At 35.3% G+C, this 101,933-nt stretch overlaps 6 protein-coding genes across 6 annotated transcripts; 3 read left to right on the top strand and 3 right to left on the bottom strand.

Annotated features, from left to right (window-relative positions):
* Positions 1 to 16,413: 16,413 nt before the first annotated feature.
* On the top strand, positions 16,414 to 21,143 carry LOC132558940 (uncharacterized). The gene is made up of 3 exons (XM_060223560.1): positions 16,414 to 16,621; positions 19,381 to 19,527; positions 20,770 to 21,143. The coding sequence occupies exons 1-3, from the start codon at positions 16,414 to 16,416 to the stop codon at positions 21,141 to 21,143; spliced, it is 729 nt and encodes a 242-aa protein (XP_060079543.1).
* Positions 21,144 to 21,982: 839 nt separating this feature from the next.
* On the bottom strand, positions 21,983 to 33,975 carry LOC132558955 (ras-related protein Rab-38-like). The gene is made up of 10 exons (XM_060223579.1): positions 33,927 to 33,975; positions 32,908 to 33,020; positions 31,249 to 31,281; positions 30,549 to 30,645; positions 28,650 to 28,706; positions 28,400 to 28,432; positions 26,515 to 26,542; positions 25,334 to 25,408; positions 24,697 to 24,805; positions 21,983 to 23,822 (listed from the first exon to the last, which is right to left on the bottom strand). Exons 2-10 carry the CDS (start codon positions 32,978 to 32,980, stop codon positions 23,644 to 23,646), a joined length of 684 nt encoding a protein of 227 aa, XP_060079562.1. The 5' UTR covers positions 32,981 to 33,020; positions 33,927 to 33,975; the 3' UTR covers positions 21,983 to 23,643.
* Positions 33,976 to 34,724: 749 nt separating this feature from the next.
* LOC132558973 (uncharacterized) lies at positions 34,725 to 38,309 on the bottom strand. The gene is made up of 6 exons (XM_060223600.1): positions 38,181 to 38,309; positions 36,859 to 37,012; positions 36,096 to 36,305; positions 35,724 to 35,824; positions 35,334 to 35,489; positions 34,725 to 34,793 (listed from the first exon to the last, which is right to left on the bottom strand). Exons 1-6 carry the CDS (start codon positions 38,307 to 38,309, stop codon positions 34,725 to 34,727), a joined length of 819 nt encoding a protein of 272 aa, XP_060079583.1.
* A 10,585-nt stretch (positions 38,310 to 48,894) lies between these two features.
* Positions 48,895 to 50,457, bottom strand: LOC132558911 (UDP-glucuronosyltransferase 2B31-like). Its single transcript, XM_060223527.1, has one exon. It carries the CDS (start codon positions 50,455 to 50,457, stop codon positions 48,895 to 48,897), a length of 1,563 nt encoding a protein of 520 aa, XP_060079510.1.
* Positions 50,458 to 62,390: 11,933 nt separating this feature from the next.
* On the top strand, positions 62,391 to 68,371 carry LOC132558956 (uncharacterized). The gene is made up of 4 exons (XM_060223580.1): positions 62,391 to 62,439; positions 62,856 to 63,077; positions 63,745 to 63,827; positions 65,182 to 68,371. The coding sequence occupies exons 1-4, from the start codon at positions 62,391 to 62,393 to the stop codon at positions 65,206 to 65,208; spliced, it is 381 nt and encodes a 126-aa protein (XP_060079563.1). The 3' UTR covers positions 65,209 to 68,371.
* Positions 68,372 to 83,107: 14,736 nt separating this feature from the next.
* LOC132558910 (protein bark beetle-like) lies at positions 83,108 to 101,024 on the top strand. Its single transcript, XM_060223526.1, has 16 exons — positions 83,108 to 83,473; positions 84,706 to 84,887; positions 85,203 to 85,393; positions 85,794 to 86,141; positions 87,196 to 87,470; positions 87,737 to 88,034; positions 88,224 to 89,710; positions 90,166 to 90,409; positions 90,716 to 91,468; positions 92,868 to 95,366; positions 96,328 to 96,997; positions 97,386 to 97,552; positions 98,013 to 98,107; positions 98,275 to 98,482; positions 98,742 to 99,068; positions 99,132 to 101,024. Exons 1-16 carry the CDS (start codon positions 83,108 to 83,110, stop codon positions 100,976 to 100,978), a joined length of 9,957 nt encoding a protein of 3,318 aa, XP_060079509.1. The 3' UTR covers positions 100,979 to 101,024.
* Positions 101,025 to 101,933: the final 909 nt, after the last annotated feature.

Below are 101,933 nucleotides of genomic sequence, written 5' to 3'. Positions count from 1 at the left end.
AATACAAGGTTCATCTGCATGTTCCATACCCTATTTGACCCATATTTATTGACAATAACACATGTTCGCCCCTGTGTGTTAAGTTGACTTATAAGGTAAGTTTTGTCATGGTTGTTTTTTCTCTGGTGATATAGCTCATTAAAATTTTTCATGTATAAATGTAATGTAAAGCGTAAGCACATAATAATTGTTGTAAGATACATGGATCCATTTAAACCAATTTTCAACACGTTAAGTAATATTAGTTGGAACATCATTTCATCTCATAACACCATACCTATTAAAATATATTTGATATCAGACACAGCCTGTATACTCATCAGAAATATTCTGTGCGATAAATGTTGTAAAGTGATATTTCATTGGTGAATATTTTCGACTTTATAAATATTGACACGTAATTCAATCAAAAAATGGTATCTTGATCATTTTGTAAAATGGGATCAATACACACTGCTTGTCATTGAATAGATAACACCATATCTTTTCGTTTTCGTGTGTATTTTGTACATTCTGTCAAAAAGATTCTAACAGGACATTTGTCAATTCCTTCAAGGACGTTCATAATCGTAAGGATATATAGTTTCAACCCTTAAAATGAAAACATCGTCTATTGACCCAACATCATCTCTGACACAAGACAATCCTGATCAGTTTTGATGTCAATATTCTTCACGTAATTGACTCTGCAGTGGTTTTATACGTCATTATCACACTTCGAAGTCTAATTTTACTTTAGAGAATAATACTTTTCCTAAATGAATACTTTTTTCATCCAACAAAATGTCAAAGAGAAATGAAATAAAAATTGATATCAAAACTCTAAGGTTAATTAGTTTTTATTTGCGATAGAACCTGGTGTAAAAAGGTTATTAAGTACGGCTTGGTTTTATAACCACACCACAAAGGACATCATGTAGTTTTATAATCAAATCTTAGATCATTACATAACATCGAATGTGAACGTAAGCATCAACTGGATATCGGTTGATCAATCTTCAAGGGAAGCCACAGCACAAATACTTCACCACGCGGATAGTTAGATTCACTTCTGGCGGACAAAGCCGCGAAATCTGGTTGTGATATTAGGATAATTCTTTCTGCTAGATGTCCTAGAACTGATGCTGCAGATGAAGGAACCACTGAGAACCCACCTGAATATATTGATGAACTTACCAGAACAATGTTAAGGTTAATGGACTCCATATGAAGATGAAGGTGAATTGAAATACTTGTTTCAAGGAATGTAGCTAACTCTGCTCATCTATAGAGATTCCAACGGTACAAATAATGGTGAATCAACTCACCGCTAGTATAATTCTACAGTGCATTTTATTTAATCGCCATGTTGGTATTTTCTTGATTTTTTTTGGACACAAAATATTTTTTCTTTTATTATTGTCTGAATAATATTTGCCCATGTCAGTGAAATGCGATGTTTCGATATAAGTCTCTTACACACATAGTTAACTACTTAATGTTCTGTCATGGTAACAGAGTTAGAGAGTGAACTTATATTCCGACGTGGCTTGGAATTTATATCGGCGTCGAAAAGAAAAGACAAATGATGATGTTTTGTCGAACAATTAGTTTTTTCAGGTCTCCAAATATCATATCTATGCGTGCGTGTGTGCGTTCTTGCTTGCGTGCGTGTATTTGTGTGCTTGCAATACTATATCTATATTTTGTGCGTGCGCGCGCACGTTTGTGTGTATATGTGGGTGGGTGAGGGGCAATTGGTACATTGTCCATTGTCATCGGCATTAGGTCGGAATGGTTAACGTCAGGTTAATCATAGCTAGACCTTCCCAAGATAACATGCAGTACCGAGCAGGTGGTTTGTATAAGATAATACAACTCTACTGAGCACCACGAGCCAACCATATGACGCTGAAGAGGGCGTAGCTATCCTTTAAACAACCTTTATATAATCCTGTATTATAAGAGTCGGTGATAATTAACACTCTACATTTCCTCTTTCTGACAATGGACACATATAGGACTATACATAAGTAGCGCCGAAGTGTCGCTAGTATTATCGTTCTCCTATTAAACCTCGTACAGATACTATATAATTTATCATAAAATAAAATGCTTTCGGGACTGATGTGGGATCTTACATAGGTATGTAGGTATTTAATATGAGTTTTTAATTATTTTCTTACTTGAAAAGCCAACATCTTTTGCTGCATTGGATCGTAATACTACTACAACTAATTATACTTCTTCATTAAAACTGCTCGTAAGAGTTACGATGCAGGCAAATTGGGGAAGATGCTTGGTACCTGCATGGAAGTACACACAAACTTCAAGTCCAGACAGGAATAGTCTGCAACTGTAATCAAGAAATTGCCTAAACTACTTACATAACATAGGGGTCAAAACAATAAAACCTGGTGCAGATTGACTTACAGGTTTGTTTATTTTGCAGTACCATTGAAAGTGTTGGTTACTAATAGAAACGTTGTCTGTGTGTCTAAAGTATATTATATACTTAAGGAAACGTCATCAGTTAGAATTCAACAATATGAAAATTAGGTCTAAAGGACACTTACTGTTCAAGTATAGATTGGAAGTGCAACAGATGATCAGATGGAAATGGATGGTATATTTCATCTTGGTTTCCTGTGTAATTAATCAACAGTTCAGGGGAGCGAACTCTATCTTGTATTTACTTAAGGTATTATTCTGAGTGGTTTGCACTTTTAGGTATTAAATGACACTGTACATCTTGTTCCCGAGACAGGACGGAGCAATACAGTATATAATTTCGTCGCAGTGAAAACTATAAATTACAAACAGTTTACCCAGAAAGTGTCATGAGACATCAGACGCTGTGAGATATTTGGCCATCCATCTACAAACAGTTTGTTTATGAACAGATGAGTTAAGTCATCTCCGTCATGAAGAAGCTTGAATGTATTACATATAGCGATGATTTACAAGATAATAATTTGCATGCAGTAAGCCATGCGCAACGCGCGCAGACACAACGTGCAACCATACACAAAAACAGCTGTCACTACCTATGTCAATGGCATAAAACCATGCAAATTGCATGGAATTATGTAAACGAGAGGAAAGTTCGTACATACCTACAATATAAACTGTAGAATGTTGATGTATTCATTTAGAAATAGTTACAAAACACTAAACTGTCATTACAACACTCCAGAATGCCCGTGTCCTTAAATACAAAAATCTATATCATTACAGTTACCTTCAATTTTAACTTATATAAATCTTTCAGTCCTTGACGATGTATATATGTAAATTTCAATTATTTTACGTAAATACAATTCTGTATTAATTTTATAACCCACTATAATGCATATACTATTGAATGTTTTTGTTTTAGTCAGAATGCAGAGGTAATGCTTGTCATGAGTTTACATTACATTGCAATATTAAAATACATATATAACAACAGAGCGTACCTAAGACAGTATTCTATGGTATCCTGAAAACTGGAAAACGTTTTATAGACACGGAGATAAATGCAGCTACCTTATGACTACACAAGTGTCTGAAATCAGTATAAACAGCTTACAGCCATAGTTGTGATAGCTACTGTATTGTCTGAATTTTTCTTCAAACAAAGCTTTAAACAAGTCTCAATGCAATTTAAATGTATTTTAGTATGTCGCTTAACGTTAAAGATCAATAAACTGCGTCATTTGTATTAGATTTTAAATCTGTAATTTATATCCATAATTAGTGTAGCTATAGGGTGTACCTGCCTAGTCAAACCATTGTTCAAATCATTTTTTCTGATTTCTGTAACAACTAACCGTATTTAAGTCATAATGTTACCCTTATTATTCCAGAAGTGGCATTGATGGACCATTAAGTTTTCACCATTTGTGCTAAAAGCCTTCTTTACGAATTTTTTTTAACAAACGAAGACAGAAATGCTAGCTAACGGAGTATGTTGAACTGGATTTTGGACAAATCACAATAAACATCTCTGTTTGCTTAGCTATGACGCATAGTTCAAAATCCTTCTTTATACGAATATTATGATGGTATTGATGAGTGTCGACTACCGGTGGAAGATAAACAAACTTTCAACGGGAATTTGGGGACATTTACTTCATGTCGGCAATGCCAATAGAATATAAGTGCTTATTACACAACCAGTAGAAAATTACAGTAGGACGTTCCGATGACTTCACGGTCACCTTCATCAGACAAATGACCAGTGTGGAGTGTACTAGAACTGACGTACGTAGTTTGCGAGAGGGTAAGGAATCGACCGACTTTTTTCGGCTGTATATAGTGTAAATAGATGGATAACAGATTATAGATCCAAAAACACCAGTGGTAACAATATACTGAAGTCTCTGTTGCTGGTCATTTGTCTGATGAAGGTGACCTGTAGTCGTCGAAAACGTCACACTCTAATCTTCTACTGGTTGTGTTATAAGAGCTTCTATTACATTGCTACAGAAAATTACGAGGAATTTCAATCCCAATTCGATGAAAGATGAACGGCGGTATAAATATATGATTGTGAACTATACTGAACAAAAACAAAAAACACAAAGAAATGTACGGAGGATGTACCCTAGGAACTAATTGTGTTCCTATGTTGGCTGCCTTGATGTCAGACAAGGCTGCATTTATCTAAGAGCTTATCAATACAGGTCAGAAAGACCTTATAAAATCGTTTAATTTCATTTTCAGATATCGATGACGTCTTGTCTCAAATAACAAGAAATGTATTGACCAAGTCTGTAGTATATACCCACCGTAAATGGAAATTAAAAAAGTCAGACTCTTCTACATCAACCGCTTATCTCGATCTTTTCCTACAAACAAACATAGACAACTTTCCACAAGCTGTATGAAAGCATGAATATTTCAATTTCCCTATTGCGAATTTTCCATTTCAGGATAGCAACATTCCTACATCCCCAAACAATGGCTTTTATATTTCTCAGTTGATTCGATATTCAAGGGCCTGTTCCCATTATCACGGCTTCGTGATTTCCTAACACAGGGTTTCAAAATTAGCAAGTTGAAATTATGGGGGAGTTTAACAGTCGCCATAGTGATCTTATGGAGAAATATTCTATTTCTTTGTGCCATATAAAATTTGGACGTGTTCTATGGTCGTTAGTTTGCTTGTTGGTTCCGTATTTCTTGTTCTCATTTGAAAACGTGACATTACTGACTTGGGTTGACCAAGGTTTTACATGAAAGGTGTCGTCTATGAAGCAGAAGGTGCTCTCCCTTCCGGAACATCTGGTATTGTACTTTCCATGAGCCTTTTTTCACATGTTACCCCAGATTTAAAAAAAATGATTATGGTTATGTTGACATATTGGTATTTCCTTGTTGTTTGATGATTCGAAATCTGCTGAAATTGGCACTATGAATGTTAATAATGGTAAATTGATGTTAGTCATAATATATTTTCAAATACAACTAATATTTATAAGCATCAGGGACGCCAACAAGCATTGCACATATTTAAACCTGCATGTCACGTTTTAGGTCATTCAAATAGTGTCACGGATCAGAATATACGCATGTGTACTTGGCGTTCTTTTAAAACGATCGGATATAAGAAAATTACGAGGTCTATTTAATTATAGGCCAACATATCTCCCCATCTAGATTTTGTCATTTCTTTCAATCACTTTGGATTTACCTCAGTCGTCTTAAAAGCTTCAAACTTTCGGCCCTTGATATCACTGACGCGTCCTAAAAGGACGAAACAGTTGTATGATGCTGTTTAATTTATTTTTGGCTCTACTGTATCTAACTTGGAAGATGCATTTAAAGTTGTTAATCACTTGAGTGTTTTTTAAAGCAATATTTCATGTTTCGGTATTTTTGGGTTTTGGTACTCGCTGAGCTGAACGTCCTTTAAGCATGAAGTCCCAATTTGTCTCCCCTGGCCAATTAAAATTAAGTCAATTTCAAAAATATTTTAAATGTTTGGTTAATTACGATGGTGTTTGGAACTGCCGATGACTTAGACGATAAAGAGTAGATGATTCTAATTAATACATATTCGCTTTAATCGTAACATAGATGGCGAAGACTAGGCAGATATCTTACCGATATCACATTTTTATCTTAGAATAGTTACATGATTACATCAAATAGCCTTCAATTTGGCACCATTATGCTGAGCTCCTTAAAAGCACAAAAGAAATATTTCGATCGCGCCACCAAATCATCTTTATCATTATCAGCTGTTGATTTTGAAGTTTGATCATACACTATATAATACCAATTATAGCCGCAATCTGCAATGTCGCGGTTGTTAAATAATTATATCAGTTATGGCGACAAACAAATTATCCCCATTTGAGTCTTAAAAAGATCAATGGTGCTCTAGTTTTCAAAAGGCATCCGGAGAAGATTGTCCTTGTACCTTTCTGGATGGTTGGTTCATATATCACGAATCAATAGTCGTTGAAACGCAAAGACCCATTTCAGTATATACTCAACAAAAAAAGAAAGGTTAACATGTTTCCTTGGCGAATACCTGTAAATGAGTGAAAACAAAATGACGTTTGTGCAATATTAGAAAATGGTAATGTTTTACATTACAAAATCCAAGGGGGTTACCAAAATCATTCAAGGGTGAAAGTCTGTATTAGCGAAAGAGATGCACGAGGTTTTCTGCGACTAACTTGTATCTTCGCTTGCATTTCATAAACATTCAAACTGACAACTGTTCCTTAGATCCTTAGGACTTAGAAATCACCGAATCTTGCTATCTACCAACTTTATCATTATGTCCCGGCTGTCACAAGTACAGAGAGAAAGGGCTGTAGGTATGATCCAGGCTGGGGAGTCTCGCCGTCGAGTTGCATGGCATTTTGGTTGCAGTGTTAAGACAATTTGCCAGTTGGTAAGTCGTTATAACCAAACTGGGTCAACATCCGATCGTCCACGAAGCGGCCGACCCCGTAAAACGACCGCCAGGGATGACCGTCGTATACGATTGATACACTTGCGCAATTGATTCGCAACCGCAGTAGAGACAACAAGGACATTGTTTGGGCGTCGTGTGTCTCCCCAAACAGTCCGCAACAGGTTGAGGGCCTACCAATTGAAAACGCGGCGTCCCTACACTGGACCCAATTTGTTGCGACGTCACCGTAATAATCGGCGTAACTGGACCCGTGTTTACCGTCGTTGGGCCTTACGACAATGGAACAATGTTCTGTTTAAGGATTGATTGTCTATTTTGTTGCTTGCATGGACTGATGAAGGGAAGTGAACCTCGTGCAAATGAAGTGAACTGCGAACAAAATAGACAATCAGTCCTTATATTTACATTTACTATTTTAAAATTCCCACTGAAACATTATGCCTTCTACGGACACTGCACTATATGACAGTGACAGTTTGCTACATTGTTGTACTTATCGTACATGTGTGTACACATGTGGAACAGCAGTCATCAAGCTGCTCTCGTCGTCAAGACAACAAAAAATAGTTCTAGGAAGTTTTTATTTGTTTCATGTTTTTACACTTAAATATATACATATCCAACATGAAATGGTCATTCATAACAAATATTAATAATGTTTTTTTATAATTAAAATAGCTAAAATATTCAGAAATATTATTTTAACCTCGCAGTGTTAGCTATATTACGAGGTGTGATTTGGCCCATTCACGGGACGCTTTTTCCGGGAGTGGGAAGGTGGGGGTGTTTTTTTTCTTGTGGATGGGTGTCACTGACTCTACAGGTAGGTCAAAAAATTCCACTTTCTCATTAATTTGGCTTTATTGTCAGGAGGAGATGTCAAGCAATATTCAACTTTCCCTTATATTTTTTATAAACATGAATTATTAACCTTGAAGTATTCAAACTGCCCACTTTGTATTGACTTTGTAGATTTTGACTGGACTTGATCCTCAAAGTGCCTAATCTGATCATCTGTTACTGTCTTTAATCGCTTAGTAACAAAATGATTTAGGTCTAGATTTGACTGAGTGATGGGTGACATGATATGAGTAGCTGGCATCTCGGGTCTTGGCAGATTTTCATATGCAGGGGTTTTCAGTAATTTGTTGACTTCTGCAACAATAACTGGGTCAGAGACAGAGGCGATGTCGGCGACCACAAGGGCCCCCAACAACTCTTCATCGGCATTATCTTCTTGCATAGACTCATGACTGTCGGAATTACCAGGGCTGAGTAAAATCTCAGGTAACTGGACACCAAATTCTCCTAACTCGGTTGGCTCTATATCGGAAGAAATATCTGAGCTGTCGCTGTGATCACCCATGACTGAGCAGACGACCGATGATAGATACAGCGGCTGCAACTGTATTAATTCTTTGTTCAATATTGAGGATATACAGATTATATGATGTTAAAAAGTATAAAAGTAACACAAACAATCAGAATTATCACACACAGGTATTGTCTCGTACCTACGTGACCTACAAACGTGTAGACGGTATAAAATAGATCGCAAGAGTGAACAATGCATTCCTTCGCTGACAGAAAGTGATTCGCCGCTCAGAAAAAAAGAACGCGACCCACTTCTTTCATTGGGAAATGCAACGATGTGACATTACTAGTTTCATTGAGGCGGAGCGCGGTCAAAATGTAAATATTTTCAGATGAGTCCAGGTTTTGTCTGCAACACGGTGACGGAAGGCGCAGAGTGTGGAAGCGACGAGGGGAGCGTTTTGCGAACTGCTGCGTCGCAGAACAGGACCGCTTTGGCGGCGGAAGTGTAATGGTTTGGGGTGGTATTTGTGGGGGGGACTCGTACCAGGCTTGTTGTGTTAAATGACAATTTAAGACCAGTGGTTCTGCCATTCTTAAGACGCCATGGCGTTGTTGCCATTTTTCAACAGGATAACGCACCAGCGCACACCAGTCGCGTCAGCAGAACTTTCTTGCAGCAGAATAACGTACATGTGTTAGATTGGCCATCTAAATCACCTGATTGAGCATGTCTGGGACGTTCTTGGGCGACGCATGAGAGAACGTCAAAATCAGCCGTCAAACTTGCAGGAGCTTGATCGCTGAATGGAACAACATCTCTCCTCGAATTATCCGCCGGTTTACGAGTTCCATGCGACGACGCTGCAATGCTGTTTACTTTGCAAACGGTGGTCATATCCGTCACTAATGATGTTACCTTTGAAATTGACCCCAACGTCCTTTACAGTCGAATAAAATCAACTGAACACAAAGTTTTATAATGAACCATGACTGCAGTTTTATCAGAATTGATCAATTACTTTATTCGTACATGATTGGTAAGGATTTATGAAGGGGTCAATTAATTAATCACAGAATAAAGTAGTGTTACCTTTCTTTTTTTTGTTTAGTATATAGCACGTAACTTTCCTTACTGATATATTTTGTTATAAGTGTAACAAGGTCTTTTTCCTTTATAACAACAAATATCCCCCAGTCGTATACAGTACCTTTAAACTGAAGGTCTGTTTCAAGGCTTAACCTGTACCTAATGCCTGACGTATTTTGACCTTTATCATTCACCGCTTTTCATGTCCCTTTTCTGGCATATATTGATGCGTTCTGCCACATAAGTGTTGATATGTTAAAATATAGTTATTTTTCCCTGGTGAACTTAACATTTAACATTCGACGTATCGGTATACATCAATGCCAGATTTAGAAACTAAAAAGTGGTTTTATTTTGTTTCTAAAATATGATATTATTTTGATTGACCAAAAGTTACATGGCGGGTGTCGCTGATGAAGCAGTAGACGACTACTCTTCCGGAACTCAAAGGTCTTATTGTCTTAAATATCTTAGTCTAGGTTATGATTATGTTCACATATTGGTATTTTCTTTTGTTTTAATGATATACTATGATAATTTATCATTCAAATCACGAATAATGGCTTTTAAAGCAGATGTGAAAGGAAAAAATGGTTATATTTTGCAATTATTTTCGCATTACATTAAATAGCTTAAACTAGTTATAGATTAATAAAGGAACAAGTGCAGAAAAAACACCAAGTTTATTAACGACAGAAATGAAGTAATACAACGAACGAACTTTTACAGTTACTGAGATATCAGGACGACAGCTCGAGGGTAGCTACAATATCTTCTTAACATTAAAAAGTTTATATATAGTTACTTGGACAGCATGACGATAACTAATATCCTGCAATATATAGTCTAATTTTGTCACTGGGTCGGTTCTACAACAAAACACGGTACATACATGTGGTTACGGAAATAGACATATTGTAAATTTATAGCTTCAAAGGCATGGGATTAATATCACAATACTGTGAAACATCCTTCTACACGAACTTAGATGTTGTCACGCGAGGAGAAAACATGCACCAGCGATACATGTCTGTCGTACCATTGGCACATACTGGGGACATCTCAATCATCAGATGTAAAGAGGAAATTGGACGAGGAGGATGTAAAGGCGTGATAAGATGAGGAGGAAACAGTGAAGGACCAGTAGACTAGGAAAACGATATAAAATACAGTACAGGGAAACAGACATTACAACGACACACACTGCAGTACATTCATACTAGGCCAGTTTTATCATTATCATTAGGAGTCAATCTCTGATCTAGAGGTTGTAACACTAGCCTTCAAGTCCATGTAAAGTTATCTCTATATTGTGTACACAAGTCTAAATAAAGACAGGAAGACTTGGAGATATTTGCAGACGGTGACAGATATTGTAACAGACTCATCCATCAATTACGGATAAAGTTGAGTTGAAGCATCTCCAAAGTTCAAATATAGTTTAACGACTATACAACATGCTAGCATGAAGTATCAAACCAGCGGCCAATTCACCACGTTTACACAGAGGGATTTCTCCTGATCTGTTTTCAAAACTGAATCATATCTAGTGGTTTTTTTCTCAATGACAGCAGTTGCAACCAAAGTACACTCAATACATTAAACATTAAGTATGATACAGATAATAAAATAGTAACCCATCTATAGGATCGTGTTGGTATTTATTTAGATATTACTCATGACCCTGAAAAACAAAATCAAATTAACGTAACGTCGTCGTGTTTTCCTTGTGTCATCCTACAGCTATACATGGTGTTCAATTAGGAGACGTTTATGCACATTATGAGAAATAATTTAGCTCTATTTAATTGCACAAATCGTCTAAAAACTATAGTAAAATAATGGTTTGTCACACGACACAGAGAACAAAATTATTTTTTTAAAAACATACCTATATTGAAAATTCACATTTTACGCCAGTAAATATTCTATTTCTTAATACAGGCTAGGTATCAACAATCTGGTGGACGATGCCAAGGATTATATGGTTATTTCCTCTGATCGTAGAGAAAATAATAGCTTCATATCAATAAATCGCTTTGTGTCGGTGCAGTTTTTGAGCTTCTTGATTACTTCTTTTGAAAAACAAAACTGTATCATTTGCGCGTGTCATACACCTTTCAGATAAAGAAACAATCTATAATTAGATTTTTTGTTTGATCTTGTACAGGTAATTACATGAGAATCATAATTCCGTGTAAGAGATTGGTAATGATTGGACATGTTAAAGTTAAGTACTCAATTAACGTTCCTCATTTTTCTTTCCTTTGTTCATTGTAAACTTATACAGTTCGATGATACAATATTTGTGTCATACTTAATAACAACAATTTTAAGGTAATTCCATTAATTTTCTACGAAATAATTATCTTTTAATTTGGTGCCATAGTGTATAAACTTTCCTATTTTACATAGTGTTAGCAAAATGATAATAAACTGACAATTTAAAAGAAGGATTCCAGCGAAAGTAAGGCTTGATATATTCAAATCTCAGACCATTATACAATGGACATGTTAGAATAAGATAGTACTAGTCCTCAATATCATAACGACATACATGGCAATTAAGAAGATGGCGAGGAAGATTCCATCGTCTGTCCGTTTCGATAAGAAGACAATGCGAAAATGAATATAATTTTGCAAAAGCCTTTTTATATTTTTTATAATTAAAAGGAATCTGTTTTGAAAGATGAGATTGCAATGCTAAATTATCTACAGCGTGTTTGCATTCAAAACATTTAGGAGATGAAGCAAATTCCCAATCTTGCTTCAAAATGTCCATCAGACGTTGTTTTACCAAGTTTGAACTATTTACATTTAAGACATGTTGGGAGACCCAAAAGTCCATTATAACTGATGTGCCAAGCTCGTGTTTGACTTTCCAAACCCAGTTTTTACAATTCGGGTTAGCCTGTCATTCACTGTACTCGTAACATCCTTTTAAAATGCGAATATTGATAGAGGTTGGCTTACACCTATACTTAGATATTCTTAATGAACGCAAAAGAGAGAAAAAGCTACAGTACTGCAACCTCGGTACATTTGTACTTGACAGCTGAAATCTTCTGTTTAATGAAACTTATTTGTCGCCAAAAATATATATAGGGTAAAGTCTTGTAATGATTATTCGAACCGAAAGACTTCTATATCAAGGATCCTCAATAAAAATCATTCACAAAGAGAGTGAAATTAAGCAAATGTGTATACCCATTTTCAATGTAATTACATTATCATATCAATTTTCTGTTATCAGTTTCAATAATACTAATTTATTAAATAAAATGTGATGTGAAGGAAAGAGTATAATATTGATAACCTTTGTGACATATTCCGATTCACATTTCTCTGTTCACAGTAGTATAAAGGTAGGTCTTATATCAGAATGTTAATAAACACGATAACTGTTAAAGTAGGTGTTATTCTCAGTCCAGGGATCAATTTCAGTTCATAATATCAAAACGAAATGAAATCATATCACGTGATATTATCTCCTTCCGAATTTTATAGAGAATGATAAATCCTAATCTCTAGTTGAAAGAAACGCACTGCGTCTCATGTTAAAACTTAAATTCATGATCTAATCTCCAGTATATACAAAAACAATAACTGTTTAGTTATCTGTGTAATAACACCAATTATATCATTTCTCTGTTATTAGTATTATAACCCCATTACGTGAATACCATTTTATCAGTATAATAACACCCAAGATATGAATGCTGTGTTATCAGTGTAATAACACCCAAGATATGAATGCTCTTTCATCAGTGTAATAACACCCAAGATATGAATGTTCCGTTATCAGTGTAATAACACCCAAGATATGAATGTTCCGTTATCAGTGTAATAACACCCAAGATATGAATGCTCTTTATCAGTGTAATAACACCAAATATATGAATGCTGTGTTATCAGTGTAATAACACCCAAGATATGAATTCGCTTTATCAGTGTAATAACACCAAAGATATGAATGCTGTGTTATCAGTGTAATAACACCCAAGATATGAATGCTCTTTATCAGTGTAATAACACCAAAGATATGAATGCTGTGTTATCAGTGTAATAACACCCAAGATATGAATGCTCTTTATCAGTGTAATAACACCAAAGATATGAATGCTGTGTTATCAGTGTAATAACACCCAAGATATGAATGCTCTTTCATCAGTGTAATAACACTCAAGATATGAATGCTCTTTATCAGTGTAATGACACCAACGATATGAATGTTCCGTTATCAGTGTAATAACATCCATTACAAGAATTTTGTTATTCACACTTGTCATAACTTCATGGCATCGAAGGTATTGTGAAGTCACTAAAGATAGAGATCGGAAGCATTAATAACGTCAATGTAGACATATAGAAATCTTTTCTTGTGTTCATTTCAGCAGAGATTCCGAATAAATTCATGTTGTTCAATTACTATTCTTCCTTTTTTCCATTTGACTCATTTAAAATGGAAACTAAAGTAAATGTTCTTGTAGTTTCCTCTTCTTTAAACACATATGACCAACATTTATGAATATCTAATTAAATCAATACTCATTTGTCATAAGACCATCCGATAACGTACGATGGTGGATTACAATAGAGAAAATATATAAATCTGGTTTATAGAGGTCCTTGACTACGTTTGAGTGTGGAATTACGTGTATTATTTGCCTAAAAACCAAGGCCAAGTTATGGGTGGTAGTTAACATAAACATCCTTTTGATGTTTGTATTTTATTGAGGCATGTATATATAATACACTATATATCATGTCCCGGTTTTGTTTTAGATGTTGCATTTGCTTCTGTTTTAGAAGCATAAGGTATGCAGCTACTCCTTATGGCACGTCTAACACTATACTATACTACACTGTAAAATGTCAGACAACTGCATTGCCGTTTCTCAGGAGCAAAATCCTCCTAACTCGCGTCTCACAGTGACGGACCAATAAATCATACCATCAAGGACGGAAAAAGATTTTTAAAACAACGAAAAGACCTGATTTATCCCACGCAACATATCTGTTAGTAGGTATTACTCTTGCTTATAAGGCTAAAGACACACCACGAAAACCTACAACAGAATTGTCACTCGTTATAGCTCCCGACATCTACACTTTATTGGTAACTTTAATAACTTTAAGAAAGATCGATTCCTTGTGCCATTTGAGAGTTAATTGAGCACTCTGTGGAGCCGCTCGTGAGACTTCCAAGGCCGAAAATGTCTTTTTACTGAATGTAGCGGGAAAAAAACTGGCAATCTAAGATGTGGGTTTTTCAAGGGTAACGAACTCGGTGAATGGGAAAGACTTATTTGATCATTGGCCTGATTTATTTTGTGTGACGTCATATCTTCTGTAAATACATGTTAGTGGACAACTAACTTCAATTACGCACAAAATACAGCTTTAGCTGTCACAGCTATGAAATGTGTATATTATGATATAAAGTGAATTCTGACCCCACTCGAGTGAATTGTTGACGAGATTTGGTCTGGTATGACAAACTTGTCGAAAGCTTCATACAGGTAAGCATTCACCTACCTGTAGGTTATCAGTTTTCCCGATACGGGTGATATAGGGCAAGGCTCTGAGGACCTTAATGACTTCTACAACAAACCCGGGCCCAATATACAAATATACGTGTATCTTATAATGGCGTAAAAATTGAAAGAGAACTCCAATTTATAAAGTATTTTTAAAACGCATTATCCATTCACCAACATCTTTGAAAAGAAGATCTATTTAATAGACACTGAAAAAATTGTTATCAAAGATTGAAAATAAAAATAATTTTGTGAATAAACATACGTACGAAAATCTATGTAATGAATAGTGCCAAAAAGTTTCTACATTTATTTAAATGTGCTGTGGAGAGATTAACACTTACAGTAAGAAATATGTTGATTATGGAATACAGAGATTAGAATTATCATGTTTGAGAATTTGGATACTGTATTTGTGTACATGGTGCAATTTTATATCAATAATTCGAACTAATGCGTGTAGGTGATTACCTATTAATGAAAAGTACAAATAATTGCTGAGCAAAATATGTATATTTTGTAATTAACTAGACACCTATTCAAATAATAAATATAGATGTATATTCAAATAATAACAATAAAAGAAAGCTAGCTATGAGCCCCGAGTCTAAAAAAAGCCGAATTCCATTTAAACCACTTAATTACTTTTAAAAATGTAAATTTATCAAATTAAATAGACAAAACATTGACAATGAGACAACCATGTTAAATATATAGCTGTCAAAGAATTATTGACATAGCAAATTGTACCCCTGCCAATGTAGAAAACGGCCCCGTTATAAATTGTCCGCTTTATCATACCTGTTTACAAAATTAGGGCTTAGAACCTTTCGAATGTGAACAACTTGTTACTTGTCAACGTGCATTAGTCAAACGCCGTACGGCCTCTGCCAGTTTGTATATAGAAAATCTTTTCTTTCAGTGTGTAACTTTTCATTCACCCTTAGTCGTCATATCGCCTCGCTGATACACTGTAAAGGCAGTGAATGTTATCTTATAAGACCTCTCTCACAAAACTATGATACAGTCTGATAAATTAACGGGAAATGGTAAGATATGGGCCAGGAGTTTGAATTCTATGCTTCTACAGTTTACATTCAGATTGTAATCATTGAATATTTACCAAGTTCGTGCATGTGGTACAGGTACGATATAGGTACGCCTAGAGTCTACCAGCTACCGTAATAATCGTCATTAAAGTTGTGGATCGCTTTACGTTACTAGTAAGTGTTGGTAGCCTATCGATAGCTTCTCACCTGTGAGACCCTGGTATCAACACCACACTGTAAAGCAAGGTATTACATTACAATCGCTGCTACAAAGGACGCAGATAACATTAAAACGATGGAATGGTCATTAGGAGATGTCGGTCCCTTTGATGTATGTTAAGGTACATGTTTATTGGTGTTTACTACCAGCAGAAAAAGGACATGCACGTTTTAAAGGACGCAATAACATATTTCAATAGGTAGAATAAGATGTATCAAATATGTAGTGCACGTATTTTTCTAAAATTTCTACGTGTACAGAATATTTTATTTGAGTAGAAATTTGGAAATTTATCTAACCATGGTATGGGAAGTACAAAAGAGCGCTTACAGCTCGTGCCAGGCACTATCTTACTGGTGATAGGGTTTATACTAACTATTGTCGGAATAGCTTCTGCACACTGGTGTCATTCACAGGATAAAACTATATATATTGGACTGTGGGAAATATGTTTCCTTGTGAAAGAATCGGAAGTACAATGTTTCGAGTTCCGTGAACGGGATTATACGCCTAGTAAGTATAATACAATAATTCAATAAATACCATTTATAATGTAATATAATGATTTTCCTTAACTGTAATGCAGTTTCATGAATGTAGACCATAAACAGATCATCATGAGACACGTTATATCTAGTTATATGTTCATATTGTCTCTCATATTGAAACATGTTGTATGTACACATTAGTGTATATCATCTGCTATGCTGATTTTTCTTGCAATAGTATACATAGTGCCCACATCTGAGCTATAATGTGTTGCCATAGAGAAACAATTTCATGTAAATACTTCTGAAATAATTTGCACGATTACAAGTTGTTTAATATTCTAACGCACTGTTATACTGTAATACTATTTTCTCTAGAAAAATCATGTATTTAACATTTTGTCTTTTTGTAAGTACTCTATATGAAAAGAAATATTCTAAGGTCCCAGCCTAGAATTGTACAAAAACGAAACGGAATAGCATCTTTTTAACACAAATGTTACAGTTACGGTAGAGCTAAACAATGAATTTAATTGCATCATGCAACTGTGTCGTTCCTTCTATCATGAGTGATATTAGGGCCTAAAGCCTAGGATGCGACAAGGGAAAATGGCAAGATCTAGTTGGAAAACTGTATTAGTCACATAATTCAATAAATTTTATTTTCTTTATGTATCTTTTATCATTTTGTTTTTCAACAAACACAGTATGCTCTCCTTGTATAACATTGGCCTACAACCTCACTCTTGTCAGGATCCTGTGTAAATAACGTCAGAAGCTAATCAAAGATGTTAAAAATCAGTGTCATAAAAAACTAGTAAAAGTATATCATGTAAAACCAACATTTTATCCGAACAATTTATGCTATCATAACCAACATGGCGCACAAAACTTACATGAATTGCGTAAGAAGAAAGGTCAAAATAAAATAAAAAAAAACTAGTTTTTAAAACATGACCAGGATAGATAATGATCATACAATATCATATTTTTATAATGAGAATACAATATTGTACAACAAGTTTGTCTAAGTACTATTGATTTACATGGTAAATATACAGGTGCATGTGTGCTTATTCATACCGTATGTGCATGACCAAGTAAGTAATCCTTGTTTAACTTTTCCTGAAAAAATCAACTTGAGAGAACCTCACCTGTCAGTATCAGTCATTCTGTTTTTGGGGGCTTTTTTTTTTGGGGGGGGGGTCATTCAAATATTTGTTATTTATTGTTGTTTAATAGAAGTAAGGGACTGCTTCCTTTGTGTAAATACAATGTAGTACAAAGAAATAGAATATTTCTTAATGAGATCACTATGGCAACCCTATAACCTCATCATCATTTTCATTAACATTCATCCTTTGAAACCCTGTATTATGAGATTTGACATTTGACTTCTGGCACGTATTTATGTTTCTGTTTTATCTAGTTCTAAATTGTATTGAAACGTATTATTAAACTTGTGTTGTTTGGAAAATCTGTGTTTGAATAACTAAACTTTATACATTTGTATTTGATAGGATTTCACTTCATGTCATTAATCATGAATTACTTTACGATGTGTTAACATGACCTGCCATTTGTAACCATAAAGTATAGAAAGACGTAGCTTCATTAGGCTGACTTACATATGCACTGTGAGGTTTACTGTTACTGGTGATTTAAACCACAAAACCAAATCTTAGACTAAACCACAATAGCAGAGGTGTATTGACGTGTGTAGTAGTTTTGCTTTCACAATAGAAGGGAAACGGTAACGTTTACATTATACTTTTGGGATGGTAGAACTGTACTGTATTTTAGATCTAGTCTATGTCAGAGTAAAAGAATAAAATATAATTACAGCTGAGACAATTAGATTTAAATAGAATATAAACAGCTATGAACACTGATAAGGTTTCCCATTATTCCTTTTTTCGTCTATATCAAGTCATATAGACTGTTTTTGCCCAATCGCTATTACATACGATATCTGACCAAGTTGTATGAAACCCATTTTTGTCTACCGTTTAGAGAATTGTGAGCTCCCTAAAGTTGTTATAAACCAGGCTAAGTATAAATGTATAGACTATGCAGACAAACGATAACACGAAAAAGACTCGGTAAACATAGCTCACGGGACACTTTGTTTCTACTAATGTCTTCCCTTCGGTAATAAATTGTATAAATTACCGAAATATAACACGTATATCGACACTGTTTTAACGTAAATGCACCTTAACATATTTGCTGACCTCAGCTTTGTATTGCATTACAATAGAGACGTGTACTAGTCACACGATATCCCAGTGTATGTTGATATTTACGATGTTGATGATTTTAACAGTAAATCATACCAACAATGCTAGTCGTATCACGATTTGTACCCATTGTATGCTTATTTTATATCAGCAGTAAGCCCCTAAACTTGTATTGGTACTGTTCTTCACAAATAAATCACACAAATTGTTTAATGTCATCAACAGTCCGTGCACTGTCTGAGGATCAATGATAACATCTTAAACTACCAGTCCAACAATGTTTTTTTTTTCATACATTTTTATGTGTTCTTGGGTAGTAATGTCAAATATTCAAAAAAATTTAACGAACCTCTTGGTTATTAAGCATAAGAATATAAACGTAAAATGAGAAATTTGCTCTAGTTCTGGCATTCGGATTGTGCCGATCATTTGTTTTATTGTTTTGCTGTTTGTATAGTAAATAACTATTCAAATACAGCGAAGCAGGTGGAAAATATAGTAATTATTTCCATACATATCAGCCGCCATCTGCTCTTCATTGCAGTTATTGTATTCATCACCAGTGCGCTGTGTGTCATCTGCGCCATATTTGATTTTGTTGCTGTGCTTTGGGGTGTAGCAGCCATTTTCCAGAAGAAAAGACGTGCATTCAAATGGACACAGAAAGCGGGCATCATGGCTGCGTTTTCAGGTATAAAGAGACTTAATGGCTGTTAAATTGGTGTTCTGTTCTTGAAATGACATTCACTTGACTAAAGGTTTTTGATATTGCAGAACAACTGTAATAGTTCTGGGTAATGATATTTGTAACTGAAATATTCTTTCATCTGCATGTACATGAAGACATTATTCTTCGGCTGAATCGTCATCATTAATGCAAGCTAAGGTTGGGGATTTAATTTTACAACGAACTGACATGGAATGATCAATAACGACTTTTTTGATAAAATTTATTATTCAAGAACAAAAAATAAGTAATTTATTATAGCAGATATATATTGCTCCTGATTTCGGCCATTTCTCTTTGTCGCGTTGGTGGCGGCGCCAATGTAACAGTGCAACAATGCGACAAAAAATGCCTACGCGACAAAAGTACCACACAAAGGCGACTACGCGACAAAAAGGTATGTCGCGTTGGCAGGGTACTTTTGGTTCAGCAGGCGGATTTTGTCACACTGGTGTACTTTTTATTGTACTGTCGCGATGTCCCGTCGGCTGACAAAGCAAAACAGACGGAATAAGCCACCATAGACAGATGCTAGTAATTGAGGTATCATTCAGTTTAATCGTATAACTACCAAATGTAAATAATATACGTAAAGTTACAGAACCTATTAAAGACTGCATCTTCTAACAAAATCAGAAAAGTTGCATCATATTTCAAATACAACCGTAGAGAGGTATTAATTAAATATTCCAAGTTCCATTACAGTAATGAAACAGCATTTTTTAAATAAAAGATCAAACAGATCATCTACCTAAATAAGATAAAAATCGAAAGCCGTCTCTTGTGTGTACAATTTCGGTAATTATACCAACAAATGATGAAATAAACTTTATCATCTTCACATATTATCATGTGAGGACTATAAAGCGACTGTGTTAAGAATGCTACAATCTGCATCCATTACTCGAAACAAATCTAAAACTTAAAATAAATATCCCAATCACCATATCTTACTCATTACTGCACTGTATTGCCAATAACCTAAGTGATCCACGAGAACCCATTGATACAATTTTCAGCTTAAATGCATGTGAATACTCCAGTGACCGTAAAGATTTGGTTTCAGCAATATTACTCATAAGAGCGTACAAATGTGTATCAAAGTAAACATACATCACAGGGGCTTACAAAATGAAAATGAGCTTGAATTGGTCCTCTGTGGCACGCATGCTGGAATGACATCATTATTCATTATTGTTCTTCTAGATGTATTGGTGGTTATAGCTGTGTGCCTGTATGCAGCTTCATACGAAACAATCGAGTATCAGAAGATCCCACGATGGACGTCTGGGACAGACGTTAACCTTTCATGGTCCTTCTATGTCACTTGTGGAGCCGCGGTGACCATTCTTCTGGGAGCAACCATGTCCATCACCATGGCGCTGCAATCTTCGCCTATTTCTACTGTCCATGTGACGCCGATGACAACACACAGCCCATCACCTCTAATGCACCCGCCACCCAGCACGAGAATTCCATCCCCCTTCAGACTGCGTCCACGAGCGCCATCACCATTGCCATTTTCACGGGCTGCATTTCAAACTCCGAGGATGAATCATTCGCCCGTGTTGCCGTCTTAACATAGATGTGCTTGTGTGACAGACTGCTCGAGGCTATTGTTTTAATGATCAACGCCACTTGGTCTTGCCAGAATGTGTGATACAGTGTGTGGGAATATAAAAACAAATGAAGTTGCACAATCATCTATTTATCTATAAGAGGTGTTAATATGTGCGTTTTAACAAAATCCATGCAACAAAGAAATATGATTCATTCAATGATGATATGTTCACGCATGTGTTTTCATATCAAACAGAAAAAAACTAGTGAAATTAACACCTGTCCAAGGTCACAATTGTGATGATTGTATTGCAAAATTGTGGTGTCTGATCACAATATTTTCACTGATAACAATCATGGAGCAGAACTTATACTCGCTTGTTCGGTATAAGATTGAAGCCAATATATTGTCTAGATATATCAATGAACGAAATGGTTTACCATACTCGAGATTGTGCCATGAAGTACAGATATTCATATACGATTAAGATATCACATCATGATCCTCATATGGTACATGTAACGGGGTATTCATGTAATTCTTATTAAAATGAAATAAGAAATGGGACTTCACAATTTAGACTTACTGAAATGGTTTAGAGTAGCAAAATAACCACAAGGTGTTAACAGTATCGAGTGTAAAATTCCAGTCATTCTAGCAAAAGTCATAAAATTAAATTCCACTTTCGGCTTTGTGGAAATGCGAAATTATGCATATCAAAGTTAAACAAAAGCTCAAACTACCGACGTTTTACTGACATTTATACTTCATTTGTAAGTACCGAATGGAGAGTACGATTATAACATAGCCAGACATCGTCAACAGAAACACAACTACACAAAAGAAGAATCACATACGAATGATTTTCTAGAATTTTATTATCTGATAATTAAACTCTCTGATGTAAACATCTCAGAGTATTTCACAGAAAGATTTTATCACAAGTGTAAGTTTGGAGTCTTTCTTCAAATCTGAAGAGGACAATCTGCCCTCGCTCCCATACGCCGGCCGGAGTAAAAACATTTTGATTACTAAAAACAACATTCGTGTTAAAACTGACCATCAATGACCTAAACCCCAATATAAGCACCATACTCATTGTACATGTGGTGGTCATTAAAACAGGAATACATAACGAATTCCTCTGATACACGAAGCAAATATTAAACCATTACACATTAAAAAAATCTACATAAATAGGCGGATTTCTATTGTTGAATATTCCGAGAAGAAACTTAAAATAACACATGCACAACACCATGGCATGCACCAATAAGTAACATTTATAAACAAATTGATTGATCCCATAATTGTTATAAAATCAATAAGATATGCATCATACATTTAAAAATGACATTTACATTTTTAAAAAACATGAACTCTCAGCCACTGTAATAATATACTGAATAATCAAGGTGTGCTTTGCTTTTCTTTCAAAAACTTCAAATTCTATAGTTATTATAACATCTTACTGAATATTAATTCATATAAAATTTGCCACTCCACATTCTACAAAGATTAATCAGAGATAAGACAAAATAATGGCATATTAACTGTCAATAATGTCTCTTTTACATTAATTTGTATTTAATACAAATTACATGATGTGGCTTTCTCAAAAACATATGAATGTGCCATTATACGAACAAGTTATTCACGCTTCTATAGCAGATGTCAATTCTATACTACAATATGCATTAACTTTATTTATTTTGCAACTATCATAATCTGTTACAAAATTTTTAAAAAATATTGCTTTCGTGACATAAACTGTAAACCAGAGGTTCAAAAAACATGCATGTAACAGTAACAGCATATGCATAACAAATAGAATATTGCGATAAAAAATGTACAAAAGACACACACGTGAAAAACACCATAAGTTACAGGTAAATTTAGAATTAGAGACAGTAAAGAGTATATGAATTGCATCTTACAGATTTCTTCGTCCTTCTAGGAGAGGCAACTCAGGTAGGCCCAAAGTACACTAACCTCATAATTCGTAATTTTGATATATCTGATAATTCTCGAAAAACGCCAAGAACGTGTATATTCTGAACCATGCTACTATTCGCATAAATTAAAACGTGACATATAATCTTACATCAGCGGATATAACTTTATATTCTACATCATATTTGTAGTTATGTCTATCAGTAGACGAATTCATATACTACAGCAAATATACATAGCTGTATACTCCAGTGTGTCCCTGGACAGCATATATTACCAAAAAATATCATGAATACTACAGCAAATATAGATCTAGGTGTACCTCTCTATCAGTACATGGGACTGCGCTTATCAGTTTTTTATTTTAAACTACCATAATGGGCGTATTAGAGATCATGGTATAAAATGAAATGTACATATACATGTAATCACTCGTAATACTAAATAATACATTTTCAAAAACATCGCTTGATTTGCATGATTTTGATTGTGACGCTAATACTGCATATATCAAGACAGTGTATTCCTAGTAGACTATTCCTAAGATCTCCTCCACAACTCTTGCATCAACTACAACATCCACCGTTTTGCTTGTTGGTTCTTTTGTTATAACTCTCCTCTGTTTCGAACGAATCGTCGTAATGAGAAGTGTTGTTTTCTGAAGGTAAACTGATGTGTTCCGTAGGTTGCTGACTCTCGCATGGCAGTTCCAAAATGTGTTTTACTAAGTACCGCACAGCCTCACCTAGAGACAGATACATCTGATAAATTATACTGATTCATCTAGTGACATAAACATCATAAAATATACTGCTTCATCTAGACACAGATACATCTGAAAAATTATACTGATTCATCTAGTTACATAAACATTAAAAATTATACTGCTTCAACTAGACACAGATACATCTGAAAAATTATACTGATTCATCTAGTTACATAAACATTAAAAATTATACTGCTTCGTCTCGAGACAGATAATGTACATACTATAATTAAACTACTTCATCTAATGACAGATACATATTATAATCCTCACCGTCGCATCTCGGAACAGATGCATAAATGTCTAATTTAAACTGCATCTTCTAAGGTCAGAGACGTGATTATAATTCATGCTACCTCGATTCTGGATATATAGATATTTTGAATCATACAGAGACAGGTAAAAGTTATAAATTGTATTGCCTTATTTCGGAACAACAGCAATAAATAAAGTATAATGATTCAATTAAGAACAGACAAGTGTTACAACTGACAAATACGTATTTCTTAATTAGACCGATTCATCTAGGAACATTTACGTGTAGTAAAACATGGAGGAGCCGAGACCCACGGTTTGTACAAATTCGACAAGGAAGGCTTCAGACCAAATTTGGACAAATCCAAATCATTTCTACAGAAGCATTTAAAAAATTATCTCCTTCTGGTCCCATCCCTCAGTTCTCAGAGGGTCACACTCACAAGTTATATAAAATGGTGTTTACTAAAGGTTGTTTCTGATCAAAGTTGGTCAATATCCGCTCAATCATTCATGTCTACGATACGGCATAAACTCACTTTGGTTATTAAATCTTTCATGTGCAATGGAAATTTATTGCTGATATCACTCCACTTACTGATGTTTTTATCATCTTTTGCTGATGTAGGGAACCAGCCGATAAACTGATGCTCTTTACAAAACTGATCAATTTTGTGTGTGTCAGGATCCATGCCTTCCAAGTCACACTGAAGCACAAAGTAATCAGTCAGATGTACAGGAATTGTACGATGGTTAGTGATCGAATGAACTAATATCATAAGGAATACACCTAATATACAAATCAAATATCACTACAGTAATACAATAAGACAGCAAATTAAGGTCATAGGCATTTTTCAAAACAAAACAAATATACAAATTCACAATTATAACTGTCACATTATATCAAAACTGGAAGTCAGGGGTTCATGAGAATTTCAGATCAGTTTTAAAACGAGCATTTATTGTGATAAAATGCATCTATATATTGAAAAACATCGCTCAAAATGATACGAAGCACATGTAACGAAGATATGGGAAAATCTGAATAGATATGGAGATTTATTCAATAGACTTATGCAATAACTTCACATTACACGAACCCAACTGTGACTGTTGGAAATTAGTAAAGCGAGATGCAGAACATTGATAACTGAACAAGACTACTAGACATGGAAATAACTGATTACGTGACAGACACAGAAAGAAACATCTAATTGTTCCATTTCACTCACCTTATTGGCCAGCAGCAAGACTGGCACTGGCTGTTCATTGGCTAACATTACTTTAGAATTGACGTCATTAAGCCACTGCAAAACAAATATAACGCATATACGCAAGATAGTCCTAGTTAAGACGAATCCCTAAATTTTAAGGCGTCTTCTAAACTTATCAAGGTATCACTATATAATTCCTATAAGACAGTTCCAAAATATTTTGTACAAAAGTCACCCTCGATACTCCAAGGGTTACGCTCACTACCGCTCACTGCATCCCTGGAACATTTCATGTGCAAAATTTAAGGTTCCATGTGGACAAGACAAGAAGACTCGTTTGATCCTTTGATGCACATCCTCGTATGTTGTACTGGCTGTGATTGTTTAGAAAAGGACCAATCAAATTACTTCGCTGATGCCTTAAACTTTGTCAGGGTGTGTTCCAGGGGTGCATATAGTGAACATGACCGTAACAACTGGTGTAACGAGAATGTATATAAGCGCAAAAATAATCTATCCAAAGTGTGGATGTTATAAAAAGATATTTTGATGAAAAACAATACAGGGGGATTTGGAACTCCAGCTCGGACATATGAAATTGTATGTTGCATGAACTGGAGCGTCATTTCTAAACGTCATGAAACAATTTAAACATAAATAACCAACCTCTGGGCCATTAAAACTGTCGGGATTGGTGTTCACGATTGTGTAATCTAATGATATACATTCGTTTCTCCTGACTCCCTTAAATCTCTGATAAATCGTTTTTTTTCATATTTTCTACTACTTAACACAAACACAAGGAGGATAACACTTATAATATCCTTTCAATTCATCATATTGAGGGCAAGTTATATATGTAACACTAAATCAACCAGCACTTCTTCATAAAGTATTCATAACATAAACTTCAGCAGTCGTAAGTATGAAGCCACCCTACTGATCACAAACACCATAGAGATATTGTAAAAAGGTTAACTTAATAAAACATTACTAGGGCTTACACGAACAGAAATTTACCTTAAATTAGCTATAACGTTTAATTGTGTTCTATATCACTTGATATAATGGGTATGAACAGTTGATAAAGAAGGAGAACATTCGAACGGTTTTTTCAGTATTACAAGGCTTATGATGCAAGCATAGATCGATCTCGCATGTAAAACTTAATCTATTAAAACTCAATCAATCACTCTTACCTTCAACACGGAATCAAATGTGGCAGGTCTGTGAAATATAAAACGAGACAATAAAGGGCGTGTCAATGTTTAAATAGCCATGTCTTATAGCGCTGGTATTCTGGCGCCACATGCAAGTTAATGAAATTGTAAAAGTTCCGTAATGTAAATAATATATTGATTAAATGCAATTATATTGCTACACATTTTTAATGTTTACTTCTCGCACTGTTACCAATATCAAGGTTATATTTTATAGATAGATAGATCGCAAATCGCAAACAATGTGGCGCCATACATGAAACTTGAATCTAGCCAATAGATCTCAACTTAGGAGCATGTATCGCCAATCAGATGACTTATTCAATAATCTTTCAACTCAAAAAACTTGGTCGTCGGCAATATACTATTCAGAGTTCCTATGCCATTCAAAGAATATATGAAAAGTATTGGCCCAGAGAACACACCAATTCTATATCCTTCAGAAAAACGTCTAATTCCTGTTTATCATTCCACAAAGGTCAAAAGAAGAGAAATAGGCCAGCTAGAACTAACGTTGAATAATGTCTCCGTCAGAAACTATCATACAGATCCATACACTCTTCCATCAGCACTTGTACACCAACATTCGCCGTATAGGACAAAAGGACTACATGGCCAGATCAGAGACATATATAACAGGTGTTGTGAGAAATATTGAAACTGGACATCATTTTCTTCTGTAACATCATGTCTCAGTTCATTGTCGAAACAACCAGAAAATTAAGAATAGAAAACCGAGCGAAACATCGTAAAATCAAACTCTGCTCGTCGGAGATAATAAGTTAACAGATATTTTTGGGTAACTGACAACAACTACATTAAGAATAAAAAACGCGGGAAAAAAGGGAAGGAAGAACAAAATAAAACATACATACATACACACATACATACACATACACACATACATACATACACACACACATACATACACACATACATACATACACATACACACACATACACACATACACACACACATACATACATACACCCTCACACACACACATACATACACACACACATACATACATACACACATACATACATACACATACACACACATACATACATACACACACATACATACATACACCCTCACACACACACATACACACATACACATATACATACATACACATACATATACACATACACACACATACATACATACACACACACATACATACATACACCCTCACACACACACACACACACACACACACGCACACATACATACACCTAAATATACATTGTATATGTGAATATACAAGATTCTATTAGAAGTGCCTTAATTGAGAAATAATGTTCCTAATGGAAATGCCCTTAATTGACTGACCATAACCTTAGGATTGAGCATGAATTATAAAGGAATCCCATTTATTACAGTCGCTGCATAGTAGATTATATGTAGCTTCGAATATTATGATCTAACAGCAAGGATATTGTCTAACACCGAGACAGTTAGGATTGTAACTAGAGCAAAATTGCCGTTAATTAATGATAATATTTAACTGTAAAAGTGTGCAAATGTGTGTGAAATTTGTCACTGTACATATTTTGTGATTATCAATAATAATGTAAAAAACATCAAACAGAAAAAAAAGAAAATTGCAGTGAAAAAGCTTAAGTGAACAATATAGAGTGACAATCCCAATGTCTTAAAAATAGTGCAACAATGTGTTAATATAATTCCATTGCTTCTAAAATTGTGTAACAATGTGTTAATATATGAATAGGTGAAAAAGTGAACGAAATAAAAACAATTATGATGCTTTTAAAATATTGCCAACAATGTGTTAATATAATTCCAATGTCTTCAAAAAATAGGCACAACAATATGGATGTGTTAATATTGAGTACCTACCTGGACAGATCAAAAACAATTATTGCACCAATTCTGAAATGATTCAAATAAGATATTATTTTATATCTACATGAATAACCACAAATAGTTGAAAATGCTTGATTATATGTACTGTCACACTGAAATATCACATCCATCCATGCAGTTTAAAAGATTGTTATTACTATCTACCAGTAATTATCATTACTGTTTATCCAGTTGACTAATATAATATATCAATTACAAAATCATAAGTCTATGATATACCTACGCATATTTGTAATAAACTCTTGTCATGTGTCCAAATCGTTCATGTCCTGCTATATCCCTGTAAAACAGTAAGTCATACTAAAGATTTGTAACATTTTCAAAGGATATGATGTATTAAGATGATGTATTTCTAACTTGTACACAAAGTATTTTGGTTATTGGTTCTGACATTGAAAATATTTGAAATGTCTAGCAGAGTTTTGTTTTTTTTTATTTATATTATCCCTTATCAAACAGAAATACTTTTGGTGAGCACCTACATGTACTCTCTATTATTGTTTCTCAAGATTATTGTGTATCGTTTGGTTGTTAAAGTGTATCTCCTCTCCAATTGGTTTTTTTTTTTTTTTATTTTTCCTTCAATTCTTCCATAACCTAAAAGTATTGTTATCCATAAAAAATTGAGCATCACACTCAATATCAGAAATAAGATGAAACGATAATAATGAGGGGAAAAGACAAAAACTGCAGCTTAGTAAGAATATGGGTTAGAAAAACATATCAGTATGCTAGACATTCTATTAGGCATTCCTAAGTTTGGTCCAGGTAAATAGGCAAACACCTATTCCAGTATTGGACTGTGGATCTTAAATTTAACATAAAACACTTCACAACAATCTAACAACAATCTAACAACAGTTTGTTTGGTCATTTAAGTGAAAATCCTGAAACCTGATAGAAGACGAGCCATTTCCAAATATTCAATAAAATCAAATGAAGGGGCATAACTCTTCAAGAAATCAAGAAGGAGCTAGAAGTCTTGAATGAGTGAAAAACTGCTTTTCAAAAACTTATAAATATATACAATATGCGCATATTGACTATATAGAGAACCAGTGGAAGCTAATGATTATGTTATGAAGTAAATTAAATATGTGGCACATCTTTATACTATGTTCTGCAGCCATGACTTCAATATTTGTATCATACACCAATTTTTCAACTTAATCAGGATACATCAATTACTCAGTCAAAATTCAGTTCATGACAAACTATCAACTGATCAACATATTACTACTGTAACGAACTTATACATTTAATAATAAAATTTAACAGTCACACAGACTTTCCTTCTACAGTATTGTAAAGAGTAGGCCTGTCCCTTCACCTTAATATAAAATTTTGTACAAATTTCCCAAAATATCATTGGCTATTGATTCTACAATTCAAATTGTGCGTTTCTTTTTTTGTTGAGTATATATAACTGTATTTCGAAACTCTGCACAAATAGATTAAGGAATGTTTCAAATATCTACAGTAATACTTGGTTCATCAACTCAATTAAAGCTCATATCAGTAGTATATGTTACTAATGTGGAATAATGAGGGTAAGAAAAAGCTGCAGAGGAAAAAAACCAACTGTTTGAATTCCAAATTGTATATTGTAATATTAATACACATAGGGTATATAGCAACACTGTAATAAAGGGATGTATATGTTTTTACATAATTACATACAACAAGGAGCACTTTTCCTATTAATTTCTGTGCCTTAAAAGCTGTAGCATGCCAAATAATAGTGTTTACTTGTGAATTTATGTGCCATTTCACCATCATTAAGTTGTGCACATAAACAACATCCTTGTAGTCCCATTTTGCAAGCAAAATGCAGATGTGTGTTAAAATAGGAATTTTTGTTTCAAGTGAGGGAGGAACTCATTGAAGAGACATAATCAAATACACAATATGATAGAGAGCTAATGGCTGCATTGTGTCAATTAGAGTTGGATCTATGTTAACAAGTTACAATAAGTGGTATTTTATTCCATCATCATTACAGAAAGGTGATTCTTGTTTCAAATCTTGTATGATAAGGTCAGGGAAAGTGGCATGTTTTTCTAAAGGACCAATTAACAATGCACAAATTTACTTTGTCTGAAGGGAAATAACTCTTACCCACCATAGTTGCATGTTGACTTTAGTGTTTTCATCCCAAACAAGTGACTTCAATGCAAAATCTACACCAATTGTTAATTTGTAGTTTGGAGAAAATGTTCCTAAAACATGAGGAGATTTAAAAAAAAACAATAGTTTCAAAAACTTATCAAAACAGTCAAATTATCAAAACTAATATACTTATTATAAAAAGTGTAATATTCAATTGCAACAAGTCTACTTGAGTGTTTTAGAAATGTTATATTTTGGAACTTAAATAAGGATATAATAGGATTTTAATTTCCAATATTCCTAGTCATCTCAATTCCGACAATCTAACACTATGTGAAGGACCAGAAAAAATTCAAGTCATGATCTGGTACTCATATACTCAACGTTCAATTCTTTAAAGTATCATACTGTAAGACTTATCATTTCTTGTCAGTAACAGTTGTGATGAAACAGAAAAATATACTTGGACTATAACAATCTGTCATTGCAGTGAGATAAATTCAAAGGCATACTCACCACAACAGGTGGTTGAATGTAATACAGGCGTAATTACAATGATTACATGTATTCATAATGCTATTGGTTAGTTTCCATGCATTGTCAGCATGCAAATTAGATAAGTGAAATCAGTTGTGGTATTGTGATTTTACTGTTTCCACATACATAGCATCTGATATATCCACTAGACAGGTGATGTATAGATAGATACAAACCTTCGGTATATCTTCTGATGATGGAAGTTTTTCCTGATAAGAAAAATCAAACATTGTATGATATTAAATTATTGAGCTCCTACCATAAATATTTATTGTTTTATTGAAATTGAGAAAAGAAAGCTGAAAAATAATAATAACATATCTACCATATATTAATATACCCGCTTTGATTTTAAGAATCATTGACTTTAGCCTCAAGTTTTCAGCATCCTCCAATGCTTAAGAATTTAAAGCTTCGGATTTCATCCCATGACATTTGTAACATATATTAGTACAAAGGCGTAGAAGTCAATCACTTCTTCAGGTCCTGAAGAAGCCCCAATAAGGGGCAAAACCGGTCGACAAATAAATTTATGAACCAAGCCTCTTTGCCTGTTGTGATTGACTTCTACGCCTTTGATACTCAATTTTCCTTCAATCACCCTGCATACTTTCAGGTATTCAGACAAAAAGGGGAAGGATCCTACTAACCTCAAACCCAACCACACCCGGTATTGGCTCTACTACCCCCCTCTATCATATATTAGTACATGTACTGCTCTCTGCCGGCAATTCAGCTTTTGATAAGTATCACTATGGACTGGTTTAAGTCTGTTGTTAGAGTAATTTGACCAGATAGGTTGTCCTGATACAGTTTGTCTAGCATGTCCATATCACAACATTTTAGTATGATGGCATGTTGTATAGCTGTAGAATATTGCATGCCAGATATATCTATCTAATGCTTCTCTTAAATCATTTTAGTTAGAAAATGTATAACAAAGCATTGAATACAATGGTACATTAACTTTCTTTCAAAAATGGTTCCTAAAACATTCTACTTATTTACTGAGAAAGAAATCAAAGTTTATCTTAATACCAGAACAAATTTTCTGATTATGAGTGTCTAATGTTATGAAATTACCTAATTTTCTGTTGATGGTTTACGTAATCAATAATTTGGAAATTTTTATTTAAGACATTTGTTACCATTCATGTTGATGCACATTCAAATTATCAACAGCAAACTCATATAGGGAATATAAGTCTAGGCAATTACTTAAGATTTTAATAAAATTAATTAGTAAATCAGATTCCCATTATAAGATTTAATGGGTGTCTTTCAATTTTCCTTGAAACATACAATGAATCATTAGTCAATAATATATTATGGTATGGTGCAATAATGCCACTAGCAGTCTTAAAAATTAAATCATTCTTGATAACAGGCGTGTAATGTGCATGTATGTACTGCATCGACAAGGGATTACAGTAAAACAGCCTGCAAACATATAATATTCAACTGTATATATATGTACAATGGTATTTTATTAATCAGCTAAGCAACAAGAAAGTAGCATTTGGGTATAAATGGGAAGATTTGGGTTATTCGGCGTGCCGTTGAATTATGGAAGTTGATATATACATTGTTCATTGTCAATGTATTTGTCAGTGTCCTAAACCTTACGTGACTGTCATATTACATGCAGTAGCAAAGCAGTGGGTTCATAATACAGTACACGGTGCAGACTGGTCAGCTGTTGAGTGTTAGTAGACATTTAAAGGAAGTAAAAAAATGTCTTACTTGCAAGAAACAGTTCGTCATGAGGAATTCTATAGTTTATACAATGTTTCTACGTCTGTTCAATATATACGACCATTAATTTACTCACTTACCTACTCCGAATTCTCCGATCACTAATATTTTATACAAATGTTCATGATTGCTACCAGGAGTCGACGCCGCCATCTTGGATTATCATGTGATATGTAGGTCACGTGATCACGATCTTCGAAAATGAAAGTAGAAAACCGATAAGTTAACCAGAGTTCGCATAAAGAAATTCAATTATATAAATATTTACATATATAGATATAATGCGAAAATGGCATGAAAATGTGGTAGAAGATCGAACGATATAAAATGTTGACATTATTAGTACATGCTGCGGTTTAATGCGCAGGTCACTATGATAAGTAAATTACTTAATTTGCATATCGTATGCAAATACTTACAACAAAAATATGCAAGAGTGACTACCTTAGAACGACAAAAAGCTTAAAAATCTTGTCAAACAAAAGCTCAACATTTCAGAGTTATATGACGTGATAAGCGCCGCGTTACGAGCCACATCCCCTAGAACATGTAGGAGAGTTTGAATAACCTGACTGTGTGAAATGTTTTATATATTTATTTTTCACTTTAACTTCAGTCTATTCTATCATTTTTCTTGGAAATTTTCAAACAATTATAAAGATAAATTGAATATGTCGATCTATGTCTAGTTGTTTTTCTGTGACATATCTTTCGATTAATGTATTTTTATGCTCTTATGCATTCATATTCCTCACATAATAAGACCCCTCGCGCGCATACATCCGGGCTAACAAGAGTGATATTTGTTTCGCCATTGTTGTAAAATAAATAAAGCTTATATATATTTATATTGTGAATATATATTACCGGTAAGTATATACATTACCTAATATGTTCATGTATTAGAAACAATAAATTAAGCACTCCTCATATATGATAGTTAGTAGTGCGATGTCGCGAAATCAATGCTTTATTATGTTCTACTTTTTGTACACGTGCTCGTATGAATTACTCACAAACACTTTATCAGTAACTATTTGATATTATATATCTGACATCCTAAATATATCATAAATTATCAAATCATCAGATGATGTACCTAGTATATCCAAAAGGATCATGTTCCTGTATATTACGAGGCCTTTATAATTCCATGAAGTACAGTATAAATATCACACTGACTTCCCAAACTTCCATCACTGTACACGTGACACAAAAATATTGGTGTTGTCTCCCTTCTTCTATATTCTGTTATCTTGTCTGTTTTAAAACTAGAACATCATATGAACCTTATATTTGACGATAAGATGAAACTAAAAACTTGATAAAGACTTCCGTACACAACAGTTTGGAACTGTGTCGACTTTACCATGATAAATGTTTAGAAAAAAGATGATAGAATATTACACAAGCTTCTAATTCGTACTGAATTTATAAACGAGTCTCATATTCAGTAAAGCTCTTTATTTTTTCCGGATTTGTGATGATGTGCAATGTACATGTATAATGAGAAATCGGAACAAGTTCCATAAATCCATTTGCATCAAAATAACAGTTTCTAACACTGATAAAAGATCAGATTTGGCGATTGTTTCACCCAGCATCTCTTTCTGTGGTGCCTTCACAATGTAAATGACGTCATCCATTAAAGACATCACACTCGATCATAGTGAAGTCTATGTACATGAATGTTATTACAATAATGAAAAGAAGCTCTGTGGTAAATGATTCCAGTGTTTTTCAAAATATTGCTGTAGGGTCTTAGAAAGCGAAAATATCGACAAGAATTTCTGTCTTTTTTTTCGTCGTATAACAGTCAGGAGAAACTGATGTGGCACAATAGATCTTTGAATACAGCGAGTCGATCAGAATCTATGATACATGCATTTGTGGCGATCTATATGGCTCCCTCTACGTCCTCATTGCGTCGTATCATCAGCAGTCCATCTCGAATAGGAACCAACACCTGTCACACAAGAAAGAGGGATATACATATCGTATATAACGGAGAATAGGAGATAAAATATCTATAGATTGTGTAAGGTAATTCTAATATCTCACCTTTAACCTCGGGCAGATACAGGGCCAAAATAGTAATACTATTATCACTCATATATATGTATATATATAGAAAAACAAAACAAAAAAATAAAAAAATAAATAAACAAACAGAAATCAGTTTTAACATTTCAGCAGTTCTGACGAATAAATATAATGACAAAGAAAACATTCTTTTATTAAATAAGATGAAATCTGGACCTACAAGCCCACACCTAAACCGTAATACTCAGCTGTTGACTTACTTCGTTTTGTTACTGTCCGTATACTAGGGCAATGCAAATATATATAAAAGTTACATCGTTTCGTTTTTAAAGTGGACTTTAACAACGCGTGTTAATCCTGTTTTAGGTACCATGTATTCTTTGTTCCGACCGCCGAGTATTGTTAATATATAAATGTGTCTTGTTCAAGAGATCCAACAGTTACCTCCTCTGTCCCCACTTACCTGATAAAGATCTTGGTTCTTTGAAATGAACTCATTGAATTCATGTGTGGTTTGACCAAATTTCATTTCGTCCCTGAGGTAAGGGGACCCTTGAAAAAGCGCATTGTCTATCAGAATTGTTCCTCGTGGAGACAACATGTTGTTATCCATTATAATCTGAAACAGGATGAAAGCAATGCAATCAAGGGCCTATCCCAATTATTTTTAATTTTTTTGTTTTAGAAAGGTATTGAAAATAAATACGATATCATCAGGTATGCAGACTCATATACAAACGACACTTCTTAGTTATACTGGAATACGGTAAGTGTCGAATTTTGGTTTCATTTTTGTTTTCCTATCATGTCTCACAAACAACTGACAAACAAGTAGATCCAAAGTAACCTTTACCTTAAAGTAACTTAAGTAATCATCTTTGTTGGCGTCAAGAAATATAATATCAAATTGTTCTCCGTCTCTTGCTAATTTCCTCATTGTCTCCAGAGCTGGTCCTGTAAAATAAAGCCGTTTTTTGTCTCAGAGAAATGAAACATGATGATCAATTCAGATATAAGAATTATGAAGATTAAGTGGCACTTACTTGAAATACCTGTATTGTACTTCGTACTTTACAAAATTACGGCACTATGTCCTTAATGATTCTGATTTGTGAATAATCATTTCACGTGAAAACATCTCATTGCGGTCTGTATTTCATTGTGTATCCTTTTTATTACCTTATCCAACATCTTTTTCAAGTCAGGAGTCAGTATCAGAACTTACCTCCCCTGATAATCACTTTCTTTCCATGCGGTGATTGGTCTAAATAACTTCGAGCGAGATCTTGTATATATGGCAGAATTTCACATGAAACTACAGTGCCATCCACAGGAAGAGCCTCCGCAATGGTTAAAGCGCCACATCCGGTAAATAGTCCCACTTCTAATACTTTCTTACTGTTACTCATACTCACTAAAGTTTTGAGGAAATTTCCTGAAAGGAAAACAATTCCTGTTTAAGGCGAATATTAACCTTGATGTTCCCACACCAACGTTGCGTAAAAAAGAACACAATATAAGTTATACAGAATCACATTTAGTCACTGACACTTCTACTAAAATTTTGTTGATCCAAGTGAAAAGGACGGAAGACATGTTCCAGTCAAATTATTTCAGACATTCGTGTTAGATATATCTATGTAGATCTACATCACAATGATTTTGTAAATGATACATAATTACAATCGTACATAGCTTAACAACAACACAGTAGTGACGTGTAAGCTTGGCCGCAGCTCTACCTCAAAAATTGATAGACGAGGTCGATATAGAACCAAACAGATGAACAAGGAAACCCTTAAAAAAGCACCGAGATCAGACCTTTCTGTTTCATCTATCAAACTAGCCGTTTTGTATAATGAAGGATCTTTACAATGGAACATCTAAAGGACGCAAGGAAGGACTATTGAGACTGATCAGCAAACTGATAGTTCCTTCCCGGAAGTCGTGTCAGATATTTGTGTTTCAGAATCATTCAATTGCTTTACCTTCTAGTTTTCCCGAAACCATCATTGGATGCATGAAGGGGATCGTCCCCTCTTTGCTGAGCTTGCTCCATGGGTGACAAGACGTCTGCTCCATTATGTAACGAACACCCTGGCTGGCTGGAGAAGACATATTCTCACAGTACTCATCTCGGGCCTCGGAATAGAGAGACGGACATTATTGAACTTGTTGGTATAAACAATTGTATAGGCTAGAATATATGGATTTAAAGTGTTCAATATTTGTCAGTTCTACCAAAAAACACACTGCCTACAAAGGTAAAATCGTGAACAGTACCTACAAAGGTAAAATCGTGAATAGTACCTACAAAGGTAAAATCGTGAACAGTACCTACAAAGGTAAAATCGTGAACAGTACCTACAAAGGTAAAATCGTGAACAGTACCTACAAAGGTAAAATCGTGAACAGTACGTACAAAGGTATAATCATAAACAGTACCTACAAAGGTAAAATCGTGAACAGTACGTACAAAGGTATAATCATAAACAGTACCTACAAGGTAAAATCGTGAACAGTACCTACAAAGGTAAAATCGTGAACAGTACCTACAAAGGTAAAATCGTGAACAGTACCTACAAAGGTAAAATCGTGAACAGTACCTACAAAGGTAAAATCGTGAACAGTACGTACAAAGGTAAAATCGTGAACAGTACCTACAAAGGTAAAATCGTGAACAGTACGTACAAAGGTAAAATCGTGAACAGTACCTACAAAGGTAAAATCGTGAACAGTACCTACAAAGGTAAAATCGTGAATAGTACCTACAAAGGTAAAATCGTGAACAGTACCTACAAAGGTAAAATCGTGAACAGTACCTACAAAGGTAAAATCGTGAACAGTACGTACAAAGGTAAAATCGTGAACAGTACGTACAAAGGTAAAATCGTGAACAGTACGGTAAAATCAAAGGTAAAATCGTGAACAGTACCTACAAAGGTAAAATCGTGAACAGTACCTACAAAGGTAAAATCGTGAACAGTACCTACAAAGGTAAAATCGTGAACAGTACCTACAAAGGTAAAATCGTGAACAGTACCTACAAAGGTAAAATCGTGAACAGTACGTACAAAGGTAAAATCGTGAACAGTACGTACAAAGTTAAAATCGTGAACAGTACGTACAAAGGTAAAATCGTGAACAGTACGTACAAAGGTAAAATCGTGAACAGTACCTACAAAGGTAAAATCGTGAACAGTACCTTCAATTCCTTGATAATTACACCTATAAGGATGTTTATTCATGAGAAAACGACCTCTCGGTTTACAGTCTAGAAACAACACGTAATGTATTCAGATCGACTTACCAGGAAGCTATGAAGACATCGTTTGATTTGTTTCTGGACTACCTCAGGAACTGCGTGTTCTTTAGCAAGATCTTCGAGCTGCCAAAGGTTTCGGACGGTAGGGTCCATATGGTACTTCTCCGAATTCATACTGGATGATCTCTCTTCGTGTTACTAAAAAAAATATTGTTATATTGTATAACTGTTTTCATATTAAAGACCGATTTTGATTTTCCTCACCTGCCTCCTTTTTCTATCATCTTTAATTCTCTTATCACTGACGAGTCCTAGAGGGACAAAACAACTGTGTTACGCTAACTAATTTGTTAATTAATTCTGAATTGTATTAAAATGTGTGAGTATCCTGTATGTCCTTTGTATATTCCTCTTCAGTTAATATTATAATATAAGGAAGATAAATTAATTTTATGTCAAATACATCGAAACATGAATTAATGCAACATATACAGAAATACTTACACACTGGCGAACTGCTGTATCAACAACTGCTGTGACCACTGTTGTGGATGATAGTAAATCAGGCACAACGCGATGTTCTAAATTATAACCCCTTCTCCGCCTAGGCTTCAGTAAATACACTGCCTACATTGCGTCAATAACTTCATACTTCCCTACGTCCAGAAATAATTCTGCTGTCATGCGAGTAGAATTTGTACAGATAGTAATTTTGTCAAAGTAGATGTTTTATACTATTTACGTTTAAAAGCATATGTGTAATTGGTATTGGTATTAGTATAACATCAATACTGTGTGTATTGGTGTTACATCCATAGTGTGTGTTTTTATATTTTATTTTGTTTTAAATCAATATTATGACTGAAGTAAGTAATATTTCAAATCTTGTTATTATATCATGTTGTCCTTATCAGAATACTTAATACAGTTAAGCAGTGATGTCTAACGGATGCTGAATGCTAAATTCGTAATAATACATAAGATTTATTACTTTTTAAAATATTTGCCTGCCATTTTGTTGAAAGGGACCCCACGCCTACAATAAAAGTATAGACAGCAATGTCGATATTGTAAATTTTTATCAAAAGTAATTAATATTCATTTAAACCACAATGTTGTTGTAACTGAAATAATGATGCTTTTATCATCTTTTATTTCATTCTGTAAACACTTGTATGTACTATTCTAAAACACAAAAGACAATATCAGAATGTAAATATAACAATACGACTGTTAAATGGATAGCATCTCAGAATAAAAACAGTCGTTCAAAAAAGGTGCGTGTCAACGACATATGCCATTTGAGTCAAAAATCAAAATCCGTCACGTTCTCAAAATGAATTCCTTTAATCGACAAATATCGCAGAAATTAAATTTATTTTACACATCTCTTACAGGTACATATTGTATGACACTGATACCACGTGACATGAAATCATCACTTAAATGAACAATGCCAATAATGTTTAACTTTACATTCCCTAAAAAGGCGATATTTTCAACCATCTAGACATTGTTCATGAATTTCACTATGAAACCTGTCAACACACACAGTACACAATATTAATACAAAGCTAGTTAGTTTGGGAGGGAATTCATACCATTTACTTCAATTCAGGATTCAGTAGTTCATATACTTGTGGTCTTACTGGATGTCATTTATTCGGTTAGCTTTTGTGTCTATACGGTATGAACGTTTTGGATAAGACATGTGTCTACCAATGATCGTGTTTAGTAAGACAGGTGTCCATCGATGACAGTGTTTAGTAAGACAGGTGTCTACCGATGATCGTGTTTAGTAATACAAGTGTCCACCGATGATAGTGTTTAGTAAGACAGGTGTCTACCGATGATCGTGTTTAGTAAGACAGGTGTCTGCCGATGATAGTGTTTAGTAAGACAGGTGTCTACCGATGATCGTATTTAGTAAGACAGGTGTCTGTCGATGATAGTGTTTAGTAAGACAGGTGTCTACCGATGATCGTGTTTAGTAAGACAGGTGTCTACCGGTGATAATGTTTAGTAAGTATTGCATGTGTTCGATATTAATTGATCTCACTTCACATCAACTAAAACGTTTTATTTGTTATCAAAAAGAGCATAGAGGTGTGTGATAATGATTGAAACATTTAAAATATCTAAAATCTGTTAGTAAAACAAAATATTTTGCGAACAATATATCATTGTTAAAGTCTAGATAAGGCTCGCATAGGTTTATCAAGTTATCAGTTAGTTATCAGTTAGTTAGTTAGTCAGTCAGTCAGTCAGTCAGTCAGTCAGTTAGTTAGTTAGTTAGTTAGTTAGTTAGTTAGTTAGTTAGTTAGTTAGTTAGTTAGTTACTTAGTTAGTTAGTTAGTTAGTTACTTACTTACATCAACTAAAAGTTTTATTTGTTATTAGTTAGTTAGTTGTGTGATAGTTAGTTAGTTACTTAGTTACTTAACAGTAAGTTAGTTATTTAGTTAGTTATTTAGTAAAACAAAATATTAGTTAGTTAGTTATATTAGTTAGTTAGTTATTTAGTTAGTTATTTAGTAAGTTAGTTAGTTAGTTAGTTAGTTAGTTAGTTAGTTAGTTATTTAGTTAGTTATTTAGTAAGTTAGTTAGTTAGTTAGTTAGTTAGTTAGTTAGTTAGTTAGTTAGTTAGTTAGTTAGTTAGTTAGTTAGTTAGTTAGTTAGTTAGTTAGTTAGTTAGTTAGTTACTTAGTTAGTTACAGGTTTTCGTCTCCGCGACTCTTCCCGTTGCCGAGTATCGTCTCACCGACGAAGGTCAGTCTTCTAGCGACGTAAGGTATTAATATTCACACAAAAGCAAACGGTCCGTGAAAATAAGCAATTAATTGACAGTCATTCACGGTATCATGTTGATACATTTCATCGATTTTATCCTTTGAAAATAATCAGATTTCACATGCATATGTGTTTAACATACATGCACAGCAAGATTTCGTTTCGTAATATTACATACCCTGGCAAGGTACATGTACGTTCTAATGTCGCCGTATTTGCTTCAATAGTTAGAAGAATAGATGTACTATCATAATTGAGTAAATAACAACATATGTGACCTGACAACTGACATAGAATATGTACCGACGTCTTTTAACAGACAAAAAGGTAATTACATTAATATACATTCTAATGATAAACGTGTCTCCTCGTATACTCTCCATGAAGAAAATTACTGTAAAATCCTTTACTAAGGTGGGACTTGAATTTCCTGGGTTTGCATGATTTCATGGATTTATTGCAACCAAATTATTCACTGACATAAACTTAAAGTCAACAGTTTCTACTCAATAAATTCGGATATTAAGAGCATATACGAAATCGATAACAACAAATTTAACGAACGGAAATTACTAATTTCACTTTAGTGTTTTATCAAATTATTATTTACATAAAGACCATAGGTGATTTAAATACAGATATGACTGACCACAACACACCTTAAAGGTATTAACATTTCGGGAAGTGGTTCGACTTGCCTAAATCACGTAGTCACATTTAATTACGTTATGAAGAACACGTAGCCTGTTATAGTCTACAAGGCACAGGCTTAATAGTACGAGACTCAACGTTCTGTAGGAGTGGCTGCATACTTGCGATGATGAATGAAGGAAAACCCCGCATACACGAACTCGTGATGGCCACGTCAGTAGATCGATCAGGGGTTATCTCACGGGTGTCATGGAAAGAAATACTCAAGAAATGGCACACAACACTAGATTATCGGTTTTACAATAGGCATACAACACATTCATAAAGTTATTAGCACACCGTATACATAATGGCAGGACCACTATGAATGGTCCTCGAATCAAAGTTTTAACATTATTTCAGGTACATTATGTTGTAATATATTTCATTATTTGGCTACGCTATATCTCATTGTAACGGCAAGAACTATTCACTTGTGTGTCTTTCTACATAGCTAAATGGAATTACAATGCTGTTGAAAATTACGCGAACAAAATTACTACAATAAGATACCGAAATAGAGAACTTCATATAAATCTTATAAAACCCATGAAGGGAAAATGGAAACAGAATTTGGGAAGACCTCAAAGTTAGAGCTACAACATACTGGCAAATATCCTCAGTAAAATTGACGGTAAAAGGTACAGAGATTAGAAATGGAGAAATTATGGAAATGAGATAACTTAATTAATTTCTTAATTAAGTAATGATAAGGCTCCATGTTGTGATGGAATCCTGAATGAGTATCTTAATTCTACAATAGAATTATATAAACCTTTGTATCATTAGTTATTTAATGTTATATCTAGTACAGGTTACATACGTGATTCTAGGAAAATGTTATTTAACCCGTATATAAATCCAGGAGATCTTGATAGTTACTGAGCAGTAAGTCTTGTTACATGTCTTGGTAAAGTTCTACAATACTTAATAACAGATTAAATAAGATGGCTGAAGATATGAATCTTATAAGTTGGGCTCAGTTGATTGTCTGAAAACAATAGAAACTTCGGATAAAGATATTAGAATATACATAAAACTATTTATATCATTTGGTCCAGACGAAAATATCATTATGTCTGAATCAGCTGAAGGGCTTCAATCTGCTCTCGATAAGTTTGAACTATAGGTAAATACCAACAAAACTAAACTTGTTCTAATTTCAAAAAGAAAATATCGAACACAGTTTCATTTCAGTTCATGTAATGAAGAGATTGAGATTCATGAACCATTTCCTTATTTGGATGTCGTGGGTGCAAGTTTTTATCAATTTTTACTTATTTATATATGAAATTATTGGAACAGTCTTAAACAGGCTAGGTTTACAGTATAAAAATGATAAAAATGTCCCTATGAGTAGAACTTCCGTTAAAACTTAATTCGCTTGTATTACTAGATCTTCCCTATTTCGTAGAAATATGTGACGTACCTAACCTCTTGGTTTATAGAGAGATTGCAAGATTTCCTTTACATACTGAAGTTAAAAGCAAAGTTCTCATGGTTTTGTTTTAACTGATAACACGTTATCAGTTCTCAAGCATTGTATATTCAACTTAAACTTGGTAAACAAGGAGAACGGGTGCACGAAACACCCAACAGTAGAGATCAGAACACGGAATAGAATACTTAAGTTTGGATCAGGATCCCATCGGCCGTACATCGATTAGCTGTAGGGATCAGAGGAATATTAAGCTCAGAATACTTCCGATCTTAGATTGTCTTGAGTCCATACTGATTGACAAGGTCAGTGACGTCTCAGACAACCCATGATATTCACTGGAATTTCATGATTGTCGAAGGGAGATAACTCTTACAGTTCATCGTCTATCCTGTTGATTTCACCGGCCTTACTAAAATCTATAACGTAGATTTCATCCCTATCACTAGTCTGTTTCCTTGAGATATGAATCAGTCTAACGTGTCTATTTCGAACGTTTAACCATTCCGTTCACTTTTCGAGAAATTTTACCAAGGCTTTAATCAATCTATTGACTATATCAATTACCTAAATATTTGATTAACATACTAACAGTAAATTTGTATCCCATCGACCAACCCATAAATCAAGCCAATAGTAATGTATACCAAACAAGCTACACATACCAAACAAGTCAGACATACCAACCAAGCTAGACATACCAACCAAGCAAGACATACCAAACAAGCCAGACATACCAAACAAGTCAGACATACCAACCAAGCCACACATATCAAACAAGCTAGACATGCCAAACAACCCAAACAACCCAGACATACCAAACAACCCAGACATACCAAACAAGCCAGACATACCAAACAACCCAGACATACCAAACAACCCAGACATACCAAACAACCCAGACATACCAAACAACCTAGACATACCAAACAAGCTAGACATACCAAACAACCCAGACATACCAAACAACCCAGACATACCAAACAACCCAGACATACCAAACAACCCAGACATACCAAACAACCCAGACATACCAAACAACCCAGACATACCAAACAACCCAGACATACCAAACAACCCAGACATACCAAACAACCCAGACATACCAAACAACCCAGACATACCAAACAACCCAGACATACCAAACAACCTAGACATAGCATAGACATACCAAACAACCCAGACATACCAAACAACCCAGACATACCAAACAAGACACACATACTAAACAACCCAGACATACCAAACAACCCAGACATACCAAACAACCCAGACATATCAAACAATACCAAATAACCCAGACATACCAAACAATACCAAACAACCCAGACATACCAAACAACCCAGACATACCAAACAAGCTAGACATACCAAACAAGCTAGACATACCAAACAAGCTTGACATACCAAACAAGCTAGACATACCAAACAACCCAGACATACCAAACAACCCAGACATACCAAACAAGTCAGACATACCAAACAAGACACACATACCAAACAAGCCAGACATACCAAACAAGTCAGACATACCAAACAACCCAGACATACCAAACAACCCAGACATACCAAACAAGTCAGACATACTAACCAAGCTAGACATACCAAACAACCTAGACATACCAAACAAGTCAGACATACCAAACAACCTAGACATACCAACCAAGCTTGACATACCAAACAACCCCAGATAAAGTAACACGACATCGCTTATTCAGAAAAAACATATAAAACAAAACAAAAAACAAAAACATTATACTATGTGCATGTACAAACGAAATCCTGGTAAACTGTAACAAGATTAGCTTTGGCGCCGTAATGAATACACTCATACATGTATTAAACACTTTCCGTCCTGTTTATGGATACATCTAAGTGTTGGCATACAGGACAGCGTATATGTATTTAAGTACATTACATCTACACAGACAGTGTGACTGCGATGGCAATTAACGTTTATAAGCTTAAAACATCCAAATGAAGCTAGTTGATGTGACAACACGCAGTAACAGTGGATTCGTTCATGGTAAAAATGTCATGGTTACAAACGATGGTTAGATCGGTATGTGATGCTTTCACATTCTAACCGACCATACCCAACATCCCTATCCAGAATCTACATCCAGCATGTAATAAGAAACCACTAGATGGAAGACGACTACAGTTAATACTATAGAAACAAGTGAACTGATTTGTTTTACTGGTAATGTACTTTAGAAGTGAGTCACCCGGAAAATGTCCCGTAACAACTGACGGGCAAATTATCCCGTAAATTGAAAAACTACTGCTGAAGTGTATCGTGCATTTAGTCAGACAAATCAGGAAAGAATATAAATAAAGAAAGTAAGTCAGTTGTCGGTATGTTTTTGAAATTTATCAGAGTGAGACAGACCGCAAGTTAAAAATAATATACAGCATTAATATGTTGTAAAGTTTACCAAATATTTGCCGTAAATCCACATCCCAATACTTCAGACTACATAATGGATATAAGTTAAAATCAACAGTGTTTCCCGAATTGTAGAAGTTTAGGACAAGGGCAATTAACACTTGACAGATAGGCATTTACAAGAGTACACGATTTTGTCAGGACTTCTAGGGTCTGCAAATGTACAACTTCCACCATGACACGCATAATATGTAACTCCCTCCGCTCGTGCATTCAACGATATGTCCATCACATACCACGTGACTCTTTTTATTGTCACAAGGTCTGTTACTAAAGGTGACCGTAAGTTCACTTTTAATTAGCATAGGTAGATAAATATGTAATAAATGTAGTAGGTTTCCTTGATGAAAGATTAATATATAAAAAAACCAAACAACAATAGGTTTTCGTTTCGTCAGAGAAAGTTAAGGTCAAATTTCGGAGAACAACAGAGCAGTTAACATCTGTGATATACAAAATGTATACGAAAGGTCAAGGTCATCCGTCAGATCCATTTACTACGGCCGTATCATTTATTAACATTGCAAACATTCCTTTTTAAATCGATTAGGGAGTACCGCATGTTTTTAAACATGTATCAACTTTCCCACACTTGTTAACTCTAGCGGAAATCCATCGACCCCTGACCTTTCCATGCACTTTTAAGACCGCTACTTGTGTGTCTAATTCGTCCGGTATTTTTAGTAGAGCGGGTGGTATAGGTGAAACTTTTATACTTAATGCTGATGAAGAAATGATAATTTTTTGCAGAATTTTCAAGTCTATTTCACAAGCACAATGTTGAAGGGATAGATATTTTACAATACATCTAATCTACATCTTGGAAGTTGATGTTTGGAGTTGTGACTTGACCAAAGGGTTGTCCCTCTGTCGTTAAAAACAATTGTGAATACTGAATCCTCTATCTGAATAATTTTAAATAAGTTTTAATTTTTAAAAAAAAAAAAAAAAAAAAACCTCCATCAGAATAGTTTCATGCGCAAACATAATTCGCACTGAATGCCAGAGTTATAAGGTTGATTGATTGAAGTCTTCTTGCCTTGGTAGTTTGGCGGTAAGAATGAAACAGCCAAAAAAGTAGTCCCCCAGTGACATTGCTGAGTAGTTTATACTTTCCTCTCCCTGACCAGTAAATTATTGTAAGATATTATTGACAGATGTACCTACATTTACCAACCACGGACTAGTGCCTTAATTTGACATGTTGCCCTGATTAGGGGATCTATGTTTATTCATGGAGATTCCGTCTTTCTTGATTCACAGATGATGGACAGACCGTGTTACCATCTCCTCTACACAAGATGGCGAATATGCTAATTTAAGTGAGACAGACTGTTCTCCACCAGCGACTTAACTAGATATTTTCTGTCAACGAAATAAACAGAGAAAGTGTTTTACCTAGCTATATGATAAGCCTGGAGATTTCGACTTCCCTGTTGTAAATGTTCCATTTCTGGTGAGATACAACCCTGCATGCCCAAATTATGCTGCTGACTTGTCACAGTTGATTCGATATTCAAAAGTTTGTTCTTAATATCACGATTTTCATGCAAGATATCAGCAACTGATATACATCTCACATCACATAGTTCAGAGAGATGCATGTTGCTGAAAATGAAAGGGTAATTTTAAGGTCGACATAATGATCCCATTAAGTATCATATTTCCTTATATGGTATGAAGATGGGCGTGATTGGTGTTCATAAGTATATGCGTTGGTTCCGTTGTTGTGTACCCTGTTCTCATTTGATAATTTAACTTACTTGTAGTGACCAAAATTTACACAGCGGGTGTCATATATGAAGCTGAAGACGCTGACACTTCCTGAACACATGGTCTTATTCTTCTTGTACTTTTTTGAGAAGTCTCCGTGTGAAGATTTCTGATGTTCGTAGTTTGTTCTAGTTTTATTGATTGTGGGTTTTGTTTACAATTCTGTTTAGAAGTTGGTATTTTCTTAGCTGTTTTTATAACAAGTCACCTTTAAATATATTTTCTTAGTAATATGTAGCTGCTGAACGCATCTGCTTGAGACATTTCATTTACATTTTCCATTAAGCAAACACAAGAAATAATATTATTTAAGTAATGCAAGACAAGAAACAAAATAAAAAGATGCCGCATCAATAGATAGGGACTTTTTATTGGGATTTATCAATATTAACATGATGGATGCCGTTTCTGAAACAGAAAACGCTTACTCTTCCGGAACACCATGTTTAATCTCCTGTAAAACATCATATTTTCCCATCATTTAATCAATTTTAAGTTTAAGTAAGCATGTCAGTATACACTTGTTGCAACAGAAGAGAAAACGGACCCTAAAACCAATCACCGATAACCCTTTTTCCTACAGATTACAAAACACACTGTTAACTAGTGCATGCAATGTATTTGTTTCTAAGCAGCCATATGGCGGTAAATCACGGAGTATGAATCACTCGGCATCTTGTAATTAATCACGTAATCAGTGTTACATGTACATAAAATCGTGTCCGTTTTAACATAGAAGTAAATTTATCCAACGTTGGATCTTTGATGTAATTGATGAATGTCTAATTGCCGGTCATTAGCTGTTATTTACATCAGACATCTATTATTGTCCTTTAAATGTATGTAACCAGTGTGTGAATGTTTTGCCGGCAGTTTAAAATGTTTCCCCCATTAATTTATGTGCCGTGTTATAAGAGCACCTTGCGTAAGACCTAACTTGCTCTAAGAAGTGACAAATATGAGATAATCTTCAAAGAGATGTTGATGTTAAACTCGGATGATCATTATTCGTGCAGGTAAGGATGTGTAGCTATCCAGGTTACATACCGTCAGATTAGTATCCAGTGAAAACAGGATTTGTACACTTATACTGTTTTGAAATGCCATGGCCGGTTTGTGTTTGTTTTGTTTAATTCACTAAGACATGATCATGTCGTTATTTAGGCATTCGTTTGGTGATTTAGAGTTTTAAGCAAAGCAGTGTAAGGGAATCATATTGATAAAATATTTCTACTCTCATCTTCTATAATTTCTTTGTCCGTATAGGTAACGACACGTGTCGATAATGATTCATTCATGTAATGCCGTATTTAGTTAGATTTAGTAAATTATGAAAATAATGACAAAGACGTGTCGTTCATATAATTTCCACTAGGGTTTATGTTTTAACGTTCATTTTCTAAACATTTTGAATACACAGTATAAACACCAAAACATATTTATAGTAATTGTAATTCTGATACATACAAGAAAGTTGACCAGTTATGTCACCTGTTGAGCAAAACAAATCGCAACATAGTAACCAACATATAAACAATTAACAACTTTGTTTAAAAATAAGTAATACAATTCGCCCTAAGCAAAACATTTACTTTGATGTAATGTTTGGAAAAAGTAAATCAGTTACTTTTTGTCTTACTTGAAATACCATTGTTATTCATATGATACAAAAGACATAACCATTTATTGAAAATTACTGTTACTATATAGCCTGCCAGAAAGACGAAAATCGCCACGACCATCAGGATGTCTAAAAGATAGTACTGGTACCAAGGCATGTCTGCCGAGTACGAGTGGATGAACTTGTTTCCGTACCGGATAATGTGATCTATCCAATAGGAAGCCCGTTGTAACGGACTTTCAGTTCGGCTATGAAATATCTGTGACGCATTCTTTATATTATTGATATATATATGCTGTGATGTAACATTTGTTAAAGCATTCTTAATGTCATCGATACTGCATGAGCAAAAATCGAGAACGACGCCATATCCTTTTTGCCTCATGCGTTCACAGTTGTAATATTGATCGGAAAATAAAGGAAAACCTATCATCGGGACCCCGTGATATAAGGCCTCAAACTGACCGTTGTTTCCACAATGGGTCATGAACGCAACAGTCTTAGGATGACCTAGAAGGTCATTTTGTGGTATCCATGGCGAAAACATGATATTATCCTCTACATATCCTGAGCTGCCATGTTTTACGATGAAATTCAAATCAAGGCGTTGTTTAAAAGCTTGAACAAAAATCCCAATTCGTTCTTCAGGGAAACCATTTAATCCGCTTCCAAACGAAACGACCACAGCCCCATATTGACTAGAATCAATGAATGTTTGAAACATGTCTGTGAGAGTGTTAGGCGGTGTCGTAGAAATCCCTCCAACAAACGCAACGTGAGGTAATGACGGTTTGGGATAGTCAAGGAGAAAGTCTGTTTCGACCAAATGAAAAGAAGCGTTTGACATCAACTGAGTTGATGTGACTGGAGACTTGTTCGGTGTGTATTTTGCGACATTTGTAAGTGACACTAGATAACTTGGAGCCAATTCCATTACAACAGATGTTAGAACATTATGCATTCTTTCAAAGAAACTCATTCTGTCACTAAGAGCATACCGGAAATAAAAAGGAGTCGAAGCTGGAGAAAATGGAACTCTCATTCTTACAGGGTCGTACAGAACTCCAAAAAAGATATAAGGTAGAGACAGCTTATAAGCGAAAGAGGAAAAACATTCTGCAAGTGGTACGTTATCAATAATGGCTAACCTAAATTGTTTACGTTTGAGAAGTGTTAAAAGGAGTGTGTCGTTGTGAAAATTATCGCATGTCTTCACTACATCCCATTTTTCGGAAAGACTTGGTTTTTTGCCTGCTCCTTTTAAGTGACATATTTCTTTAGCTAATCTTGTCTCTGCATCCTTCACGTCAGCTTTATCAAGTGCACTGGAAATAATGATATGGATAGCAGAGTTAGACTGGAGCTTCAAACTACTCGCAATCGTCGTTGATGTCACGACAGTGGCCGAATACCCATAGGTTTGAGTCACATGACCGACAACGTCCATCAGGTTACGAGTGTGACTGAAGGTCGGTAAAGCAAGCACAAGAATGTTTTCACTTCTATCTGCAAGCACATGGTTTGCAAATAGAGCATATGCTACAACGATCTGGAGAAGCATCGACCTGAAACACACAAGAAGGTCTTAAATAAAGTCAATCTTAAAATTAACATCAAATATTCTCAACGTCGGCGTATATAAAATTCAAGCCATTGATATCCGATTAAATTCATAGATAAGTACACGTATATATCATTAAGACAAAATATGGATTTATGGTGAATCTAAGCCAATTAATCTATAAATAGTAATTTCAAAGCAAAATTCAGTTTTCTAGCATATAACAAAATACTTTGTAGTTTCTTCTGAACTGAATTGAGAATGTTTTAGCACTTGAAAGTTCATATAACCGTATTTCGATCTATTAGTTAATACATCGCTTGTTGTGATGAAACCATGGTGATGGTATTATCAGCGTCATTGGCTGTTGGTATTTGATAGGCTACTGGAAATAACTGAACTCTGTCAGTGTTTCTGTGGAGTGCATTGTAACTTTTTGGAATAGAAAGTAAACGAACCAAGCTAATTGGGTACTAATGTTTAATGTTTTCAATTGAAAAGTTATACTTAATATGCTACAGTGTCAACTGATCGGTAATAGTGTTGTACCACTAAATTATTGTGTAGGGGAATATTACGAGTTCATCGCATGGTAAGGATAAAATTCGAAATAATAAAAAACAAGGAGTGTGTCATATTTCTGCGCCAAGCTGTTGGTAAACAATCCAAATAGGCATGTAGATATTGCCCGTGTCATAAAAATTGATATTTAACTGTTGATACTTTGTAATGTTGGCGTTGTCCGTGAACATTCTTTGAAAAAAAATAAATAAATAAACTCTTGCATGGCATTTATCATATGTACTCGGAACGGTACAAAGATTAACCAGATAAGCATGCAAGAAATTAATTTTGTATGTCTGACTAAAACTATTATGAATAAAACTAGCGAAAAACTCCATCGAGTGACTGTTCTGATGATACATACAAAGGGTTGGAAAGACGAGTTAAGTTGTTTTAGAGCGGTTGTCTGGAAAAGCTCCTCAGAAGGAGACACATAGCCGGTCTATATGAAATATCTTGTGAAGGATAACACATCGAACGACGAAAACCGTTGGAGATCGACTGGTGTATTGCAATCTATTTGTCCCCCCCCCCCCCAAGAAACGTGCGTTGCATTACAGAAAATACACCCAGTCTGCTTTCTTTTAGTAATATTCTGAAAGATTGTTTGGGTTATGACAGAGTGAAGTCGTCACTACCTAATTTTAGTTCATTAAATGGGGAAACGTGTTAGACGCTAAATAGGAACGAAGGTTTTAAGTCTTAGGTGTTAAAGAAAATTGCTTTAATGAGGATTATACCAATACATATATGTTTATCGTATCAAATCGCGATTACTTCCGCTTATGAAAGTAAAATATGCTCAGCGATAGAATTCGGGACGGGTTTTAAACACGTATAGTTGATGTGTGTGAATAATATGGAAAAAATAAACACAACTAAAAATCCCCACCTCAGTGTTAAAATAAAAATTCGAGTCATTGCTGGAACCGTTTGTGTTGGCGGAATTACAAAAAAAATCTATTCAGGTCATGTTCATCCTGAAGGTTTCCTGCTATAATAATATGACCTATGATGCCTCCTTGACTCAAAGTTCTTGAGTATAGCCTAAAGTCTCTTTTGTAGAAGGAAAGGAGAAATGAGTTGGATCGTATACATGTCAGGATTCATTGATGATTTTTTTTAAACGAAAAATCAGTTATTACTGAAAAAGATGTTCACAGAGATATAGAGAATATGTTAGAATATAATAACGTTATTTTCAAAATGTCCACTCATTTAACTACCCTTCAGATACCATGAAATGTTTTGATTTTTTCATCGTGTTTTAGATCATGATAATGAACAAGTAACATATTGTAACTTGATATTCACTTACCTAGAAAATCAAATCAGAGCACATGTAGACACAAATACTCCCGGGCTTGAGTTTGTATGCACTTTGTCAGCGAAAACCTTTTGACCGTCACATATGTACACAGCTTGTCCAAGCTTAGTGATATGACTGCTGTCGTTGGTGTCAGCTCAGCTATAGTAGCCCCTTGAAATAATTTATTGTGTATATTAATAATTGTGATGTTTTCGCACAATGTATTTTCTCAGCCGCTTATATACGTGAATCAATTTTCAATTAGGACAACATTCTTGGGCTCAGTCTTTTAATATCGTATACGAATTAAACATGGAGTAGCAGTGTAGATGTAATAATGTGTCGATAATAGTGATATGTTGTCATTCGCCAGTACATCATTAACACATGACACCGGCAATTAACTGAAGTTTCAAGCATGTAACTAAATCAATCCTTTACTTGATAACTATTGTAAAACAAACGCACAGATCACAGGGAATTTATCAATATACATTTTGTATATAGTAAAAAAGATCGATTTTGATCATGTAAAGATCATCCTGCCGTTCAGCAAACAGTTATCGAAAAGCCTATCGTCACAGGGCAATTATTTACCTGACTGTCTTTACAAGACCTGAACACATTCGGCTTACTTACACAACTGTCCGGTAAACATTCATTTAAAAGAAACTTTTTCTCAGCATTATTTGTTTGTTTGTTTTGTTTTGTTTTTTTTTTTTTTTTGAGGGGGGGGGGGTGTGTGTTCTTTTAAGAACATCATGTTAAAACGTATAGGTGAGCATGTAAATGTATTGAGCCTTTAACGTGCTTGTTATCTGGTCGTTGTTTATTTCTCAGTAAAGGCTTAGCTAGCGGTACAGTTTCTCAGTGTGGCCATTAGCGATTTTTGAAAGATTAAAGATTTCAAAATTTTAAAAATTAATACTTGCTAAATTTTGTCTTGTCATGTTGACCGGGACAATGTGGGGTTTCGAATTTTTCAAGGAAATGTTTTTGCATTGTGTTGGAAATTACGATTTGGGCAGTTTAGAGTCTGTGTCTGCACACTGAAAACTAGTTTTACAGGAAATGAATTTCCTTACGCATTTAAACTTAGTCATGTTGTGAAGGCGTTCCGGGTTGGAATTCGCTGAAATGTAAGTAATATTTGTTACCATGTCAGTGTTGTTAATTTTAAGACAGGCGTTCCTTCTATAAAGTTGTAGTGTACGGTGGGAATTATTTTTGCATTTTTAGCATTTTTTAAACTTGATAATCATGGCAATTACATGTCAGAAACCAGGGAAAAGTTTTATTAACACATTTTTCTATTTCCTTACTGGTAACGTAATTATGATGTAGTTTATATATATATATATATATATATATATATATATATATATATATTAAGTAAGGGTGTGTTTTTTATACATGTATATCTAAATAGTGACCTTTAAATTTTTTACCCCTGCTACTTTAGAAACGTTGGGAGATAATTTCTTTTGTTTTAAATAGATATCCTACACGTGGACAAGTCGTCAGTTCGGGTTCACTCAATCTATCTTTGCATGTTAATAAACACAAAATTGCCATATTGGTATTTTCTTGATGTTAAATGTCGTCCTTACAAATTATAGCACATGTTTCCGCTTGTTTAATTGTCTTATCTTTTCTTTTCCGCAATAAAAGACCAACGGTCACCGTCAATCTGCTTGTTAAGATTTTATTGTTCTTGTTTATTCTAAACTCAATCGAAAACAAATGGCTTATTTTCATTTTTAAAAAATGAAATTGATGCTGGGCTTTAATAGGCCCTTGATATATTTTTGTCTATTTGTTGTAAGGGCCCGTTTTATTGTGGCTGATACGTGATAATTTGCTCTGTACTTTGTTGTTTATGTTTAGACCTGTCTCCGTTTTATGTTTTATCAGATAATGTTTTGAATATGCAATGTTAGATGTGGCAAAAATGTTGTTTTTTATTCACCTGTTTGTTACAGCTGTTGAGGTGATTAAGATTGGTTCAATCACTATGGCAACATACCTACAGATCATAAAAAATCAACAGAAGGAAAAGAATGGAAACAATTATTTAATCTGATTACTTTTTAATCCTTAAATCAAAGAAATTTCAAGGTAAGAATCAAAATACACTTGTTTTATGCAAATCATTACTACATTTGGTGCATTTTATCTCCACTGCGCCTGAAGCTCGACATCAGCGTTACATTCTACATATGCCGTCTAATGTCATATCATGATATGTATGCGTATGGATTTGTTGCACTGCCGATATCAAACCATACTTTGACATCAGAGAAGCTGTAAATTGCCGGTTATGAAATATATCAAAACTGATTCCATTTTCATACGTGACAGACAATAATGAATTTAGTTTGCTTCAATTCCGTCTAGGCGAAACACACATAAATATATTAAACCTGTTTCCATTTTATCTATACAAGACACTCTTATTCTATATATTCAAGTCTGGTTGCATTCTACAGGTCTATTAATGTATTAAGTCTGTTTCCATTCTATGTAGTCGAGATACGTATTAATATATTGAGTCGGGTTCCATGATATCTAGTTCAGACACCCATTAATATATTGAGTCTTAATTCATTCTATCTACCTGTCAATGTATGGAATCGGGTTGTAATCTATCTAGACGAAACAAAAATCAGTATACTAAGTTTCGCTCTATTCTATCTTATACAGATTATCAAATAATGCTATTGACAGTAAACGTAAATCCAATTAGCTTAACATCAACCATAATTCAATGGTTTATTTAGTGTTGCATCCTTAGTAACATTTTACATTAGAATAATACCGCCTTGTGATCTCGATTCATTTAACCTTTAACCTCTGACATATATCAATATCTTAATTATTACGTTCTCATTCTACCAACACAATCTATATAACCAAGATTTAGTAGAAAACTTAAATATATCACGCATTAATATAGTGATCGATGGTAATACGAAATGTTTAGCCAACCATGAATCTGTCCTTAGTCAGAACTACATTTCTTACATATCATCCTCTCTGGTGGAAATGAACAGATGGTTTCCATAAAAATCCAATCGTGAAAAAAAAAATGAAAATTGACCAATTATCATAAAACTATGGACTGAAATACAATTATCCGTTTGGCTGAACAGATAAATGAAATAACACGTATGTAATTTACATTGAAACAGGAAAATTAGAGGTCATAACCATTTGAGATAATATCAAGGATGATCTGCTTGAATTTTATCTCTGATATGACAGATCAGTTACATGTGACGAAATCGGGTAACATGTCTGTACAGACAGCACTTGTGTTCTTGGTGTTGGGAGGGATTATTGGTAAGTACGAAATTGACATTTAATTTATTAGAAATGTTGTAAAAGTATTACAATAGCGTAAGTGGATTGGAAACAATATGTTAAGATAGTATAGAGGTTACATTGTTATAATATTGTAGTATTATATATATTACACAAGTCAAAAATTTACATCATATACTAATGGAAAGAAGAAACAGCATTTCAATTGTGTAATTCATAAATGCATAAACTAAATGATATGCAACATTTTGTTCCAAACTATTCTTCCCCATGTATTATCTTCAAAATGACACGGTGAATCAGTGTATATCATTGTGTTCATTGTTATCTACGTTATATATCATGGTGTTAGTGTTATCTACGGTATATATCATGGTGTTAGTGTTATCTACGGTATATATCATGGTGTTAGTATTATCTACGGTATATATTATGGTGTTAGTTTTATCTACGGTATATATCATGGTGTCAGTGTTATCTACAGTATATATCATGGTGTTAGTATTATCTACGGTATATATCATGGTGTCAGTGTTATCTACGGTATATATCATGGTGTTAGTGTTATCTACGGTATATATCATGTTGTCAGTATTATCTACGTTACATATCATGGTGTTAGTGTTATCTACGGTATATATCATGTTGTTAGTATTATCTACGGTATATATCATGGTGTTAGTGTTATCTACGGTATATATCATGGTGACAGTGTTATCTACGATATATATCATAGTGTTAGTGTTATCTACGGTATATATCATGGTGACAGTGTTATCTACGGTATATATCATGGTGTTAGTGTTATCTACAGTATATATCATGGTGTCAGTGTTATCTACGGTATATATCACAATGTCAGTGTCATCTACGGTATATATCATGGTGTTAGTGTTATCTACGGTGTATATCACGATGTCAGTGTTATCTACGGTATATATCATGGTGTTAGTGTTATCTACAGTATATATCATGGTGATAGTGTTATCTAAGGCATATATCATGGTGTTAGTATTATCTACGGTATATATCATGGTGTTAGTGTTATCTACGGTGTATATCACGATGTCAGTGTTATCTACGGTATATATCATGGTGTTAGTGTTATCTACGGTGTATATCACGATGTCAGTGTTATCTACGGTATATATCATGGTGTTAGTGTTATCTACGGTATATATCATGGTGTTAGTGTTATCTACGGTATAAATTATGTTGTTAGTATTATCTACGGTATATATCATGGTGTTAGTGTTATCTACGGCATATATCATTGTGTAAATGTTATCTACAATATATATCATGGTGTTAGTGTTATATACGGTATACATCATAGTGTTAGTGTTATCTACGGTATATATCATGGTGTTAATGTTATCTACGGTATATATCATGGTGTTAGTGTTATCTACGGTATATATCATGGTGTTAGTGTTATCTACGGTATATATCATGTTGTTAGTGTTATCTACGGTATATATCATGGTGTTAGTGTTATCTACAGTATATATCATGTTGTCAGTGTTATCTACGTTACATATCATGGTGTTAGTGTTATCTACTGTTTATATCAATTTGTTTATGAGTCAGTCGGCGTCATAACCATTGAGTGGATATATTGAGTCATACATTCAGGATCTTAATAGGGCATTCATGCTTGAATCTACAAAGTAATAAAACAGTGGGTACTGCTACACTTTATTTACAGGTAAATAGTTAGAGAAGGGTTATCAGTTATGAGAAAAAATAACGGAAAATCCCACCACTTCACCTAAAATGATAAATTCAACTTCATTTACATAATGTGTTGACCGGCATCGACCTTAGTACAGATCGTGGCATAAGTGTGATGTTTAACCTCACAGTGACATTAGGGAAGGGCAAGGTTTCTACACTATCGTTCAGTGTCCTAACAGTAACAACAATTAATCCAAATAAATACATAAACAAAACAATCTTAATTTAGTTTGTTGTAAAATATCAAAATAAGTTCGTACGTACCATGCACAAATGTTTTAACAGTTCAGAGCACAGTACGGAACTACGTGTCGATTCCTGCCAACAGTAACATTTATTATGACAATGCCAGGCGCAGTTGCTATATCGACAGAGGTAGGACTCCTGTCCTCGTTCCGCTCACCCATGACATAACGTTCGATGTTATGACATATGAACAGATCACTGTTGAATACAACGGAACATATGAACACATCCCTGGTGACTTTGAGGGTTGGCACCGGTGCGATAATCAGGAAATACGTAATATTACAGGTATGTCATTTGTATAACACAGCTTTCGCCTATTTCGTTTTTACTAGACAAAACACGATGTTTTTTGTTATGTTCAGTTTATAAGTTGCTTTCAGTTATTAAGAACGAAAAAGAACGACGTATTTTAGTGTTTCCTTGATTTTTAATATTGTTTTATCATTGAATGGGTAGTGTAACAACATCGCCAATTACATGTAAAAGCAGCTCCTATACGGATATATCGTTGATGAAAAGTCACTTACCACACTTGATATTACAAATATCTCAGGGAAACAATCCCTGCATACTTAGGTATTTATTGACGTTTTGCACTAAAATAGTGAAATGGGGACAGGATGTATTATGAAATGCCATCATGTCACACACCGGTTTTATTTCATTTCGTCAATATCATTAAATATGAAGTGCAGAATACAAAACATTTGACATAGAGACATCGTTTAATGCAGCAGATAATTAATTTCCTTCTCTTTTTCAACTACAATCACGCATGAATCACGTGTTTCGGTCTAACCTTGTTGGTGGAATAGTTCCTTTAAAACAACAGTTTTGTTTCCTGATATCTCCTTCTAATTTCCGAGCTACCTACATGTATGCATACTTTATTCTAAAATTAATTTCAACCGAAAGAATTCTTGCTCCATGTTAAATGCTTGGTGAAAAAACACGTATTTCGTACATTGGATATCACAGCTTGATAGCTGTTGTTGTTTTGTTTGGTAAAAAGGAATATTTATCTGCATTGAATAAGTTGATGATATGTAATTTTCGTCTTTCTAGGTACACGCGTCGAGTTCCAAATCCTCGACAGGAGAGATCGTGGGTTACATACACTCATATCGTTTGTGTTCATCAATGAACAGGTAGGTCATGTTAAATTTATAACCAGTTTCACAACAACACTAGTGTAAAACCCAGTTATTGTATTCCTTATCAATTAAGCTTTTATCTTAACAAAATCTCATAAATTTGCAGAATATAGCCAAATATATCATTTGGATTTATATATATACCATTATCACGTGACACATGTACTAGTCAATAATCGGCAGAATAAGATCTAGTCTTTAAGAATTGGAGACAAAAGAATGTTGACATTAAGAATACATGTGCGATCAGTTCACAAATACCATCTGAGTTTAAAACAAAAAACTTTTTTTCAGGATTTTGTAAATCACCTCCGAAGCAGCATCAAAACTGCGTCATAAGTTGATCGTGTCTTTCAAACGACTTCGTCATATTTTGTATGTATTTTCGAATAAAACAATTACTCTCATAATATCCTCTTTGTTGTAACTGACATATTTTACAAACGGATCAGATACAAAATAGCAAATACATCTTATCAGCAGGTTACCATGTTAGCAAGACAACACAGATATATAGTTAGTGTTAAACTTCGCTATAGATTCGAGATGTTTCATTTCAGTCTAAAACAAATTTGTTGAGCACAAGGTAATATAATCCAAATGACCACGCAACACTGATTTTCTGCTTACTTATTAAACTACCAACTAAGGACAAAGTTATCAAATTTCAGCTTATTTATCAAGCCACAGACTAAGGACAATGTTATCAAATTTCTCCTTATTTATTAAGCTACAGACTAAAGACAAAGTAATCAAATTTCAGCTTATTTATCAAACCACAAACTAAGAAAAAGTGATCAAATTTCTGCTTATTTATCAAGCCACAGACTAAGGACAAAGTTATCAAATTTCAGCTTATCTATCAAGCCACAGACTAAGGACAAAGTTATCAAATTTCAGCTTATTTATCAAGCTTCAGACTAAGGACAAAGTTATCAAATTTCAGCTTATTTATCAAGCTTCAGACTAAGGACAAAGTTATCAAATTTCAGCTTATTTATCAAGCCACTGACTAAGGACAAAGGTGATGTAGTCTAAAAGACCACACACCACTGATTTCCACATTTCCTATCAAACCACCAAATTTCGACTTACTTATTCAACCTCAAACTAAGGATAAAGTTATAAACATTCAGTTTTCTATCATGCCCAAGACCAAGGAAAGAAATACCAAATTTCAGGTTACTTATTCAACCACCACCTATGGATAAAGTCATGAAATTTCAACTTTATAATTATACCATTGACTATGGATAAAAGTATGAAATAACAGTTTACTTATCACCCTACTGACTAAGGACAAATTTATCAAATTTCAGCTTACATATCAAACCTACGTCTAAAGATAATTAAACCTGTCTGTACAGATAGCCGGGATCATCCGACAACTCGCCAATTTATGAACTTTGAGATAGCAAATAGGGGAGTGGATGCTATCAGCATCAGTAATATTTCAAACCACACATCTGTTCGTGCGAACATTCTACTATACTTTCAAAGCAGAAATACCCCTACAATTACACCAAGACAATTGTAACTACTCCTCCGCCAGCTTATTCTTGTTCTGCTTCCACTTATAAGTATGGTCTTACTGGACACATAGTAACTGGTGATTTAAGCGTTTTCAAAATGTTAATCCACAATGGTTTTTCATGGAGGGTCCTAAATATCGAGAAAGCCAATCCGTTGATTTGGATATGTATTTCAAGACTTTTATGAATACTGTTGAAAACTTTGCCACAGAATGGGTGAAACAAGAACATGCTGCGTTGGATTGTCTTTCTGTGTGGGTTAAATCCATACGAACCAGCATTCTTAAAAGAAAACAATAGCGAAAACGAAACACTGGTCAGCTTTCCTCGATCCTGTGTTTAATCCAGACTTCAAGATTAACATGACAGGTATGTTATTGTACCTGCAGGTTCAGCGTCCAGTCACTTGATTCTTGTTTGCAGACATCATTACGTGCACATTATTGTATACAAAAAGAACCAGGCTTGCTTGATAACGAAGAATATTATACGTAATGTATTATCTCTAAAGAAGAAATATTAGCCAATCATGAGTCAGTATAACAAAAATTTAAATTTCCTATTAATGATAAGGATCCGGACCACCCCTGTTTATATGGGATTCCTAAACTTCACAAGAAGCCATATCCAACGTTTTATTGCTGGCTCGTCTAGTTGTTCGACCAAACCTTTGTCAAAGCAGCTTACCACTATTCTTAGCACTATCAAATCTAGATTACAATCTTATTGTGATACTTGAGAAGTGGAATTAACATAATGTGAATTTTAAATAACTCCAAAGAATGTTTGACAAATCTCCAACGCCCTCTTCTAAAAAAACATTTCTATTATAAGAACATTTGATTTTTTCAACAATGTACACCATATCCCATACTAAACTGAAAGACCGCCTTCTTAATCTTGTTAGGAGAGTTATTATTTCCAAGAAAGTTGAACAGAATTACAAATATAAATATATGAACACTATACTGAAGAGAAGTCCAAGTGGTTATACTAAATAGTCTAAATAGTGAGGTCGCATTATATACACTATCACAGTGATAGATTAACACAACTACTGTGTTCACTTTCAAATTGATATTATTTCATAATATCAGTGTACATTATGCCCTTCATTCAATACAAAAGTTGAATATGTGATGACTACCATTAACCCATTGCCATAACTGTTCATCACTCTGATTTGTTGTCCATGTGCAGCGAAAAAAAAGTGATAATACATTTTCTGTAATTCATCGTGGATGGTATTTAGAATCTGAATAGCGATATCTTTTCCATTTTGTGGGAGAAGTGCGGTCCTCTGGTCTCTCTGTTTTAGAAAATAGAATAAAACTAGTTCTATCATGAAAGGGTTATAAGAAAGGGGATATTGTAATGGATATTAAGAGCATTGGATATTCCATTTTTTTTTATTTAAGCATCTACCTATTTACATTCGTTAATACCTCATAGCAGACTTTTTTTGTTTAATTAAGTATTGAATACTGCACAGTCGATTTCCATACAATTTAGTCAGGAATGCTCGACCGCCGCAACGTTGAAATTTTATCAATTTTACGTGACATTTTCCGCGATGTATTGCAAATTTATGAAACAACTTTTCACAGATAAAACTCTGATACCAACTTGAATACAGCTACTTCTGTAACAACAGTTGTCTCCATACTTACTTAGGTAGAATTTTAAGAACAGCTCGTTAGTCATATTATAATATAGCGATTATCATTGATTTACGTATTTCTCTCATGATTTACTTTTACTTTTTCATCACTCTTCAGTTTTATCAAATTTAAATTAAGATTGTGTTCTATATGTATAGTATTGTTTACAATAAGGAGTGACGTTGCCAATATAAGATAGCAATCTGTTCATTTTTTTCAATTGCAGCAAATGTTCATGTTTGGAACAAAAGTACACGATTGCTAATACTCTCTTTACTAGGCAGTTTGTGTCAAATGATAACGTAATTAATCATCAAATTGCCCCGGGAACGGCAAGAGCAATTTACATATTATTTTTATCATTTGGACGACACATGTTGACATTTTGCATCCATCCGGCAACATGTATGTACACATAGAACTGCTCCTCGTTCTAACAGGGATTAGCGTTGGTAAGTTTTGTAGAGAACCGGTTAAGCGACTGAAAGGCATGAGTTTAACAAGCATTTAAAAGTTAGAGGTAAAAAATATGTGGTGAAATAACTTTTAATGTATGCAATATTTTGGTACGACTTTGAAGATAGATTAGATTATCAATATTTGAATAATTACAAGAAATTCTTTTTAAAGAAATACTGACAACTGGCAATCGTGAAAGTCTCCCTAAATGTGTATTTCTGTAGGTAAACAACGATCACCAATTTAACTCCCCTGAAACTTCTAAATCATTTGTTAAAGTGAATTTAGTGCATGAGGACCAATTATCGTCATGTGTGTATTCATGACACTTAAACAAGAACAAGTCGCTGAAGCGGGTTTTTTTGGCTTGTTTGTTTTGTTTTGTTTTATTATTATCATTTTCATCTAGTTTCAGCACAGAACCATGGTAGAGTGCGTAACTACGTTAAGATTCCCGCCAACATCAACATCTATTATGGAGATCTGGCCCATGTAAGATATGGTGATGGAGTGATGAGTCCACTGTGCATGCCGTTGGACCGCGACATCATCATAGATATTATGGTATATGATAGAATCACTATTAATCACAACGGGACGTATTACACTGCTGGCAACGGAATGGTATCAGGTAGGCCAAAAAACAAAACAAAAATATCCTTGGTCCCTAATGTTATCATTAGACGTATATTTGATTCGCTTGTCTGTCTGTTAAACAATGGTAGACACCACTTGTGAACTTTAGTTTCCTTGTTCAGATAAGACAAATGTACTGTGCGTTCTTTTTCATTACGTGTGATTTGATATAAAACAATTTATGAGATTTTTGGGTTAGTATACCTGCTTATATAGTTTCAAAACCACTTTGATTTTTCTCAGTTAACTCTGCGGTCAATCTCTACCAGTCAAATGCAATGTTATTTAGTGAACGAAAATGCACTCTGGGAGATGTAGCTCTCTAGTTTCAACAATTAAGGCCCTCCGCATCACTATATATATATATATCAATTTCCTTAGTAAACACGACACTTTACGGTGTCTTTTTCGTCTGGTCAATTGTACACATTGTGACTTCCATTTATCAAAATTCAAACAAAAGATAATAATTTTAATGATGGATTATAATAAGGACAAATGTACCAAGTTTGGGTACACAGTTTGATGGAATCTCTCTCAACTGGATAACGACTTCTGACATATAAAATATGAATTCTTATTTGTCAAATCATACTAACGATACAAATATTTGTAAACAAAGTTTGGTTTTTGTTGACAATCAATTCAATGTTTTATTTCAGGAGTTGGAGTAGACTTCCAGGAGATTTCAGACTCCAATCGTTCCTTCCGTACTATTCTTCGGCTTGTATTTCCAAACGATAAGGTAAGAATTTTCAATATTAGAAATTCTAATCCATATTGTGTGCGCAAATGTTATCACAATGCCAGAATGTACATTGTAAACATTCAAATCTGTATCAGTAAAAAAAACTGTCGAATCGCATTACCTTTGTTATACTTCTACTACTGAAGTTAGTATTACTCTCTCAATACTTCTACTACTGAAGTCATTATTACTCTCTCAATACTTCTACTACTGAAGTCAGTATTACTCTCTCAATACTTCTACTACTGAAGTCAGTATTACTCTCCCAATACTTCTACTACTGAAGTTAGTATTACTCTCTCAATACTTCTACTACTGAAGTCAGTATTACTCTCTCAATACTTCTACTACTGAAGTCAGTATTACTCTCTCAATACTTCTACTACTGAACTCAGTATTACTCTCTCAATACTTCTACTACTGAAGTCAGTATTACTCTCTCAATACTTCTACTACTGAAGTCAGTATTACTCTCTCAATACTTCTACTACTGAAGTCAGTATTACTCTCTCAATACTTCTACTACTGAAGTCAGTATTACTCTCTCCTTACTTCTTCTACTGAAGTCAGTATTACTCTCTCCATACTTCTACTACTGAAGTCAGTATTACTCTCTCCTTACTTCTACTACTGAAGTCAGTATTACTCTCTCAATACTTCTACTACTGAAGTCAGTATTACTCTCTCCTTACTTCTTCTACTGAAGTCAGTATTACTCTCTCCATACTTCTACTACTGAAGTTAGTATTACTCTCTCCATATGTATATATGCATTTATTTTTATAAGATTTTGTTTCAATATGAATGATAACCAGTAGATATGTATATATGTTCCACTCCATGGTATTTCAACTATATAAACTTAACTGCTGTTGTTGCGCAATATCACTTCATACTGCCAACTTTAACAGTAATGGAAACGAATTGATGTTACCTCCCCTTGCACAGTTTGAGTACGAGATTACGTTTGCCTAAGTTTTTAATGTTTATGAATCAAACATTGAAATATGTATTCTCCGTTATCCGTATTAAACTTTGTTAGTACATTGAATATTCTGGTGTGTGTTCTTTTAATTTTTAAGCGGAAGCATACGGTAAGTCTGCTAACAGGTCTCTAAACAATTACGGCGGAAATTTTTGATTTTTTTATTAATTAAGTGAAACTGGATCATAAATCACAAGTGATAAATATAAGCATTGAACTGCTTTCAATTGGCATTCATGGGTTATGAATGCCAACTGGACAAAGGCAAATTTAATGAAGCGCGCTAGCCAATCGAAAGCAGTTCAATGCTTAAATGTGTCTTTTAACTATGACATATATTAAGATGGCGTTAATCATATTTTTCAGGAACTCGTGCAGTATTTCCCATTTTGATCTGCTGACGTCATTCTACTGCTATGTTAAAGAAGACAGTTGTCTCTCAATTTGATCCAATATTTGCATAATGCGATTAAAAAACAAATAAATATTGTCATAATTTCATGAGTATTATATCGCTGCACCATATATAACTACATCTGATCAAAAAACAGGTACATGTAAATACAAATACCTATGGTCATATACACCATAAATACATCACAAAACGGCTCTTTTGTGTCATAAATATAATAACATACATGCATCAGTGACAGAATCGTAGTAATATGCTACTACGCAGTGTTCGTAAACAAGAAACGTGATTAATTTCAGAAACAGCCACAACGTTAGATATACAGAGTTTAAACACGTGGTATATACCAGCTGATCTCTGAAGATGTAAACCTGACTCTAGAGCTCTACAAATAAAGTATATTAAAACAACAAAGCGTACGTCTGGATCACAGTAGGCAAGCGTACGTCTAAGTAACCGTCTTATTGATTTATGTAAAGCTTGTTGTTTACGTATTTTCAATGGAAGAGATACAAATAATTTCTTCAATGACTTCACATACTGCGGTCATAATGGAATGAGTGTTATTGACTATTTGATTTTGAATCCATCTTTATTTTCATTAGTTTGCCAGTTTATTGTTGGAAATTTCAATGTATTATCTGACCACACCCCCTTACACGTGCAACTGTTTACTCGGTTACCTGTATCGAGTGATTTTGATGCAAACAGGGCACACATGAATACCGATTCAGGTAGTGAGCAGTCTCCCTACCGAGTGAAAGAGGATGGTATGGAGCAATTTTTATCGGAACTTGTAGCACATCGTAAGGATATTGATAAATCTGTTTGTTCCCCTAATGAGATTACTGAGAATAGCATAGACGAATGTGAATAAATTTACAGAAATCCGAACACAAGCCATGCACCCTTTTCTTGTTACAGGTAACACACGTGTGGCGTGTGATCGTGTAGGTGCAGTAGGGCGTGACAATATAAATAAACAAGGAAGGCGTGTCGTAGGCACACTATTGCAGGAAGACAAACTATCGTTTGACCCTGAATTAAAAAATGTTTTGCATAAGTATAAAAATGTTTTGAATGTATTCAATAGTTGTAAATCAAATGAGAATCATACTAATTTGATTGCTAAGAAAAAGATTTATAAATTTCTAGAGAACAATAAGAAAAGAATGTATTTGATATATGAAGGGAATATGTTGGAGTATCTTAGAAAATATAATCCCAAGCATTTTTTATAAGAAATTTGCTTCACCTAAGCTGGACCTCAGATTAGTATGGATAATTTATATTTGCATTTTAAAAATTTGTCATCAGAGGCTGTTAACACTTCAGAGGCAGTGGTGTAGATGTTAATAATATTAATGATGACTCTATTCCAAATTATGATGAGTTAGATTGTCCAATTACATTGAATGAAATTTCTGCAGCTATTTGTAAACTGAAGTGTGGAAAGTCTCATGGCCTAGATGGGATTTTAAATGAATGTCTCCTGGTGGGTAAAGATATACTGCTACCACCTTTTCATGTATTATTTAATACAATTCTGAATTCGGGATTTTTTCCAACAGAATGGTCGCAGGCAGTGATTACTCCTGTACATAAGAAAGGTGTCAAGGCTGACCCTAATAATTTCAGAGGGATTAGTTTATTAGGTTGCCTTGGAAAGTTATTTACATCTATATTGAGTATTAGGTTGGTTAAATGGTCAGAATCTTGTGAAATTATTACTGATGCGCACTTTGGTTTTCGTCCAGGGCTTAGCACAGTTGATGCTGTATTTGCCTTACATTCTATAATAACAAAGTCTTTCAGTGAAAATAAACGCCTTCACTGCTGTTTTGTAGATTTGAGGAAGGCATTCGACTGTGTTGACTGGATAAATTTATGTTATAAACTATCTAAGTTAGTAATAAAGGGTAAATTTATGTGTGTCATTAAGTCAATATATAAAAATGTGAGGTCTTGTTTGAAATTTAATGGCCGCATATCAGACTTTTTTGCTAATGACATCGGTTTGATGCAAGGGGAAATTTTGTCCCCAATTCTATTTTCTATGTATGTAAATGATTTTGAATCTTATTTTATCTCAAATTGTAGTAACCAATATAACTTTGGTGAATTAAGTCTTTTTCTTATGTTATATGCAGATGATTAAGTTCTGTTCTCTAAGACTGTTGAGGGTTTACAGGAACTACTAGACAATCTTGCTAGCTATACTGAGCAATGGAAGCTATCTGTTAATATAGCTAAGACAAAAATTGTTGTTTTTCGAAAAAGTGGGAAAATTCGCAACAATGAAGTTTGGTCATATAAATGTAATCCAGTTGATTGTGTCGATCAGTTCTCGTACCTGGGTGTGTTATTCAAATACAATAATAAGTTTAATATTATTCAGAAACATTTATCTGAGCAAGGTCTTAAAGCAATGTTTGCTTTGTTGTCGAAATGTTCTACTCTAAATCTTAACTGTACAACTTTGTTAAGTTTGTTTGACACATATATAAGTAGTATATTGTTCTATGCATGTGAAGTATGGGGATCCATAAAGGCACTAGATATAGAGAAAATTCACTTAAGTTTTTGTAAGAAAGTTTTTAAAGTAAAATAAAAAGCATGCAATGTCATGGTTTATTGTGAACTTGAGCGTCTGTCATTAGAGTACATGAGAAAATATAGAATTATCGAGTATTGGTTTAAGTTGCTTGATATCAAAAATTGTATTTTGAATTGTGCATATGAATTTTTACGAGATATAACCACAGGTACCTGTTTTAATTGGTTACATTATTTAAAAGATGAATTGTTTTCCTTAGGTTTTGGTGATGTTTGGTTAGCCCAATCTCCATTCAATATTAATTTCATTTTACCTCTTATTCGTCAAAGAATTATTTATCAAGGCCAACAACACTTAAGAGGCCTGCTAGAAGCTTCATCCAAATGTTTCCTTTATAAACACCTGGTAGACAATTTATCCATACAGTTTTACTTAACAAGATATATTCCTAAGAAATTAAGAATAAATTTAACAAAATTACGTCTGTCTGCACATTCCTTAGCGATCGAGACAAGCAGATACCGAAATATTGCTCGATCCCAGGGATATTGTATATCATGTAATTCAAATAAAGAAGTTGAAGATGAGTATCATTTTGTTTTAAAATGTCAGTCATATCAAAATTTAAGAACACTATATATAAAGAAATATTATTGAAAAAGACCATCAATGTTTAAGATTTTACAATTATTAAGTACTAGGAATACAAAAGAACTGTGCCAGCTTGGTTAATACATTGTTGAAGCTAACAAGTTAAGAAATCTATGTTTTCATCTTTCATATTAATAATATACTAAACAAAAAAAAGAAAGGTAACACTACTTTATTCTGTGATTAATTAATTAACCCCTTCATAAATCCTTACCAATCATGTACGAATAAAGTAATTGATCAATTCTGATAAAACTGCAGTCATGGTTCATTATAAAACTTTGAGTTCAGTTGATTTTATTCGACTGTAAAGGACGTTGGGGTCAATTTCAAAGGTAACACCATTAGTAACGGGTATGGCCACCGTTTGCAAAGTAAAAATCATTGCAGCGTCGTCGCATGAGAGATGTTGTTCCATTCAGCGATCAAGGCTTGGGCCAGCTTCTGCAAGTTTGACGGCTGATTTTGACGTTCTCTCACGCGTCGCCCAAGAACGTCCCAGACATGCTCAATCGGTGATAAATCAGGTGATTTAGATGGCCAATCTAACACCTGTACGTTATTCTGCTGCAAGAAAGTTCTGCTGACGCGACAGGTGTGCGCTGGTGCGTTGTCCTTTTGAAAAATGGCGCCAACGCCATGGCGTCTTAAGAATGGCAGAACCACTGGTCTTTAAATTTCGTCCCGATATCGAATGCCGGTTGAATTGCCATTTAACACAACAAGCCTGGTACGAGTCCCCCCATAAATACCATCCAAAACCATTACACTTCCGCCGCCAAAGCGGTCCCGTTCTGCGACGCAGCAGTTCGCAAAACGCTCCCCTCGTCGCTTCCACACTCTGCGCCTTTCGTCACCGTGTTGCAAACAAAACCTGGACTCATCTGAAAACAGAACATTGTTCCATTGTCGTAAGGCCCAACGACGGTGAACATGGGTCCAGTTACGCCGATTATTACGGTGACGTCGCAACAAATTGGGTCCAGTGTAGGGACACCGCACTTTCAATTGGTAGGTCCTCAACCTGTTGCGGACTGTTTTGGGAGACACACGACGCCCAAACAATGTCCTTGTAGTCTCTACTGCGGTTACGAATCGATTGCGCAAGTGTATCAATCGTATACGACGGTCATCCCTGGCAGCCGTTTTACGGGGTCGGCCGCTTCGAGGACGATCGGATGTTGACCCAGTTTGGTTTAAACGACTTACCAACTGGCAAATTGTCTTAACACTGCAACCAAAATGCCGTGCAACTCGACGGCGAGACTCCCCAGCCAGGATCATGCCTACAGCCCTTTCTCTCTGTACTTGTGACAGCCGGGGCATAATGATAAAGTTGATAGATAGCAAGATTCGGTGATTTTTAAGTCCTAAGGAACAGTTGTCAGTTTGAATGTTTATGAAATTCAAGCGAAGATACAAGTTAGTCGCAAAAAAACCTCGTACAGCTCTTTCGCTAATACAGACTTTCACGCTTGAATGATTTTGGTAACCCCCTTGGATTTTGTAATGTAAAACATTACCATTTTCTAATATTGCACAAACGTCATTTTGTTTTCACTCATTTACAGGTATTCGCCAAGGAAACGTGTTAACCTTTCTTTTTTTGTTAAGTATATACTACTCTTTCTCCACTGTAGCACTGTGTGTCGTGCCAATATTCATGATTTGTATGTATATGCATTGTACTGATGGGCCGGAAGGCCAAAAGTCAATAAAATAAATGAAAGATCATAACAGGCAAGCGTACGTCTAGATCATAACAGGCAACAGTACGTCTAGATCATAACGGGCAAGCGTACATCTGGATCAAAGTAGGCAAGCGTACGTCTAGATCATAACAGGCAACAGTACGTCTGTTTATAGCTGGCAAGCGTACGCCTGGATTATAGCTGACAAGCGTACGTCTAGATCATAACAAGCAAGCGTACGTCTAGATCATAACAAGCCAGCGTACGTCTAGATCATAACAAGCAAGCGAACGTCTAGATCATAACAGGCACCAGTACGTCTAGATCATAACAGGCAAGAGTACGTCTAGATTATAACAGGCAAACGTACATCTAGATCATAACAGGCAACAGTACGTCTAGATCATAACAGGCAACAGTACGTTTGTTTAGAGCTGGCAAGCGTACGCCTGGATTATAGCTGACAAGCGTACGTCTAGATCATAACAAGCAAGCGTACGTCTAGATCATAACAAGAAAGCGTACGTCTAGATCATAACAGGCAACAGTACGTCTAGATCATAACAGGCAACATTACGTCTAGATCATAACAGGCAACAGTACGTCTAGATCATAACAGGCAACAGTAAGTCTGTTTAGAGCTGGCAAGCGTACGCCTGGATTATAGCTGACAAGCGTACGTTTAGATCATAACAAGCAAGCTTACGTCTAGATCATAACAGGCAATCGTACGTCTAGATCATAACAGGCAAGAGTACGTCTAGATCATAACAGGCAAGCGTACGTCTAGATTATAACAGACAAGCGTACGTCTAGATCATAACAGGCAAGCGTACGTCTAGATCATAACAGGCAAGCGTACATCTGGATCATAGTTGGCAAGCGTACGTCTAGATCATAACAGGCAACAGTACGTCTAGATCATAACAGGCAAGAGTACGTCTAGATCATAACAAGCCAGCGTACGTCTAGATTCTAACAGGCAAGAGTACGTCTAGATCATAACAGGCAAGCATACGTCTAGATCATAACAGGCAAGAGTACGTCTAGATCATAACAGGCAAGCGTACGTCTAGATCATAACAGGCAAGAGTACGTCTAGATCATAACAGGCAAGCGATAGTACTATCTATATTATATCGTTGGTACATGTTTTGTATACAATTTGTTTATTGCTGGAATATTATATACAATATATAACATAAAGATAACAGATACGCCTGCGAATCCCTGAAGTTGTAGTCTGTCTATCTGTATGTCCGTCTGTCTGGGTGTCTGTCAGTCTGTCTATGTACAGCGTATCCACAAACATGTCAACCCGCTTTATATACCATCTAGTAACGTTAACATTTCCTACTATGCACACGTGAATTATAAATAGCCGTTTCGTCATGGTTTCGAAATTGAAAATATTGCAAGCTTCTCTTACAAAGATAGGTTGTTCCAAAAATAATACAAGGCCGATTTTAACTTGTAAACTTACTTAATTGTACATGTACCTTAAACGAAATGCGGAAGGTCATATGAACAATTTACAACATAATATTTTATCAATAAATAAACGAATGAATAAATAAAACAAATCACAATTAAACATATATGTATTATTAATGATTATAGTAAATGGAGTATTTTTAAGGACAGAAGTAGTGATCGTGGTTTAATGAAACAGGGTTTTACTTTCATTAATCGAGAAATTAAGTATATCAGTTACTCCGACTCAGACGTCTTGTCCATTCACTGAAAAAGTAAACGACTTGTTTCTATTCGTCTATACCAGGCGTTGAGTAAACAGATAAAAACAAGGTGTCGATTTAAAGTCGTTTAGCACCATCCTTAGTGTAAAGACAGATAACATTAACAGGTGTCTATTGTACACAGTTTCTTAACACGACCAGCACGATGAAGGTTATCCTGTGTGTGGCTCTCTTATCTCTAATGGCAGGTAAAGAATGAAATAGTATTCAGTGTCACTTACAAATCATATTTATTGGATATACTAAAACTATCATAAATCTCCATCTAATATGTCATGTTAAGTATTCAGGCAAATTTAAAATACATTTTTAAAGAAATTCCTCACTTGATAGGATATCTCAGTCATTTACTATAAATTGGTTATTATGCTGAACTTCATGAGGTTTTTTTCATTTGATATTAAAATCACAGCTACCTGTAACAGGAAACCAGTCAAGTCCACAATACGTTATCACAGTGTCCAGCAAAGACCTTGACCATCGATCAAGCGATCGCGTTGTGTACCATATCATTAGTAGTTTACTTAGTATCGTTTAGAGAATTTTTCTGGTGTTGACCTGGAATTGTGTCGTCGATCATGCAGAAAATAGATATTCTCCAATATATTTGGTCGTATTCGCTGTTTTTAAACATTGTAATCAAATAGCACATCTCCTCCACATCCAGTTACTTACTTTTTTCTCAATTTTTTCTCAAACCTCTCCTTGTTTAAAAAAAGTAGGTCATTGACTTTACTGTCCGTGAAGGTGGAAATGGATAAGATAAGGCAACGGGAGCTTCGGAGAGCAGTTAGTAGAAACATGATCTGAATTAAACAGAATGCTTGGAAACAAGGGGTTCAGAACAAGAAAGCATTTGGGGTGTCATCGAACCTGTAGCTTCTGAAAGGAACGTTTTGTTGAGAGCCTCTCTTTTCTAGGATTCTATTGATCAAGGATGACAATCCTGTTCCACTTAGCAATTTTAAAATCTTATCCCACTTTATACCTTACCACAATATGCCATCGGCTAAATGTGTTGTATTTCCAAATCTCTTGGTATATTTACACAGCCTTTATATGTTTATGGGTAGCATATAGCTGTGTATCTTTTCATTTGATTTTTCTTTATTTTATCGATATTATTGGCTCATGTGTATTTGAAAACGAAAAAGACTATATTTCCTGTTTAATATAATGAGTATTCATCTTTTCGTTATCAGAAGAAGTCATTTAAATGAAGATCAAATTAATTTGATTCAAATCTTAATTATTTTAAATGATCCAAACGGATAACGAATGGTCGGGCATCACACCATGCAATGTGAGGACCATACAAGCAGCCCCAATATGTCTATTTAACGAAACATTGTGACAATCCGAGTGACAATGTACGAGGATTAGAATAAGTGGTTTGGCGTAGATTACATCGAAAGCTAGCTTTGAATTAACACGGGTTTAATTGTGACTTCTTGTTCTTTTCGATATACACTGGGATGAGGTAGATCGAAAGTAAACAGGAACGTATAGGTTTTACATTTGTTGGAATGCATCTTGAACAGATTTCATAACGTCATCGGTAGGGAAAAAACCCGCAAATTTTGTCATTTTTGCAAGGTATATAATGTTGCGATTAATATTTCAATAATAACTCTTATTATGCGAGTTAAAGCCGAACTATTTCAGATATAAAAGAAAGAAAAAAAAAACAAACATGGCAACATAATCATAATTCAAACTCAAATTCCATAAACCTAGGGCAAAATATGAACAAAAGAAAGATTTACACGGACACTCCTGAAAAAGTACAAGGAGAATAAGACCAAGTGTTCCGGAAGAGTAAGCATCATCTGCTTCAACAACGGCACCCGTCTAGTAAACCTAGGTCAATCCAAGTAAGTAATGTCACGTTCTCAAAAGAGAGAGAAATGTGGTCAGCATTATAGGGGCGAGAAACTGTATATTTCCACGGACTGTGTGTAATTAATTATATTATGGTTTGTTTTACTGTGGAACATTTCCGACATCACGAGATTTTCGCAGTACAATTGTTGTTCATAGATACACTTCATTGGTATGATTGTACAATAGACACACAGGTGAAAATACATTTTAATACAAAGAGTTAGATGCTGTAGAGCCAAACAAGGAATTTAACTGCATTATACAGCTATTTCGTCCTACTAAGACTCGTCCGTGATGCTAAGGGTCTGAATTTTAACGCCTATGGTATGAGTGGAAAAAACAATAGTGATTGAAAGAAAAGACAAAATCTCGATGGTGAGATATATAAGCTCATAATGCAATAAATTTTGCAATTTTCATATACCTGATCATTTTAGAACAACGGTAAGTACATGTATATATTCTGAACTGTGTCACTATTCGAATGAATTAAAACGTGGCAGGTAGGTTACGGCAAATCTTCGGGACTTAAGCCCTTCTAGTGGTATCTATCACCCACGATCTTGAAGATTTCACAAAAGGTACACGATTACAACTTAGTAAACAAAAACCGACGAAACGACTTCATTTTATGATGTTACCAGAGGGTGTAGTTATTTCATATATATAGAGGATATTTAAAGAAAATGTAATGGTTCCCCTTAAATATTATATATATTTCATTCGTATGACAGAATATGTCTTTAGTTATCACTCGTCCGAAAAATATATGTATACTCTGTCGTACTATGAAATGTTTATAATATACTGAATCGGAAGTAATCAGATTTTCTTTTTACTGCACTTTTAAAGGAAAAGCAAATGAAAAAAGGGCGATTTAAATATAAATTAAATTTTGAATATGCAACTTAACGATGTATAATAGAACACTTTATGTTGTTATCTGGTCAGAATCGATCACAAAACCGTTATATATGTATATATTTATGAGTGTGTGTATGTGAATTATTTGATGGAAATTAACTTAGTCAACAGACGCTTCATTTGCGTTCGAACAGAAATATCCGCGAATTTCATTGTAGTGATCAGACGGCAAAGAAAGCTCGGGTATTAAGGTTGAGACACATTTTTATCCTATTAAAACTTTTCTTTCTTCAGATAAAAACATGTATAGATTAGTTCTGTATATGACTGTTGAAATGGTGTTATCTTTACATGTTCTAGTGGTGTCATATGGGGCCCCTGAGCGGCGGGGCATGTGCTTGACTTTTTGTGGACCATACGGGGTGCAATGTCCAGACGGTTACATCTGTAAAGGAAATGGTTGTGGACACCAATGTTACCGAGCACCAGATTATGTGCAGCCTACAGGTTCGTTAATTCTGTTTCTGAGGGTTTATAACTTATAGAGAGTGAACTCGTGACATCATATATCACATATATGTTTATAAGGAGTGAACATACTTATATAGAGTGAACTCGTTACATCATATATGACCAGCTTGTTTATAACGAGACAATAAACCAAATTCCTATTGTTTTATCAATTCTATCGTAACACTAAAACCAGTTCACGGTTTTCTAGTAAATAAATCTTCTGCAAACTAAATCAAATAACAACACATAGAAATCAATTCACTTAAGGACTGAATCTTACTTATGTCGATTTCATGTCCTTACCGTAACATCCAAAACAATCACAATCATTTGTATAATTATTGACGGTCGGGCCTATAAAGCTCTATTCTACACTTACTATTGTTCCATGTAATACACGGTAGATGGTTGCTTGTGTGCGGTCCAATCCTGTTCCGTAGACTGTCCTCTCGCGTTTGAAATATCTTAATATTTAACTGATAATTGTTCGTGTGCAGGCTGTGTGGTCTAATCCTGTTCCGTAGAATGTCCTCTCGCGTTTGAAATATCTTAATACTTACCTGATGATTGTTTGTGTGCAGGCTGTGTGGTCTAATCCTGTTCCGTAGACTGTCCTCTTGCGTTTGAAATATCTTAATATTTAACTGATAATTGTTCGTGTGCAGGCTGTGTGGTCTAATCCTGTTCCGTAGAATGTCCTCTCGCGTTTGAAATATCTTAATATTTAACTGATAATTGTTCGTGTGCAGGCTGTGTGGTCTAATCCTGTTCCGTAGAATGTCCTCTCGCGTTTGAAATATCTTAATACTTACCTAATGATTGTTTGTGTGCAGGCTGTGTGGTCCAATCCTGTTCCGTAGAATGTCCTCTCGGGTTTAAACAGACATCTAGTGGCTGCGACACATGTCAGTGTGATTACACTGCACTGCAAACAATAATTGTGTAAATGTCTGACGTAGAGCGCCAGCCTAATGGAAATCCAGGTATAACTATCATGTAATTTAAATTCTGCATGCATAATATAGTAACAAAAGATAAAGGTATTCATTGCACATACGTCAGCCAACCTCTCAAATGTCATGGTTATACAGATTTCGTTAGACAGGTTTCGAATGCAACTCCAGTCTTCGTTTATGAGAGATTTGAAAAATTGTTTACGATTTGGAATTATTCCGTATAATTAAAATTCAACAATTTACTTGAATTTATTAAATATCTTTAAATCCATCCTGAATTAGTCCCCACTTCACGTGCATTCATAAAAATAGTTCATAGATATCATTATCCACTGAAAATATATAATACATGCGTACGTCTAATAATTGTGCCGCAATATGATATATTCAAGTCAGGTTTAAAATATTACCTCCAAACTGTCTTAATTCGATACTAGAAACCATCAACGCTTCACAATACTGAAGTGATACATTTTTAATAAACTGTTTATTCTCAATGTGTGTACATAGAATTTTTTAACATTATCTTCTTTCTTTTACAGATGACCGTTAATTCTTGTGTTCAATGGAAAGACACACTCTACTAATAAAGTATATTTAAAAGAACGTAGATGTTGTGTACGTCTATAGGATCCGGGCGAAATATGAGGTATCATGTAATTTTATAAGATCAAATGTACATGCATCTGACAGAAAACGGAAATAACTATATGAATATTAAGAACTGTGAACTAACTTATTTAGCGTGCAATTCACATTCGCGAACTTGGCGACCGAAACAACTTTGCTTAAGCTGATCTCGCGAATAAAGACAAATATAATTAATGAACAATGATGACGTAAAATTGTAAAATTTAGTTCAGTTCGGAAAGCAAGAAAGTTAGTAGCCATGAAATAAAGTTTTAGTTTCGCTCTAAAAGCAATCTTACCGCATCTACTTTAGATGTAGTCTTAAATCATGACAGATTACTATCAACGTTTTTTTTAAACAAAGCATGCTATATAGGTGATACATTTGGCTCTGGCTGATGAACAGTTTGCATAACAGTTATAATTAGAATTGGACTAAAACATGCATGACTGATATCACTGTCTACCTCAACAGAAAATATACTAATTTCATTCAAAACTACATGTTTGAACTCATGAATCATGTGACGCAGTGAAGATAATTATGTATGAAAATTTCAACAGACATGTTCCCTCATCTTCTACTGTTTTACATTCATTTTCACCTACATTGAATTCTAATTTTCCATCATCGCCAAGATCCCAGATTTTAAAAGTTTAGGTCCCTATCATCATTGATGAGTCTTTAAAGGACAAGATATATGTATGATACAGCTTAATCCCTCTACTTTGTCTATTATTATATTTGTATTGAAATTTGTTTTGTACAATTTTCAAATGCATCTATTATCATAACTTATATATCATAACTTCCGACGTCATCGTCATTAAATCTTAATATCTGACCAAAATCTTGATCAACTAAAATAACTAATGTCATGTTCTCATAAGAGAACAAGGTGTACAGCAACGGAACCAACAGTTATACATTAACTAGCATGAAACACGTCTAGTTTTATATCGCACAAAGAAATGGAATTTTTCTCAAAGATGCTTCTGAACATACACACAAGTTTGTCTAAACACACATGTAGTACCAATTCGTAGAAAAAGTTGTAATAGACGGACACCGAATGATAGACATCATTCATCGGTGTTAGGGCAAATTATAACGTGTAGGACATGTACATTTAACCCCCGAATGATATTTTGTCCTTTTGGGGCAAACGATAATTCTTTAAATGCAAGCATAGCAATGCATAATAAGCATTATCTAATCATTTATTTTTACTATAAATGACATATCAAGACAATAGAGGGCTGCAGTGAATCATCCTTCTGGATCTTAGATAACACTAATGTGACACACATAACTGACAGGTGTATCATGACACAGTGACCTCGACCTAAACATTTGAAACTTACATGATGAGCTAGCAGACTTATCAGCAGTTCTTTTGTGTCTTTGGTATGGTGATTAAGAGTTCTTTTCTTAGTTTGAAGCATAATATTCAAAGATCTACCAAACAAATTGTTTTGAAGAAGGCAATGATTAAGAATCCATAGGTACTGTTTGAACACAGTACTTGTCCTTGTGTCTGAAAATACAATCGAAACATTAAAAAAGTAGCTAACAATCATGACAATTTAATAGTTACAAGTAAATGGAAAATTTCAGATTAAAAACTAAACCTATTTTAAACAAAATAAGAGGGATCTTGGTACCACTATGGAACTTTTTCCATCTTTTTTCTTCTTTCCTTTTATCTTCTCTTAAATATGAAACTTGAGAATTCCACTCAAGAATTACATTGTAGCAATAAAAATGTTCAAGTGACGTACAACAAATGATTGCTCGTCAGTATTTTGTTTTTCTGACAGTCCTAAAATCAAAGGAGCACAACATGGGACCTTTGAAAATCTACGAATAAACTTTTAGATAGATCCATTTAGTTTACTTCTTAAGAAACAGAGACAGCAAATATTCATGGCCAAAATCCAAAATGGCCACCTGACGGCCAGTTTGTTTTTCATAACATATTCAAAATTGAAAGGGCACAAAAGACCAAGGAAAACGTAATATGAAGTTTAAGATAGATCCATCTTGTACTTTACAAGAATTAGCGATAACAGATTTCCTTAGTCACAATCCTGTCGGCCATATTGTTTTCTTTCGGATTTGTTCGGAAATAGGACAATGCACAACGAGGAGACAATGGGTCCATACATATGGATCCATCCAGATCTTCTCCAGAAATAGCGATAACAAACTATTACTGTCAAACTCCAACATAGCTGCTTTTCGGTCATGTTGATCAGTCCAACAATCGAACATTGCACACTTAAGAACTAAAGGGAACCTACATATGATATTGGCAAAAGATACATCCAGTGTTTCTCAAGAAATAACGATAACAACCATTGTTAAAGAACAGACATACGGACAACGGACTATGGACCACGGACGCATGGCAATTTGAACAGCCCAACATCAACAAGTTAGTAGGCTAGTAAATGCGTGTGAAACTAATCACTCAGAGTCCCGGAGGCCACATTGGCGGCTACGTTTTTTCATTTTTCCTCATGGGCCCCTGAACACCTCTTTCTGTCAGGAGAGGGACTGCCCGCAACCCCTTTCCACGCTTCACACGTCGGCCGAGACGCTTTGTCTTCGATATTGATCCCCTTGTTCACAAAAGAAGAAAAACGCGTTCAAAAAGCTATCAATTATAACCCAAATACATCTTAAGGACACCATACATTTGGGCTACCATATGTCTTTATAAATATCTTTGTAAATTCTTATCGATGAATCTTATTACGTCGTCACTGAAAAAGTATTATATTCTGGGGTTTTAATCCATAAGCTACAACCTCGCCTTTATCGATAGGTTTCTAACTAAATCTCACCTTAAAACTAACCAACCATTCCTTACTTTTTTGTTTTTGCAGTAGTGGTTAATTAAACTGTAGCATGTCTACATCCCCTTCTTACGGCTTTAATGTACTGACTTACAGTGTTCGGTATTCATAACTCTGTTCTCGCGATTTCTGTGATTGGTGTGAAATCATGATGAAAATATAACGCATGGTTCCGTGTGATGTATTTGTTGATAAATACAACAGGCTATGTTTGGTCGGTAATCGTAATTTTATTGGTGTTATTAACTTAGATATGTTCAAACACATAAAAAACGCATTTACAGTTACGTAAACTTGAATTTACAATGAAATATGTAATAATAAGCATTATGGTATGATAGGGTCTACATCGTACTTATACAGCGTAATTTGATCTCTACATCTCTATTATGTTATGTAACAAGGCACACATTGATACCTGCAACTAACCAACATACAGATATTACAGGACTATCATATATTCATACGTACTTAATTTATCGTGGACATGGATACCTTATAAACTGTTTTGTGCATTCATTTTAACTCTCCCCGAAAATTTTCGGGGGAGAATACAATCGTCCGTCCTTTCCTGTCCGGAGCAGAACTTTTCCCACAGTTAAGCAATGATCACGTGGTGTTTACATTGGTCATGATGAGAGAATGTGCAGTGTTTCAAGATCAGAGCCTGAACACTTCCTTAATTAAATAATTATTGCCCCATGTTAAAAACTTGTGTTCAATTAAGTTTTTTTTCAGGGAGCATTCATCAGTTACACTGATACTCTTGTTGGATATGTTGTGAGATATTCTCACTATCGATAGTATAATTTTGTCATCTTTTCCACAGATATTTTTAATCTTAACTCAATCATACCTTCCTCGTTTAAACTATAAGTCATCTGTTCCCCGATAAGAACATGTAATAGTTCTTGATCCGGAAGGGAATGTAAATACCCATTTCCTAAAATATCAGTATTGCTAAAAGTTGTTTAAAATTCAGTATGATTACATTCTAATACAATGAGGATCGAAATTACCTGATGTACAATACCATATCTTTGACACGGCTCTCTGCGTTCACTTGTATAAGAACATACAATTTCTCTCATATCAATTGTCTATACTCGGGAAATTCCATTCCAAGTTTCTACAACGGGTTTGGAACAAAAAGATGGCACTGATGTAATACACGTTTGTGATCGTAAATAAGATAAATGTCGTGCACAATTTTAAATATTAAAACACATAATTTGCATCATAGATCCTCCCCACTATTTAATGAAAAGTGAGTGAAAATGTCCATCATAACTATTTCAATCTCTTTTTTTATCTTTTGATGTGATGGAAAATTGTCCTTTATTGGTCTTCATGCTTTCTACCTGTCACCAAAATGGGTTTGTCAGAATATAGGATGATTAATACATTCTCAAGTAATGCCAGGCTCATTAATTAACAAATGCATGTTATATAAGATTACGTTTCAGTAACAACAAACAAGAATTCATTTATGTAAGTCTGTCGACATAAAAGAGGGGTTTCAAACGTGTTGTGATTTAAAGCTGTGTATAATAAGCATTGTACTCGTGATAGAGACTTACCCTATATCACAAATTGGTCAGTACCACGATGACAATACATAGTTAGCACCACGATGACAATACATAGTTAGCACCACGATAACAATACATAGTCAGTACCACGATGACAATACATAGTTAGCACCACGATAACAATACATAGTCAGTACCACGATGACAATACATAGTTAGCACCACGATAACAATACATAGTCAGTACCACGATGACAATACATAGTTAGCACCACGATAACAATACATAGTCAGTACCACGATGACAATACATAGTGAGCACCACGATAACAATACATAGTCAGTACCACGATGACAATACATATTTCTTAAATCTGTATAAGAAAAGTTTCGGTTGTATTACAAAACACTTTTAATTATTATTCTAAATTACGTTTACCTAGTGTATTACATGTTAAGGCAGTATGGTGTCATTAATGCTTTTGTTTAATGAAAAACCTGCAATGTTTAGTCTGTCAGTCTATTTCTGCGATAACGATATTTTTTCCAACTTAAGCGAATTGAGTAAAGATAGATAACTCTGAAAAACGATTATTTTAGAAATCAGTAGACTAAGGGGAGGTAATTCAAGTTAAGGTGTAGTGACACATATGTGATAGTGAAGCCTAGATTAATTCACCGGTAGATTTTGTCGTGCGCGATCATCTTTCTGGGTGACTTCTTTTTATCTTATGAGGAACTAGTTATAAGACTCATGTTTTCTATGAAAGCTTTTTAGTCAGTATCTTATTCGAAAGATTTCGTATATAACGTTTTAATGATTTAAACACATATATACATAAATAACGCGCATATCTGATACTAATGCCAATTTGTGACTTGACATACCTTGCACGTCACGACTTTTGTCATAAAGGAAAGATAATTAATGTATGTCCCATTGCTATCTTTATATAACTTTAAGTTAATAATGTGAATGTTATACTATAACATAACAATAAAAGTTGCCATTTTGGATAAAGTTGGAATTTACAGATAATGTGAATCCTCTATGAGATAAATTTATTTAAATTTTAAGAATACATGTAACAGATATCAAGATTTATGATTTTCCGTTTAGTTGTTATATATATTTGGACTTGCATGTCTCTCTCTCTCTCTCTCTCTCTCTCTCTCTCTCGCGCGCGCGCTTTACGACAGAACTCAGCTTCCACTAGAGTGCTTAATTAATACCGATTCGGAACCGATGATTTTCCGGTACAATGTAGCTCGTCCTTACTTTTAATGTGGCTTGTTTTATCATTACATGGCCTTTCATCACACGTACTACATTATATAAACACGTTGTATTGCGTTATGGATGCATAAACCACAATATATATTTGTATATTCCGTTTGTACAGTCACTTTTTGCTAAGTATACTCAATTTATATAGTATTGTAACCAATTTAATGAGTATTCTAACCAATCAGAAATGCAGTATACGTCCCTTAATCAACTTATTGTATAATATTATTTTGCATTCGATGGAATTGATGACTTAATAACTGTAAAACTCACAAACTATTTGGTTTATCCATTTGGTAATATATACACCACTGACAGTACTTCGTTTTTGTAAGACAGTCATCTACGGTCATACATACCTGTGTGTTTGCGTCAGTATATGTGTTACAGGTGACCTACGAAGAAGTTATTTATAGACGCTGTGAGTCACAGTGATCGGGGAGAGATACCTGTTCATATGCAAATACCTGTGGCTGTCCTGAATTTGAATCGAGGCCATTGTGTGTGGACAGAAAAGTAAGCACTGGATTTCCGGGTACCAATGGTGTCAGGTGTTGGTCAAACTGTAAGGGTAACTCACCTTTCGGACATGTTTTGTGATTGTATTTAAAGGATATATATAGCAGATTGTGACGTGCCTACCTGCACAGTCAGGTAAACGATATGTCCATCCGGAACCGAAATTGACAACAAATATGGCGGTTTCCGTCGTACTTTGGACTTTATTTATGACTTTTTGGTGTATTATTGATGTCAGTTGGGGACAGAGAATCACTCCCCCACCCCCAGGAAATCTACCTGTAGTGTCGGATGGCATTGTTTACAATCTTTATCACATCCCAGCAGTATGTAGGGAACCGCGCGTGCTTGATCCTGATGAAATCAAATTTGGGATGGTTATTAAGGGCTCGAAAAAAGCGTTGATGAGAGACCGAAGTCCATACAAAGTGTACGGAAACATCGAACTGGATAGCAAATCGTGTCTGTATATCGAACCAGGGACGACATTTCACTTCGGATCAGGATATGGAATGATAATCAACGGTACTTTAATAGCGAGGGTAAGTTTTGATACCTCCATTCTATATTGGCTAACTTTGTTAGGTCCATCGGGTTGAAAGTCACGCCCGTGGGCAGAATAACTGACACCTGGTAATTAATGGACACCCAGGTGTGTGGTTACATGATCAAAACTAGAGGACGTCTAAATAACAGCAGTCAGTGCACGTTGATAGCCTGGGTGTGACAGTGCAATTTGCTGATTTTGATTTACAAAATATTCTTGAAAATTAAATAACAGTCCCGAATTCTCGTACTAGTTCATTGTGGTATATGTATAAAGTTAATAGTAGGAGTTTTTCAGACACTAAAAATAATGAACCTTTAAAAAACATAAGGAAAATGAATAATCGTTTATTAAGAAGGGGAGATAATTCATCCGTTGGATGTTTAACTGTCTAAAGCATACAGGTACATAGTAATTTATTATCGCACACACAAAAACTATGTATTAAAGTACCTTTCAATCTTGAAAAGTCCATATCTATAGGTATGTCCATGCTGATGTACCTGGTCAGAATGATACTGATGTACATGTGTATGTGATTCCATTTTAACAATTCTACATTATGCTTATATATTTCATATCTTTAATATCATATCATATTATGAGAACCGCAAAAATACCTAGTAAAAGCATTGTCACAAAAACCACAACTTAATGTATATAGCATTAGCACAGTATGTTATATGGTATCATAATGCATCTTTATATAGGAGCCACAGACATATACAATATAACATTATAAAAGAGAGTGGTACAGTGTTGCTATTTTAATTCAGAAAAAAACTATTTGTATATCATGAAATTTAAGATATATTTAAGATATATTTAAATTACATTTTAGTTTATGTGTATATATATCACTATTGCAATCAGAAACTTAAGATAAAATTGCTGAACAATTATGAAAAAATCAAATTATCATTTCATCTTGTCATCCATCCTTGACCTCAGGCGAAAATCAAACTATTGCTTATTTACATGAATGTATAGAGTTTTTCACCTTAGGCCAGGGAATTGATAATCATGAGCTGAGATAGAACCTATAAATCAAAGTTATCATTTGAGAAAAATTGTTTTAATTGCCAGACCTACTGGGGCAACAATCACCTGGTACATGCAATTATCACTACAAAGTAATTATCAAATGTTATCATCTTTGGAATTTATGAAGATTATTAAGCAAACTTGTCAACAAAGAAAATTCACTGTATGTATGTATCTGAACAGGGAAGTGAAAGACCTGGTGGACGGATCACTATGACGAAAGATCCAGAAGGAATTAATATCATCGGAAGTAGCTCCCCTTTCCCAACAACAGCTCGACTGGTAGATGGAAACACAACGCGGGATGGCAAATTGGAACTGTACTACAAAGGACAATGGAGAGGTGTTTGCACTAATTATCTCAAGTAGGTCATTGATATGTATCGTAGTTAAATATAACTTTTGCAATCATCAGATGGTGGGCTTTTCAAATCGCCCTACGTCTGTTGTAAATGATCTTTACTCCTTGGTCATTCAACACATTTTATAATCTGACTTAGGTTAAATGGTATTACTCATTAAAGCATAATGTAAGATATATTAGGTGACAGTGCTGATATGATGTTTCTTCTTTTAGGGCGATATTTGCCATTTTGTTTATCCACCCTGAAATACATGTAAAGTTTTTATCAGCTAATATTTATAAACACTGTTTAATGCTCTGTGTATTTTCCTGACAGTTACACCCAAATTGACGCCAATGTGACATGTAAACACCTTGGATTTGTATGGGGCAACTTTACCTACCATTCATTTTCGCGCAACAAAACAGAGTACATGTTTTACCCGCGCCCTGAATGCAGCGGGACAGAAACAGACCTCTTGGACTGCCCAGGTCATAACCGTATCAACGTTGGCACTCATATTTGTGGTAAGTTATCATCAACATTCTTATTTAATGGGGAGTTCACATGTTCATTTGACAAACCAGTGATTTTTTGGGACTCAGATTTATGAGTCCCGAATATATGCTTTTCCTTTGGGACTCACTTGAATTGTGAGTGCCCTGTATATCTAAGTAACTGGACTCATCAAAATTTGAGCGAATAGATATTCTGGACTTGTTTGAAAAAATCTACAAAAATTAATGTGCCAACACTGTTTTAAGCTCAGGAAGGTCATACATGTTTACATATTAATCTTAATATAAGTTATCTAAGGAATATTTTGTAACAACATAGCTATTGCTTATCAGCTTTGTAATTTTTAAGAACAAGCATTTTACATGCAAGATGTGAATGGTTGTACTATATCATCATATATTGTTTCAGATGGACAACAGCTGATTGGATTTGAATGTATAGGTATGAGATCTGATCTAGCACAGGATTACTGGCGTGGACTAGAGTTTTATAACTCAACGGTAGAATCAATTAAGGAAGGCATCATCATTCGTGATGAACCATTGTCCTGGTTAGAATACCTTGACATATCCTATGCCGGGCGAGATATTAGTAGAAATGATGGCATGATACACGGTCGGGCCAGCATCAGTGCCAGCCCTAGTGTTCCACTGATGAACAATGTAACCATCAGTCACGGAGCTTACGATGGTCTAAACATGACAGAAATAACTGGCCGGATACATATAGCCAACAGCACCATATCAAACAACAGAGGTAAGGTCTAGGTATGGGGAGAATAACTGTTAAGGGAGGGAGAGGAGAACAGGTGTGATAGGAGGGAGAGGGGAACAGGTGTGATAGGAGGGAGAGGGGAACAGGTGTGATAGGAGGAAGAGGAGAACAGGAAAGGAGAGGAGAACAGGTGTGATAGGAAGGAGAGGAGAACAGGTGTGATAGGAGAGAGAGGAGAACAGGTGTGATGGGAGGGAGAGGAGAGCAGGTGTGATAGGAGGGAGAGGAGAACAGGTGTGATGGGAGGGAGAGGAGAACAGGTGTGGTAGGAGGGAGAGGAGAACAGGTGTGATAGGAGGGAGAGGAAAACAGGTGTGATGGGAGGGAGAGGAGAACAGGTGTGATGGGAGGGAGAGGAGAACATGTGTGATGGGAGAGAGAGGGGAACAGGTGTTAAGGGAGGGAGAGGAGCAGGTGTTAAGGGAGGGAAAGGAGAACGTGTGATGGGAGGGAGAGGAGAACAGGTGTTAAGGGAGAGAGAGGGGAACAGGTGTGATGGGAGGTAGAGGAGAACAGGTATGATGGGAGGGAGAGGAGAACAGGTGTGATGGGAGGGAGAGGAGAACAGGTGTTAAGGGAGGGAGAGGAAAACAGGTGTGATGGGAGGGAGAGGAGAAAAGTTGTTAAGGGAGGGAGAGGAGAACATGTGTGATGGGAGGGAGAGGGGAACAGGTGTTAAGGGAGGGAGAGGAGAACAGGTGTTAAGGAAGGGAGAGGAGAACATGTGTGATGGGAGGGAGAGGAGAACAGGTGTGATGGGAGGGAGAGGAGAACAGGTATGATGGGAGGGAGAGGAGAACAGGTGTTAAGGAAGGGAGAGGAAAACAGATGTGGTGGGAGGGAAAGGAAAACTTGAAAATTGAGGAAGAGAAGAAGAGATTCAAAATGTCCAAGAATTACTTGAAAAATAAAAGAGGTTTACAGTTGTGAAAAGTAATTTCAGGATTTGTTTGTTAAAATATATTGATCAGACGTGTATCACCATTTTTACAATGGTGTTTGACATATTTATCAATGAAGAAACTTTACTTTGTAGGTTATGGTGCGTTTATCCAGAGTAATGTCGGCAAAGTGTTGATCAATATGACAGACATGAACAACAATTGGGGTGATGGAGTGAAGATGTACATGACCAACTTCACAATCCATGATTGGGACCGGGATTTTCCTGCAGACAAGTCCTTTTGCCGGTCAGCGAGCCTGTTGTACCAGACCTACCCAGTTCTCATACATGAAAATATTATTGATGACTATGGGAATAAACCAGAATGGGATGGACGGGATTGTAAAAGGGTAAGGGCTCAAAGTACTGTGTACATTGAAAATTCATGTCTTACACTCTTCTGGAATAAAATGTTCTAATTTACACTTTGCTCATTAATATATTCAGATATCAGTAGTCTGAGGATGAAAAATATCCTGCAGGGTTATATAATGTAGTACGATTTTACAAACAAAGCCCAGTTTAAAATTGCATCTTTTTTTCATTTACTTTTTCATTGGAAGACTTGATTGTGTTTGATTTTGAATTTACAGATATGTCTGATTTGAGACTTGTCTTTCTACATTTGTTTTAGATATTCCGTGGACATGGAATGAGAATCACAGCCCACTTCCTGTTGATGGAGAGAGCGCCCTCTGTGTCTGGTTTTATGACTGTATATGATGGAGAAGAGAAGAATGGAAAAATATTACAAACATTTCCTTTTAACAATGGCTCATTTCCTCAGTCTATCACCAGTGACACGGATGCTCTAACTATTCGTTTTAACTACTCTTTACCAACACTCACCAAACCAACAGACCCAAACAAACAGTGGTGTGAGATCTTCCGTCCCTGTGTCCGTTTTCTCTTGGAAATAACAGCTGCATCTGGTAAGATCTTCATGTAAGATTGCAAAATGAAAAAAAAGATATGATGCATTGGACTTAACATGATATGTATAGATTATTGAAAGTAATAAAGAAATTTGTATTTAGTTTGATGCAAAATCTTGATAGATACTGGTGCAACTGTAATTCAAACAGAAATACATATATTTATGTTGGCATTCTGTGTCCTAGGTCCTGAGGAAGAGTTCAGATTCATCAATTCAAGTGCATCCAATAATAATGGCTATGGTGTGAATATCCAGGACATGAGAAGTAAAGTTTTCTTCAATTCATCTGTTGTATCAGACAATAAGTATGGTGCAGGGATACGAATTTATCAGGGCGCTGGTGAGATTGCAATAAACAATACTGTTGTGGAGCGGAACACACGGACAGGTGTCAATATCACATACTCTGGAGGTTATCAACTTGTTAACAACTCAAAAATCATTGACAACAATGGATATGGAATCATTTCTGAATATGAACGCCTTAACAAGACAAGATTTGAACTTCTCCAGAAAATAGAAATAGTCCATAGCCAGTTTGAATTCAACCAATGGATTGCTTTACGTATAGGAAACTATTGTCGTGGTGGGCAAATACTTGTGAATGAGAGCAATTTTGATTTCAACTTTGATGAGGCCATAGAGTATCTGTCATGTAATGTATCAACAAATAATCCCACAAATTTCAGTGTGGCATTTAACATGTTCAACGGAAATGTACGTCATGGAGTGTTCATATTTCCGATGGTCAACACTATAGGACGAATGACCAACAACACATTCAAAAACCATAGTCTTGGAGCTGTCAGAATAGATAATGGTTATGATCTACTCATCAGTAAATGGTATTCAGATTTTGAAGTTAGTTATGAAATTTTTGAAAACATCTTTAAAGAAAATTATGGGCGTTATGCTATTAGTATGCGCTTAACACAAAGTAGCCCTTTTCAGAACATTGTCTTCAGTTTTAATTCTGTTATAGACAATTACATAAATGATACTTCAGAATACCTCAATCCGAGAAATCGCGCAAATGCTCCAATAATCGTATCATCAGGCAATATTTTAGTGCAGAGGAATAGAATCATCAACCCTCACTCGGTGCGTGATGTGGCAACCCATCTTGTTGACCCATCTGTAATAATTAGGGGAGATCTGAACTGGTGGGAAACCACCAGTCATGAATACATATATGGTAGGATTTTTGACAATGATGATCGCTACAATTTGGCAGAAATAGAATATTATCCAGCGTTACGAGACAAATGGCTGTATGGACCGTTGTCTACATCAGAGTATCCTAAATATCGCTGGGTCTTCTCGCGAGGTGGACGTATTGGTGGTGTTTTAGACACGCCTGGATTTACAACAGATCCACGTGTAAAAACATACCATGTTGATAAGGACATCTTCATCCTCCCCGGAGCTACACTGACCATCTTGCCTGGAACTACCCTGGAATTTGAGAACTCTATCGGAATGGTCGTTCATGGAAGACTAAAAGCTGATGGTGGATCAAATGAACCTATTATTTTTCATCTGCGAGAGACCTTGGATGCTCTCGCTATAGAAAACAGGACAGCATCTGTGCGCCTTGTGGACGGTACAGATGAGTATGAGGGACGTCTGGAGGTGTTTTTGGATAATGAATGGGGCACCGTTTGCCATGATGTAAGTCTACAATAACTAATATGTCTTGATAATTAACTAAACTAACACAAAAGCACCTCGGAATGAAAATTGAATTTGTATGTTAAACTGATATTGTGTAAGGCCAAGTTCAGTTTTAAGGAAATTTGTACATCGGCCAGCCTATAGTATTTTAAGATAATTTTGTACTGTTAAAATCCCAGAGGATTGATTCTTCCTATCTTCAAATATTTACAATATAAATCAGAGTTTTGATCTGTTTCTAGGCAAATTTTCATCCAGGCAATAGAAATAGGATCATTTCTAACGTTTTTTTGTGTACAGGACTGGACCAATCATTTCTAACGTTGTTTTGTGTACAGGACTGGACTGATCATTTCTAACGTTGTTTTGTGCACAGGACTGGACTGATCATTGCTAACATTGTTTTGTGTACAGGACCGGACTGATCATTTCTAACATTGTTTTATGTACAGGACTGGACTCCATTGGATTCTAGTGTCGTCTGCCAACAACTAGGCCTAACATTTAATCCTGTGTTCGGAGAGTCGCAACTAAAAAATCCAGGAATGATTTCATCACAGAAAATGCACATGAGTGGTGTAGATTGTGACCAGCTGGATACTGACCTCACCAAATGTCGGTCTCTTAGAGATGACCAGTTTATTTGTGACCCACGCAATGTTGTATATTTACGTTGTCAAGTACCAACCTGGTCAGGTAAGTTGATGGAAAAATTTGTATAAAAAATCTGGTTAAATATCTGAGCAACAATACGGAAACAGCGTGTTTACAATTATGATTCCAGATTGTGTGAAATTGTTCATTTAATTTCTAATTAACATCTTAAATAATTGAACTGACAACTGATGAAACTTGATTGATACAATGATGCCTTAGATCAGATCTACATGTTAGGGGGAATTATCTCCCTTCCCATATCTTTAAGTTAACCAATTTCTGTTCCATTTTTTCTCTATGTGACTTTAGTTATTCAGATAGATATCTTTATTTATGTTAACACAGGTGTCACTATCCCTGCTGTGCCCACTGGAGGAAGCCAGGAGGATACTCAGATCCGCAATGTTATCATCCAAAATGCTGGACTTCTGGATTATGAGGAGATGGAATATACACCAGCACTTAGGATCGATTACATGTTCTATAAGATAACATCTCTCCAGGTTCTGAATTCTGCATCTGATGGAGTTGTGATCAGATACAGCAACCCACACACAGAAAACTTGTTTGAATTCTGTAAATTTGATAATAATCTTGGCAATGGATTCCTGACTAGGAGTCCATACTTAAGAATATTTTACACAACAATGAATGGTAACTTTAAATCTGGCTTTGCCTATGACCCTTTCTTCACCGAATATGAGGCTCTGAGTGTGCGTAATTTTATCTACAGGAACAGAATTATAGCTTTAACACAAACCCCAATGTATAATCTTGGGGACAATTCTATGATATTCATTACTACCTCATCTGGGTCAGGAGAGGAGAGAAAGACATACGACATGGAGATCGCTGTGACATTTCAGTATCGTATCACACTTCAGGTCCTTGATTACAATCCTCTCACCAATATTGAATCTGTTACCATATACGATTCAAGCAAATCGAGTATCAGCGACAGCACCAAGAAGTGGGAGATTGAGAAAGACTTGGTGGACTTTCCCATTGTTTCTACTTCAACTCGAATCACCATTCGTCTTGTTGTTAAGGGAGTGAGAACAGACAGACTCACCTTTGCTGCACATTCACGTAAGTACAGTAACCTCCTCCAGGTTCCAATAATAACAGGCCTTGATACATTTGTCAGACTGGCCTATCAAGAAAGTTCAATATCAGTATTGATCACATGACCCATGTATTTCAAATGAATCAGTCTCACCATATGCATTTGTATGTCTAATTAAGATGGCAGGTATGATGAAACTTGTTATCTTGAAATTCAAGGGACGGTGGAAAATATTTTGATCTATCAAAGTTTCGACTTAAACGAAGTGTTTCAATAAGGTTGACGATATCAGTTTCCTGACATTGATTACAGTTGAATGAAGTAGGGCTACGATAGCACGCAAGCAGGGTAGTTTAATCTGTTATTTGAAGTGACAGTAGATAAACAAACAAATTTACTTCTCCTTTCTCCTTTTATTGTTTATTCATCCAAACAACGAAACATGTAATAAAAACTCCAATCAAATGCATTTGATTACATCCTACATAAGTGTACAATACCAAGCACATATGCATCGTATATTTTACAGAATGACAATAAAACAAAATTAAAATTTGCTTTTGATACGCTACAAGAAAAGATGTACTAGAAAGTTTTTACGTGTTATAGAAAACATTATATACGTACTAGACTAAACAAATCACGCAAAGATATAGACTCTATTAATGAAAAATACTTTCAGTACTTCATTGTCCGAATACTAAATCTGACGAAGTGCCCGATCACAGTCCTTTAGTAAACAAGCTCAAAATGATTTTCTCTCAGAATTGTGGAGATTAGATTTCCCCCAAAAGTGTGTACTGGTTTGACAGTTTTGTTTTTATTGTTCCTGAAGATGCACACAACCAAGCTATGTATTTTCATGTTTTGTGCAAATTCGTTTCTTTTTGACATACAGGTAAGTCACTGCTACAGGATTGTGACACTTATTAAGAAGCCAATTTTTAATTGGATAATTAAACTGGTAATTAATCTCACCAGAGACTAAGTGTTGTGTGTACGATAGACTGATACGCCATAGTTAGCCATGTGTTACGCACAAGTGACTTTCTACTCTATGTATGTATTGACCGATTTCATCAGAAAACATGTCAATGTTTTGACAAATATTAATTTCAAGGAATGACTTTTGCCTTGCTTTACAATTGAGGGGACTGAAAAATTGCTTCAACTCAACCAAAATTTTGACTCCATGAAATTTGAGTCATCCGAACTAAAATTACAAAGATATAGAAGGAAAAAATCGGAATTTGAAAATTATTTCAACTCAAACAGAATTTCGACTCAACCGATTTCGAGACAATGAGTTTCAACTGTATGTTTTGAATTAGATACATGATCAGGTGTCATAGTTGTTAGTTGTTACGGAATATAGTTTTATATTTTGTGTGTCTCTTCATAGCTAAATAAATGTCATATTTGCTGTTACAGGTGTGTATCCCTCCAACTACCCACTGTCCAGCATATATGTATACAATTCAACAATGGCTAACAACTACCAAGGAATCCTTACTAAACATTACAACAACCCTTCAAACGAGAAAAGTGAGATCTTCCATCGTGTTAAAGAAGAGGAAATCAAATTTGTTTTGGTGCACGTACTGCGGAATAAAATGGAAGCTATGTATATTCCAAGTCTTACGAAATACCATGAGAATTTCTTACCAACTCCTGAGGAAATGACACGTCCAGAACGTATTGGGGTGATCAGGTATAAGATGGAACGGACCAAGTTTTTGGACAATGGTAAAGGTGTAGTCGGAGACCACAATCACGTAGACTTTGCCAATAATGTCTGGAGATGGAATATCACGGACTGTGAATTACGAAATACTGCTACCGGTGGATTTGACATTGAACTACCTCGTGTCAATGACATGCTGGAAAGAAAATTTCATTCTGTATTTGTACAGGAATCCAGATTTTTGAACAATCCACAATTTGGATTTTCAGTCAATGGATACTATGCCAATGTGACCATCCTGAATAATGTTCTAACTGGTAATGTATGCCCCCGGGGTCTGATGACCATCGGAGGGATGGAAAAAGAGATCATATTTCGTCAAAACAGTCTGGTACAGAATAAGGCCAAGTACATGTTTGAGTTAAACTCGCAGAGTCATTCCGCATATTCAGGTACTGTAAGTGGAATATTCTCTTACAATCAGCTGCAGAATAATGACCCTGTTGCCAATAGTTTTAGCTCTGATGCTACCAACATTCCGCAGACCTATTCTGTTGCTCTACGAGGTGTGCAGCAGATCATACTCAACAGGAACCTCATAGACAATCCCAACCTTCAGTATGAATTGGTGGCTGCTATCTCCTCGCTTTCTTTAGACACAGTGCTAGACGTCACTGAAAATTGGTGGGGTACCCAGTACCAAAGTGCCATCCAGAAGAGAATATTTGATTTTGATGACTGGAATAACTATGCTATTGCAAAATACTTCCCTCAGCTGACTGCTGGAGATGTAAAGAGTCTAACAGCAACAGGCTCAGTATTTGAACCTCCTCTTGACCTTGAAAGACTTGGAGGTAGAGTACATTCAGATTTGTCCCTGCCTTACAAGGGTACCCCATACACAGTGGTTTCTGATCTAACTGTTATGCCTGGAGCAAAGCTTGTCATTGAACCAGGAACTATTATTGAGTTTCATCCAAATGTTGGGATTCTTGTTCTAGGTCAAATAGTTGCAAGAGGTCTGCCTTTTGCTAGAATAACATTGCGGCCAATTGCTTCTAATAATCGTGTCAGAAGGGCCATAACAGACAGTCCTAGCACTACTGTAAGGCTACTCAGGGATGCAGCAGGCAAAATACCTGAAAATGAAGGATTTTTGGAACTTTACAATGTCTCCTCACAGTCATGGAACCTCATGTGTGATAGCCATTTCAATGAGAAAATGGCAGAGGTGGTATGTCGAAGTCAGGGTATGGAGACTGTGAATGTGGATGTCCGTTTTACACATTTGTATGATCATTATATCCACGGCAAACCCATGTACTTCTTGAAGGAGTTCTGGAGGTATTCCTATTACTGTGTTGGTGATGAGGCTGGACTTGACAACTGTATGAAACGTGTAAATTATGACATCCAGAAGTGTATTCAGGCATCTAATTATACTTATATTAGGTGTGGTCACAGGAATTTAGAATCAGGTTATCAATATTGGGGTAACATTAGAATCTCACCACCAACTTATGAGGAGGAAATTAAACCCATTATAAAACTTGAGGATAGATCAGCATTTGAATATATTGATATATATGGTGCAGGAATGCTACACGGTGAAAAAGTCGGCGCTGTACAAGCCACCTACAACACACCAATCATCACTAACCTCAATGTTACGGGCTGTCTTCTGAACGGCCTAGACATGGTCGCGCCAAGACATGAAGTCAAAGTACAGACACTGAACATCTCCGGAAATTTGGGTTACGCAGTCAACATGCTCATACTTAATGGTGAGTCAAGGGACGTTGAAATGTCATCATTTACTCCTCTCAAACTTAACACTGTGCCCTATGACATATATGGACTGGTGGATATCTGTAAGATGGAGAAAGAGATCACTATTGATAATCGACTGATTGTGTTTTACAAGTACTCTCAGACAGCTCTGGACTGTGTAAAGATTGTCAGATCTAAGAACTCTTTACGTCGAGTCTCTCTCAGGTTCCTGCAGTTCAGTATGTACCATGATGATTTTTATCGTAACACCATTGAAATATTTGATGGAAAGACTGTATCAGTCGACACAAGGATGGGAGAACTGACATACAATAGCAGCAAGGCTGACATCTCCAGACGTTACCTTAGTTCTGGTGATTCTGTCTCGATCCACATCCATGCCTCGCCATCCTTTGGGGAGTACGGATTCATCGCCGAGGTTGTTGCCTTCCCCCTTTCTGGCTTAACCTACCCAGGTATGTCTGTTTTTTATGAATACGGATGGTGACAGTAAATGCAGGGCTCTCCATCTGCCAGATTTGGGGCCGATATTCGGCCCATTCCCAATGCAAAATAGTATCTTTTTTCCCAATTTAGACCCCAAGTTTTCCCAATTCTAAGGAAAACACTGCTATTTTTCCCAATTCTAAGGGCCCCTGGCCCCAGTCCTAAAATGGGGTGTGAGAGCCCTGAAATGATACGAGTATTGTTCTACTTATTCTACTTTTTCTCCACATGTTATCGACATCTGATTACGAGGTAATTACTTCCCTTTAATCATAGCACTATTGAATAAATAGGTTCATTGTCAGTGAAAATGCAGGGTATTATGTATATATTGAGCTTTACATATAGTGATAGATCGATATTATCCATTTTATTGCTGACAACAAATATTCAAATATTGGAATAATAAGTAAAGTGAATATTTTGATATTTTCCCCCAAAGTGACATCTATAAAATACTTCTAATGGTCCAGAATTACAGTGTTATGGTATACATGTGTAATCATAAATTATGGATATTGTCTATCTTTCAGGACATAATGTTTACTGCACATTACTTACAATGATATTTCTTCAGTCCAGAACTGATTTTATATTTTTGATGTAGCTTACAATTTAAATTTGAAGTTTTTTAAAGGAACAGCCACATCTCTGCATATCAAAGTTATTTTAGGGTCTTATGAGTTTTATAAAGTCCAATAGAAAAGTCAACTATTGAATGAAAATAAATCATAGCTACTTTCAAAATTGTTTGATCTAGTCTTTCACTTTTCATGATTAAGATAACAAAAATGAAATTAAGATTTAAATGTCCATAATACCAATGGAAAATTCAGCATATATATGTGTATACCTGCTCAATCATGATAATTATGTACATTACAAAAGGCTTCATTGTAAGATAATCTTACGGTATTTTGCTGCTTACAGACAGTAGTTACAACCATATCCTTAAACACATTGAAATGAAGCAGAATGAGGATGGAGCCATCTTGTACAAGAATGTGGGTGAAGTGAATCCATCTCTGTATGTAGATCAGTGTTGGATTGAAGGAAACGGCATAGCCATCTTAAACTTGACCTCCCCTCCTGTCATAGACATTAGTCTTCAGGATACAAAGACCTTCATTTTTGAACACAACTTTGTCAGTCAGAACCTAGGAGGAATGTATGTGGATGCAATAACACAGTCTGTAGCAACACATGTCCGTGGAAATATCTCTAACAACGTCTTCTCTTTTGGTACACATGGTGAGACATTGAGGATCACAGGCCATCACTACCAACGTTTCCGTCTTCATGAAAACTACATCTTTAACAACACTGCTGGTGATTTCATAGACACCATTTTCATAGATAATGTAGGAGTGAATGCCACATTTAACGTGATAGGAAACAACACGGCCTATCACATCATAGAGGTTTTCGCTCAGGAAAACACAGAAGCTACACAAATGTTTCTGGGAAATATGTGGTTTGAGAACAATACTACTGCAAAGTATCGCTCTGTTTTTAAAGTGGGGAGTGGTAAACCTCTCCTCAATAACAACTACTTTGTTAACCTTGAGAGTGACTTTGAAATGGAGGCCAACCCTAAACAGTAAGTGTTATCTAACAACCTATTAAGCTTTAATTATTTGACAGTAATTGTGAACCACGTTGTAACATTTTATTTTAATCACTCTTGCTGGCCGGGATAGAAGAGCTGAGAGAATAGGGTTATAAAAAGTGATGTGTTCCTTGTCTCATTGATAACAGGCTGTCACAATAAATGGCAATGAAATGACAAAATCACTATATTCCTGTTGCAAACGGAGAGAAAATAAGATGAATTTTAATCATATAATAAGGAGTTGTTGATAAATCTGGTTATATATTTGAGTGGGTAAGGAAATTATAAAATTTCTATTTTTCACTGATTGCTACTATGAAAATGAAAAAGCTGATACAAATTATGGTATGTAAACAAGTCAACATTGCTTTTTTAGTATGATCCAGGGAGTTGCTGACAATGCTATAGAGGCAACACAGAACTGGTGGGGCTCCAACAGACCCGGCTACATCAACGGAAAGATCTGGGATCAATCCGACAACAACTCCCTTGTCGCTGTCACATTTGACCCCTACAAGGTCTCCAACCAATCTATTATAGATGGTAAGGTTCTTCTTACCCCTATAGGGTCTTCAACCAATCTATTGTAGACGGTAAGGCTCTTGTGACCCCTACAAAGTCTAAAACCAATCTATTATAGATGGTAAGGCTCTTGTGACCCCTACAAAGTCTCAAACCAATCTATTATAGATGGTAAGGCTCTTGTGACCCCTACAAGGTCTTTAAACAATCTATTATAGATGGTAAGGCTCTTGTGACCCCTACAAAGTCTCAAACCAATCTATTATAGATGGTAAGGCTCTTGTGACCCCTACAAGGTCTTTAAACAATCTGTTATAGATGTCAAGGTTCTTCTGATGTCAGATCTAGTGGTGGTGTTCAGCAAATAGGTACAACCAGCCGGTAAATAACTGTCTCAGTCAACATACTGTAAAAATCATTAATTTATGTGACATCTAGTGGTGAAAACATCTTTTTATCCATATATGCTATTGTCTTTAAGGAAAATGTGCTCCAGGATGGAGAATCCACGAAAACCGTTGCTATAGATACATGGGAGCTGCACTCCCATATTACGAGGCCATCAACTTTTGTAGAGTAAGTATGACTTTGTCATAAAGATTTTAAAGATTTTATTTTGTTAATCATCGAATTTTGAAAAATTCAAATGTATTTTTTTGCCTCTATCTTTCTGAGTTTGTAATATTTGCCTAGTTTCCTTTCTGTCAAAAAGTGAAATTGTTACTGTGTATTCTATGTTGCAGAGAGTGAATGGATATCTGGCAGAGGTGAAGGATCGTGAGAACTTTATCAGATATCTGATACGTACGACAGAGAGTGTGTACAAAGAAACCATGCGTGTGTGGATATATGCAGAGGTTGCTGCTGGTTTCTGTAGCTCGTTTGAAAATAACTTTATAGTAGCAGAACAGGAGTGTCATCGCAAGTTCCTGCCATTCGTTTGTGAGAAAGGTAAGTTGAAATTTTAGAGAATCAGCATATATCAATCGATGAGGTCAAATGTTGATCATCTAATTAGCAATGAGGCCTTAAAATTATTTTCTATATTAAGAGCTACAAAGAAAAACCTTCCTTCTTTATGCTATCCATTATGATTATTTGTAATTCTTATTTAAAAAATTAATCAATATTTCTACTCATTATTTTCATTTCTTCAAAGGGAAAGAAAACAAGGCACTTGAGTTACATTTTGATGATGTTTGTTTTTCAGACCCATACATTTTACCACCTGGAACAGAAATCCTCACCTTGGTCATCATCATCTGTGCCAGCGTGTTTGGTGTAGCAATCATCATCATCGCCATCCTCCTCATCTTGTGGCATGTAAAGTCTAAACAAAGAAAAGAGGAACAATTTGAGCGCACACAGTCAATAAGGATGTCAAAAACCTCACTAAACAAATCTAGATCAACTATAGCCATGCTGGATGATAAATATTCCATGTCAGGTTTGTCTTCACGAAGTAGATACTCTGATGAAAAATCAATGATGGCATCTGCGATGAGTCTTACTAGTGAGAAACGAGCTCGACATGATAGTAGATATGATTCAAATGGATATCTTGGATCACGTGATAGATTACATGAAAATGGGCGAGCAGGATCACGTGATCAACTAGACAGTGACCGTCGTCTTGGAAACAGGGATGACAGATTAAACAGTAGTAACAGAAGGCTTGGCTCTAGAGATCGTCTCAACAATACAGCCAGACACTGGTCACAAGATGGATCACAGGAGGATCAACGGTATGGGTCTCGTGACAGGCTTAATGAGCAACAGCGATCTAAATCACGTGAAAGACTTGATGAAAAACAAAGATCTGGTTCAAGAGAATGTTTGAATCGATCAGAAGAAAGACTTGACAGAGTATTGCTTGATCGACAGACTCGTGCAAATCTTCATCGACGTGATAACAAGAAAAATGGCACAATTCAGAAAAATGGTACAGTTCCAAAAGAAAAACAAGCAGGCTCACCTCAAGAAAAGAAGCGCCTTGTTCCACCTGATCCTGATAACCAAGACACAGATGTTGGTTACACAGATGATGGGTTTTCAGAAAATGAGTTTGATGATTTTACAACTACTGCTGATGAAGGTGGCAAGGACCCTAATGATACAGATGCTGCTAGCACAGTAATCAACTTCCGTACAACTCAGAAACCACCTCATGTAGAAAATGAAATTGATTCCCTTCACATGAAGCCCTCTATGAATGACTTATACCAGAATCATACATTTAATAGCACGCCAAGTGTTGACTTCAGTGGCGCTAAATCACTCACCAGTTTCCATCAACCTGAGAGTCCTGGTGACCGTCCACCTACACCACCACCTCCACTTCCTGTAGACCATTACCCATTGAAGTCTCGAAACCAGTCAACAGATGACCCAGTTCCACAACCAAGGCAGAGACCTACACCACTTCCAAGATCGTTACAAAATAGCCGGGAAAAGATGGATCATGGTAGTGGGTCTGAGAGAAGTGGACCAATAAATCCTGCTCTTAGATTACAAAATGCACCTGGCCGTCCTCCACTGCACCTGAGTAGAGAGAGTCTGAACTATCTTGACAACCGACGTGAGTGGATGACCGATCAGATGCCAGAAAAACAAGAGGACAGTGAAGAAGAAACTGAAACAGAAACAGAATCTGAAACAGAGAGCAGTGAAGAAAGTTATGAAGAAGAAGAAAAGTTCACTGATAAGAAAGATCTTCCACACCCAGTCACTTACCATTCTGATACCCATGACAGGACAAACAGCCGTGCGAATTTGTATGATCCTAAAACCTATATACCGCCTCCTTATGAACCACCTCCTTATGAAGCCCCGCCATATGGTAACCTTCCAGACAGTAGTTATAGCCAAAGGAGTCGTAGCCGGGAGAATATTCCTCAATCTTTTAGTACCGTGGATGGCAGTGGACAGGGCTACCATCCCCAGGACTACAGGCCAACACCTGTGGTCAATCCTGGCAGTATAAATTTAGGCTTCAACAGAAGTCGTGAGAATATACCTGAAGCCATGAGCAACATGGACTATTTAAAGGATGTTCCCTATGGTGGTGCTAGTAGGGAGGACCTGTATCGGCCAGGCTTTGATAATTGTGCTTTCATTGCTAGTCCCAAGCACAGCCCAACTGAGCAAATGGGAAGTGTCAATGATGTTCGAGGAAGTAACAAATATCTTGACCAACTGTCACGAAGTCGCGAAGATCTCCATGGCTACTCTGGTCCAGATAGACAGGGCAACATGGGTAGTCGAAATGGTGTTAGTAGGAGCAGACAGAGTTTAGATCATCTGTCAAGAAGTCGGGAAAACATTCATGGGAGTATGTCCAGTGTTCAGAGTCACCATCGGAGTAGAGACAATCTAGGTGTGATGTACTTGGACAGTGATCGGTCACAATCTGGAACACGTACACAGCCAATAGAGACCGAAATCTAGCGAGAAAACTTCAAATCATTTCGAATTCTCCATGTGTTGTATATTAAATAGCTTTATCCAGTTGATAGATAACTACGCATGATACTGGATGTAAAATTTTATTTTAAATGCAATAACTTAAAATAATACTGGAAACATACTAAATATTACACAATAAAATTTAACAGCATAAGTGTTTTGGCAAATTAGCGTTAAGATGAATTCATGCATCAGGAAACGTTTCTATGAAGAAACAAAAGTGACAACTAGGGCAGTCCTATTGACCTATTTTAGCACAATACTTTCAGTACTTAATATTAAGGCTGTATGTTTACAGCAGGAAATGTTGTATTGACCAATGTGTTGTAATAGAGCATCAATACTTTGTGTTCTGTCCTGATCCCATTTAACTCTGTATCCTTGAGGTTTATTCACTGTCTACCAACTTGCAGACTTATAACAAAATTTTGTATACCTGTGATTTCTAAATGTCTGTACCTTTAATTAAGGAGTGATGTTGTGAAATGACAGTGAAATTTTATTGTATAGATAGAATACAATGATAAAAGAGATGATCGGGAAGGGAGGACAATGGCTTGATGCCAAGTCAACAATGCTAAGCATTGAGATAACAACTTTAGGTAAAGAAACCCAAAAAGGCAAGCGAAAGGAATCAAAAACCCCATTAAGATATATGGTGATCTCAACCTTCAGGGAAAGATTTTTAAGTGTGCAAACAGTTGACAATCCTGCTTTTTTCTTTCCCCTCAGATTGAGATTTTGTTAGTCATAATTTTGATAGATAAGGTGGAAATGTAAATATTTAATATTACCTATTACTAAAAACTCCCAAGTCAAAGATAAGTGTCTATTGTTGTTTAAAGGATCATTGCTGAAGGGTTTCAACATAAAAACTGTACAATTATAGCATGTTTGTCGTAGATGTAGGATTTTAACATAAAACTATTAATGTTTT

The sequence above is a fragment of the Ylistrum balloti genome, unplaced genomic scaffold (assembly GCF_031769215.1).
Source record: "Ylistrum balloti isolate Yb309-2 unplaced genomic scaffold, AGI_CSIRO_Ybal_v1 Utg370840, whole genome shotgun sequence".
NCBI classification, from domain to species: Eukaryota; Metazoa; Mollusca; class Bivalvia; order Pectinida; family Pectinidae; genus Ylistrum; species Ylistrum balloti.
This window is presented reverse-complemented; position numbering and strand designations above follow the sequence as displayed.

What these genes read in the sequence shown, in the direction of transcription:
- LOC132558940 (XM_060223560.1), top strand. Translation starts at nt 16,414, where the DNA reads ATGGGAAGTACAAAAGAGCGCTTACAGCTCGTGCCAGGCACTATCTTA. An exon ending in TGAACGGGATTATACGCCTA is followed by an intron (nt 16,622 to 19,380) that starts GTAAGTATAATA and finishes TCTTCATTGCAG; the next exon opens with TTATTGTATTCATCACCAGT. An exon ending in CATCATGGCTGCGTTTTCAG is followed by an intron (nt 19,528 to 20,769) that starts GTATAAAGAGAC and finishes TTGTTCTTCTAG; the next exon opens with ATGTATTGGTGGTTATAGCT.
- LOC132558911 (XM_060223527.1), bottom strand. Translation starts at nt 50,457, where the DNA reads ATGCTTCTCCAGATCGTTGTAGCATATGCTCTATTTGCAAACCATGTG.
- LOC132558956 (XM_060223580.1), top strand. Translation starts at nt 62,391, where the DNA reads ATGTATGTACACATAGAACTGCTCCTCGTTCTAACAGGGATTAGCGTT. An exon ending in TCTAACAGGGATTAGCGTTG is followed by an intron (nt 62,440 to 62,855) that starts GTAAGTTTTGTA and finishes ATTTTCATCTAG; the next exon opens with TTTCAGCACAGAACCATGGT. An exon ending in TGGCAACGGAATGGTATCAG is followed by an intron (nt 63,078 to 63,744) that starts GTAGGCCAAAAA and finishes GTTTTATTTCAG; the next exon opens with GAGTTGGAGTAGACTTCCAG.
- LOC132558910 (XM_060223526.1), top strand. Translation starts at nt 83,108, where the DNA reads ATGGCGGTTTCCGTCGTACTTTGGACTTTATTTATGACTTTTTGGTGT. An exon ending in GGGTAAGGGCTCAAAGTACT is followed by an intron (nt 87,471 to 87,736) that starts GTGTACATTGAA and finishes CATTTGTTTTAG; the next exon opens with ATATTCCGTGGACATGGAAT. An exon ending in CAACCAATCTATTATAGATG is followed by an intron (nt 97,553 to 98,012) that starts GTAAGGTTCTTC and finishes ATTGTCTTTAAG; the next exon opens with GAAAATGTGCTCCAGGATGG.
- LOC132558973 (XM_060223600.1), bottom strand. Translation starts at nt 38,309, where the DNA reads ATGAATTCGGAGAAGTACCATATGGACCCTACCGTCCGAAACCTTTGG. An exon ending in ATTACTTAAGTTACTTTAAG is followed by an intron (nt 35,490 to 35,723) that starts GTAAAGGTTACT and finishes ATCCTGTTTCAG; the next exon opens with ATTATAATGGATAACAACAT. An exon ending in AGAACCAAGATCTTTATCAG is followed by an intron (nt 34,794 to 35,333) that starts GTAAGTGGGGAC and finishes CTTGTGTGACAG; the next exon opens with GTGTTGGTTCCTATTCGAGA.
- LOC132558955 (XM_060223579.1), bottom strand. Translation starts at nt 32,980, where the DNA reads ATGGCGGCGTCGACTCCTGGTAGCAATCATGAACATTTGTATAAAATA. An exon ending in CATCAGAAGATATACCGAAG is followed by an intron (nt 30,646 to 31,248) that starts GTTTGTATCTAT and finishes CTCATGTTTTAG; the next exon opens with GAACATTTTCTCCAAACTAC. An exon ending in AAAAGATGATAAAAACATCA is followed by an intron (nt 23,823 to 24,696) that starts GTAAGTGGAGTG and finishes ATCTGTCTCTAG; the next exon opens with GTGAGGCTGTGCGGTACTTA.